This window comes from Globicephala melas, chromosome 12 (assembly GCF_963455315.2).
Source record: "Globicephala melas chromosome 12, mGloMel1.2, whole genome shotgun sequence".
Taxonomy (NCBI): Eukaryota; Metazoa; Chordata; class Mammalia; order Artiodactyla; family Delphinidae; genus Globicephala; species Globicephala melas.
In genome coordinates this window covers 75039022-75183200 of record NC_083325.1, presented here as the reverse complement: position 1 = coordinate 75183200, position 144179 = coordinate 75039022, and the positions used below count along the sequence as shown (strand labels likewise).

The 144179-nt window shown below is 40.7% G+C and overlaps 2 protein-coding genes across 10 annotated transcripts in view; both read right to left on the bottom strand.

Moving 5' to 3' along the window:
• SDC1 (syndecan 1) overlaps positions 1 to 22473 on the bottom strand; it is a 22484-nt gene extending 11 nt beyond the window's left edge. The window contains exons 1-5 of the mRNA XM_030858335.3: positions 22136 to 22473; positions 2724 to 2805; positions 1330 to 1811; positions 593 to 728; positions 1 to 469 (exon numbers count right to left, since the gene is read on the bottom strand). The exon at positions 1 to 469 is cut by the window's left edge and continues 11 nt beyond it. Of these exons, the coding sequence (XP_030714195.1) occupies positions 300 to 469; positions 593 to 728; positions 1330 to 1811; positions 2724 to 2805; positions 22136 to 22201 (936 nt within the window). The 5' untranslated portion in view covers positions 22202 to 22473 and the 3' untranslated portion in view covers positions 1 to 299. The remainder of the gene's footprint in view (positions 470 to 592; positions 729 to 1329; positions 1812 to 2723; positions 2806 to 22135) is intronic.
• An 18709-nt stretch (positions 22474 to 41182) lies between these two features.
• PUM2 (pumilio RNA binding family member 2) lies at positions 41183 to 133242 on the bottom strand. Of its 9 annotated transcripts, XM_060309163.1 has the most exons (23): positions 133108 to 133195; positions 112130 to 112198; positions 111089 to 111213; positions 110122 to 110195; positions 104154 to 104262; positions 100758 to 100945; positions 100025 to 100194; positions 96855 to 97125; positions 96516 to 96609; positions 89706 to 89831; positions 86857 to 86999; positions 85040 to 85169; positions 74646 to 74789; positions 74239 to 74529; positions 69896 to 70132; positions 54667 to 54934; positions 53318 to 53447; positions 51586 to 51720; positions 48005 to 48142; positions 46923 to 47048; positions 46575 to 46696; positions 45820 to 46012; positions 41183 to 44152 (listed from the first exon to the last, which is right to left on the bottom strand). In XM_060309163.1, the coding sequence occupies exons 6-23, from the start codon at positions 100935 to 100937 to the stop codon at positions 44021 to 44023; spliced, it is 3030 nt and encodes a 1009-aa protein (XP_060165146.1). In that variant the 5' UTR covers positions 100938 to 100945; positions 104154 to 104262; positions 110122 to 110195; positions 111089 to 111213; positions 112130 to 112198; positions 133108 to 133195; the 3' UTR covers positions 41183 to 44020. The 9 variants fall into 9 exon arrangements, with proteins under 9 accessions (XP_060165146.1, XP_030714184.1, XP_030714185.1 ...); XM_030858324.2 differs by lacking the exons at positions 110122 to 110195; positions 111089 to 111213 and having other exon boundaries at positions 133108 to 133242; XM_030858325.2 differs by lacking the exons at positions 110122 to 110195; positions 111089 to 111213 and having other exon boundaries at positions 51592 to 51720; positions 133108 to 133242.
• Positions 133243 to 144179: the final 10937 nt, after the last annotated feature.

The following is a 144179-nucleotide window of genomic DNA, read 5'->3' as shown; positions in this document are numbered from 1 at the left end:
GGGCTGCTCCGGTTTGGAGAAACTGGGTCAGCGTGGTGGGCTGCCAGGTGCCGGCTGTGATGGAAAGGTCGGTCATATGCGAGAAAGCCCTTGTGCCCAAGTCTCCAGGCAGAAGTCAGAGAAGCGGAGATGAGCCCTCTCCCCGGCACGCCCAGGACTCCGCGGGGAGGGGGCCGCCGGTGGGGCTGGGTGCGCCAGGAAGGTGGCGCGGTGGAGGAGGGCAGGGTCTGCAGTTCTTCACAGAAAAGGCAAGTGGGGGCCTAGCGAGTGGCAGGGGGAGGGGAGGGGCACCCTCCCCATCAGGCATAGAACTCCTCCTGTTTGCTGGGCTTCTGGTAGGCCCCGCCATTGGCTTGCTTCGGCTCCTCCAAGGAGTAGCTACCCTCGTCCTTCTTCTTCATCCGGTACAGCATGAAACCCACCAGGCACACAGCAAAGATGAGTCCCACGAGGCCTCCGGCAATGACCCCTGGGGCGGGTGGGGAGGACAGAGGCCAGTTGAGCTCGGCTGCTCCTTGGGCTGAGTGGCGGCCCCGCCAGAGCTAAAGACAGCCCCCCGCCCCCCATCCTACCCACCAGAGAGAAAACTCACCTCCCAGCACTTCCTTCCTGTCCAGGAAGCCCTGCGAGGCCCCCGTGGCCCCGGGATCCCCTGGGGGCACATTCCGCTGGCCAGGTTCCACAGTGGCCCCGGCTGAGTTCTCCGCCGACACGTCAAAGGTGAAGTCCTAGGGGAGGGCAGGTATGGGATCAGGTTTGGGCGACCACAACGAAGGCTGCGTCCAGGTCCGCTCCCAGCTTCCCTGGTCACCTCTGCCATCAGCTCAGACACACCCCGACCCAGGCCCCTCTCGCCACATCACACTGGACCCTGCTGGACTGTGGCAAAGGTATCCCATCAAGTGATATAAAGCCCACGTTTCTATGTGAAAATAAACAGGCTCATTTTAGTGCAAAGTGTAACATTACCACGATGCTATAAGACAGAAAATAAGACCTGGTGGAACTTCCACACTCGCCGCAGAGGCGTGCGTTTTAGGAAGCCCTCTCTTCGGGGATCCTGAACGGCTCTCTTGCACTGGTCTCGTACTTAGTCTGTCCCGCCCTGGGCTCAGCCCTGGGGGTGGGAGAGGATGGGACCTCGGGACACTGCCTTCACTGAGGTGATTACGATGTGCTCACAGGGTGTAGGGGGTTGGGTGTGCCGCGTGTCCAGGCCAGTGCCCCCCACCCAGTGCACTGTGCCCCACCAGGCACTAAGGGCCACCCTACCCACTGGCCACCCGGCATCCCTGGAAATGCAGAGGATGACAGCGGGCCGACACCCACCTGCTCGCCAGAGCCCTCTCCTTCTGGGAGCTGGGTGGGGGCTTCACCCTCAGCAGCCTTCTCGGTGGTAGCAGAAGCTCCATCCTCCATGCTGGGAGCCTGAGGCTCGAGCTGACTGTGACCTGTGGGAGCTGAGGTCTCGTGGTGGTCAGGCTGCACGTCCCTGTGGGGATGGGAGGTGGCAGCAGGCCCCTGGGCCGTGGTAGCTCTGGCTGTCGATGCCCGGTGGGTGGTCGGGTGCAGCGTGGTCCCACTGGGTGGGTGGGTGGCCTCCTTCTCTTGGGCAGTGAGGCCAGGTTCCAGCTCTCCTAGGAGCACCAGCCCGCCCCCCTCAGGCTGCTCTCCAGTCGGCAGGATGGAGGTGGAGGTGACCGTGGTATCCGGGCGGCTGGGCTCTGGAGCCGTGGGCGTGGCCGTCAGGAGCCCCTTGTCCTTCCAGGTGGAGGGGGTCTGCTGTGACACGGTGATATCTGGCAGAGCGCCTGCAGGGCCAGAAGCACAGCGTGTGGGGTGAGGGAGGCCCCTGAATATCAAGGCCAGCCAAGCTCAGGCCATGAGGAAGGCCTGGCCGAGGACCCGAGGCTTTGACTTCCAGGCCAGCACAGCAAACCCTTCCTCTCGTGAGAAGCTGTGTTTCCTGGGGCAGAGCTAGCTAAGGCGAAACTCAACTTTGGAAAATGAACCAGCAAAGCTGCCCTTTTCTGCTGCACGTGCCTGGGGACAGCCCGGTCTCTGGAGCCATCTGGGAAGGGATCTTTCCTGCGACCGCTGAAGCCCGCTCCCTGGGGGATGGGGGCATCCTTAGGGGCTGAACGCCATATCCCCATACACACACCTCTCTGGCCCCCTCCCTGATCCACCTGCCCTCTCCCCAGCCTCCCAAGTACAGAGGCCTGTGTCTCACGTCCTAGCTCCCGGGCCCCTGCCTAGGCCACTTTCCCCAGGGATGACTGTAGCCCTCTTCTGAGGTCTAGTTCAAGAGCACCTCCTCAGAGAGCCTCCCTGACCACCTCTAGGCTCAAGGATTTCATTCCCCCAGGGAAAGGGGAAATAGGGAAGATAAAGGCACATTTATACCCCACTAGGCTCTGTGCAGCCTAATACCTCCCAATAGCCTTATGAAGTCAAGAGGTTATTCCCATTGTACAGATGAGGAAATAGAGGCTTGGAGAAGTCAAATCACCTTCCAAAGATTCCCCAGTGAGTTAAAAAGGAGAACACGAGCCCAAGTCTGTCTGCAGCAGGCAGCCCCCAGGACCTCGTGGAATCCACACCCTTCCCACCTCAACCCACACATGTTTTCTCCTTGCAGCACGGTCCCCATTCTCTTCCCTAGCATCACCCTTCTGGCCCAGCTAGGGGGGCTGTCTGACCGCCACCCCCAGCCCACTCACCTGCGCCCGAGCCAGAGAAGCTGTCGGAGTCATCTCCAGAGCCATCCTGATCCTCGGGGGGCACGTTTACAGCCACAGTTTGCTGGAAAATGAACAGAAAAGGATATGAGTGGAGGTTTGGCTTGGGCCCTGCTACTGTGGGGTCCCCATCCTAGGTAGCTGGGTAAATCAGGCACCCCCCTGCTCCCCAAACACACACACCACTCCACACAGCACAGGAAGGAAGCCCTCGTGTGTGGCTCTGGAACCCTCGGTTCCCCGCCAACACACACACCCCCTAGAAGCTCAGTCTGCTCGGGGCGCCCCAGACCTCTCAGAGGAGCAGACAGACAACACCATTGGCAGGAACAGAGACTGTGGCCCCCCTGGGACCAAAGCCCACCCTACACTGAGAATCAGGTCCCGGAGGCCACTGACCAGGGAGCTTCAGGGTCCAAGAGTGGGGCTTTCAAGGGCCCCCCGGAACAACATCACGACCACGTGGCTCCAGGGAGGCCGCCTCCAGGCATGCTGAGCGCCAGGGTGCGGACACCCAGGGCCCCATGGCAGGGAGGGGCAGGGATGAGCCCAGGGTGAGTTGTCTGTGCTGAGGCAGGCCTGGCCACAGTGCTCCTTCCCACACTCAGCCTGTTTTCTCATCCACTGGAAAAACTGGGTCCAGACCCACTTGGGGAAGGAAGGACAGGACATCCATCAGCCTGGGGATAGATGAGGCTGATCCAGAAGGGACCCTGCACTAAGGAGGCAAAGGGTCTGTGAGCCTGGGATGGGCCCTGTGTGCGAAGAGCTGCCCCAGGAATGCTGCCTGCCTGGCCGAGCCTAAGAGGCTGCAGGTGCCGGACTGCAAACACATACCCAGGCCCTGAAGCAGGGGCTGTGCCAGCAGGGCCAGGGGGTGGGACCAGGCGGAGGCAGGACACACCACACACAGCCGAGCTGGCCTGTGCGGGGAACCACCCCCCACCCCTAACACTGGCTCCAGGACAGCAGATGGGGAAGGGAGGACCCAGCAGCCAGGTGGCAGGAAGAGTAGCCGTAAGTATCCTGCTCAGCAACAAGACTTTGACCCAAATGACCCTGTGCTGCAGTCCCAGCGTCAAGGGCCAGAACAAAGAAGGAATGAAAAAGCAGGACAGCATAGTTCAGAGCACATGGGCTCTGCAAGCCCCCCTGACCTCTGCCACTTACTAGCTGAATGGCCCTGAGGACATCATTAAACCTCCTACGACCTCAGTCTTCCCATCTGTAAAATGGGGATGGCAGTAATATCTACATCCCAGGACTGTTGCAGAAGTTTAAAGAGGTTATGCATGAAAAGAACCTAATAGAGCCTGGTTCGCAGTAAGGGACCCACCACCAGTGGTGGCTGCTCTAAGCTGGGGAAGTAAGAGCCACTCAGCCTGAGGAAGAGGATTCTGGGGCCTGTCTAGGAGGAGGGGGCGTGGAGGTTGGTAGGGTTTCAGGAGAAGAGGGGGCAGAAGGGAGCCAGTTTACGGGCAGCTCTGTGCAGGCTTGTCAGAGGGCAGGCCCTGCCCAAGGCTGGGCTCCAGGGAATGGGCCTCCTCAGCCCAAGAGGCCTCGCCAGGTCCTGGCCACGGGCCATGGGGCCTCCCTCTTGAGCGCAGCAGGGCAGGGAGGGACAGGCAAGACCTTTGGCCTCCTGAGGCAGAGCTGGATCAGGTGGGGGCTCCCTCCAAGGGCCCAGGTCAGAGGGAAGCTTCAGAAACGTGTAGAAACCGTGAGGCTAGAAATACCACTGAGCTTCCTTTGAAAGCACAAAACCCACACTACACCTCCTCCCCTCTCCACCGGCCCCCCGCCCCCCAAGAGAAAAGTTTTGGCCGCAGCAGGGCCTGTATGAGCTGCCACGGCCCGTCTACAATGCACAGTCATAGTCCCTGGCCTCCACCTGCGCCTCAGGCCACGTCCTGTCTGTACTGTCCCCAAGTGGCCCTTCAAACACCTGTCCTGCCTCCACGGAGCTTCGGTGGAAGCTGACCCTCGCCTCCCCAAAGCTTACCCCCTCCAGTAACAAAGAACACTGTCCCCCAGGCAGGCGCAGAGTGGGTACCCACACCCTAACATACCCCTGCCCCAGGCCCACAGCAGATGCTCCCAACAGGGCAGCTTGAGGGGGACAAGCATTCAGGGGACACGCCCCACCCACACTCATCAAGACCCCCCTTCACTTCGCCCAACACCCTCGCAGCTCTGGAGGAGACCCTAGGCGGCAGTGCTCCAATTCCCAGCCTTGGACAGAAAGCTGGACCTGGAGCAGGGGGCCAGGCCCTGTTTCACAGACGGGGGCACTGAGTTCTGCAGAGAACACAGTGCACCAGGACCCCGTCCACCTTGGAGGCATCGCCCAAGATGCAGGCAAAACCAGGGAGGCCCAGCCTCTCACCTACACAGAGAGGCCCCAACAGGTTAGCAGTTTCCCAAGAGAAGGGCTTTTCTCAGGACTAGGTAAGACTTTGAATCTGCCCAGTCCCTGAAAACAATTTTTTCCCTCATCTTATCGCAATCTTGTTTATACAACAAGCTCTTAAGCAAACACTTTCTCCCCTGAAACCAGCTCCCAGGCCTCAGGGCAGCCTCTCCCCTTTGGGGCTGGGTCTCCACCAAGGGGATAGGCTGTAGTGATCTCCCAGACCTCCAGCTTGAACCTCCAGTGACAGCCTCAGCCCTCCAGGGAGGAAGTTAGCAGAAACTGCTGAGGTTGAACTTGGCTCACCAGGTGCCAGCTGACTCTGGAGTTTGGGGTGAGACTTCCGGTTTCACCAGCAGGCCTGCTGTGCTAAGAGCCTGTGGTCAGCTGCCTCCTAGGCCCCATACGGGGCTCTCCTCAGCACAGCCTCTGACACTGTTCTGAGACCACACTGGCCACAACTCAGGGATGCCAGGGGTGGGTTGGCCCAGTTTGGAACCCACTTCAAACAGCCTGGGAAGACAAAGGCGAGCCAGCTGTACCTGTAATGGGGCCCTTTAACCTCTGTAAGGCCCAGGAAAATCAGTTTTTTGTACAACAAATCAAAAGCCGCATGAGGGGGTCTAGCTGTTCACACCTTTGGTCTGCCCAGGGCAAAGGCCAGGTTGGTCCTTCCCACACACAGCGCAGATCCTGGAAGCCCAGGGCCTGAAAGGCCAAAGCCAAACTGTCCCACATTGTTTTCAGGGACTGGGCAGATTCAAAGTCTTACCTAGTCCTGAGAGAAGCCCTTCTCCTGGGAAACTGCTAACCTGTTGGGGCCTCTCTGTGTAGGTGAGAGCCGGGGCCTCCCCGGCTTTGCCGGCATCTTTTGCTCAGGTCGGGGGGCAGACACGTGGAGGCTGGGGGACAAGGAACACGAGAGGAACGGCCAGCCCATCTCATCTCAGCCACACTGGTCTCCGGGCCACACCTGGGGCGGTGTGAGGAGGACACCCCGAGAGAGGACCTGGGCTCAGGGGTCTGGCGGAGCAGGAAAGGGAGTGTGAGAGGAGGGAGGCCTGCTCTGACACTGGAAGCATTTTCCATCCCTTTGATTTGAGGCAGGCAGGGCTGAGATCAGCATCTCCCAGAGATAAGGGTGAGGGCCTTGCCAGTGGTCACCGGGCAGTGAAGTATCTGCAGACGTGCAGGCAGTGTTTGCTCCCTTCACCTGCCATTTCTCTCCCTCCCCTGCCCTGAAGAACCACCTTCCCTGATGGTCCAGCTGTTTTACGGGAAATTTGCCTGAATCTCCTCAATGCACCACAGGCCCCAGGAGCCATGGGATGAGCATGTCATCCTCACCAAGTAAGAGTTCCTGGGCTTCCCTGGTGGTTAAGAATACGCCTGCCAATGCAGGGGACATGGGTTCGAGCCCCGGACTGGGAAGATCCCATATGCCGTGGAGCAACTAAGCCCGTGCACCACAACTACTGAGTCTGTGCTCTAGAGCCCGCAAGCCACAACTACTGAAGCCTGTGCGCCTAGAGCCCGTGCTCTACAACGAGAAGCCACCCACGCACCACAACGAAGGGTGGCCCCCACTCAGCGCAACTCGAGAAAGGCCCACGCACAGCAACGAAGACCCAATGAAGCCCTAAATAAATAAATAAAATAAATTTTTAAAAAGGCAAACCATAAAAAAAAAAAAGAGTTCCTGACCCCTGCCAGCAGGGGAGACCAAGATGCCAGCCCAGCTTCAGAGGTGGAGACAGGATGGCATGGACAAGCAGGGTCAGGGCTACCAGGGGCTAAGGGTCTCCATCATCAGGTTGTCAGCCATCCCCAAGAGCATGTCGGTAGTCTGTGGGCAGAGGGCTGGCAGAGAAAGCTTCAAGAAGGCAGCCTCAAGCCCACTCCTGCCATCTCTCACCCCACACTGGCCATAGGAGGGCCACCTCCATCTGAGCAGACCTCTGCCCAGGCTGGCCCAGGGGGCCTGGGGCTGTGTTGCAGCATCCCTCCAAGACACCTTGGGCATGAGCATGAAACTTCCTTGGGAGGGTCACAAGTCAGGATACCAAGTGGGCATCTCAGAGATGTTCAGGTGAAGGGCTTCTAACTCCAGGCTGACTGAAGAGGTTGCCTGTCTGACCCCTGACCCCAGCACCCCATCAACCCGCAGCCATCAGATCCAAAGACCTCTGGTTTCCAACCCACACCCTGAATCACTGGTGTGTTACCCGCTGCTTGCTCTAAGTGATGGATAAACACAAATCCTTTAAAAAGCATTACTGAAGGGACTTCCCTGGTGGCGAAGTGGTTAACAGTCCATGCTTCCAATGCAGGGGGCCCGGGATCGATCTCTGGTCAGGGAACTAGATCCCACATGCATGTCGCAACTAATAGTTCACATGCCACAACTAAGGAGACCACTTGACACGACTAAGACCTGGCATGACCAAATAAATAAATTAAAAAAAGAAAAAAGCATTACTGAGGTCACATGCCTAAGTACAATATCACGCAAGGTCCTTCGACAGTAAAGAGGGTAAGAAATGGTCTTCAAAGCTCAGGGGCCGTCATCCAAGGGTTTCGGGGAGAAGAGAGGGTAAGAAACGGTCTCGTCTTGGCCTTGGTGAGCTCCCAGGTATATAGCTCCCACTCCAGGACGCTTCTGGAAGGGGGAGCTGCACAGGATGGGGTACAGAGGGTCACCCCACTGGGGAAGCTAGGGCCAGCAGATGAAGCCTCCAGCCAGACCCCGGAGAGGTTAGGACAACGCTCGGCCCTGAGTCACAACTTCGGCGACGCTGGGGCCTCACTGGTGTGGCAGCCTCCGCAGCCAAGTGGGAAAGGGAGGTTTAGGTATCTGTTGGTTGTAAGGCTTGGGTGTAGCGATAGAAGCCCTGGCTGCCGTGGTGGGAGCTCAGTCACTGAATCCACAAGGATAAAGAGCTGCCCCTTGTCACAATGCCCAGGTCACAGCCTTTCCCTGTGAAAGGAGCCAGCCTTGGCGCCCGTGCTGGGGCTGAAGGCAGCGGGTGGAGGGTAGGGGCCCAATTTGTTCCATGAGCCCAGGCTGAGGAGTATAAAGGCAGGCGGGCCACACAATCACACCAGGATAAACACCCCTCGTTCCCATCCCACCAAAATCCCACCCAACAGCAGGCATCCTCGGGAGGCTTAAATGAGATTCATGGTTTTTAAAAATCTTTTTTACCCCCCTCAGTTTCCTGGTCAGATCTACGGATCTAAGGGAAAAGAGCTGATTCCCCCAACCCCACACAACTCTTGGGGGCTGAGGTGTCTGGGCTACAGAACCTCAGCCTTTGCCCCGACCTGTGTATCAAGATGCCAAACTGGCCAAGGTGACAGTCACACCATCACCTGCCTCCAGGCCAGGGGCTCTCTTCTTTGGGGTCCCTAAGCGTCACCAGGAGACTGTTGGAGATGAAGTCTTCCAAGCTCCATCCCTGAGGCTGATTCAGGGGGTTTGGGGCAAAGGCCTTGGACTCTGCATGTTGCAAACTCCATATCCTGTAGGTGGTCTGCAGACTGCACGTGGGGAACGACAGTCTGGACAGGAGAAGGCCTCACCCAGAGTGGCCTGGGGGCTGGGGGAGGCAAGACTCCCCCCGCCAGCCCCACTCAGGTCCAGTGCTCAAAGAAGAGGTACCAGGTAGCCCCGAAAACAAGTCCTAGGGCCAAAGTGATCCGAGAAAGTTCTAGAACATTCTCTCTACATTTCTGATACATCCATTCTCTATAGTCAGTACACTGTGGTGCCTGCCCGGTCTGAGGAAGAGGCCTCGCCGCAGAGCTGGGAGAACCCCTCAATTCCCAGTAGTGCTAGAAACAGGAAACAAAGAAAAGCAACACTCGACTGTCCTGAAGCTGAGCTGAGCCTCCATCCTGCCTGCCCGGGGCCGAGCAGGACCTCCTCGATTCTCCGGGCAACTCTCACCCCCTCAGCTGGCCTGATGCAGTGACCAGGCTGAAACCAACGGGAGCCGCGCAGAGCCGCTGATGCCCTCTCTGGGGTGGGGGTGGGGGTGGGGGGCACCACCAACGAGGCCAAGGAGCTGAGAGGGGATGGGGAGCTGCAGAGCCTCGGGGCCATCGGCCCGGGGTACCTGCCCGCCTAGGGGTGGCTGGGGAAGAGAATGTTACAAATACCCAGCCCCCTCCTGCGGCCCACCAAACGCCCTGGTGCCCGGCAGCACCTGGTGCACCTGGTGCTTTCCCTCCTCAGGGGGATCACTTGCACTCCCTCCCTCAGCCCTTGCTAACACGGCCTAAGCACGGACCTGAGGGGCCAAGCGGGCCAAAGCATCTTGGATCAAGGGTCTCCGGGAAGGGACCAGAGCTAAGGATGCCGGGGGAAGACAGCCCTGACCGGGGGGCCACCCCAGGCGGAGGTCCTGCTCTACTGTTCCCTTGCTGGGGGACCTGGGCAGCTCTCTGCCTCTCACTGGACCTGGTTCCCGCCTGGACAACACAAGGGGCTGGCTGAAGAGCCCTAAACCCTCTCAGGGTTCTGACAGGCTAGGCTGGGCCCTGCGGCCCCAATTCCTTACCAGTGAGGCCAGGGTGGCGTGGGGGTGATAAACTGGCCACAGACGGCCATGGCGGGGTGGGTGGGAGGGCAGGACCGCAGCCCAGGGCCCAGGAAGACGCTGGGCTCCCCCTAGCCCAGGAGATCACGGTGGTGGCAGAGAAATCACTTCCTCTCTGAATGCCGCTTTCCTCACTTGGGAGCTGCCAGGGAGGCTACTGCGGAGGCCCGGATCTCCCGGCTTTGGCCTCAAGACCCTGAAATCTTCCCCCCACCCCCTCTACTTCCAGGAGGGAGGGGCCCCACCGGTGCCTCGGGGCAGCATCAGCATTTCCTGGCCTGACAGGCATGATGATTTATCAGCTCACCAAGAACTAAGTCAGGCTGGGACCTGCAGAGGGGTGATGGGTACAGCTCAAGGCGGGAGGGGCTCGGGAACAGACAGGCAGGGAAGAGGGGGCTTCTTCTGCCCTCACCTTGAGAACGTGCTTCGGTGAGGGCACCCGCAGGGCCCCCTGAGGAGGAAGGCCTTTCAGGGGACCTCCTGGGCATGCACCCTTCCCCCCCCCCCCCCCCCCCCCCCGTACACACACACAATCCCACCTCAGCTGTTCCCACCCTGCCCCTAGGAGACAGACTTCACTGCTCTGGGGGATTCCAGGACAGGGCCAGGGTGCAGGGCGCCATCCACACTTGGCTTAAAGACCCTTTGCAGTAGCATTTCCCAGGGCACTGCACGTCAGGGCTTTCACAAGGGAAACCCGAGGTCAAGGTCATGGAGCCCTTCTCCCTTGGAGCACCCCAGGGGTCAGGCTTGTATTGAAGGAGGGGGGATCCTGGAAGCCAGCTCCAGCCCCGATGCCCAAGCCAGGCCAGAGCTGCCACCAGCACCCCCGTACCCACCCCTCCGGAGAGGTGGCGCCTGCCTCACTGCCCGCGTGCCGAGGCTCGTCTTAGAACAGGCCCAGCTGAGGGCTGGGTGTGAGGCCAGGAGCTGGAAGACCAGTTCCTCTGCTTTTCCCCACCTGCCAGAACCTGGGCCGGGCAGGGTAGGATTCCACTTGGGCGTTGAGCAAGGCCGCCTGGCCCGGCCCAGCCAGCCTCTGTGCCCAGCACTGTCCTGGGAGCCAGACAAGCGCTGGCCAGGGTAGAGTGACCAGACCTGGTACTGGAAAACCTGGGCTCTATTTCCAACTTACTGGGTGACCTTGAAGAGACCTTGCCTCAGGCTGCCCTTCTGCACGACAGGGGCTTGGCCAAGAGGTCGCAAGGGGGGTCCGAGTCCCGAGTCTGTGGATGGCGACTCAAGGCCCACCCTGGAGGGGCAGCCAACCACCAACATGGCACTCAGCAGGGGGAGGACCCTCAATGGCAAGTGGGGGGAGGGGTACTTGATCACAGTGACTCAGGGTCACCGCTCTCCGCTTCCCAAGGGCATGATGGCCTAGGCAGGATGCTGGAGATGTCCCACATCAAAGTGCCTCTGGAGATGGCAACTGTCAACCCACGGGGACAGAACGAGCAGCCAAAGCCCCCAGAGCCTCGCCCCCACCCCAGCCCTGGCTGTCCCAACGAGACAGCTAAGGCCAGAAGCTCAGGCAGGATCCCCGAGTCGGACCCCACGAGGGCCCCCGGAGCTGCTCTCTAGCTGATTAATCCCCAAACTCCGCCTGGCTTGGGGGCCTGACACGTCTGGCATATGGGCTTCTAGAGACATCCTCCCCCTGATCTGGCTAAATAAAGCGTCTTCAAGTTTCAAGGAGGCAGAAACTTGCAGCTTTTGACACACCTGCAGCTGCTGGTCAGGGCGCCAGCTGTGTGTATGTGGAGGGAGGGGGAGAACTTTATCCTCCAAATCTCCCCAGCAGTGTCCGTGCAGTTAGAGTATCCCTTTTAAGATGAAAATGCCGCTGGGAGGGCTAAGGGGTGCTAGTCACTCACACTAGAGCAGAAACTAGCTCTATGGGGGATGGGTGGTTTTGGAACTGGGGCACTGGGGATGGGTAGGGGCTTTGGAAGATGGGAAAGGATTGCTAAAAGGAGGCTGAAAGATGCCAAGAGCAAATTTTTTAACCTGTGTCACAATGTGGCTGCCAGCCAACCCCATACCCAAGAAAGAACGACGAAATTCCCTTTGCTCCTGCTTAAGCCACAGGTGTACATGGCTTCTCCTCCCACGTCCAGAAGAATAATGGGCTAGTCTGGGAACCTGCCTCTGGGATAAAGTACGATTCAGACCAAGTAGGCACTGAGGCTGCTGGAGCCCAGGCAAAGACAAAGAAAGGTCAGAGTGTCCTTGAAGGGGTCCAGTGGCAGAGCAGAGCTGGTACTTTCCGGCCTGAGTGATGGAAGGCAGAATTTCCTGTGAAGGCCAGATCTGAATAGGCTGGATTCCCAGATTACTGGTGGGACCCCCGCCAATAAGAAGCAAAGCAGCCTGGGCCCCTTCACTGTCAGGCTGCCCTCCTCCAGTGGCTTCCTGACGGCTAGAAGGTTCGCACAGCTTCAAATGCCCGGCACTGAGTTCCCAGGCCCTGGCAGCCCCTGCACACAGTAGGTGCTAAGGCAGTTAAAAGGAGGACCGTGGATGCAGCCCCAGTCTTATGAACTCAGAGAAACCCCAGAAAGGGGAAGAAGCCCTAACACCTGCCCAGGACTCAGGACAGTCATGGGGCGGAAGGAAAAACCCAAGGACCTGACCTGGGCTTGGGGGGGGCGGGGGTCACTTGAACAACAGAAATCTCGGAATTAGGTCTTGGGGGGAAAATAGTAATCACGGCTAATACGTCTTGAGTACTGCGTGCCCGGTACTAGTCTAGGCACTTTACCTGAATGAATTCATTTACACCTCATGATAACCTTAGATTCTAGTGCAAACCCATCTTACAGATGAGAAAATTGAGGCAAAGGGGACGAGTCATCTGTCCCAGGGCACATAGCCACTGAAGTGCTTAGAGAGGGGGTCTGGGGCCAGGCAGTCTTGCTCCAGCAGGTATGCAGTTAGCCACCCCATCACAGGGAGGACTGCGGGCTCTCTGACCCTCAGGGAGAAAACAGCCATCATTTCCACTGGAGGCGGCACAAGAGAAAGTGCAGAACGAAGGAGGACCCAGGGGTGGGGCCCTCCCCCTCCCCTCCCCTCCCCCACCCCCTCCACCCTGCAGCCTAGCCCCGCTCCCACTCCAGGGCACCCCTCAGTCTGCAGTTCTGGGCACAGGCCATGGGTCCCCCACAGCCAGGGGGCCCTGCTCAGCTGGCCTGAGACCACCCCCCCAAGGTACCCCAGCATCTAGCTTCACCGGGCCTCTTGCCACTGCTTACCAGCCTAGCCCACACCTCCTCGGGGCAGGAGCCGGCCCCTGGCAAAGGCTCAGGCAGAGGCGAGCAAAGCCTGGCCTGACAGGGAAGGCTCATATTTCTGAGAAGGGGCCAAAGCCGTGTTTGTAGGTCCTGCTACATCAGCACCCTGGGGTAAGATCAGCTGGCCATTCACACTGAGTGACGACTACACAGGTCAGGTCAGACTGTGCCCCTCCCCCCAGCCACAGCCACAGGGGGCTCTCCCCAGGGGACTCCCTAAGCAGCATCAGCCCCAAAGCTCTCCCAGACTTGCTCCTCTGAGCCCAGACAAGGAAGAGGCTCCCAATCACACCATACAGGTTATTTCACAGGATCTTTTCAAAAGCCCTCCAAAGCAGGACTTAAAAAATCCCATTATACGTGTAAAGAAACTGAAGCTTCGAGGCAGGTGCCGAAACCTGCCCAGGATGCTCTGGGGAGGAAGCGGTGGAGCCTGGTAATGATGTGGGCCGGCCAGACTCCACGCCCTGTGCTCTCCCGGCCTCCGCACAGCACCCCTCTCTGCGCCAGCCCCAGGTAGGACTAACCAAGGCAGACCGACCTGCCAGTTCTGGGTCCCACCTCACCTGCCCAGGCCCAAGGTTTCAGGACCCCAGACGGGGCCCCAAATCCACTCCACAGGCAGGCAGACTCAGACATCCAGGCTCGGGCTGCCGCCACTGCCCTGGGAGGAGAGCTGGACCAGGGCATCCACGGGATGCCCAGCCCCTAGATGAGGCTCTGGAAGGACGATCTTGTCCCACAGAGGGGTGGAAGGGAGAGGGGGTTAGGCTGGGGGCCTTCTGCTCTTCACACAGCTCACAGAACCCAGGTGGCCTCAGCCACTCCTTCAGAGTCACCATGGAGACCTCAGGGCCGACGTCCTGGCCTGAGCCCTTCCAGGACTTTACAACAAGCAGGCCTGCCCCAGGGACACTCTGCACCTATGCTCACCCTCCGACCCCTGTCCCCTGCTCCCCAGAGCCTGTGGGGGGCAGGGAGGAGAGGCAGGGGCAGCACCCAAGGATCTCAGCTCAGCCCCAGCGGGCCCATTCTCCCAGCCCGGCAGGCCCTGGCCAGCCTGGAGTTCATGCTGCCAAGGCCCTCCCCCAACGGCATCCTGGAGGAGTGTGGGCACCAGGGACAGCAGTATGGCCCCCAGCGGTTTTCTCCAGGAGAAGCTGGAGTGACCTCAGCCTCTACTATAGTCTCAGAGGTTCCTGAAACACCCTGCAAGCCCAAATCTGACCACATGTCCATCCGGGACACTCCCCAAGGATGGGACTCCAAGGCCCCGGACAGTGTTGTGGGCAGCAGGGGTGTTGAGGAGCTCCTGGAAAGAAGAGCCCCTGCCACGGGACTGACACAGTCAAGTCCCCAAACAGGTCAGACGCGGCCAGGGCATGAGCCGTGACATGGGAACAGCAGTGCAAGTCCTCAGGTCCTCCTGAGGCCTCCCGGGGCCCAGCACGTGCTAGGAGCTGGGGTGGACAAGCCACCTCGGCCCTCCAGAAGCTCCCCCCCACCTCCCCACGCCCCACCCACCCTGGGTCAGGCCCCAGAACCCCGTCACCTAAGCCTGCTGGGGGCAGAAGGCACCCAACGAGGGCCAGCATGGCCACAGGAAGCGTCAGGCAGCCCAAGCAGGAAAGGTTGGAAATTCAACGTCCCATGGTGGGACAAGTCCCTGCACTGCTCCGGAGACGAAGGGAGCCCAAGAGGGGTCCCAGAGCGGGACTGGTAGTCTCCGCCACTCCCGCTGCCTCCATCGGGGGGCCCCCTGCCCTAACACAGAAAATGCCCTGCCTTACGGCCTGAGTTCCTGATGGGAGGGGCTCTGGGATGAACCCTTTCTCAGGCTGGATGACCTTTGGTTGTCACTGCCCCCCTGGCCTGTCTGCGCAGACCGACCCTGCTGTCTGGTCCCAGTAATGGCCACCCTCTCTTACACGCGGCCCCGGACCAGGCGTGGACCCTTCCCCACCTGCTCAGGGCTGTGCGCACGGCAGGCAGCCAGGCTCTGGGCTTTAGATCTGGTCAAGCCAGGTAGGCTTCCCAACCCCCATGCTCCCGGCAGAACTCTCCTGAGGCAGCAGGAGCAGAGGCAGGCCCCACCCAGACGCCACCAGCCCTGTGACACAGCCACGAGACGTCACCAACATCCAAAGGCGTGACCTCGCCTCTGCCTCTCAGCCGCACTCCCATTTCACACGTGGACTCACTGAGCCCAAGAGAGGCCCGTGCCCAGTCACTCAGCGGTAAAAAGGGTCGGGCTGGCAGCCAGGCCCCCGAGCCCTAGTCTTGCCTCACACACAGTGGGCTCAGGGACAAGCTGGTTGGATGAGTCTCAGGGGAGGATCTGTGGCCTTGGCACCATGATTCAGCCGATGAGTGGAGTGATAAGCGCGCCTGCCTGCCACACTGCCACAACCTGCCCACCGCGGCTTCCGGCTTCCGTTCCTGCGGATGAGCGGACCTGGGGCAGGTGGCCAGGAGGCCTGGGCGTGTGCAGAGAACATCACCCGGCCCTCACCCTCAGCCTGACCTTGCCCAGGGGCCTCCATACACCTCTGGTTCCCATACTGACCCTAAGTCCACCTCTTCCAAGAGCAGCCTGCCGTGACTCCCATCCCACAGACGAGCCCTCAGGCAGGCAGTGCCCCCTCGAGTCCCCAGAGGAATAATGTTGGAGGGTTCTGAGCCCTCACTAGGTCCGCCCAGTGCCACCTTCACCCTCCCCAGGACAAGGTCTCTTTGCAACCACATGGCTGTTGGAGCTGAAGCAGGTAAGGGGGGCCCCTTGAGTGCACAGGGGAACTGAGACGCAGAGGGGCGCGGACCTGCCCAAGTCACACCACGGAGGATTAAACTGAGACTAGGTGGGACACGGGTCCTGGCCACGCTCGTCTGTAGGAATAACTTCCGCAGACTCTTCTAAAGCCCGGGATAGAGGAAGAGCTGCAGTTAAAAGGGGAGGGAGGGAGGAAGACAGCTTCCTGGTTTCTGAGGAGGAAGTGGCAGACAGATGGTGACCAGGTTTCCCAAAATCTCAGACTGCAGCCTAACCTGCGGGGAAGCCCAGTGGGGAAATCGACGGGCCAAGCAAAGCCCAGTCACAGCTGCAACCCCTGCAGCGTGCGCACGCACACACGGCCTCTCGTGGGGTTGCAACCCTCACGTGAGTCACTGGGCAGAGGAGTTTCTTCCCAGGGCTGAAGGCCAGAGGAAGAGCAGCCTCTCCGTATAATTAGGCAGCACCACAGAGCCATAAACGCAGGAGAGAGACCCTCAAACCTTCCCCCTCCTGATCCGACGGCCCCAAGCCCCACGACCGCCCAGCGCCTCCACAGCCTTGAGGCCCTGCCAGAACCGCTGGCTCCCCAAACCCACAACGGCATGACAGGCAGCAGGACCCTTTCCAGAAAAAGCTTGGACCACTCTGGCCCGTGCCACCCCTCCTCTGCACCGCTCCCCCGCAGGGTACCAAGCCCCAGGGAGCTGACCAGGTGCCCCTGCCTTGGACCTGGAAATGCAGGGGACTTTCTAGTGCTGACTCCCCACCCAATGTCAGCATCCCAAGGACAGGCAGAGGTGGTAACACCACACAGATAAAGCTAGCCCTTCTGGGGGGCAGTGGAGGGGGCTCCCCACATCCACCTGGAGCTGGAAGTTGCGTAGTTGCTGAAGTAACCCCGAGCGCAGGGTCGTGCCTCCGTGGGTGAGGGGATGCCCACACGCCTGCCCTCTCTCCGCACCGCCAGGGCACGCATGGCCGTTCAGAGGGAGGTTCCAGGATACACACCCAACCTCTGCCGGAACAGCTGAGAGGGAAATGACACCGCACTGAATCTGTTCCAGGGTGCAGGATCCTGGCGCCAAAAGCCCTCTTTCCACAGACTCCGTTAATCCCCTTCCCTCTCTCTAGACACACTTACGCAGGCCCTCAAGGGGCGGCTTTCAACCCAAGACTCCAAAATTCGTTGTTGAAAAGAAGGAGGAAATCAGGAAATTGTTTGTTCTGTAGAAATCCCAGGGTTCCAGCACTTAATGACAATTCCTCATGGGGCTGCTCTTGAAGCGGCGGCGGAACCTGGCATTGAAGGGGCCGGGAGGTGAGCCCAGCACAGGGGCCACGAGTCCTGGGTTCTGGTCGCCCCACTGGGGCCACGGTGCCCGGCTTCGAGGCTTAAAAAAAGATCTACTAATTCCACAAATGTCTCCCCAGTGTCCATGATGAAAGTCAGTGCAGGCTGGTTGTTGCCCTGGGGACAAGCAAAAGGGCAAACCTTGCTGGTTTCAGTCAGTCTCCTATGCTGGGTTTGTGGGGGAGACTTGCCAGTCCTTCAATTTCTTCACGCCACACACATATGCACACACGTACGTACAAATCCTGGTTCTCCCACGTCGGCCCCTTGTAGGGGCTCACCTCTGCAGGCCTCATCCACAAAATGGGTACAATGACATACATGGTAAAGGTTTGGGGTAAATATGAAATAGGGATGCAGGAAAAGCATTGAGCACCCAACAGCAGGCACTCAGTGAAAGGTGATCCTAATTCTATTAACAGCTAACTTTCCTCTGGCGTTTTCATTACCGAACACTTTCACACCTTCATTATGAAATGAATACGCAAATGAAAGAATCAGGACGAGGAGAACAGGTATGATGTTCTCTTTACACAGGACATCAAGACTTGGCTGTGAAGTGACTCGCCTGAGACTACGTGGTACGTTAGTGGCGGAGCAGAGACCCAATACCGGGGGCTCTACCTCACCCAAAGCTGTTTCTGGCCAGCCAAACAGTATGGGTGCACTGCCACCCGAATAAAACACAGTGTGAAAAATAGAGACAGGGCCCAAGCTAAGAAAGAGGGCCCTTCGCAGCGGTTGAGAATCCGCCTGCCAATGCAGGGGACACAGGTTCGAGCCCGGGTCCGGGAAGATCCCACATGCCGTGGAGCAACTAAGCCCGTGTGCCACAACTACTGAGCCTGCTCTCTAAAGCCCACAAGCCACAACTACTGAGCCCACATGCCACAACTACTGAAGCCTGCGTGCCTAGAGCCCATGTTCCGCAACAAGAGAAGCCACTGCAATGAGAAGCCCGCGCACCGCAATGAAGAGTAGCTACCGCTCGCCACAACTAGAGAAAGCCCACGCACAGCAACAAAGACCCAACGCAGCCAAAAATAACGAAATTAAATTAAAAAAAAAAAAAAAGGAATGAGGGCCCTTGCCAACCAGGATTTAGACGGAGTTAGCCTTTCTGGGTCCAGGCTACCCATGACTGACAAGTCATTTACAACTTCAGCCAGGGGGAAGAACTTGGAACACGGGGTCATCGTCAGGTGCTTACTCCAAAGGTCACTGACATCTGTTCCCCTAGGGAGCCCATAAGCACCTCCCTTGACAGCCTCTGTTATTCTAGGTACTGTCAGGACACCACAGAGGTCATTGCTCACAGGTGAGACCCTTACTCAGTGCTGAAAACTCTTGTCTTAGAAATAATTCTAACAAATCTGACTAGCTTCTTAGTACTGCTGGAGAAAAGTGCCAGTTAGAACTGAACTGAAAAGCCGCTTGCTATACTCAGGCCCACAAATGTCACTTTTGGCTGCTATCAGACAGGGATGGAAGAGGAAAAAACGCAAAGCAGAATCCCAAGTGCACCAACAGAAGGGCACCAGGCCAGGGGCAAAGTGCTCTTCAGAGCTCAATAAACCCGGGAGACAAACGCCATAACCTAACATGGTGACAGCTATGAGGACCCTGGCATCCAGAGATTTAACTATGCTTAGTAGTCTTTCGTTAATAAAGGAAGGGAAATAAATATTTCAGAGTCCCGCCCAAAGTAAGAATATTTTTGAGGGTCATAAGGATTCTTAGCTTTCTGAAAAAACCTGGATACCAAGGATATCTCATTCTCAAGAGACTTCAGAATCCAAAATTCTGCGGCAATAAAAAAGATTCCTCTATAAACTACTCCAAAATTCAAGCTTTTCATTAATTCTTTCCAGGCTCCTCTCCCTCCCTTTCTTATTTCTCTCCCCACGAATCTGGGTTAATGAGGTTTTATTGGAACCCACTATGAGCCACAGGTAGAGACTTAAACCAGCCCCACCCTCCCTGTGGAGCTCAAGCCAGGAGTGACATCACCTCCAGAAGGCTCCGAGCCCAGGCAGAGGAAGTTAATGCCTCCCCCAGCCCCACCCACTCCGCCAGGCCGTCGGGAAATGTCTCTACTAGCCCCCATAATTAAGGCAAAAAGGGATTTTCTGCCTTTCAAGAAAGAGAAGAGAGAAAGAGAGGAAACAGCAAATAACTTTCCAGAACAAGCAATTTTTCTTGCATGGCAGAAACAAAAGACCATGGGAATCTCACACACACACAACCACGCGGAAACCTTTTTAGACAAACCTGTTCTCGTCTCTTGGGAGTGGTTTTGAGCAACCTCCTGCCCTAGCAGCCTTTCCTTGTCCAAAGTCAGGCGCCCAGGATCATACCCTACCTCACTGATCCCCAGGGGATTCTGACCTGCTTCCCACTGGGGCCAAAGTGAACCCTGGGAGAAGCCAGATTTCTGCAACCAGTGGACACCTCCTATTTCAGCAAATCCCACTGCCTTATTTCTTTTAGTAAGAGAGTAGAAGAGGGCTCTGGGAAGGTACTTTGTGCCCCCACTTTGAACCAAATATGGACAGCCACTATAAAAGGGAGAGGACAGGGCTGGGAAAGAGAAAACAAACTAAACTTAATAAACAAACAAACAAAAACCTAAGTTCTGAGCCAGTGTCTGACCCCAAAGCTTAGTGCTTTCAGGCTTAGCTCAAACACCCCCTCCAGGAAGCCCTCCTACCACCACAGCTCTAATGAGCCTCCCTCCCTTCCTCGTTTCCCCCTTGAAACTCAACTGCCCTGCCTTTCCATAATGTATCACATTTTCTAGGGTAGAAAAAAAAATGCAGCATCTGCTTCTTCCCAGCACACAGAAAAAGTCTGGGAAACGTGGCCCACAGAGAATTTCTAATCCCATCTGCCTCCCCGTGTTAAAAGGTGCTCTGGGATCCCCGCTCAGGAATGCCAGCCTCACCTAAGGCAAGCAAAGGAACCACCACCAGCACTCCTGATTCTGGCTGGAAATAGGCGGAGTGCTGCTAAGGCCCCATCTTGTGCCTGGAGAGAGTGGGGCAGCCAGGAAAGGCCAGGTGGGCCAGGGAGGTAAGCCAAACACCTTCACCCTCTTCTCCAGAGTATTAACTATTGGTTCAAGGTGCAGTCTGAATGCCACAGAAGCCATACTCTTCAAGAGTGAAGGGGAAGCCAGCTGCCAACTTCTTGGACCTAAAAGCCAGGCGTGCTGTGGAGACCCAGCTCAGAAATCCTGTCCTTCCCCATGGCTCCCCCAGATAGGGCACCCCACATGAACACTCCAACTCATCAGCAATTCAAGTGGCATTAGGGACCCCTTCCTGGATTCCAAAATGTTTCCAAGCATTAACAGTCACCTGGGAAGCAAGGAGGGCACTTCACAGATCAGCCTGAAAAGCACCTCACCTGAGCCAGACCCTGCAAAACACCGCAAGGCTCTCAATGATTGGGAGCTACTATCATTATGGAGGGACCCGCTTTCAGAGGGTTGGCGTTGCTGAGAGACTTGTCCAGATAATACATTATAAGTGGAGGACCGGAGTACCCACGCCCGGCAGCCGCTCCTTCCCCTCCCACGTGCCTCCTTTTGCCAGAGCTAGGGAAGTCGAGCCGTCCAGATGTGCTGGCCAGAGACTGCCACTTCCGGCACGGGAAGAGCCCCTCGGTCCGCACCTCCCTTCTTCATCCCGGGGGATGGCAGACCCGGCCCGCGGGGAGGACCCCGGGACTCCAGCAATGGGTGTGGGGACTGGGGGGGATGGACATGACCACCCGGCGGCCAGGGCTGACACCTGGCGGCAGCCCAGGTCCCAGCCCATATTAGGGACGGCGCTGCGGGGCGGTTCCCAGGAAAGGGTTACAGGGGCCGAGAACAAAGCGCCCCCTTTGGGGAAGGCGGGCCAGCGGACTGCGGCTGAGGCGGGAGATCACTTTCTGGGGACCCTCGGGATGCTCTTTGTCGGCCAGGTCCCTCTTCAGAGGGGACTCACCCCTCGCCAAAGGTGGATGCTGGAGTCCTACCCAAAGGCCTCCCCCCCAGCCTCGGGCTCCACATTTGTCCCCCTTTTCCTCCAGCTCCACTGGGCGGGCCAAGGGACCCGCCTTCCCTCGGCGCGGCTCCAGCACAAAGCCAGGCCGGGGGAGGGGAAGAGCCATTCGCGGGTCCACTCTTGGGGAAGCTGCCCGCGCGCCGCGGCGGTGCCCAGCGCCGGCTCGCGTCCCTCCCCGGGCAGCACAACTTCAGCAGCCCAGAAGTTGGGTTCTTGCGGGTCTCTAGCATTCTGGGGCCAACTTCCCGGAACCTCCTTCTACCAGCTCGGCCCGGCTCGTCTCGGGCAGCCAACGGACAGCCGAGGACCCCGCCTCCGCCCGCCCGCCCGCCCCAGTCCCCCTCGCAGCCCTGGCTGGGGCTCCTTAGCGAACACGCCCGCCTGCTCCAGCGCCGACACCGCTGCGCCCAAACTTGCCTCCGCCCGAGGGGCCAGAAGCCGAGGCTCGGCGAGTCTGGTTTGAATTAGGGTCCGCGGACGGGGCGTAGTTGCCGCGATCACCGCATCCTCCCGGGTCACAGGCGGGGGAGCCGGCGCCGCGGCGCCCGGGGTGACCGGGTGGGAGCCGGCGACCCCAGGCGCCGCCGCAGGCTGGCGGGCTTCTTCGCCTGTGGAACCGTTTTACCTAATTGAGCGCGGAGCCCCGGCGCAGGTTCCGCTCCGCTGGGCGCCGCGGGCCCCGGGTCTCCGCCCCGAGCGGCGGAACCCGTGCGGCGCCCCCCGACGGCGGAGGTAATTGAGGCGGGAGCCTTGATTTCGGGTCTCCGGGTACCGGGGCCCGCCGGGCTAGCGCGGGAAGAAGGGAAGTCCCCGCTTCCCCTCCCCCTCCACGTGCAGCCGCCGACATCGGCGGCTCTGCCAACCCCGGCTTCCCGCCGCCTCCCAGCCCGGCCCCGGGCCACACTCACCGGGAGGGCCGGCTGCAGGCGCAGCGCCAGCGCGCAGAGCCAGAGCCAGAGCGCCGGGCGCCTCATGCTGCCCGGACCGGCGGCTGGAGCGCGGCGAGCTGCGCAGGTCAGGGCTGCGCTGCGCTGCCCAGACTGCACGGGGCTCCGCGTCGGCTCCGCGGGTTGCGCTGCGCGCAGCTCCCTCGAGCGATGTCCAGCGCGCGGCTGGCTGTCCGAGGCGAGGGCTGCGGGGTCCGCCGGCTGCAGTCCGCTTTCTACGGCTGGATTCCTCCCCACTCAGCTCGGCTCCCGCCTGCACCTCTCCCGCCGAGCTCCGCCTTATAATAAAGCCGCAGGCCCTTAGCCGTTGCAAAAACTAGCCCCCCACCCCCAGCTCTCCAGGTCCTGGGGCCAGCCCCAGTCCCCACCCCCTAAGACCACGCCCCCTTAGTGGCCCGGCCCCTCAGGATTGCCCCGCCCCCGGCCTGCGGTGCGTGGGCAGAGCCTCGCCTACCTCCGGAGCACCTTCCCAGCTGGCTGTGGTTCCGGCGTTGCAGCTCAGCTGCTCCTAGGTTCCCGGGTGGTGGGGGCCGAGCGCACTCCTTTGCGCCCCGGCCCAGGGTATTGAGGCTCTGCCTGGGAGAGTGGCGGGAGGGACGGCAGTTGGTTGTCGACTGTGGGCGACGGTCTGCAGCGCCCTCTGGGAGTGGACACCGAGCGCCCTCCAGGTGCGTGGGACTCCCAGATCCGGGCAGGAACACTTCGAGGCTGTGCGGGGCCCCGAGGTGATGGGGCCTTAAACGGATGGACGCTTCCCTGGCTGCGGATGGGGCTGTCAGCTCCCCCCCTCCCTCCCCCCAGCACAGGTTCCCACATGCGCTCGCCTTCTGCCAGTATTGGGAACGCGGGGCCTTACTTTAAACAGCTGGACACGCTCAGGAGGGGCTGTTAAAAAATTAAAAAATTTAAGAATCTCCAGTCACCTCCGCCTGCCGAGGCGAGGTGGGGAATTAAGAAAGGACTTTTCGGTGTCTCTGTAGAAAACAGTGCCCTCTCTCTTCATCCTCCGAGCTAAAAGGAAAAATAAACGGCTTTGTGTCCAGGTGATCTCCGGCCTGCAGGTCTGAGAAGCACCACTGAGGTTTCTGCTCCTTCATGATTCCCGCAGAGGCCCCAGACCTCAGTCTTTCCATCACCAATCTGGAACCTCGGTGCAAAAAGACTATGGAAGACCTGCGGGTGTACTGCAAAAGGTCCCGAAAGAAAAGGGGGGGGAGACTTCCCTGGTGGTCCAGTGGTTAAGACTCCATGCTTCCATTGCAGGGAAAGAAAAGGGGAAGAACCGGCGGAGCCCTGCCGGCAATCTGGTAGGCGGGAGAGATGGTGCCAAACGACCTTGGACCTGGAGACCAAAGATGGCGTCTTCCCCACCCGCCCTCCCTAGGCAGAGGACAAGGCCCGCCCGGTTGGCCGGAACTAGAAACCAAAAAGCCTCCTGAGGCGTCTTGGCCTCTTGGGCAGTCTCCCGTGTTTCTCTTTAAACGGATTAAACATTCCCGGGTCCTGGGTTTTGCAAGTAGGGACAGTTAGCTGTGGGCCCCTGGATTCTTCTCCACCCACCCTGCAGGTTTGCGGTGAGCTAAGCAACCTCCTGCGCCCCATCTTAGCCGCTCCTCCCATCAGGCCACTAAAAAGTGATGCCCCACCCCCACGCCCACACAGCACTCAGCCCTGGTTTTGCCTCTGCTCCTGTATACTTGTTTGACCTCAGGAAGCTCTCCCTTCCGGGGTCTCAGTGTCCCCGGATCTGTCTATGAGGGACGACAGATCCTCATCCGGGTTCTTGAGGCCTGATGCAGGATCTCTTAGTGCCTCGGTTTCAAGGATCGTCCAACAGCATGGTACCAGGCAGGGCTCCTCCAAGGAGCTCAGGGGGTCTGGGGTAAAATGCCCTTTTGGTAGAAGACCATGAAAAAAAAAAAAGAAGACCATGTGTGTGTCCGCCAGGGGGTGGCTCATGGTCTGAAGTCAGCTCTCTAGCCCTTTCAACCCAATATGGAGGAAAAGTAGGTACGTTTGAAATCTTGCCTCTCTCTAATGCACAAAATAAAGAAGATTGAGGTCAGGGAGCATGTGATGGAGTCTTTTTATATTATAAAAATGACCAGTTCACTGTTTCTTTCAAACTGAGTAAATTTGCCCCAGATCAATGTATATTTCTCTGGGCAGATTAGGAAGAGGAGGGGACTCAAGGAGGACACTTAAACAGAGAAAGGAAGTAGAGGGTCAGGGCTTGCCTTGACCCAGCTGATTCCTGGCCTGCTTGCTCCTCCTCCCAACCCAAATTCTGCAAGAAAATCTTCCTCCCAGAAGCTCTCTCAGAGTCCCATAGTAGCCAGGACATGTGCCTCCTCAGATCCCCTACGACCCCTTGGAATGCCACAGGGACGTAAGCCCATATGCACTGCTGTGGCCAACCTGTCCGCACTCTCATCAGCCCCTTCCTTGGGATTCCCCCAGACCTTCATAGATCTGACACCTAAAGGGTTAATGTCTGGCTGAGCAGAGGGTCTGCAGCCTCCCATCTGGAGGCACTAAGTCTAGGCCTCCTCCTGATTCGTGTTCCTAATGGGGGTATTAAATATTTTTAATATCATCCCTGTTGAGTCACTAACTGCCTTCAGTGTTGCTTCCTTCTCCCATGAGAGAAAAGAAGTTCCTGGAAGGCAGGGCCAGTGTCCCCGCCCCTCATTTCTGTCACTTTTCCCACGTACACACAGGGCTTCCTTCTGGGAGAAAGGCTTGCTGTTGCCACTGGGGTGGCAGCTGGAGGAGAGAGGGTAGGAAGAGGCTGGCAGCTGTGTGTGTGGGCGGGGGGAGGGTGAAACTTGGGCACGGGGGCTGCCCCTTTGTTGCATTAGGCACCTACATTGGCACAAGCATTCTCTGGGCAAGATGACATCTATCAAAACTTAAAATGCACTTATCCATTAACTCAGGAATTCTGCTTCAGTGAATTCACTCTTCATAAGTATTTTCACCAGTGCCCAAAGAGGCATGTCTAAATGTTCACTGATAAAGGAGTAGTGAAATAAATGTGGGGATTCCCACACCATGGAATACTATACAACACTTTTTTAAATTAAGAAAATGGTATGGAACATTTTTCAAAACTATTTTTAGGTTAAAAAAGCGATGTAAAGAATGATCTATATGTAGTATAGCCAACATTTTCTTAAAACAAAAACGTGTGTAAACATAGACTGCATATGTATATAGTAAAAAAGGTCTAGGGAAGGAAAATGGGATGGGGAAAGTGAAGGAGAACTTTAAAATTTTCTCAGTATTATTAAGTGTTTATAATTAGAATATATATATATTACTTATCTAATTTTTTAAATTAGAAGTTATTTACTCAATCAGTGAAGATGCTTTCAACCTCAACTAATAGCTTCCACTCAAGTCGCTTGAATAATAGGACATTTATTGCATGTACCTATACCTGTATTACCCACTCAACAGCCAAAAACTCCACAACACTGGAACTTAAGCCCCTCCTACCCTTCGGCTCTGCCTTCTCCTCTGTGGCTCCACCTTCAAGATGGTGACAGAATGGCAGCGTTACAGCCACGCCTAGGACCAAGGCCACCTTCTCCTAGTGTCTTTCTTAGGAGTAAGGAAATAGTTCCTGAAGTTCACTCCCCACCACACACACACTTCTCTTCCCATCTCACTGACCTGAAGTGTGTCCTGTGCCTTCGTGAAGGCAGCACTAGCAAGGGGAGCTTGAATACCAGTGTGGGTGTAGCTTAACCTTCTAGGGGCTTTGATTTGGGGGAGCCAATGCCACATCCACTAAATATTTCGAGTTCTTAAAGAGTATTAGACGCATGTAAGGGCATGCTTCCAGACGATGCGTTTTCAGAGTAACTTCTTGCCATTGTGAAGCATTTTAAAATACCGTTAATCGTTTTACTGTGAACCATTTCAAACATATAATAAAAAATAAGGTTCCCTTATATGTGGAATCTAAAAAAATGGTACAAATGAACTTATTTACAAAACAGAAATAGAGTCACAGATGCAGAAAACAAACTTATGGTTACCAAAGGGGGAGAGGGGTGAGGAGGGATAAACTGGGAGATTGCGATTGACATATACACACTACTATATATGGAATAGATAACTAATAAGGACCTACTGTATAACATAGGGAACTCTACTCAATACTCTGTAATGACCTATATGGGAAAAGTATCTAAAAAAGAGTGGATACGTGTATATGTACAACTGATTCACTTTGCTGTACAGCAGAAACTAACACAACATTGTAAATCAACTATACTGCAATAAAAATTTTAAAAAAAGAAAAATAATAATGTTCCTCAGAAAATTAAAAATAGAATTACCATATGATCTAGAAATTCCACTTCCGGATATATACCCAAAAGAATTAAAAGCAGGGACTAGAACAGATATTTGTACACCCACGTTCATGGCAGCATTATTCCCAATAGCCAAAAGGTGGAAGCAACCCAAGTGCCCACTGACAGATGTATGGATAAATAAAAGGTGGTATATAAGTACAAAGGAGTATTATTCAGCCCTAAAAGGGAAGGAAAATCTGGTACATGCCGTAACGCTGATGAACCTGGAAGATTTCCTGCTCAGTTAAATAAACCAGTCACAAAAGGACAAATACTGTATGATGCCACTTACGTGAGGTTCCTAGGGTAGCCAGACTCATAGAGACAGAGGAGAGAGTAGTGGTTGCCAGGGGTTGGAGAGAGGGGAGAATGAGGCATTATTGTTGTTGTATTTTGTTTTTTTTTCTTGGCCGTACCGTGCGGCATGTAGGATGTTAGTTCCCTGAACAGGGATCAAACCCATGCCCCCTGCGGTGGAAGCACGGAGTCTTAACCACTGGACCGCCAGGGAAGTTCCCATTTTAACCATTTTAAGTGTACAGTTCAGTGGCATTAAGCACATTCACATTGTTGTGCAACCATCACCATCTATCTACAGTATAGATCTTCTTTCATCTTCCCAAAATGAAACTCCATATCTATTAAACAATAATGCCTTGGACTTCCCTGGCGGTCCAGTGGTTAAGACTCTGAGCTTCCCTGGGACGAAGTTAGAGAGTGGCATGGACATATATACACTACCAAATGTAAAATAGCTAGCTAGTGGGAAGAAGCCGCATAGCACAGGGAGATCACCTCGGTGCTTTGTGACCACCTAGAGGGGTGGGATAGGGAGGGTGGGAGGGAGATGCAAGAGGGAGGGGGTATGGGGATATATGTATATGTATAGCTGATTCACTTTGTTATAAAGTGAATATAGTTTCTATAGTTTCTAACACACCATTGTAAAGCAATTATACTAACACACCATTGTAAAGCAATTATACTCCATGGACATGCAGGCAGACACACTTATTCAGGACCTCTGCCCAATAGGAGCCAGGCAGTGAGGCCAGGCGAGTTCAGAGGAGGCCCGTGAGATGGTGGGAGCTTCTAATGACAAGTAGGCCTTGTCTCTGCAGAGCAGAAAGGGAAGGGCCCTCCAGGCAGAGGACACAGAGTGAGCAAAGTGAGAGGGGCTGGAAAGTGCCTTGTTTTACTGGAAACCAGATCACTGCGCTTATGCTGGGAAGGTGCAGTGGGCTGGGGTCGTGGAGGGCTGTGAACGCCAGCGCTGGGTGGTGGTCCTGCACTCGCAGACGGTGGAGAGCCCTCTGATGAGAAGGCAATTTTCCCACATTTCTCCTGGCCTGAGGGGGAGGGTCTGGGCCACCCTCCAGTCCTCTAGACGAGCCCTCTTTGGGGAGGAGACAGGCTAGGAGTGAGAGCTTCAACTTCCTGCCAAAGGGTCTCTTAATTTACCCATCTTGATCCATTCAATCGTTCAGTTATTCATTCATCAAACCCTTCCTTAGAAAATGGGCTTTATTGTTATTTTAAAGTTTGCTGGTCGTAATAAATTCAAACAGTGTCAAAGCAAACAACAAAACTTGAAAAGTTCCTTTAGCCCACTCCTCAAGGTAACCACTGTTAAAAGTTTGTTATGAATCCTTCCAGTTTTTTTCCTATGTATACACAGTTGCATGTGTGTGTTAATATTTAGGTTAACTATATATATTGGGCCTATTTCCAAGTCAACATATATAGATCCATCCCATTTTTTAAAAATGCAAGTAACCCAAGTATATATTCAGGCTATCAAAAATTCAAACAAATTCAAACGCTACGAGAAGGGCGGGGTTTATTCAGACCTTTTCCTCTGCATTTACACACATAAATGGTACTTATACAGACATCTGCAACTCGCCTTTTTGACTTAACATGTCTTAGACATGTCGGTATCTATAACCAGACTCAGTCTTGCGGCGATTCCCTGGTTTGGCTCTGTGTTGGTCTTTCACCATCTCCCTTCTGATGGGTGATGTTGTTAAGACTTTGCTATCAAAAAATGCTGCCGAATATCCTCACATGGGCTTCTTCATGCAGGGAGTCAACCTTCCTAGGATGGCAGTGGATGGGCTGCATGGAAGGAGATTCTGAGAACTCTGCTGAATTGGTCCCCCCTGCAGGCTGGGCTTCCGCATCCCTTCCCAGGGCTGTTAAAATGGCATCGAACACCTGTCCTGACCCAGGTCCTGGCACAGCTCTTGGCAGGGATACAGTCTTAGGGTCCTATGATGTGGTGATTCAGGGGCCATGGGGGCCCAGAACTGAACAGGGAAGGCTTCCCAAGAGTAGAGTTTTGCCGGGTAGAGCAGCAAGTGGGAAGGTCTGTTCCAGGTGGACAAGGGCTTGCCTGCCAGGCCTGGAAGGGCCAGGGCCATCCGTGCCCTGGTGAGTATCGCTGTCCCCTTAGTGTTCAGGACCACGGAGGAGGGGAGGGGCAGAGGTGGAGCCAAGCTAAGGAGTGTGAAGGTCACTGAGGAAGGTCACAGAGGGGCAGAGACGCTTCATCCCCCTTTCTCCCCCACCCACGCCTTTCACGCCCAAGCACATGGTCAAGCCCGACCCAGGAGAGTGGGAAGGGAAAGAGGCAGGAAACTCCCGTCTGCTAAGAGCCCACAGTGAAGCAGGCCCTGTGTGAAGAGGGGTTTTCTTTTGTCCCCCCTCCCTCCTTCCTTCTTTCCTGCCCTCCTTCTTTTCTTTTGTCTAATTAATAGACTTTTTAAGAGCAGTTTTAGGTTTACAGAAAAATTGAGGAGAGAGTACAGAGAGTTCCCATATACAAGCCCCCCATAGTTTCCCCATTACTAACACCCTGCATTACTGGGCGGGGGGGGGGTTACATCTGTTACAATTGATGAACCAATATTGATACATTATTATTAACTAAAGTTCACAGTTTACGTTAGGATTCATTCTTGGTGGTGTACATTCTATGAGTTCTGATAAATATATATGGTCATGGACCCACCATTATCATATCACACAGGGTAGTTTCACTGCCCTAAAAATCCCCTCTGCCCCACCTATTCATCCCTCCCCACCACACAACCCTAGTAAACCCTGAGCTTCTTACTGTCTCCATAGATTGAGCTTTTCTAGAATGTCATATTGTTGGAATCACACAGCACGTAGCCTTTTTTTTTTCCATAGCAGCATTATTTACAATAGCCAAGACATGGAAGCAACCTAAATGTCCATCGACAGATGAATGGACAAAGAAGATGTGGTACATCTATACAATGGAATATTACTCAAGCCCCTGAAAAGCATGAAATAATGCCATTTGCAGCAACATGGATGGACCTAGAGATTATCATACTAAGTGAAGTCATGATAACACTCCTACGTGGAATCTTAAAAAATGATACAAATGAACTTATTTACAAAACAGAAACAGACTCACAGACATAGAAAACAGACTTATGGTTACCAAAGGGGAACAGGGGATAGAGGGATAAATTAGGAATTTGGGATTAACAGACATACATTACTGTATATAAAATGGATAAACAACAAAGGTCTAACGTATAGCACAGGGAACTATATTTAATATCTTGTAATAATCTATAATGGAAAAGAATATGAAAAAGAATAACTGAGTCAGTCTTTGCTGTACACCTGAGACGTTGTAAATCAACTGTACTTCAATTTTTAAAAAATTAAAAATAAAATAAAATAAAATTTTAAAAATTTGTGGTAGAACCACAAGGGATTTCTTTGTGAAATAAGGTGATCAGACACTTTATCTGATCTTCCCACTTATTCTATAATAAATGTCATAAATGAACAAAGGGATGGATGAATGAATGGTGTCCATCGTGATGGATTTGGCCAATGCTTAGAGAAATGTGCACATCGAGAGTGTTCTTTGGTGGGTAACTCCAGGCCTAGCCCCTTTAGCCACTCACCCACACCCAGATGAAGGCAAATATTCTCTTCCTTGTTGGAAAAGACCAGAACCCACCCCCAAGCCCACCCTAGGACAACTTGTGCACTTACCAGCATCAAATATTCTCATCCTGGCTCCACACATGACCCTGGGTTTCCACATTTTCTACCAAAGGTAGGATTCTCCCCGCACCACCCTGCCCTGCTGCTCTGGCTTGAGAATCTTTGCAGAAGAGAACCAGAATTGCCCACAAACGGCTTTGTCTTTTCTTCCCAAATCCCAGAATTGTTAGAGATTTGCCCTGGGCTACACTTGTTCGTGAAAGATTAACAAATAAGAGAAATCTCCAAAATTAACACCAAGTCACCCCATTCCGCTTTTCTCATTAGACAGCACACTTTTTTTTAGAAAATAAAGTGAATATAAAGATGAGGGTGGAAAAATTCCTCCTCTGTTTTCTGTCCCAACCCAACTGGGTCTCATCTGAAAACTCACGCGTCTCCTGGAGATACCCTTGGCCTCCTTTGTAAGTGAATTGATGCTCATACACCTGCAGAGACCTGTGTCTTTGCATTTGCTAAGGGTCTCCTATAGGCCTGGCTCTGTTCTTGCAGTTTTACTGCCTTAATTTGTTTAACCCACAATCATCTTGCAAAAAAGGGACAGTTACCGTCTGTGTTTTACCAATGAGGGCACTGAGCTCACAGCACTTTGGGACTAACTTGCGCACAGTGCTGGGAGGGGCGAGGCCAGGGCTCATGACAGGTAACCGGGCCGAATGTCGCAAACAAGGGAATGCACGAGTGCACGCGTGAAGGCCTGGATGCATACACGGCAGCCGCCGGCCGAGTGCCCGCGCACACCAGGTGCTGAGAATCCACGAAAGGCGCCAGGGGCCTTGCATCCCACCTCAAGTCCTGGATGTCACAGCTGCTGCTTCTCCTGGAGCTGCTGGGATGTTGTGAGGTCTGCTGAACTCTGCCTCCACAAAAACCCAACGCTCACAGGGACATCCTGATGCCATCCAGGCGTCTGAACGCCCTGATCCCCTGGAGCAGCCAGTGCCCGTCGAGCGCATCCACTCTCCAACGTTCCGGAAAGGGAAGCCAAGTTCGGTTGTGAATGATGTGGGCTTTGTCGTGTGGACCTTCGTGGTTTTCTAGCTTACTTTCCACTCAATGAAGGAGCCGGGGCACCGGTGCGTTGCCCCTTGCTCACGGCCGTCTCCGCAGAACCATGGTAGATGTTTAGTGCAAAGCTTTTTTCCCCCTTTCTGCTTCGTCCGGTGTCACTGGCTCACACAGTGCCGCACGCAGAGGACGCAGCCTTTTCATATTGGCTTCTTTCACCAAGTAACATGCATTTCAGGTTCCTCCCTGTCTTTTCATAACTTGATGGCTCATTTCTCTTTATCTCAATAATATTCCATTGTCTGGATGCATTCATTTGTGTATCCATTCACCTACTGAAGGATATCTTTGTTGCTTCCAAGTTTTGGCAATTATGAGGTCAAGCTGCTATCAACATCTGTGTGCAGTTTTTTGCATGGACATAAATTTTCAGCTCATTTGGGTAAATACTTAGGAGCACCATTGCTGGGTCATGTGGTAAGACTTTATTTTCATAATAACAAATACAGTCACATAATAAAAAAATCATAAAAAAATCGAACAATACTATATATAACATGAAGGTTGCACCTTGGCCCCAGCCCTAATCCTGTGCTTACCTTATTTTACAAATGAGGAAAGCGTGTCCCTGGGATGTAAGTGACTTGTTCTGGAGTCCACACCAGTAAGCTGTGGAACAAACATTGCCCTGCAGACCGTTGGAAGAGAGTCAAGGGTGCTGGCCTGACTGCAGGTGTGAGGGTGATGGAGGTGGGGGGCTTTGCTTATCCCCTTCCCCTCCCCTTCAGAACCCAGTCATCACAAAGTGAGAAAACCAGGCTATGGGAAGAGGCCTCCGTGTGTGGCTGACAGCTGGCAGCTGGCGTCAACTGCCAGACATGTGAGAGAATTCACTGTCTTATGATTCTAGCCCCCAGCCTTCAGCCTGCCCCCAGCTGACCAAATGCAGCAGACGTGCTGCGCTGCTGATTCTGGTCCACACGGCTAATCTATGAGTGTTTGTTTGTTTTTTTTTTTTTGGCTGCACCACTCAGCTTGTGGGAACTTAGTTCCCTGACCAGGGATTGAACTGGGCCTTGGCTGTGAAAGCGTGGAGTCCTAACCACTGGACCACCAGGGAATTCCCCAACTAATCTATGAATTAAAAAAAAGAAGAAGAAGAAGAAGGAGGATTGCTGTCGTTTTAAGCTGCTGGATTTGGGGGTGGTTTATTTCATAGCAAAAATAGAGCAAAATGTATTAGAATATGACAGAATATTGCAGGCTCATCTTGGACACTTCCTACCCTAGACCTGTAATTAGCCAATGAGAAATGGCACTTGAAGAACATAGCCTGAACTCTTTGGGTGAATTGAATTTATAGATTAATTTGAGGGAAAATAACAATTTGCAACATCAAATCTTCTTATCCAGGAATATGCTGTCGCTATTTTCATCCATTCTTCTTTACCATCTTTCAATGAAAATTATTTTCTTCACATTGAAAATTTCTTATTTGCTTTTTTCATGGTTACTTCAGAGCTTTAGGTACTATCATGAATTGTTTAAAAATTTAGCTCTTTTTGGTGGATAGAAAAGCTATAGCTATTACTAGTTGTTGTATATTAATCTTGTATCTGGCCAACTGCTTGAACTCTTAATAGTTCTAAAACTTTTTCAGTTGATTCTCTTGGATTTTTTAGGTAAACCATTCTATCATTTTTTTCCTTTCTAAAACTTATACCTCTTACGCTTTTCTTTCTTTCTTTCTTTCTTTTTTATTTTAAATATTTATTTATTTGGCTGTGCCGGGTCTTAGTTGTGGCATGTGGAGTCTAGTTCCCTGACCAGGGATCAAACCCAGGCCCCCTGCATTGGGAGCACAGAGTCTTAACCACTGGACGACCAGGGAAGTCCCTCTAATGCTTTTCTTAAAGCATTGTCTAGGGCCCCCTGCTTTATGTTGAATAACGGTGGAGATTGTGGACATCCTTATTCGCTTCTGTCTTTAATGGGATTACTTTTAATGTTTCAACATTAAGCTTGCTGTTTGCTTTATTTATTTATAATACAAACACCAAGCCATTTTATTTTATTTTTTAAATTAATTAATTAATTAATTTTTGGCTGCATTGGGTCTTCACTGCTGCATGTGGGCTTTCTCTAGTTGCAGCGAGCAGGGGCTACTCTTCATTGCAGTGCACAGGCTTCTCATTGCGGTGGCATCTCTTGTTGTGGAGCACGGGCGCTAGGCACACGGGCTTCAGTAGTTGTGGCACACGGGCTCAGTAGTTGTGGCGCACAGGCTTAGTTGCTCCAGGCATTTGGGATCTTCCTGGACCAGGGCTCGAACCTGTGTCCCCTGCATTGGCAGACGGATTCTTAACCACTGTGTCACCAGGGAAGCCCCGCTATTTGCTTTAAATTTTTGATAGATACTACTTTTTAGGTTAAGGAAGTTTCTCAACATTGTTAGCTTGTTATGAGTTTTTATCAGCAATGGGTATTGAGCTAGACACCTGAAACTAACACAACATTGTAAATCAACCATACTTCAATAAAAACTTAAAAAAAAGAAATGGGTATTGAAATTTATCAGTTGCTTTTCTTACTGTTTGATATGATTTGTTTTCCCTTATGCATTAATGTACTAAATTACATTAATACAATTTCTAATGTTTAACTATCCTGAATTCCTGTGATAAAATTCTGCGTGGTCATGAAATATGACAGCTGGATGTGACTGGTTTACGTATTACCTAAGAGTTTTGTATCTATACACGTAAATGAAAATAGCCCACGGTTATTGTTTGTGTGCGTACTATCATTCTGTGTTGTTTTCCAGGTTATCACAGCTTTGTAGAATAAGCTGGGAAACTTTCATTATTCTCCATGGTCTGTAAAGTTTATATAAACTAGAAATTACATGCTCCTTGAAGATTTACAGTAGGCTCACCGCCCAGACAGTCTGGGCTTGTGCCTTTATTTTAAGGGTGTATCTTTGTTACCTCTTTTTTTCTTTCTTTCCTTCCTTCTCAAACATTTTTAAGTGTACAGCTCAGTAGTGTTAAGTATACTCACATTGTTGTGCAACAGATCTCTAGAACTTTTTCATCTTGCAAAACTAAAATTCTATATTCATTTAACAGCGACTCTCCATTTCCCCCTCACCCCCCCAGTTCCTGGCAACCACTATTCTGTTTCTATGAATTTAACTATTTAAAATTCCTCATTTAAGTGGAATCATACAGCATGTCTTTTTGTGACTAGCTATTTCACTTAGCATAATGTCCTCAAGGTTTATTCATGTTGTAGCTTGTGTCAAAATTTCCTTCTTTATTAAGGCTGAATAATATTGCATTGTATGTATATACCACATTTTTTTATCCATTCATCCATCAATGGACACTTGGATTGTTTCTGCCTTTTGGCTATTGTGAATAATGCTGCTATAAACATGGGTGTGCAAATATCTCTTTGAGATCCTACTTTCTTTTGGATATATACCCAGAAGTGGGATTGCTGGATCATATGGTAATTCTATTTTTAATTTTTTGAGGAACCGCCATACTATTTTCCATAGCAGCTGCACCATTTTACAGTCCCACCAGCAGTGCACAGGGCTCCAGTTTTTGTACATCCTCACTAACACTTGCTATTTTCTGTTTGATAATAGCCGTTCTAATGGGCAAGGGGTAATATCTCATTGTGGTTTTGATTTGCAGTTACCTAATGGTTAGTGATGTTGAGTATTTTTTCATATGCTTGTTGGCCATGTGTATATCATCTTTGGAGAAATGTTTCTTCATGTCCTTTACCCATTTTTTAATAGGGTTGTGTTTTTTCTTCTTGAGTTGTAGTTCTTTATATATATATATTTTTTAAGATTTTTTTTGATGTGCACCATTTTTAAAGTCTTTATTGAATTTGTTACAACATTGTTTCTGTTTTATGCTTTGATTTTTTTTGGCCAAGAGGCAGGTGGGATCTTAGCTCCCCGACCAGGGATGGAACCCGCAGCCCCTGCATTGGAAGGCAAAGTCTTAACCACTGGACCGCCAGGGAAGTCCCATGTATCTTGGATATTAACCCCTTATCAGATACAAGGCTTGCAAATATTTTCTCCCATCCTGTAGGTTGCTTTTTCACTCTGCTGATTGTTCCCTTTGATGCAGGCATTTTAAAGTTTGATACAGTCCCTTTTAACTACTTTTGCTTTTGTTGCATGTACTTATGGCATTACATGCCAGGAATCATTGCCAAATCCAATGTCATGAAGCTTTTCCCATGTTTTCTTCTAGGAGTTTTATAGTTTTAGGTCTTGCATTTAGGTCTTTAATCCATGTTGAGTTAATTTTTGTACATGCTGTAAGGTAAGGTCCAACTTCATTATTTAGCATGAGGATATCATGTTTTCCCAGCACCATTTGTTGAAGACTGTTCTTTCCTCTATTGAACGTTCTTGGCACTCGTGTTGAAGATAATTTGACCATATACGTGAGGGTTTATTTCTGCACTCTCTCTTCTATTCTGTTGGTTTATATGTTTGTCTTTATGCTAGTCCCACAGTTTCTGTTTGTTTTGTCTTGTTTTGATTTCTTAAGATATAATTGACATATTAGTTTCAGGTGTACAACATAATGATATGGTATTTGTATGTATTGCAAAATGATCACCACAATAATTCTAGTTAACATCCAAACACTGTTTTTTGATTGCTGTAGCTTTATAAAAAGTTTTGAAATCAGGACATGTGAGACCTTCCTTCAACTTTGTTCTTTTGACTACCTTAATTTCTTTTATGATTATTGGTCTGTTCAAGTTTTCTACTCTTCTTGAATCAATTCTTTTTTTTATTGAAGTATAGTTGATTTACAATATTGTGTTAGTTAGCAAAGTGATTCAGATATATATATATATGTATATATATACACACACATATACACATATACATACATATATATTTCAGATTCTTTCCCATTATAGGTTATTACAAGATACTGTTTCCTGTGCTATACAGTAAATCCTTATTGCTTATCTATTTTATGCATAGTACTTTGTATCTGTTAATCCCATATTCCTAATTTATCCCTCCCCTGCTCCCTTTCCCCTTTGGTAACCATAAGTTTGTTTCCTATGTCTGTTTTGTATCTCAATTCATTTGCATTATTTTTTAGATTCTACATATAAGTGGTATCATATAATATTTGTCTTTCTCTTGAATCAATTCTTGAACTTTATATTGCCCTAGAGAATTATCCATTTCATTTGATATTTAATTTACAGGTAGACTTTTAATATAAATGGTCTCCTATAATTAAAAAAATAATTTTATATCTGATTACTGTTTGCATCTTCCATCTTTTTCAATATCTCAAATTTGCCAAAAGCATGTCTAATTCATTCTTGTTTTTAACTGACTCTGTTCTTTTATGTGGGGTTTATTATTAATTCCTTCCACTTATTTTTTTGGTAATTATTTTATTTTACTAAATTATTAAATTATCTTCAGATTTTTTTGCTAAGCATTTTCTCTGAATAGGCTTTGGCTGAGTCCCCCAGGTTTTGCATAGCACTCTCACTGTAATTAATTTTGAAGTTAGCCCAAATAGTTTATTCCAGATTAGATTAGGTCTTTTACCTAGGAGTTATTAAAAATGAACAGTATTTCAAAGATTCCTAAGATATATTTCTAGTAATAGATATATTTCTAAGATATACTTTCAGCCTCCTTTTAAAATTCTATTCAGTGAATCCTACTGCATTCCATTCAATGAATGTGCCCTGTATGATTTCAGAACTGAGCTTCAAAGAAGTAGGGGCAGGGAGGGCTCCCAAACATCCCTCCTCTCCTCTGGGTGACCCACATGCTTTCCTCCCAACCTTTGGTGTAAGATGGTTCCACCAGATGTTGAGACCCCTTGACTTTTCAAGGCTCCTTCTCATGAAAGGCCTGGGTGAGACTGAGGCGAGAGATGGGAGTTGGCAGTTGTAATGGGAATCCTTTAGCTCTGTAACTCACAGAGCTAACTTCACCCTCCCTCCAGTTTCTCCCTACTTCTGATGCTTTGCCCATCATGTAGGTGGATCCTTTCCAGCACTGCACTTGTCACTCCCTGCTCAAGAATTTATGACGATTTCCTATTGTTAACCACAGCATTGCTTCAAGGACCTCATTCTTTGAGGTGCTCATCAAATACAACTGTAAGAAAACATGGTAGCTGATGCCACAGCCTCAACCCCAACCTCCCAGGCCCTCCTACTCATCCTAGTGTAAGTCTATTCACCTCTCCTTCCCCTTACCAGCCCAAGGCACTGCATCCAGTGCTGTGCTTTTCACCAGTATTTATCTTTGAAATCTTGATTTCCGTCTAGATTTAAAGCTACTGAGATAGAAACTAATTTTTTCTCAGGCTTACTCTCTTTCCAAACAATAAATGGGACATGTTTTCTCAGCATGATCTTACTTGATCATGGAATAGATCCATGGTGGTGTATTCTTCTCCACTGTTTACCATTCTTTCCATAAGCCCTGTCTGGCCGTGACCTAGGTTCTGGATACACAATAAAGACCTGGTCCTGAACTTGAAGGGAATCTCCTACTCAACTGCACGGGCACCAGCACTGCTCCTAAAATGTCTGCTGAGGTGGGAAAAATCACAATCTTCTCAAGCAGCCCTTGTCTTGCCTAGGAAGTCAGACGGCCATGTCCATGAGGAGTTATCGGGCAGACTCAGGCTGAATTCTGTGAGTGGTATCAGGAGTTGGGTGAGACCCTCTGGGTTTCTGATTTCTAAATACCTACTCTGAGGAGACTTCAGCTTGTCTTAACATTGTTGTGCAGGCAGATGCCAGAGGGATTGATTTAGAAGGCCAACAGGCATTATCTGTCTCAATTAAATGCTTCCCTTGCTATAATAAGCCAAGTTGGCAGAAATTACTGAGGAGTGTTACTGTGGCTTCAAGTCACATCAGTCGGATGGACCCATACAGAACGCTTTTCCTCACTCGGCTATCACTAGAGCTCACCTCTCAAAGCAAGCAGATACCCATAAAATATCCAAGGCGACTCTTTAATCTTACACTCAGCAAAACATCAATATAGGGCTTCCCTGGTGGCGCAGTGGTTGAGAATCTGCCTGCCAATGCAGGGGACACGGGTTTGAGCCCTGGTCCAGGAAGATCCCACATGCCGCGGAGCAACTAAGCCCGTGCACCACAACTACTGAGCCTGCGCTCTAGAGCCCGTGAGCCACAACTACTGAGCCTGCGCTCTAGAGCCTTCAAGCCACAGCTACTGAAGCCCGCGCACCTAGAGCCCGTGCTGCGCAACAAGAAAAGCCACCGCAGTGAGAGGCCTGCGCATGGCAATGAAGAGTAGCCCCCGCTCGCTGCAACTAGAGAAAGCCCGCATGCAGCAACGAAGACACAACACAGCCAAAAATTAATAAGTAAAATAAAAAAAGAAATCAATATATTGGCAGACCACTCTTTTTACTGAAGCATAATCCCAGAACCAAGGGCTCCCAAACTACTCAGTGAAAATGATGCAAGGGATGGCTGTGAGGAATGGCAGAGACCAAAAACCTCAGTGGCTTCTGAGCCTGTAATATGCTTTCCTAGGTGTGTGTGTTTGTGAGAGATTTTCCCACCACATTGCCTTTGATTTCCTCGCGTTGCCTCCATCCTGGCAGCCATACACATCAGGGCAAAGCTACTGTTACCTATATTAGTACCAAGAAAAAAAGACTAACTGTACAAAGAAAAAGAATTAAAATGCTGTAAAGTTCCTTACTCATATCTTCAGTAGTTTTCCTACTTAGTGATTTACCTGCAGCTTGAATCGAGAGCTCATTTGCAGAAACATGAGCTCCAAGCCAAATGTTTTGAGGCTGTATGTAGGCAAATTAGAAACAAAAGACCCCTTTTCAAAAGTTAACTGTAACAGGAGGCACTGAGTACTCACTGCCCCTGCATGTCACACATATTTTCATTTAATCCTCACAATTTCTTCCCTTGCCTACACGAGAGGAAATTAAAGCTTAAGATGGAAGTGCTTGCCTAACAATGTAAAACTAAAGGAACCTGGGCAGTCTAGTTCCAGAATCCAAACTGAACCATTACATGCTAATGCCCAGGAAAATTTGAATCTTAAGGTAGCCAATTTCTTTCTTAAACTATCAAATAGAGTACAGAGCTATTTCATTTAAGTTCCTGGTAAATATTTAGAAAAGAAAGTTGTATGACTGGAACATAAACAAGAAATTATCTACAGGATGTGGAGGTAATAAAGTTCAACAAATATTCAACTTAATTTTGAGCTTCCCACAGGATCCATCCTGTAGTTGTAAGGTTCTTAGCATCAAAAGTACTCTCAGATCTGAGGTTCTGTGGGAAGTCAGGATATTATTCCTACTGTGCAGATAGATAACTTAAAGGCCTAAAGGGTTACCACACAGACCACACGCCTCAGGGCCCAACCTAGGCCTGACCCACTCCTTTTCCCTCAGCAGTGCCTTCCAGAGGCCCACTGCAGCCTCTTCCAAGTGGGCACTATTCCTTCTCACCTCTGTCTAGAGATGAATTTACTAAATGTCTGTAGCATCCAAATTCCATCACATATGTTAATCCAGTCCTTTCAAGTTAGATGGGTAAGGCAGACACTGAATGCTGCTCCTCAGGGCTTCCTCTGCCTTCCTCCCCTACTTGCCCACCCTCTTCTGAGAAACCACTGTCATTAGGGCAAATATTATAGAACACTACCCAGGTCACTTGAGGAAACTACTTTTTTGAAGTTGATAAGCTAGGGTGGGAGGACATGACATTTATTTCCTTTTTAGGATCCTTAATTTCATCACTGCAAGTGGCACAAGTAAACAACTCCAGAGGGACTTTCAGTTTGTAATAGAAGGAAACCAGGATAAAATTAAAATGGAGGATAAACAATGTGTATGATGAAAACTCCTTTTCCCATTTAGTTTTATAAGATCACCATTTTGGATTCCACTGAATTATCTGTATAGATTTAAAAAAATTAGCTACAGAAGGGACAGGAAAATGGAAACAGTATTAGCAGCGGTTGAGAATTAGGTTCTAGGTATCTTTTTATATATATTCTCAATTCTTAAAACCATGGATTTAAAAATAGTTCCATCTCATAGTAAAGATGAAGGCTCTGAGGCTAACACACCCAAGTTCACAAGGTTTGTAACAGTGAGGTTAACTTTAAATCCGTGCCTGAACCCAAACTGTACTTAGTCTCCTGAAGTGCATGTGGAAAGGAAACAAACACGTGTGGGTAAAGATATGTGATTTAATTTGATCCTCAAAAACCATCATTTTATCAGTATCATTTTATCAGTAAGGAAACAGGCTTAAAGTTTCATCATATGAGGTGTGTAATCACGCTATGTAATTAGATTATGAATATTAAAAGACAGAATTAATACCATCAGTGTAATCATCAGTGGCCCTAGACTAGCATCCATGTGATAAAGATATTTTTGTTTTCCTTCAATCAGAGTAAATCTGAATGGTCAATGGAACTGTAATTGAGGTACAGAGGGGTATTTTATCTAGAGAAAAACACAAGACCAGATTTATTTCATACAATGTTATTCACACATTTTTCATTTTCTAATTTATACATAATATACAAAGAAGTGAAGATAACATTATTTCATATGAACCAATAAGAGCCAGGACTTAAGACAAACTGGTCCAGAAACAATCCATATCAAGACACGCAAGAGCAAAGCCTAAGTGGTTCTGCCTAATTAAGTTTATTCTGAAATGTCATTTTCAGATTATACCAAAACTCCATGCCAATTTATTAAAAGGTGGAATTAGAGAGGTGGGCACCAAAAATATCAGACTGCAGAATTTCTAGAAAATACAATAAACCCTAAAATACTGGGAAGATTGGTTGTCAACACTGGGATACATGGGAACATCAGGAACCCAAGACAACTGTTCAGTTTCCCAATGTGCCATTCTCTAGGACTTTCTAAATTTGCAGAAATAATTTGCCTGTGTGAACAGAAGATAAGGATAAAGGAAAACCGGGAATTCAACTGTGCAAATCCAGGAAAGTCACCACCAATCTGCAACAAGGACAACTTTGATCCTGAAACCATGAGCTGATACTGGGAACAAAAGTTCAACACAGGTCCAAGACATTCTGAGGCTGGCAAAACAAAGTGGGGAAGAGTGGCAGAGAGCAGTTCTGTATGGAGGGAAAAAAGCTCTGTTACTGTGCCTGGGACATGCTGATGAACTAGTGTGACTATGAGAAGGGACCGTGACACTGACAAGTGGTTAAATTTTATGGCCTCAACACGAAATGTTGGGTTATTAGAAAACTAGAATAACTCAACATCAAACATGAAAAAGTATGTCTGGCACCCCAAACTTCATGCCGTTATTCTTAGGTTCATGATATGAACAGCTATGTGAAAAAACCTTTATATTCAATATTGTGCTCAGAAGATTGCTTTTCTTCTGCAGACTTCTAATAAAAAAATCCCTTACATGTTCAATTGAAAGAGACAGCATGGTTCATTAGTTTTTAGCTTTAAACATAAGTGGGTCAACATAAAAGTTTTATACAAAATACTGACTTCAACAAAATACAAAGCACTTTCTTTATCTTTCAGAAACTGAATATACAAAGCAAGTTTTTTTTTCCAAAATATTTTCATAGGCAAAGGATTAAAAACGATTTTAATTATACACATATGGTCACAATTTTGCCTTAAAAAGATTGTTGGGAAATGTACATAAGGCCGCTTGTAAATGTACATCATGTTACTGTTATGTCTTATGTCCAGAGAAAAAATGTTATCATACAGATTTGCTATTACTTGGGAGTAGGCTATTCAAAAATACAGTACTCTTCTGTACAAAGAAAAAAGTCACATCACATTTAATAAGATGGAAAAAGCATTGGCCTCCATGGTAACCAAATATCTCAGTCCAATACTTTCTATTATGCACAATACCCTGACTTCTTGAAAGTGATCCAAATCCTAGCATGTCCATATTAACAGAGTCAACAACTATGTTATAAAACAAAATGTTTTTCACAATAATAAAAAGAAAGCTGGTTCATACTTCTGAAACCATATAAAGATAAAAAATTTTTAAAAAATCACTCTTGATTTGGAGAAATAAATTTACATTATACAACACTATATGCCAGGTCAGAGGGCAGGGACATAAATGTACACTAAAATGCAAATGTTTCCCAAAGAGATAAAACAAATTCCATTTACAGCATTAAGGTTTACAAATGTACACCTGTACAACCAAAGAAAACATCATTACTAAATTAGCAAGGCTTTTTATAATAAACATTGAAACAAGATTTGCTTTCAAAGTGTAAACTTACATCTATTACTACACACACACAATGCATATATTTATAGGAAGCAAAAAAGCTATCTGAATATGTAATCATGCTTAAATGTTGAGCTATCAAATTCACTTTTCAGTGGCCCCTTTTCACCTCTATCTTGTTCCTACTTTCTGAATCTACTATGAAAAAGCAAAATAAATCTCAACACTTTTTCAACATGTCCTTGTAATTCTATAAGCAAAACAATATACAAATCTCCACTCTTTCTCATCGCAAACCAAACTGAAAAGTTAAAATGGAACTTAACTTTTCGTTTAGCGTACTTAACTGGATGGAAGTGTCACCATGATTTTGTTTTTTCTACCTCTTACAACAATTACATATGTAAGTATATACAATACTTCTGTACATTGCCAGAGACATTTTGGGGCAGTATTTGTATTAAAACCACATCTACTGTAAATAATGTAAGTTCATTTCAAATCATTTAATTCTTGTCTTACTTGCCGAGTTTTTATTTGCATGATAGTTTGTGAATTACCAAAATACAACTTAACTTTCTTTTAAAAATATTAATAATATTTATGCAGTTGACTGTTAATCTGTTATAAAAGGCTTCACACAAAGGACAAAAAAAAAAACCCATAAGGACTATATTTCTATATACATTTCTATAAACCTGTTGTGCTATGGGGTCCGTAGACCTACCAGACTGCAAGCCAGTTTATTAAAAGAATACTGTACTTTTTCCTTTAAAAACTATTTTTGTGACTTTACAAGGTAAAAATTTACAAAATATGTGACAGCATTTTTTGATACAGTTACATCATATACAGGCATTCTGTGCTTTGCCAGCAATCCAATCTGATAGGTCTCCACTCAGGGCTGAATATAATTTATAATTCACCACCCCCCACCCCCAAATATACACAAGAACCTTAAAAATTTACAAATGGATGAATAAAGTCAATAAATAGTTTCACTTTAAAAAAAATTTGAAGATTCATAGTTGAGTTGTGTTTTGATAATTCACAAAAGAAACGTTCCTCTCACATGGTTACATCATCTTCTCTTTTTCCTTTACAGCATTCCATTTGGTGGTCCTCCAATAGGCCCTAGATCTGGGCTATTTTTCAAATAATATTTTTCCAACTTGGCCAGTATATGCTTCCCATATGTGTATTTGCGCAAAGTAGTAATGTGAGGTCGAATCTGAAAAATAAATGATCTGCTTAGGAAATCTAAGTCATTTTAGTTTCTGATTCCTTAAAAAAGTGCCCCCAAATTTGGGTGATTTGGAAGAATAATTGAAATTTTAAAATTCAAATCCAAAGAAAGTTGTTTGCAAAAGCAGTTCTGTTCCACTCAATCTCTCCCAACTTCTACTCTCAAAATTGTTCAGTGAATAAACAAACCACTATTCCTATAAACTACTACACATGCAAACAGGAGAGGGGCTCCAAACATAGCAGAGAAGTATCACTAATGAGCTATTATATTCTAAGGTTTACGAGGGCAAAATTCTATAACTCTAAGCAACTGGACAAAAATTCAATACAAAATGGAGCAAAAGACATGAACAAGCAATCAGACGTGTGATAGCTAATACATTTAACACGTTCAGTATCTCCTTAATTGTTTTAAAAATGCAAATGAGAAGAATCATATCATTATCTTTCCATCCAGACTGGCAAAGATTTTATAAATAATAACTGGTATTGATGAGATAACAGTAAAACAGGCACTCTTCTCAAATACTAGATAGATCTGCAAACTTGTACAAGATTTCTGGAGAGCTACTTGGCAGAAATCTACTAAAATGTAACATGTTCACATACTCTGTGCCAGCAATTCCACATCTAGGGATTTACCTTACAAAAACACTTAATTATGCAAAGTTGTTTATATAAACACTGCTAAGAAGTTATTAAATAATCAAAATGCCCTAAATATGATATTGATTAAATAATGTAGTTGTTAAAAATAAGACTGAAAAAAATGTTAGTTATATATTCTTAAGCAGAAATACTAAATTTTTAAAAACACAGAAAATCAAGAGGGCAAAAATACTACCAGTGTTCTTTTTAACAGTAAGTTTTCCTGTGGAAATTAATGATTTCTTAAAGAATCATTTGATTCTAGCAGGACAGAGAGAGAAAACAGCTTAATTGATTAAAAAAAAAATCAAACCGATATAAATTTTCTCTTTAAGAAAATTTACTAGGTTAGTGAGAAAATCTAATCAGATTTTAAAATCAATGTTCAGCCAATGTATTATGGCAAATCAAATATACCTAAATAAGACGGTGAAGGGAAAAACAATGCTAACTAACGGTAGGTAAATAGATGAGAAATGAATGTGATTTTACTGAGTTGATTACCTTAAGAATTTAATAAAGGGGTATTCCATACCTACATCTGCCAACGGTTTCCCACTGATTTTAAATGTTTTTCTGGACTTGAGGATATGGGGAGGGGGAAGGGTGAGCTGTGACAAAGCGAGAGAGAGGCATGGACATATATACACTACCAAACGTAAAATAGATAGCTAGTGAGAAGCAGCCGCATAGCACAGGGAGATCAGCTCGGTGCTTTGTGACCACCTAGAGGGGTGGGATAGGGAGGGTGGGAGGGAGGGAGACGCAAGAGGGAAGAGATATGGGATCATATGTATATGTATAACTGATTCAGTTTGTTATAAAGCAGAAACTAACACACCATTGTAAAGCAATTATACCCCAATAAAGATGTAAAAAAAAAAAATTTTTTTTTCTGCAGTTGTAACAATTCTGAGGAAATTAAAGCCTAGGGAAGTTAAATGAGTAGCCTGAAGTCACACAAATTGAATCATCTATTTTAAGTGCTACAAACTGTATTACCTTGTGCATGATTATCTTTCTCTGAGCAGGTTCAGCCATATCAATCATCTTCTGAACTACATAGTTGGCATACTGGTCCTTCATCATGGTGTATAAGGCACTGTGAGGACCATCATTCTGGCAGCAAACTTCATCAATCAGTAATGCTCTCTCAGCACGGGAGGCATGAGTAACACACTTTTCTACTACATTGCTAAAAATTTAAAGGACATACACAAAAAGTTATTTTGTTATATTTAATAGAAAAATTTCCTTGGTTTTTGAAAGTACCTGCTCAACACACTGGAAGACAGAAGAGTCAAAATAGGATTCTCTTGTAATTCTCTTACAGTTACTTTCAAAACAGAAATTAATATCATAGAAGAACCCATATTGGATATCTGTAAGTTTAATTACAGGCCTCAAAATTATAAATAAATAATAAATAAAACTGTAATTCAAGGGGGGGGAGTAGATCATTAATAAGGTCTAAGGCTTTCATGAACATGCACTAAATAAATTAGATTTGCATTTATTTACACATCTTGGGGAGAAATAATTTTCCAAATACAGATTTCAAAAATGGAATATATGAGGGCAAACCAATTTGTCGTGTAAATTCTATAAGAACAAAAGCAACATTCTATTATGTACCTTTTGCCTCTACTAAAAAAGACTATATTCCAACGCTATATTCTATATGCACTTCTGTGCTTACTAATAAAAGCCAGAGAGCTGGAAGACTTGACCCCTGGAATGAGAAAATAACGCAATACCTGGCAAATTTGTGTTGACTCAGGGCTAAGACCTTTCCTCTGATTTCAGAAACAATTTTGCTCTTGTCTTCAGGTCGACCATGCTCCAGTACATGCTGAATAACATAATTGCCATACTGATCCTAAGTGCAGATATTAAAAAATTACTTTCCTTAAGAATAATGGTAATTCTTTAAAAAGATATTCATCAATTTTCTAAAAATCCAACAGTACAATCAGGAGAATACCACAGGTTTTGTCTCACTGAGTTTTTCTATAATGTGTTAACAATAAATTATATTTCCTTTTTAAAAAATCAGAATATTTTCAAAAATATATAAACATTTCAAAATATTAGGGAGTTTATACCTGTACCAACTGCTCTGTATGTTGGTGAAGTTCTTCTAAGATAGGTAAGGTCTGTTCTGCAGTGCAGTGCTCTAGGATGCGCTGGATTACTCTGCAGCCATAAGGATGAGTTGAAAGTACAAACACCTTAAAACAATTAGAAGAAATAAATTTCCATTTTGTGACATTTTTGGAAGGACAGGTTTTTGATAACATGCTGAATTAATTTAAAATAGAATGGGGAATTCACATTTATTGATAATATGCCAACTGTCATGTGACAAAGGCTGGGAAGCAGGGTACTGAATTTAGGAGCTAATGGACATCCTTTTTGTTTGTTTTTATACTGATTTTTAAAAAACTTTTTGTTTTATATTGGAGTATAGCCGATTAACAATGTTGTAATACTTTCAGGTACACAGCAAAGCGATTCAGCCATACATATACATGTATCCATTCTCCCCCAAACTCCCCTCCTATCCACGCTGCCACATAACATTAAGCAGAGTTCCCTGCGTTATACAGTAGGTCCTCGTTGGTTATCCATTTGATATACAGCAGTGTGTACATGTCAATCCCACGCTCCCTAACTATCCCTTCCCCCACTGCCGGCAACCATAAGTTCACTAACGGATATTTTGATCAAAAGGAACCTAATCAGAAGATGGAAGGCATGTAATAATGACAAGGAATGGATTGTGCAGTAGGGGTAGTGCATGTTGTAATTAGAAGCTATTAATTATTATGTTATTAATTACTAACTGATATTTATTTTGCCTTTTATTATACAGTCCTAAGTCTTCTTCCCTCCTCTCCCTCTCCCAGAAAATTTGGAAAACACGGTTGGGTTTACAATTCTAACAGTAGTTGTCTTTCTTTACTTCTTAGAGTAATATAAATTAAACTCATATTTCTACATTTTTCAGCTGCAAAAAATGAAGCTATCTATTGACTCACTCTATAAAAGAGGCAGAAATTAATGCACATTCAGTATTTATCTCCTATTTTTGTATGAAAGTACTGGGTATTATCTTTTGATTTATAAAAAACATGTCAATTAACACTAAAATTCTAACTAATTAGAAGCCCAAAATCAATCTTACTTGTCCTTTGAAAGCATCAATGATGAACTGTAGTGACTGTGGTTGAACACATTCAATACATTTTTGTACAACATGGTTTCCATTTTGATCTTTCACACATTTCAGTACATGACCATCTAGCTCCTTTACCATTTCACTCTGCAAGAGAAGACATTTAAATTACCTCACCAAACAGCATAGAAGAATTTTACATAAAAGTACTGAGATAGGAACAAAAGTATACTCAAAAATTTGTTTGCAATTTTTTATACGTCAAAGTTTAAAATTCCCACCCCATCCCCCAAAGTGTAATAAGCAGAAGCCACTGAAGGTGAGAATTACTAAAACATTTTACAGGATTATAATGTAAATGATACCTGCTGAAATATAACTTAGTGGTACTCGATTTGCTATATACTACTATCTTCACTGTGTACACCTTCCACTTATCTTTCTCAGCTGACAACTAAGATAATGATTTTAGAATTCTACGTTTTTTTATCCACTTAGCATACCCCTTCCCCCAAATAATAATTATTATTATCATTTTTTGGCTGTGCCGCACAGCATGCGGGATCTTAGTTCCCCGACCAGGGATTGAACCTGTGCCCCCTGCAGTGGAAGCGAGGAGTCCTAACTACTGGACTGCCAGGGAATTCCCCCAAGTAATTATTTTTGATGGCTCCTTGAGTTTATCAAGTGACCGGAAAAGGGTAAGGAGCTGAGTGAGCACTGATGGGCTATGTGATTTTCACGTAATATCTCAATTATGAGAAGAAATTATTGTTGAGCACTTTTACTCTTCTTTTTAATAATCTTATAACAAAGAACTTGATTCAGGGAATTCCTTGGCAGTCGAGGCGTTAGGACTCTGAGCTTCCATTGCTGGGGCCTGTGTTTGATCCCTCGTCGGGGAAATAAGATCCCAGCTTGGTGTGGCCAAAAAACAAAATAAGAACCTGACTCAATATAACTTTCCTTTATCATTTGATACCTTCTTCAGGGACAGATTCTCAGGAGATTTTAGATTTTTGCTCATTTAATGGGCAAAAATGACACCTTTCAATTTTATATTTGATTACTAATAAGGTTAAACTTATTTACAGTAAGGTTTATTTACTAAGTGCATTTTCTTTTAACTAACAATCTTAATATTTTTCTCATAAGTTTGTAAAACTTCATTCAATAAACATCTTAATCCTTAGGGGAAAATACAGGTAGCCACACAATAACCTGCGTGCCTTTTTAGTGCCACAGGAAATAGTATTGTGAAGAAATGGAGTACACCTAGTGTAAACATATTCACATTTTTTTTTTTTTGGCTGCGCCGTGCAGCATGCAGGGTTTTGGTTCCCTGACCAGGGATCGAACCCATGTCCTCCGCAGTGGAAGTGCAGAGCCCTAACCACTGGACCACTAGGGAATTCCCGGTATTCATATTTAAAATTTCTCTCACCCAGGGACTTCCCTGGTGGCGCAGAGGTTAAGAATCCACCTGCCAATGCAGGGGACACGGGTTTGATCCCTGGTCCGGGAAGATCCCACATGCCATGGAGCAACTAAGCCTGTGCGCCACAACTATGGAGCCTGCGCTCTAGAGCCCACCAGACACAAATACGGAGCCCGCATGCCACGACTACTGAAGTCCACACGCTCCAGGGCCTGCATGCTGCAACTACCGAAGCCCGCACGCCTAAAGCCCGTGCTCGGCAACAAAGGAAGCCACTGCAATGAGAAGCCGCGCACCACAACAAAGAGTAGCACCTGCTTGCTGCAACTAGAGAAAGCCCACGCGCAGGAACGAAGACCCAACACAGCCAAAAAAAATCCCCAAAACTCTCTCACCCAAAAAACTCTCAACTGTATTCTGACATAACTAGAGGAATCCTTGAAGTCAAGATATCTCACAAATGTTAGTTATAAACTAAAAACATGGACTAAATTACAAAATCAAATGTACTTAAGAATCCAAACAGGAGGGAATTCCCTGGTGGTCCAGAGGTTAGGACCCTGCACTCTCACTGCCGAGGGCCTGGGTTCGATCCCTTGTCAAGGAACTAAAATCCCATAAGCCATGCAGAGCTGGGTGGGGGAAGAATCCAAAGAGGAAATGTAATACCATTAATCATCTGAAGCTTACTCCCAATGTTTTATATTTTCAAATATTAAAGACACGTAAAATATCGGGTTTTTTTTAAAAGAAAGAATTGGAAAATTTTACTCAAGCCAAACTTGAGGATTATAACCTGGGAAGGGCATCTCAGAAAGCTCTGAGAACTGTTCCCAAAATATCTTTAAAGTATCTATACCAGTCTGAGAGTTAAGAGCAGAGAAGTTCTAAGTACCAATACAGTCAAACTGTTAATCTAATCTCTCTCCATTATGACACATCTTCAATGACTCTAAAACTCAGGATTTCCTCAAGAGGAACAATGCTATTTTCTCACAGATGTTCACTGCTGTGATTAATGTATATACATAACACATACATATCCATCCATCCATCCATCTATCCATCCACATACATTATTGCCTTTAATTCTGGAATTTATCATATGAATGTAGGTTGAAAGTCAGAGCCAATCTCTTTCCAAACTTACTAATTACCAATACCTTTTAAGAAATAATTATTTTCTTTACTCTTACTACATTTCATTGTAATACATAAACCACTTATATACAGTATCTATGGGAGGTTATGAATTTCACTTTAAAAGTCTGTTTACCTCATGCGCAAACCATGCTAATTAATTAGTGATGCTACAGTTTCTTTAAAAAATCTAGTGGATAAGCAATTTTCCTCATCCCCTACTCTCCTTAATATCCTTGTCTATTTAAAATAATTTAAAAATTTATTTTTATCATTTACAAGAAAATTCCTAGGAGTACATAACTGGAATTGTACTAATCCCTTTTTTACTTAAAATACTTAGACCTTTCCATCCAAGAACATGGTATACTTCCCAATTAATTTATATGTGCTCTCTTTTCTCTTAAAAGAACTGTAAATCTTGTTAAGAGGATGTTTGAGGCTACTTTTCCTGTTGAATGAAATTTTTAAAACTTTGTATACACTTTTTTTTTTTTGGGCCACGTCGCGCGGCTTGTTGGATCTTAGTTCCCCAACAAGGAACTGAACCACTCCCTCAGCAGTGAAAGCGCGGAGTCCTAACCACTGGACCACCAGGGAATTCCCTGTATATACATTTTTAACTGGCATATAGGAATACAATTGGTTTTAAAATATTTATTCTTATGATAGAAGTTTAAGTGTAATCCAAATAAACACTGGGAATAGTAAAATGTATTCCTGATACTACAGAAAATCAAGTGAGTAGTGGTAGCAGAAACACCTACCATCTAGCACTCTGCTTGACATAGAGTAGGTACTCACTTTCACTTAGAAATGAAAAGATGAAGAAAATGAACAAAGGACAGATCAAAGATGTGTTGTGTAACTTTCAATTAATTACATACTGTTTGAGATACATTTTAAAAAATATTTTAGTCTGTGTAAATATTTAACGTTTCACTCCAAGATTATTGTAAGATAAAAATTTAAAAATTGGATAAAATAATACAAAAATTTTGTCTTAACTTACAATTACCTGCTGGTCAGATGAAATAGACTCTAATGCTTTCTGAATAACACGGCAGCCATACATCTGCAATGCTAAGGGTAGAACATGACCACGAATACGAGTAGCCAGGGCTAATTTTTGATCCAAACTCCCAAACTGACAGAAAAAAAAAATTAATAAAAATGACTATAATATTACTTTGTTAAACTTGAATAACCCACTGTTTGCAGTCTATTTAATCTATTTATAAAATATCACATTTGGCAAGTATGTAGGGAGAAGGCATTTAGGTAAAAGCGAATTAAGAGAGACCCAGAGATGCTTGAAATAATATCACTTTTTAGAGGGTAAGTCATTCTATCTACTATTTCCTTTTTACTAACATATTAACCACCTGCTATTCTTTTAAAGTAAACATCTTCACTCTTCATTTCAAATAAACACCCCCACTGTCTTCTAATAAAATGAATTTCTGAGGCATACATTCAGACCAGATAATTCTCAACTATATTCTGACTGTGGAGAAAATCTGTTAAGTCAAGCTACAACATAGATGTTTAGTTATAAACTAAAAAATTTTCTGAATTACATAATAAATGACACCTAACAAATCCACATAAAGACTGTACTACTATTCATTAATTGCTTCACATAAGACTTACTCCTAATGCTTTATATTTTCAAATATATTTCAAATATTAATCAGGATTGGTATTAAACTTCTCATTTAATGTAAGACCATACACTTAAAAAATATATACCATAAAATATGACATTTTAACCATTTTTAATTCAGTGGCATTGACTATATTCTCACCATGTGCAATCACCACCACAATCTGATTCCAAATCTCTTCCATTGCCCCAAACAGAAACAGTGTACTCTTTAAGCAATAACCCCCTATTCCCCCTCTTACCCCAACCGGTCTACTAGTAAGACTAGGAAACCCTAGTCGACTTTATGTCTCTATGAATTTGCTTATTCTAGGTATTTCACATAAATCGAGGCCTGTAATGTTTGTTCTTTTGTACCTGGCTTATTTCACTTAGTTCCATCCATGTGTAAGCATGTATCAAAGCTTCATTCCTTCTTATGGCTGAACAATATTCTACTGCATGTATATACCACATTCTGTTTATACATTCATCTGCTGGACTGTTTCCACCTTTGGGCTATTATAAACAATGCTGAAATGAACATTGGTGTTTAAGTCCTTGTTTTCAATCCTTTTGGGTATACACCTAGGATGGAATTGCTGGGTTATATGGTAATTTTATGTTTAGTTTTTTGAGGAACTGCCAAACTTTTCCACAGTGGCTGCACCATTTTTACGTTCCCATCAACAATGTACAAGGGTTCTCATTTCTCCACATCTTCATCAACATTCGTTATTTTCTGTGTTTTAAATTACAGCCATCCCACTAGATGTAAAATAGACTCTCCTTGTGGTTTTGATTTGCATTTCCCTAATGATTAAGGGTGCTGAGCTTCTTTTCATGTGCTTACTGCACATTTGAATATCTCCTACGGAGAAACGTCTATTCAAGCCCTTTGTCCATTTTTTAACTGAGGTGTCTTCCCGTTGTTGAGTTTCAGGAATTCTTCATATATTCTGGATATAAAATCTTTATCAGACATATGATCTGTAAATATTTTCTCCCCAGCTCACATATTTTTATATGAAAATAAACTCACCCAACTTTCAGAGCTTTCCTAAGCATTAAGCATATACAAACATGTATGTGTGCTTACCTCAAAAAATTTCTGTATAACATAGTTGCCAAAAACATCTGTCATTAATTGATAGGCTGCTTGTAGAATTTCATTAAATACCATCTGTCGCTCAGCTGGAGTAGCTCTCTCTAGCTTTTGTTGTATGAATCTATGTGGGAAAAATTTTAATGCCATGACAGTATATTGATAATAAGCTCCGGCAATATCCGAATCTGACTCGAGTATTATACACCCTGATATATATTGGATATATATGTGTATGTGTGTGTGTGTGTGTGTGTGTGTGTGTATATACATATCCACATAAATAAAATCATTTCCAGAAATAGTACTAAAACATTTTATTCAATTTAAAATAAAAAGAACAAAAGTTATGGAGCATTTCTTTGTTAACACCTTAATTTAAAATAACTTCTAGTTAGACTGGCAAAAAATCTGGACGTGAAGATGTTTAATGCCTCTTAAGTTAGTTCTGGTTCTATTATAATCAATGAAAAACTACAAAGATATTACTGGTATTCATTTATTTTTAATAATCATATTATTACTAAGTATTTTTAGAACATAATAAAAGAAACCTTTAGAAATAAAATTCATGAGACACAACTTAATTCCTAACTAAGCTAGCCACTGTGGACTTCCTTGGTGGTCCAGTGGTTAAGACTCCGTGCTCCCAATGTAGGGGGCATGGGTTCGATCCCTGGTTGGGGAAGATCCCGCATGCCACGGCCAAAAAAAAAAGCTAGCCATTGTGAGTGACACAAGGTCGATTTGCTACTCTTAAGGAACTTTAAGAACTTTCAACCATAGGGAGATAAAATCTGTATGCAACTATATAATGAAAAATTACTTTAAAAAATTTTAGATTTACTTTAAAAAGATACCTCAAATTTAGTAAATGTGTTAGAATTCTACTACTATTTTCCTTTCTGTGTATTATCTTGAGACCACTAATTTGCATGTACCTCAAGCATTACAGTACACATGGTCTGTTTAATGTAAACTTTGTTTTAAACATTTTTTTAGACAAAGTATATATCAGGGACACAAGTCCATAAATGTAATTTGGAACATTATTTTCAAAAGGAAATTTGAAGAAATTAAATGTATTCTGTCAATGTAATAAAGATAATCCAATAAAAGGACATTGCTCTATTTTTATTATAGAAAACTGAAGAACCACAGAAAATAAATTAAAAACCTGTATTTTTATAGTTCATCCTAACAGGAAAGAAAAATCCATATTGGATATTTATTTTTTAAACAATTCTAACTTTTATAAAGGTTAAATCATTCTAGTCAAGAAAAACTTTGGCTCTTTCAAAGCAAAATTGCAATAGAAAGTATCATAAATAATAATCACCTACCTAGAACCATGCTGGTCTTGAGAAAACTCAACTATGTGTCCAATCAAGTCTCTAAGTTGAAGGTTTGGGAAGCGGTTGTTTCTGAAATCTTCCAACAATCTACTTCGGCCAGAAGGCATAATATCAGACCTATTATACCGAAGCCGAGAAGGAGGAAAGAGCTGGCTGCTGGAGCTAAACAGACTGGAAGTGCCTGAAGCACTTCGATATTTTGCTTCTGCTCCAGGTGCTGCAGAGATATATCGACCACTACCATTTGTCAGTCCTCCTACAACAAAGCAGCTGTGGTCAGCAAATATTTTTGACAAAGTCATTCCTCAAATAAAAGTCATTTAAACCAAGAAGTCAGTCAATATAGAAATATTCACCCCACTAATTCCTATACGGTATAACAGAAAATTAAAGTTGAAGGAGAAATCTCACACATTTACTTAATGTGTCTGGCTATAATATGGGGGAAAAAAGAGACTAGAAAACATGAGAAAAATAAACCTGTATTGTTCCTGGCAGTTTAGTTTAAAAACGTCTAATGTCATACACAAAACCTGTATTCGTTCTTGGAAGTTTAGTTTAAAACATAATTATAACAACTAATGTCATACATACTAGTATCAATACCAGAATACTGAAACCACCAACAAAATTTTCAATTACATTAACAAGCAAGTTACAAACAGCTAGCAAACTCAGATTTTAAGCCACTAAAAGTTTAATTGAAATTTACTCACAGTGTTAACACCAACTAAATCTGTACTTTTTTGGAATATATAAAAATTCATTAAGTCATATATACTTATGTAAAGAAAAATGATTTCTTAGTTAACCCGATTAAATTTCAAACTTAAAAAACCCACAATATCAGATAATAAAGCCAAATTACACACTATTTAAATTTTTTATTTAAAAATTACTCTCCATAAAAATACTACTGTTTTACAGACAAGAAATAGTAGCAGTAAACATATTTATTATTCCTAGAGCTTTAATGTTGATCATTTAAAACAAATGAACAAAAAGCCTTTTTAACTTATATCCCATTCCAAAGAATACTACTAAAGGGCAGTTGATAAAAACAAAAATAAATAGAAGCAGGTAATTGTTCTTATTACATATAACCATTTAAAAGTACTTGACAGTGTCCTTTTAAAAAAGAAAAATGTATAGAAAATTATAAAATGCAGATTTAGTAGTTCAGATAAACAAAACCCACCGCCAGCTTTCACTATTGTATATCACTTCTATTTAGAATAGTGCTGTATGTACAATCCAGACCACAAAGTATAGATGGTGCCAAGGACACACTGTCAGTGCAAAGTTATAGAGAGGCATTAAGGGCCAAAAAGAGTTACAGGGACAAGGAGCAGTAAAAGAGTTATAATCCTGGAGAGTGAAGCGGGTTAGAATATCCCTCTTTTACTTTCAGTCCCCACTGCCCTAGCTTTATTTTTCTTCATTAAATTTCCCATCATCCAGTATATTATACATATTTATTATTTATTTGAATCCTCAGCCCCATTTCCAATGTAAGTGCCATAGAATTACATTCGCCTATGTGCTAGATACGTGGTACCTAAAACGATGCCTCATACACAGTGAGTACACAAATATTTATACATGTTTAATGTAATATCAACTGCCTGAGGTCTAGTTCTGTAATATCTTTCCTGAAAGTGTGTAACTTTAACAAGCTGTTTTATACACCAAAGTCATTGACATCAAATTCTCATGTTCATTGCAGTTCTACATAAACTCGTGCTCATATATGAAAAGTCTAAAAAGTAAAAGAATTCAGTTTTTTAATACTGTCTCGATCTCTTCACTATTAATCCTTCTAGTCCCCTATTTTTATTTCTGTTTATAGTACCATCAACCGTTCACAACAATAACTGATCATTAGCCCATTCGAGTCTCGATAACAATTCTTTAAACTTTTTGTAGGGTAGGGGTGCTCTGCTTATCATTCCAATCTGTTTTCATAAATAACAATTATATCTTCCCATTCAAAGGCCACTTTGATGATGTCATTTTATACTAAAAACCTACAGCATCCTGCTAGAGTACCTTCTCTATATTCTTCAGCTTACTTTTCAAGTCATTACTCCAAACCTACTTTTCACATGAATTTCCTAATAGTACCCTAATTGTTCACTTCTCTCCTTCTTATTCATTACTATCTCTGTACCACTGCTTATCACTACTTGAAACAAGGCCTAATCCTACCTCCTTATTCTTAATGCACTAAAGGTTTCAACACCAAATTCAAAATACATACTTACCCCAGAAAAGACAATTTTATTTGGTACCTTCCAAGTAGTCCTATCAATATCCAACAGGAATTCCTCCTGTGTCTAGATATTTCTTGATTATATTCTATCAGCTCCTAATATACCAAACTCCTGATGCACTTTGACAACTTAAAATGTCTAATGATGCCAAACTGCCTTGAGTTTTAAAAAATCTTGGAATTTCAGTTCTAGAAGACTAATTAGCACTTTCATTTATGAAGTTGAAAAATTAATTTCACAAAGGGCCAGGATAACTTCGTTTCCTTACAAATTAATTAAATAAGCATTTCAACTCAATTTAAAATATTCATTAAACATTTAAAATTTGGTTTTTTAGGGAACTGCCTGGTGGTCCAGTGGTTAGGACTCCTCACTTTCACTGCTGAGGGCCTGGGTTCAATCCCGGGTCAGGAAACTAAGATCCCTACAAGCCACGTGGGGGAAAAAAAAAAAAAAAACTGGTTGTTTTTAAACACTGAAAGCATGTCATCCAAAACTATTTTGGGATTGAGGAATATTTTACAAAATTGGCCTATACGTTTCAAAAATGTTGAGGTCATAAAAGACTGAGAAATAGTTCAAGATTAATAAGAGTCATGACAAATAAATGTCATGTGTGAGCCCCCAAATCCATCAATCGCCCTCTCTGCCCCAATGCCCCCCCCCCCCCCCGCCTTTCTTATAAAGGATTTCAATGAGACAACTGGCAAAGTGAATAAAGTCGGCTGATTTGATAGTAGTATTGTTAAGTTCCTGACTTTGACAAAAGAATGTCCTTACTTTCAGGACACACACACACACACACACTGATATGTTCATGAGTAAGGGACACTGTGTCTGCAACTTCCTTTCAAAAGTTATCAGGGAAAACAAATGGGTGTGAAGGGACAGGCAAATGCAGAGAGGGGAAGCGAGGAGAGGGAAACAACAATAAAGCAAATTCAGTTAAATAACATTTGGAGAATCTGGCTAGGTTTTTTTTTTTTTAATTGTTAATGATTTCCTCTTAAGTCTGAAATTATTTCAAAATTAGTTAAAAACAAACATACAAATTGGTCATCTATATTCATACCATTGCTACTGGTCATCTAAAAGATGTGTTCTCCACCAAATGTGTTAAACGGTAACAGTCCCTTCAATTTATCACTGACCTCACCCCTATCATTTATCACTGCTTAATCACTAGCTTAATAAGAGTGTATGGGACATGGAGATCTGTACTATAATTTCACAGATGAAGTCACTATAATCCAAAAGTGATGTGACATGCAGCTAGGCAACCAGGAGTCTTAGGCCAGAGCTCATCACACAGTAGTGTGCTGCCCCTTATACGCTATTTACATAGGCATCTATCAAGTTCATTCATGACAACTGAATGAAGGCAAACACCTCACAACTATCCTAGTAGAAATAATATGATTTTATAAGTTTTCATTAATTTCCTTGAGAAGTCTATTGTTTTAGAATTCTTCCCTATTTAATACCAGAAATCAAAAAGATCTTAATACTGTGAAAAACACAGGGGAGAAAAATATAAAACAACTGAAACCACCACAAAATAAATCTCAAAAGTTTTTTCTTTTCATTATTTTCCACCTCCCTGGGATCTGGAATAACAACTCCTGAGCCTATTCTTTTATTTATTTACCTTTTCTATTTTTTTTTTTTGCGGTACGCGGGCCTCTCACCGCTGCGGCCTCTCCCGCTGTGGAGCACAGGCTCCAGACGCACAGGCCCAGCGGCCACAGCTCATGGGCCCAGCCACTCCGCGGCACGCCGGATCCCCCCGGACCGGGGCATGAACCCGCATCCCCTGCATCAGCAGGCGGACCCCCAACCACCGCGCCACCAGGGAAGCCCCTACTTTTTCTACTTTTTAAAAAATAAAGATTCTCAAATCTTTCCCAGTGGATAGTTTTTATTTAAAAACAAAAAAAAGTCTACCTGAAGATTATTCTGATAGAGGTTTGGAGGCTAATAAATTAGAATCAAGATAAATTAAGGTTTCATTTTAGAGCAAGTTTTCAACTACTAATTTCAAATAAAAATGGTAATCCAAGTAGATTCAGGGTCCCGAAAAGGGTACAACTACATATAGGCTACTAGGTAGAGTCCCTTTCAGAAGGCGAGGCTCTGGAAAGCTCAAGAATGATAAGATGATAATGAAAGATGACTAGTTAGTTGGAGTGGGCAAAGAATAAATGATAAAGAATGCATAGTTGGAAAAAGTCTAAAATGAGGATGACCTAATTCCACTTTAAGCTATTACCTTCAGTTAGTTCTAACCCAGAGCCCATACACTTAGTACTTTCAGTTCGCTATTTTTTTTCTCTGATTACTTTTCAAAAGAAATATATGGAACATTCAGAGTAGACTGTAACAGCCATGTAACTCCTTTCTTCCTTCCAATTTCTGCCTTTTGCAAATGGAACTGTCTAACCTATGCCTGTCCCATGACTGTATTTTGGAGGCAGATAACTTGTTTCCTAGGTTTCATAGACCCAAAGATGGAGAGGAATTTTGCCGCAGGGTGGACCACATTCAGAATCTCACCTGATTTAGAAAATAAGATTTGGGATTTTTGGAATGGTTCAAGACTCTTGGGGATGCTGGAATGGGGTGAATGTATTTTGCATGTGGGCTGAACGTGAATTTGGGGGGACCAGAGTTTACATGGTACTGGGCTGAACTGGGCTTCCCCAAAAGATATGTTCAAGTCTTAACTCCTGGTACTTGTGGATTTGACTTTATTTGGAAATAGGATCTTTGCAAATGTAATCAAGTTAAAATGAGGTGTCATGTTGGAGTAGGTTGGGCTCTTATCCAATGACTGGTGTCCTTATAAGAGAAGGAAAATTAGGACAGACACATAAGGAGAATGCCAGGTAATGATGGAGGCGGTGACTGGCGTGCTGTGTCTACAAGCCAAAGAACGTTAAGTGTTATCAGCAACCATCAGAAGCCAGAAAGAGGCAAGGAAGGATTGTGCTTACAGCCTTCAAGGGGAGTATGGCCCTGTTGACACCTTAATTTGACTTCTAAGCTTCAGAACTGTGAGACAATAAATCTGTTTTAAGCCACTTAGTTGTAATTTGTAACAGCAGCCTTAGAACACTAATATATAATGCTATCTTAACAACACTCTGAGACAAGGATATTATCTCCATTTTACTTGTGACACAATAGGCTTAGAGAAGCTAAATCCTTAATAAATCCTTATTCAAGGATGCATAGCTAATAACTAGACTGAGTTTTTTTTTTTAACTATTATATCTGAATAATTCCCTTTCGGTTATACTCTGCTACACCTCATGAAGAACATTTAATGCCATATACCATACTTAAATCTGGGATATGCTTGAGGTTACATGGGAGAGTAAACCATGTAAATTTTTTAACTATATATTTGCCATATAAAGACACAAAATTTTTACTCGGGAAAAACCAAGGCTTCAATGAATTAAAAAACCTACATAATTCTAGTTAAAAGTATAATCTTCCACATCATCTTAAAAGACTAATATAAAAAGCAAAAAGCATAAATATGTCAAGTGTGCTATCTTAAATTTTTACATTTTATGACCATCTGTAAGCAAACAATATCAGGCGCAAACCAAAATAAAAATCTGTTGTTTCCATTTCTATTGCTTGTAATTCTTTTCTAAAAGCAACTAAGTAATTAATCTACCTTTTAGCATCTAGTGCTTCAACTTTTTAAAAATATAAAGGTAAGAGAGAGGCCATCTTCACAGAAGATACTTAATAATCTTCCCTCATTCATCAAAGAGCATTTAAACAGACTGAGTTTTTAACATATGAACTATGTAGTTCAGACTAGTATTATATCTCACTTCTACCTCTACTCACCTTGCCAATTTCCATTATTCCATCAAAAAAGGCTTGTATGATTTCAAGAACTGTCTGAATCTTACATCTTTATTGAAAACTAAACTACTTCTGTGATTACTGAACATGAGGACACTCTAAAAACCTACCCCTACCCCAAACCAAAGAACACCACACACAGGCAAAAATAAAAACTCACAACCGTCATAAAACTTCTCAAAGTGCAGTACTCTACAGAGTATGATCTTAACACACTGATCAGAGAACACACTACCAGTTAAACAATGCTTTAATGTAGAAATCTATATAGGATGTGAAATAATTTTTTTAAACAAGTAGTCAGTGTCCAAAAATAAATTCATCGATAAAACAGAAAGAAACAAAGCCACTTAAATTACTCCAACCATTTTGTTGAGATCTGAGTACAGTTGACCCTTGAACAACACGGAGGTTAGGAGCATCGACTCCCACCCCACCCCACCAAAGTATACATATAAGTTGTGACTCCCCCAAACTTAACTAGTAGTAGCCAGCCTACTGTTGACCAGAAGCCTTACCAGTAACATACAGTCTATTAACACGTTATATGCTATATATATAATTATAATTTTATGCATTCATGAAATACCTAACTTTTAATTTTTTTTTTGATATTTCTATGCAGTCTGCGATTTTTTTCAAGTTGTTGCAAATCTCCAAAAAAATTTCCCAGTTTTCCGCATTTTTTGGGGGGAAAACAATCCATGTATAAGTGGACCTGGGCCGTTCAAACCTGTGTTGTTCAAGGGTCATCTGTACTGTTAAAGCTGTGGAGAATGGTTTCAGCTTTCTTGTTTCTAATCTAGTAGGGAGAAAAAACCCAGAAACAACTCTAATATAATCTAGCCTGTGGTTAATTTGGTACAAAAAGACCAGAAAGGAAAGATAATAATTCTAATGGAGAGAATCACTGTGTTAAATAAAGTGCAATAAGGCAATAGCATTACAATCATTATACTGTAATTACTGGTTTACTCATCTGTATTCACCACAAAAAAATCAAACTTGATGATGGTGGGTAGAATAATGTTTTCTTCAAGTGTCTCTCAAGTCAAGCACAGTCTGGCATATAGGGATCTGACATTGGTTGAATAAATTAAGTGAATTAATTAAGCAAAATAAATTAATTAAATAAAAATTTTCATGAGACCCCAGAATTCTTAAACGGGGGCCAATAAAACTACACATAAAAGATAAACATAAAATAGGGATTAGTTTCAGTATAAATTAAGCTTATTACTATCCTATTTAGAATATCATGTAAAGACCCTTATCTGATCAGTTTTAATTTAAAAATTAGCAATAAAATATTATGAGATCCTTGAAGTAAAAAGTATTTAATTTAGATTAAGAGTCAATTGCAGGGGGACTTCCCTGGTGGTGCAGTGATTAAGAATCAACGCAGGGGACACGGGTTCAAGCCCTGGGCCAGGAAGATCCCACATGCCACGGAGCAGCTAAGCCCGTGTGCCATAACTACTGGGCCTGCACTCTAGAGCGTGCGAGCCACAACTGCTGAGCCTGTGTGCTACAACTACTGAAGCCCGTGCGCCTAGAGCCCGTGCTCCACAACAGTGAAGCCACCACAGTGAGAAGCCCGTGCACCACAAGGAAGAGGAGCCCCTGCTCGCCACAACCAGAGAAAGCCCCCGCGAAACAATGAAGACCCAAAGGAGCCAAAAAAAAAAAAAAAAAGTCAATTGCAGGCAAGTGAAAAATGCCAATATACTGACATTCAAACTCACTTTCCCCACCAACTCACAATAGGCTAAATTATATTTTACCACAATTTTATAAAAAGTTCACAAAAATTCTAAACTTAGGGAATAGGAAAAGATCCTTTATTTATTTAGAGTGACAGTAGACAGAAATAAAAGCATTCTTTGAGAAGCAGTGTGACACCTTGGAATGAACCAGGTAGACCTGGACTCAAAATTTTTGTTCCTTACTAACTTCATGACTACAAGCAAGTTCCTTGATTGCTTTGAGAATGAAGTTGTGTGCGTGTGTGTGTGTGTGTGTGTGTGTGTGTGGTGTGAAAGAGGAGTCAAAGTTAATTTCTCCCCATTTGGATATTCAATTGCTCCAGTTCAACTTACTGAAAAGACCATCCCTCCTAAATACACCAGAGTGGCACCAGTGGCCACAAATCAGGTAACTAAACGAGCAGGTCTATTTCTGGATCCTCTATTCCACCAATCTATTTCTCTAACCCTTGTGCCAATACCACAAGTTTAGTAAAACTACCACTGCAGTTTTAATAAGTTTGATATCTGGCCAAGTTATTAAATTCTAAATTTGTTCTTCAAGACTGTCTTGACTACTCTTGGCTCCGTTTTCCCATTCATATTAAATAAATCAGCTTATCAATTTCTTTAAAAAAGCCTGAAAAATTCTTATTGAGATTGTGCTAAATCTATACATCAATTAGAAGACAGTTGGTATCTTTATAATACTGAGTCTTTCAAGCCACAAACATGATATGTCCTTTCATTTATTTGCCTTCTTTAACTTCAGTCAGTGCTTTTATGGTTTACAGTGTAAAGATTTTGCCCTTCCTCCAATGGACTTATTCCTGGTTAAGGAAACAGTCTCATGTAAAAATATTCTAAACATAAGTCAATTTTCAGTATTACCCCATGAGAGCTATGCTGCATTCATTTTTAAAGGTTATTTGGCTAAAGCTGCAGATCTCTCATGAAGCACATCTGCCTATATTTTAAGAGTTAGTTTTTTGATCCTATGTTTACTTAATGCACATTATTCAGTGTATAAACAGTGCAATGATGTAAGTTCTTGGTGAATTCTTGATTGTTTTTAAGGCACATGAAGACTTATTTGATATCAGTAAAAAGGAAAGGTAGAGAAACAATTGAGGGAGGAGCTGAAATGCAAATATGAAGGAAAGGTAGAGCCAGTGAATAAAATGTAAAACAACCAAATGATAGTAAATAATGATATACAGAATTATAGTCAACAACATTAAATAAATGCCTCCAATTTGCAAAATACATATCAAGGAAAAAAATATTTAAAAACATATTCAGTAAGAGACCAGACTTTTCTATTTTCTCTCATCCCATAAGCTTTTTTTCAAAAATGCAATGGCACAAGCAGACTTCAGGTCAATAGAAGGAAACAAGGCAGGAAGAAAGAAATCCATTAGGGAGATGATGGGGGACAAGATCAAAGGCTCATATAACACACTAGAGATCCAGGAATTATGAGTTACAAAGAAGTGTGAACTGGAGTAACGCCTTCTATAAACTATGAATTGTCCCAAGGTGTCTCTCTTCACCTGAGTGCTACTGGAAATTTCAGTGGGATAATCCTTTTTAAATGAAAAGCTTAGCATCTGGCTGCTGGGTATTTAATGTCCACAGAATCCCCACAATCATGATGACAAGCAAAAACTGTTGCCACAAATTTCCAAATCGTTCACCTCCTCATTCTAGGTATTTTAAACAAGCACTACAAGTGATTCTGGTATGGTAAACCACTGAATCGAATCATCCAAGTATTTTTTAGTCTCAAATCTGAGATTACCTTAACTGAATTAGCTGGCAAAAACATTCTCAGGCATTAGAAGCACAAAGTCATAGATAACATTATTAGAGGATAATGGATAAAACATAAGGGCAAAAATTAATCATTGTGACCCCAAACCAGAACTAAGACTAATGAATTTGTACACAGAAATGAAACATAAAATAATAAATTCTTCCACACAATAATTTTAGAACTTTTCCACAACATATTTCATACTTTTCAACAAATAAATGACTTTTCGATGCACCAATGGGTTGAAGCAGTGATTTCATTTACACCACGAGAACCTGTAAATAATATTCTGTTGAGAGCTGAGTATGTTGTCCTATCTATTCAGTCCTGTTGTCCAACATATATTCAGTCCCTGAGTGGCCTGCCTTATGAGTAACACATATTCTTATTTCATACAGTAGATAAGAGCTTTTCTATAAATCTCAAGAATAACTGAAAAAGGGATCTAGAAGTCTAGTAATCTTATATACACATTTTAAAAACACATAACCTACACCATTGTGAGGTTAAATTTGAGAGGCTGAGTAGAATATTGTTACTGATATATTTTGTAAAATTGTTCAATTCATTATAGAATAGCAGAACAGAAAAAGAAAAGATAGTATCAGGAGTCAGAACAGTGTTCTAGCTTCAGTTCTGCCATTTACTGGTTTGGGCAAGTCTCTTGGGCTCATATGACCTATAACTGTCTCATCTTTAATGGGCAGATCACTCAGCCAGTTTATGTTAACAATTAGGATGAAATGAAATAATGAATATGAAAGTGCTTTACAAAACTATCAAATGCTATTCAGTTACAGGGAACTTGCTACTTAAAGGATAATAATACTTTCAATGAAAACTTCAAAATAATTTATATTGTTTTCTGCTTTAAGACCATATATGAAACTCAGAAAAACCGCACATAGCCTTACAACCAATTAGGCCATACTTGTTTTAATTCTCAAACATCTCATTCTAAGAGAAGCGGATGACCAAATCTGCCAAAGGTCAGCAATTTCAACAGATTAACTACTACTGAACAGGGAAAATGACTCTAACAGTTAGCAGTACCATGTCTATGTTTCATATAAAATTTTCTGTGATTAGGAGAGAAGATAGGTTATAAAGTTTTTTAATCTAATGCAAGTTAAAGCACTATGTGACTACTGAATACATGACATTAAGGAATCTTCAAAACTGACAGCCACCTTTGAATTAACTAATTTCACTCAATTCAAAGTTGGAATTAGACTTTTTATCACCCTTTTCTTAAGAAAAAACAAGCCAGTTCAAAAATGAAGAGGTACAAGGGAAGAAGCCATTAGTTTGTCAAACCCTAAGTCAAATAAAAACACAAAATGCTACTTTATACCCAAGAAGTTCCATATCAATCTATTATGAGCATAAAGATTAGAGTAAATAAGAAATCACTAACATATTTTAAACGTTTACTCAAAGAAGAAAAAGAAAGGAAACAAGGAAGGAAAGAACTAGTTAGCTAGCTCCAGGTAGATGAATTAAATAATACTTGAAATATTTAATCTTCTTTTACTGGGAGTAACGTATCTCAAAATAAGAGACTGACTTCTATCATAAAGAGTTAAAAAAACAACTACAGGTAGAAGATTTTTCCCCCCAACTCTATACATCAGTATAACATGAGAAAATAATTCACTTAATATTCAAGGCTGAACTTGAAGCCCAGAATTTGACATAGTTCTTTGCATTTCAAGATAAAAACCACTAATCTTAAAGTTGTTCTCCTTCCTTGTTCTTTTCCACTTGTTTCTCTGATCAGTATTTTAAGTGTTGCTTTTAACAAGTTGTAGTCAATGTGGGAACCAATCTGAAGGGACTCCAAATGGCCAAAGACAGTAATATTTTAGCATCAAGAAAAGGTATAAAAAGTGTTATCTCCCAGTCTGCAATGGACTGAAACATAACTATCCTAAAATCCATCAATTTACACTATAGGGAACAATGATGATTTAAAAACAAAAACAAAAAAACCCTGCAAGTCACCTTTAGAAGTTGCTAGGGCATCAACTCATTCTCATTCTCAATTCTCATTTCCCAAGGTCAGAAAATAAAGGAAAAGAAATCAAGCATTATCCTGACTCCTATATGAACTATATATTTTAGGGTAACCTCACAATTGATGAAAGTTCTTTTCCATAGAAAAATTCCAGCTAAAAAATGTAAAAGGAATGACAGAGCATCACCATTTTGCAACCTCTGAAGAAATACTTAGGTGATTATCAAAGGCTGCTAAGCCATTAGGTGGATCTGGCAGACAACCTCACAAAGGAAATAACCAGACGTGTCTCCTGATACGGTGCAGCAGAAATACAGAACCAAACAGCAAAGCAAACAAACAACCAGATCAAACCCCTAAATTCCACTTTATAGGAAATTCAGAGAATAGAGGAACATGTTAAATACCACCATGGAGAAGAAACCATCGAGGTCCAGAATGTGGGATATTCAACAGGACAAAGTTTCTTCAACAAATAAATGTGAAGGAAAAAAAAAAAGAGGATGGGGAAATGGTTCCATATTAAAAGACATCAAACAAATGACGGACCTTATTTGGACCCTGATGGAAACACAACAACTGTAAAAAGACATTTAAGTCAATTAGGGAAATTAGAGTAATGAGAATTTATAAATTTTAAAAGGTGTGATAATGATTTTGTGGCTATAATTGTTTTTAAAAAAGGAATCTCTATCTCTTAGAAATTTCACACTAGAATATGGAAGATAAAATTACTTCTCATGTTTCTGACTTCAATATATTTAAAAAGCAACAAGGTTGCAAATTTTAACAAAAATATTTTAGGTTATAAAAAAATGAACAACCAAAATTCATCAGTTGAAATACTTGTTCTTCAATCACAAAGTGACTACTGGTCATCCTGCTAAAAATACTTATGTTGATCAAATGACAACTATTTTTTAAAAAATGAAACATCTTTGTTGGAAAGCCAGAAGCACACAATGTTGCTATTCACTTTTCTGTGAATCAAGTAACTAGCATGAGCAAAGGCATAGGTGGTTTAAAAAAAAAAAAAAGTTACCTGTTTCATCCAATATTTTAAGAATATCGATATCCAGGCCTACCAATAACTACAATGGCTATATGTCTTAAAAATCTCATAAGAAAATCAGCTGGAACTAATTAATTACAACCAATTCTAATGAAACTGAGAATTTATCCCTATTTTATGATATTATATTCTTAACATGTGAGCAGAGTAAGATTATTTTTAAATGGCTATGCAAATTCATTTTCATAGGTATTTTATCAATCAGCAGCCTTGATAACTTGATTCATGAAGAAATCCACTTCGGGGATATACAATTTAAAAAATATATTTTTTAGACCAGAGAGCATGTAAGTCTTGCATCGTGATTCAATGACATGAAAACGAAAGATAGATTATTTCCATGAACACTACACAAAGAGCAAATTTATGAAATCTACTTAATTATTTTCAACTTGGCAGGGTCTATTCCTTGTTAACAAACAGGTTGCTAGTCATAATATGACTAAAGCTAAAAGAAACTGGGGAATCACAAAAGAAAATAATCTACAGACAATTTCAATCAGAGGTGTGTTTAAATACTAGATTAAATAAATACTAGATTTAGAAATACTAGATTTCAAGGTGAAGCTAAACTAAGGAGTTTAGCTTAAACCATGGGTACAAAAGTATCAGGCTACAATGTAGAACTGCTGGCCCACACGATGATTACTTCTCATAACTGACTAGAATTCCTTCTAGAAGCATCTATATGCCTGGGTTCTTTATAGTCAAAAAAAAAATCTAGATTGCTATTTAATTAGAGACATCTAAAACGTCATTTATAAACCAATTTCTAAACAAGCTATGTAGAATAATTAATGCCATTTACACAGGCACTAAAGCACAACGTAAGCAGTAACAGTTGACAGAAATCTGATCGGAAACTTATCTATGAAAAAAATGACAGGACGCGACAAATATAATCTTAACAAATAAAACACAAAACTATTACGAAAGGCTATTTTTAGGTTTGCTTTGTTCCAAATTTTGGTGTCAATTTCAAAGTCTCAAAGGCATGTTTTATATGGGAGTTGTAGGAATGGGTCTGAATAGAAATAATAAAAATCAGGAATTGAGTAGCTCCTATGACTAAGAAAAGATAAATGAAGGAAAGTGGTAGGCTAAAAACTGATAAGTTTACACAAACAGTGCTGCAAAGCAGATCTTAGGACCCCACTCAAATAAATTAATTGGTTGTATACAGTCAATATCCCCAAAAAGAGCAAAGGCCCAGAATTTGGGGTGGAGGACCAGTCTTTAAAAAATAAATCTAGCCCACTTTGTAATAACATAAATCTAAATGATCATCACTGTAAAATATTCCTTTGTTACATGGACACTCACTATATTACTGAGCTTTAGGAAAAAATAACTATAGCCTTATGATAGGGATGGCGGGGTCAAACATAATCACTAATTTATAATATATCTGCTTACAAAAGCAACATTACTTTTTAAATCACAAGCTGATTTAAATCTTCCTAAGCACATAAGAATCAGCAATAGAATCTCTCAGTTTTAGCTGAAATGACTAGAATTACAAAAATCCAAAATCTAATTTTAATAAAATACTTTCTTTGAAGAGACAGGGACGGATTCATACACAGCCTCTGATATCCAAAAACCCTTCAAAATATACTGTTAACTACATGGCTAAATAATTCCTGGAGTGGGAAAAAGGTAACCACCAATTCAAATAATCTTGGGGTGGGGGCAATTTTAATATACAGATATAAACCAAAGTTCTAAATGTTCCGATTTCAAGGGTACAGCAAGCCTAGAACATTTTTTTTCTTAAACAATGTGTTCAAAAGTAAGAGAACTACATGGACCAAACCCATACATAATAAGATTCTCTAACTCACAAACATACTCAATTCATATACCCTGATATAACCCTGTGGTAAAATGGCCAGGCATTCAAAGGCCAAAGCAAAAACCATCATACTAAACTAAATTATTTAAATTCAATAACTTTGTGACTAATGATTGCTTTTGGTGTGCACAAACTTTTTTTTTGAATTTTATTTTACTTTTTTATACAGCAGGTTCTTATTACTTATCCATTTTATATGGTGTGCACAAACATTTGATCGTGAAATTTCTTTCACTATCACGTATAAATAATCGACTTTTCAGATGATCTAAAACACACACAAATCAAAAGCACAGACGAGAAAAAAAACACACCACTGTATTTCATAAAAGGAACATAAGATACAATACGGGTCTTTACCTTACTGTACATTAGACCCTCACTTTGAATTTTCACAAAAGTAGAACTTTTTCAAAAGGCTAATATCTATAAGCAAAAGCAATTTGGCATGTTTCATCCAACATTAAATATTTTACACATATTATAAAACACACACACAAACACACTCACATGTATACATACAAATAAAAAGGGTTTTGGTTTTTTTTTTTTACCTAAATGCAAACTGGATGAGGATCCATGTGATGAAAGTGATGGCGGTGGCGTAAGTGAATGTCCTGGAGTTTGGCTTGGCAGAGGCATGCCTATTGGACTTGGAGAGGAGGAAAATCCCAGACTATTGTAAAATGGTTGCCCTATGGGTGCTAGGCTGCTACTAGATCTTTTGTACAAGTCAGAGCTAGTAGATAGAGACTCTCTCCTTGTGGCACTACTACTTGCAGAACTGCCAACTGAAGAAGAAATAAAAAAAACCCTAATTACATACAGTGTTAACTGAATAAAACCTATCCCCAACTCTTGCTGGGAAATAACAGAAGTGATCACAATAATTATTTTTAGAAACATTATAGAGAAGATAATTACTGTGATAACTATACATACTAACTTATTAATCATAAAAGGGTATAAATGCACCCCAAGAAAATAACCAAATATTTAAGAGCAGTCACTCATATGTTCATTATTTCACACATATTTACCATTGACACATATGATTACTGTGCTTTAATACCCTGGTATGATTTATAAACCCTGAAATTGTAAGTTGTCTCCTTTAGGATATGCTAGAGATTAAATTCCAATAAGGTTAAATTTTGGTAGTATCCTAATCTCTGGAACCAAGTTCTTAGACTTCAACCCAATGCCAAGAAAAGATTATACTGATAAACAGAATATTAATACATTTCCCTCACCATTCACATTTGATTTGGCTTCCAGCTTGTGTTCAAACCATAGTCCTTTAAAGTCCATATTGGCCCGAATATTAGTCAGCTGTGAAGTATAGATGGCAGCTAACTCCTCAGTACTTTTCACACTACACATTCTCCCTATCCTTCAGCAACTAAGTTACAAAATACATATGGAAAAATCAAACTTTCTCTTAGAAAACTGATAGCTCTCATTACTGTTATCAACCAAAGACATGTGTTCACTTACCCCTCAGGATCTTCCATTCCTAAGATTCTATTTCTGGCCTCATGAGCCCCTTACTCAAGTAAAGACTGATCAGCCTTTCTTTTCTTATATGGTATACAATTATATCACATCCCTTATTGTTCTACATACCAATTTTTTTTTGTTTTTCACTTAATTCCCAATTCAACTATTAACCTTCTAGTTTTTTTCTTTTGTACTTCATAAAATCATAAAAAAATGGTAGGTTCACATTACCATGTAGCTATGCATGCTCAGAAAAGCAACAAGATCTGGCTGTTAATCAACATATATTTGGATAATCAAATTCTTTACTAAGTGTTTAAAAGGGTTGTCCAAAACTCCCAATTCATAAGTCTCACTTAGAGCCCGTATTTTCAAGTATGTTTTTTACTGTTTCTAAGCCTTTTTAAACTGAAGCCTTTATATCCAAAATAATTTCATAATACATTTCTTAACCTATCAAGTTTTTTAAGGACAAGCTCTATATTCGGACCAATATGGTAATTCTTTTCAAGAGAATTTTAAAGTTTCTATTAGGTTGTGGTTTTCTAATAGCAAGTCAATTATAAATAGATCATAAGGGTACAGATTAAAGAGAAAAATTAAGCAGAGCACATGATGGTAGACCAAGTTAAGCTTATTAATACAGATAGGAAACTTAATTACATTGGTTTTACCAAATTTAAAATTCTATAAAGGAAAAATACCAGGCTCACACTACTGTATTAAGCAAAATATTATATAAACAGTATTCAATCTTTTAAACCAGTGAGTGCAGTTTCTGGAAGACTGATCATGTTTTATTGAAATTCTCACTTTTTAAGATATATTACAGGGAAATACTAGTAACTATATGCATTTTTAATAGCAAAAAATAAACACTATTGTAAGAATGGTTTTGGCAAAATTGTCAATGGCTATATTAACTATGCTAATTTAAAAGGACACTGTCAAAGTGATTTTTCTAAAACATGGCTACATTTAAAATTCCTATTTATTTCAGAAAACAATTTATATGACAAGGAAAAAGACAACAGCTCTCTAATGAGAGCAGCAGCACTATTATTCCCCTGGCAAATAATCAAAGAAACCATAGTTTTGACACATGCGATATTATTTTCCTCTAAAAAGGAAAAGCCAAGCCGAACATTTAAAAGTAATTCAGAAATAGCTTTACTTTAAACCTAACAAACTGGCTCCTTAAATTTTACTATATGCCTAAATTATCTGCAACAGTATGACTACAAAATATAAAACAAAGTATACCTAAAATATCTAAGCGGCTAGACAGTGGAGTCACTAATCATTTATCAACTGTGGACAAAATGTTAAATTACAAACTTTCAGTTGTAAAAGAACATTCTAATGGGTCATAGAAATGGTGATTTAATTACTTCATTACAATGGCTAAGCTTCCTGGTGAGCTGAGTTATAAACTGGGGTATTTAACACTACTAAGTATTAATAATTTCATCATATGGGTAAAAGAATGTGTATATGTTACTGTGTGTGTACATGAGCACATAAACACATTACATTTTAGCTTTCATATAGGTATGGAATTGCCATAATGTAAAAAGGCAATGGGTAGACTTCGAAGAGTACCTAAGTGCAGCACTTGAATGAACGCTCATAAAATGTCCAAGAGGAGGGAGATGACAGGTTATTTATTGGTATTTAGGGGTGGCAACTGTTAATGTCCTCTGAAGCAAGGTAAAACAGAGGTACCCCAAACTGGAAATCAGAATGGAGTAAGCAATGCTCATAAATAAGGGAGGAATGAAGATGATTAGTTTTTGGGAAAGAGGCATCTGCAGGGGACATGTGTAGAGAACAAAATGTTGATGGCTCATCAGTTCCTGAATGCAGGGGGAAGGCTCTTAACAACTAAGAGACAAATGGGAATTTGGAGTTCCTACAAATCTATACCAGACCGAGATTTATCAAGTCTTTTCTCTATTTTTCCTGGATTATTTAGGGTCTACAATCTATAGAAACTAGTTATTTCCACACAAAAATTTTTTTTTATAAAGTTATATGTTCTTTTGATTTTCTCCAGCAATCTAGGATTATCTGGGGAAAATACTTGTCAATTGTGTTAGAAACAAAAAAATGAGTCTATGGGGGCACTTGGGCGAGACATAAAAAGACTAAGCTCCAAAAGGAATGAAAAAAAATCAAACAGGAAAATTAAGACTAAACAGTCTTTATGTTCACTAGACTTTTCCTCAGAAGTTCCCATGCCCATTTCTTTAGGTAATTTTGTATTAGGCAAATATATTTGCCTTTTGTATTTCATTGTAACAAAAAAGCATTCTGCACCTAAAAGTTTATAGTTGTTCTAGACCATCATATTTATAAATATGAATGTTCAAGAAGTTCAGAAGATACTGTCTTAGAAAATTGGCAAGCACAGTTAGTAATGACTGGCATGTGTTAGTTTTGCCATTTTTCACACCAGAAAAGAATATAATTTAATGTGGTGGGAAAACAGATGAGAACCAGATTTTAAGACTCAAGGACATGAGAGGAATAAAAAACCTCTTGAGGTGTGAATAAATGGCCCTGCCCCTCATAAAGAAAAGGCTGTCAATTGTACCAAGAGAATGAGAGTAAGCTGTTTTTCCTCTGTTTCCTGAATACTCTGGAAACACCAGAGACTGATAATACAATGTGTGTCAACAGGGTGTCAGTGCGGGCCTCTTCTGATTTCAGCTCTTCCTCAGTTACAAAATCAGTTTGTGTGGGTAAATTATTTATTTTGTGAAGCTATTTAAAATTTGGATTTCTTAAGGATTATATATAAAACTAGGATATGGGAAAAAAAGTCCTTTTAAATGAACTTCTAGTGATAAAGGCTAAGTTGTTTAATATAAAGATAGGCATATTTATCTTAGGGGTTTCTGTTTAGAACATTATATCATATTTTATTTTTATATATTATACCAAATAGAGATCATTAACAACCGTTAGCATTTAATAAGAATAAATCATCTGATGAGCACACAAAAATTATTTTAAGACACCAGAAACTTAAGATGGCAAAAATATTTACTTCCTCGAACATTAATATTATAGAGCAAAGGGAAGAGCTAGTAATTAGCATAATACATATTATCCCAAACAAACCTTACTAAAACAAAAATTACAGTAATATAGTTCTTAAAGCCAGGGGAAAATATATTATATTTGAGTAAAGCATGGACTGCTTGAAATGAGTTAAGCATTCCTAAATGTTACAGGAGGTGGTTTTTCAGCTACAAAACTAAACCAATAAACCAGTATCTTATTCCTGTCCTTTCTATACCACAAGCTATTACTGTTTATATTAATATTAAAAACAAATACATATACCTCATGTCCACTTAGCAGAGTACACTCATCTTAAAAAGAAACTTACCTGATGAGCCAAATCCACTGAGGGCTGAGCCTATAGCAGCACCCAAAGAGCTACTGCTTCCAAAGCCAAGAGATGTACTTCCAGGTTGGCCAGGTCCGTGAGAAAATAAAGAACTGCTCTGGGAGCTATTAGTCAAAGAAGTGCTCCCATAAAATGAATTCGACTGCAGATTAGTGCTTGGCTGCTGCGGCTGCTGCTGCTGCGGTGGTGGCTGAGTGCCAAGTGGCCGGAAGAGACCATTTGTGCTGCCTGTGAGACTATTTGCAGTTCCTCCAGCTGCTGCTGCTGCTGCTGTAAATTAAATTTCAGACACTTCTTAAAACTACCCAGAAAACCATTTTCTATTTTTGAAACATCTCAAACAACACCAGAAAAATATTATCCCTGAAAATGTCAGTTACACTTACCAGCTTGTGCTGCTGCTGAACTAATTAAAACAGGTGTTGGAGCCATTAATCGAACTGGAGCTCCGAGGCCAGTTCTTGCTCCAGGGCCAACCACTAAGGCACCAGTCTGATCATAATAGGCAGTTGGAGTTAGTACTTGATAGCCTAGATAATATCAAAATAAATGTTTACCAATGAAAACATTATAGAAAACATGTATTTATTTTCCCCCGTATTTGTGTTTTTATCAACACAGCTATTTATACTGTTAATATAAAAACGTTAGTCACCATATAAAAGCAAACACAGCTGAGAAGGTATTACTAAATATATGAAAATGTACTAAAGCACAAGTAAATTTTTTTCCTAAATTTTAACAGAGATGCCTCTCACTTATGGACAACAAAATGATGAGATATATTCCTTGATATTGAAACCATAGGTAATCAAGGGCTGATGCTTGAAAGTTATTACCATTTAGTCAGTTGTCCCGAGAGGAGAATGGATAGAAAGACTACTGGGAAGTGAGGGAGAATGCTGTACGATTTATTATGCAATTTTAGTAAATTTCTAAACCAAGTGCCTCATTACCAGCATTCCCTTAGATTTTCATTTGTAAGCAGCCCTTTAAAAATTAAATCATGATATAAACAGATAACTCAAAATCATAAGGTTTAACAGTCAATTTGTAAAGGTTCTCAAGCTGCAATCTGAATGAAAATCACATAGGCATTAGTTTTATTACAGCCATGACCACAAGGCAGGTGACAATTTGCATTATTCAGAACGACAGGTGAGTGAAGTTTATCTCTTCATAGACCTTCTCAGTAGGGACTCCTCATCTGAACCACAGAATAGAAAATGACTATTTCGAACAGAAAACTGACTATTTTGCCAATTCTCTCAAGGATGGTGCATAGTAAGTACCACTCAAGATGCATGGGAGAGAAGTTAACTATATATATATACCGTGGATACTTCAAGGCAATAGGGCTTATTCTCTCCCAGAACGCAGGCTGAGAAAGGCTGTCTTATACAGTAACAAAGACTCAGGCTCAAAAGTCTGAGGACCACTTGCAAAACTGCACTGGCAGCCTTGGATACTTTTAAATTTAAACACTACTTTTCCCACTAAGACCAAAACTTTCACATGAAAAGGCTGTTTTAATTAAATACAGTAATTCTGCTTCGCAATTACCATTTTACTAATACAATGGATATGAATTAGGAGGTCCAGCCAAATGAAGAGAAGCATCGGGCAAAACCTAGGAGGGAATGTAAAGCTTTCAAGCCCTCTCCTCATGGAGTGAACATGATGAATTTGAGAAGATTATTAGATATCCAACTGTAACTGTCACATAGGATATGCAAGTCTAGAGTTCAGAAGAGCGGTTCAGGCTGGAATTATAAATATGGGAGTGGTCAACATAAGGATGGTATAAGCTAAAAAAGGACAAAATCACCAAGAAAATAAAAGGGCAGGGCTTATGGCCTGAGGGTACTTTACATTAAGAGGTTGCAGAGAGCAGGAACAAGGGAAGAGACTAAGAGGAAATAGCCAGTAAAGAAAGAAAATTCAAACAATTTGGTCTCTTGGAGGCCAAAGAAAAAAGAATTTGAACAAACACTGAGTGATCAACAATGTCAAATGCTACTAAAAGCCATTAAGAGTTGAGAACCTGACCAATGAATTTAGCAACATGGAAGTCATTCTGGTAAGGATAAAAGCCAAACTGTAGTGAATTCAGTAAAGAATGGAAGAACAATAAACAAGTACAGAAATGCTTTTGAGGAGTTTTGCTGTAAAAAAAGGGACCAGAGGCGAGCTACACAAAGGGGGCTGAGAGTAATTTTTTTCTTAACCAGAAAATGTACTTGATTAGCAGAGCATGATATTTAGGTGTTTAAAAATTTTTATTGTTATTGTGAAATAAAACACATAAAAAGTACAAAAAACAGTACATCATAATGACTACAACACAAAAAAGTATAACTACCATCCAAGCCAAGAAACAGAAAATTGCCCAGCATCCCACCTCTCGAAAGTCCCTGCTCTACCAGTCTTCTCTTTCCCTTAGAGTTACACATTCTACTTCCCATAAACGCTTCTCTCTAAACAATCATTTGGTTTGAATTATTTAAAAAATTTTAGGTACGATTCATCCATGTGGTTATACAGAGATCTTCTAGTTTCCATCTTCATTATTGTGTAGCACCTCATTGGACAAACACCACAATGAATTTATCCATTCTACACTTACACGGTTGCCAGTTTGGGGCCACTGCCGACAGGACTGCCATAAACATTTTTGTATATGTATGCTGGTGTGTTATGTATACGTATTTCTCTAATCTAAGGTATATATCTAGTAGTTGACACCCTGGGCCAAAGGGCATGTGTATTTTCAAACTTTGGCAAATAATGCCAAGCTGCCTTCAAAGTGGTTGTGCAAATTTACATGCTTACCACCTTGGTATTAGAGTTCCCATTGCTCCATGACTTCAGTAATACTTGATAATGTCAGACTTTTAAAAACTGGCCAATCTGAAAGACAGGCAGAAGCGTTCTGTTGTGGTTTTGATTTTCTCTCCCCATAAGGAAGCTGAGCATCTTTTCATATGCTAATTAGGCACTGGGATTTCCTCTGGGGAAACAGCTGTTCAAGTCTCTTTCACCCATTTTCCTATTGGTCTGCCTTTTCTTATTGATTTATAATTCTTTATGTATGCTGAATTCAGGTGTTTCACTGTTTTAATGTATTGCAAATATCTTCTTCCATTCTTAGCCTGACCTGTGATTCTCTTTATGGTGACTTTTGAAGTAATGGGTTCAAATTTATTATTTCCTTTATTTTCATAAATAATTTCCCTATATTATCTTCTAATAGCTTTAAAATTCCACTTTTCCACACTTAGGTCTAAAATCCAAATGGAGCTGAGTACTGAACACAGGATAAGGCAGCGGTTCAATTTGTTGCCCAAATCATCAATTTTCTTTATTTCATCTTATTTATAAAACAAGTCATTCATTCCTCCCTACTGCTTTTTGCTGCTTTCTTTGCTATTAATTAGGTGGCCATTTCTTTTGGGAATCTCACTTTTGGGGTCTCTACTTTGTTCCACTGGTCTGTTTGTCCATGTAGTAATTCAACTGCAGCTTTAGAGTAAATCTTACTCTGTAAGTTAGAACAGAGCAAGTCCTTCTACTTACTTTTGTTCTTTAAGAATGTTTTGGCTAATCTTGACTCTTTGCATTTTCATTAAATTTTAGTATCAGCTGTCAAAAAGAACCACCAAAAGAACCCATTGGGATTTTTGATTGGAAATGCACTGAAACTACAGGTTAATATGGGGAGAACTGGCATGTTTAAAATATTGAGTTGCCCAATGGTTTGTTTATTTAGGTCTCCTTTAATGTCTAAACAAAGCTGCTTCCCATAGAAACTGGGCACATTTTTTGTTAGACTTATTCCTAGGTACTTCTGACTACTGTAAATAATAACCTTCAAATTTTTCATTTCAAAACATTATGGTGTTGGGAGTTCCCTTGCAGTCCAGTGGTTAGGACTCAGCGCTTTTACTGCCGTGGGCCTGGGTTCAATCCCTGGTTGGAGAGCTAAGACCCCGCAAGCAGCGCAGCATGTCAGGAAAAAAAAAAAAAAAAAGAAAAGGCTGTTGGTTAACAGAAAGTTTTTTTTTTTTTTTTTTGCGGTACGCGGGCCTCTCACTGTCGTGGCCTCTCCCGTCGCGGAGCACAGGCTCCGGACGCACAGGCTCAGCGGCCATGGCTCACGGGCCCAGCCGCTCCGTGGCATGTGGGATCCTCCCAGACCGGGGCACGAACCCGTGTCCCCTGCATCGGCAGGCGGACTCTCAACCTCTGCGCCACCAGGGAAGCCCTAACAGAAAGATTTTTAACCTGATTTTTATATCCAAAAACCTTAACAAAAACACATTAATTCTAATACTTTATCTGCAGATTCAGTTAATACAATCATATTTTCTGCAAATGACAGTTGTGTTTTTCTATTTACAGAACTTTTTCATTTTACTAGAATTTCTCTCATGTTATATACTGGCTAGGCTCTTTAATACAATGTTGAAGAGAAGTATCGTTAGCAGAAATCCTTGTCTTATTCCCAGTCTTAGATGGAACACTTCCAAGTATTTCCTATAAATAGCAAAGTCTATCATCCTTGGGAAGTGGGGTAGGGTGTTTAATTCCCTCCTGACTCCCCAGCATATTAAAGACGTTATCTTCTGGTTCATAACTGTTAAAGAGGTGTTTTTTTTTAAAGTCAATATATAAATTTATTATGCTTTTCCTGCATCTTTTGAGAAGTTCTTATGATTATTATCTTTTAATGTGGCGAATTACACTGTGATTTGCTAATGCTCATCTTGCATTCTTGGGATAAAACCAACTTGTTCATGATATATTATCCTGCTTTACATTGCTACATCTGGTTTGCTAATATTTGAGGATTTCTAAATCCATGTTCATAAGTCTGATGAGCCTACAATTTTCCTTTTCTGCACTGTTTGACGGGTTTTAATATCAAGATAATGCTAGTACCATAAAATGGCATGGGAAGAACACCCTCTTTTTCTGTTCTCTGGAATTTTAAAAATTGGAATTGTTGGAATTATTTCTTCCTTGAATGCCTGATATCATTCACCACTGAAGTTGTGCTGGTCTGGAATTTTCTTGGAATATTTTTGATTACTCAATTGATTTAATGGTAATGAACTTTAGATTTTCTATGTATCCTTGAGTGTGTTTGGTTACATTGTTCTAGTTATTTGTCCACTTTGTCTACAATTTCCAATTTCTTAACATGAGATTGGTTCCGAATACCCTCTTATGATTATTTTATTTTTCTGATATTGGTTATTATGTCTTCTCTCTTTACCTTTTCTTTTGATGAACCTCTCAGAGGTTTATCAATTTTATTAGTCTTTTCAAAGACGTAAATTTTGGGATAACCTGACTCTTTTAACTATATGTTTGTCATCTATTTCATCCACATCAGTTTCTATCTTTATTATTTGGCTTCCTTCTACAATTCTTTGGGTTTATTCTCTTCCTTTTATGGTTCCCAGATAGAAACTTATTTTCTAATGTATGCATTGAAGCCTATATACTCCTGCCATTTGCAGCAACATGTATGGACCTAGAGATTATCATACTAAGTGAAGTAAGCCACACAGAGAAAGACAACTATCATATGATATTGCTTATATGTGGAATCTAAAAAAAAAAAAACGATACAAATGAACTTATGCACAAAACAGAAATAGACCCACGGACATAGAAAACAAACTTATGGTTACTAAAAAGGAAGAGGGGGCAGAAATTAGAGAAGTTTCGGAGTAACATATACACACTACTATATATAAAATAGATAACCAACAAGGACCTACTGTATAGCACAGGGAACTATACTCGATATTTTATAATAACCTATAAGGAAAAAGAACCTGAAAAATAATATATATATATAAATATAACTGAATCACTCTGTTGTACACATGAAACTAACAACACTGTAAATCAACTATACTTCAATTAAAAAAAAAAAGCCTATATACCCCTCTTCTATGTTTTGTTTTTAAGTGTAGGCCACAAGTCTAAATATGTAGCATTTTCATAATCATTCAGTTCAAAAGTTTCTAATTTCTATTGTATTATCTTTTTGTTACTTATCTAAAAGACACAAGAGATTAAAAAAGACATGGTCCCCACACTCAAGAATTATACAATTTGTAGCGAAAATAATGTACTATATTCTTAATTCTAAGATGCCACTTATTTTCAGACATGACATTGATCAAATAACTTTCCTTAGGGAGAAATACATAACTCTTCCACTTTAATTTTAACACACTTTATACCTCCAAACATGGTAAAATAATTAAGAAAACAAACCACAAATAGCTAAATGAAACGCAAGGAAGACAAAAGTAGTAAAGAAAGGAGCAAGTTATGTGCCACAAGAATGGCAAAAAGAATGATTATTATTATTTTTCTTTTTTTTGGCTGCGCCACGCGGCCTGTGGGATCTTAGTTCCCTGACCAGGGATCGAACCCACACCCCCTGCACTGGGAGCACTGTGTCTTAACCACTGGACTGCCAGGGAAGTCCCAGGAGGAATAAGTATTAATGAACAAGCAGTGGGAAAGATTTGGGAAGGCTTCATGGAAAGGATCATATTAAACGATGAGAAGGAAAGTTAATCACAAAGTATAAAGCAAGGCTTTAAAAAGGAAAATGTAAAAGTATATATCCCAATTTTGCTTAAAATTTATAGAAGTGTATTCTAAACTAAAAGTATTAGCTAGGGCTAAAGGCATAAAAGGATATTTGTGGAACAGTATGTGGTCTAGTGTTTAAAGCATAGGACCAGGACAGTACTGATTAGGTTAAAAGGTATCAATAGTTTGGAGCTATATTAATGAAAATGTTAAGAAGCAGAATGGTATGAACTAACCTGTATTTTTGAAAGGTAACTGAGGGGAGAATAAAAAGATGGAATAAACAGAAGAGATTGGAGGCAGACAGAGTTAGTGGGAGGATATAGGAGAAGCTGAACAAGAATAGCAGAGATGAAAAGAAGTGAACATGAGAGAATAAACAACAACTGGCAAGTCACTGAATGTGGAGCACAAAAGAAAACCAAGAGTTAAAGATGACTCTGAGAATGAAGCCAAAAATTTCTAGCTCAAGGGGATAGCGGGGTTAATACTGAAATAGGGTAAACAATAAGATAAGCAAATTTGGGAGAGGTGAGTTCATTTTTGGACATTTTCAGTTTAAGGAGTGGCAGGAACATATACACGGTAACATCTTGTACAAATGTAGAAATGTGTTAAGTGTTCAGAAAAGAATCCAAGATGCAGACGTAAACTCACTGGTTTACTGGTATAGGAAAGACAGGTGAAAAGATGAAAGTAGTTAAGACTCTTCCACAGAAAAAATATAAAGTATCTCTGTTTTTCCAATATTGAAACTAAGGTTCAAAGAGGAAAGTAACATGGCCAAGGTCACACAATTAATTGGCAGAGCAATATGGCAGATCTGACTCCAAAGCATCTAGTCACTAAAGCCAGAAAGTCTTTTACATTTAAGTGATATACAGAGGAAAGGGAGACTGACAAAAAGCAATGAGCAAGATGGGAGAGCCAGGAGAGTAAAATATCACACAAATGTAGTGGAGAGGAGCTGCAGAAAGTTGGACATACAACAAAGTTGTGTAATACAACAAAGAATTGAGAAAAGTAAGGATGGAGGAGAGGAAGTCATACTTTGGCACTGAGTTACATTAGAGCTACGTATGAAAAGGAATCGTGGAGGCGGGGCTTAAAAGAAGTGTGGGGTAGAATGTAAATTCTGAAAGGTAGTATAAGAGGGGAGCACAAGAGAGATAAAGCTTTTTAGGATGAAGAGGCAGACTAGCATCGTGGTTATAGAAAAGGAGGTGGCAGAGGGAGAAAGACTGAAAATACAAGACTAAAAAACAATGATGGCATATATAATCAAGCAGAAGGATTGAAAGTCTATAATCAATACAGTACAAGGAACAGGGATTTGATGGATGAGAAGTGAAGGACAGAAGGTGGAAAAGCTAAGGACTGCATGAGATTTGAAGAAATAAACAATTTTCTAAGCAAGCTTTTGTATTAGCTTTATATCTTTAAACCATATAAAGATATAACACATAAAACTTTATATCTATGTAACTATTTGAATAAGGGAGAATTATTTCATCATAGTCCTGGGCAGAATAAAGTACAGAAGGTATTAGAGAAAAGTTTTACAATGAGGGAATCATATGAACAGTCAACAAGTCACTTAGGCACACAAATATTATTTCTAGTAAAGCCCTTTTTGTGAAAATGATTTTTACATTTTACAGTTGTAAAGGGACTAAATGTTGTGGCTTAGAAGGTTAGGTAAAATAATTTGGTTTTTTTCCCTAAATTTAATTGCTTTTAATTTTCTCATCACTCCGAAGACAGTCAATGGTTTTTAGACAAATATCGTGTAAAAAGTGGTTTTCTTTTAGGAGTACCAAGATAGAGTTCACTGATGAACAAAACAAAACAAAAAAAGCAATAAAGAGCTTTCTTATAGAATGGAAAGAAGTGAACATAAAAATAAATTTTGAGAAGACCAAAGCTGATAAAATTAATAGCAAAATACCTTGATGTTTTTAGTAAATAAGAACATGAGGTGAATATGAGGAACAGGAGCAAAGGCATTTATAAGAAATGGGTAATAGGCCCAGCACCAAAAGTCTAAAACAATAAGCAATAAGTTAAAGGGAGAAGCAAATAAACACAGGTCAGAAGCATTCTCTTAAATCAAAATCCTATTTAGAATCTAGTAAGACAGGACTGTTGTACTCCATGACTCTTCTCCCTTTTCTATTTATAGCTAAAACCCAAGAGGAACCCAGAATGGTCTTAGCAGTGGCTTTCATAAACTCCCAGCTCAGTTGTTTTAGCCCTGTTCCATGTCTCTCCACATGCCTACAACTTCTGCTTCACAGTCCATTTCACTAAGGGCTGCTTTTGCCAGGGTCTCTAATCTACAGCAGCTCTGGGAGAGCAGCTTCCATGAAGCAAGTATACAGCTGGGGTAAAAAAGGAAAATAATGAGAATGCCCCCATTCTATTATCATTTGTACTCCAGGGACAGCAATATTAACATCCTTTTTTTCATTCAGTAGGCTAAACAAGATGATAAACTCAGACCTTAGAATTTCAGAGAGAACAGAATGAATGTAATTGATACAGAACTCCTCAAAATAATATACAGAAATATTTAGCAGCATGTAAAAAAAACTCCTCAATCATGTAAGTCAGGATCGTTTCCAATGCATTAAACACATCTCCTAAATGATCTGAATAGAAAATCTATCTACAGTACAATTAATGAAAACTGGAACACGTATTTCATTAATCAGTATAGTTGACTCTTAAACAATGCAGGGCTTGGGGCACCAACCCTCTGTGCAACTGAAAATCTGCAAATAACTTTACAGTTAACCCTCCATATCCAATACTTTGCACCCGCAGGATTGAAACAACCACAGATTGTGTAGTACTATAGTACATATTTATTGAAAAAGATCCACATGTAAGTGGACCCACGCAGTTCAAACCCATGGTTGTTCAAGGGTTAGCTGTAATCTACAGCTGAAGGAGTAACTACTCATATACCGAAAGTGAAAAAATGGCATGCTTGAAAGTGAGTCTTTAGGAATGAAGAGAAATGAAGGAATAGAATGGGAAGTGATGCATTATCTACGGACATTCAAATGTAGCCTTTAAAAACATAACAAGTGCTAATAGATAACTAATAAGAACCTGCTGTATAAAAATAAAATAAAATAAAATTCAAAAGAACCAAACATAACAAGTGCTGCTTCATTAGCTTAAGAAAAATACCTTCCTTCCATCTTCCACTGTTTAATATTAAAGTACTAATTTTGTATTTAGTTTCACAAATTTACTTCACAAAAAATGTACTTTGTTGGCCTTTTCTAAAAGTTGTACTGTGGCAACAGGCAGAAAACTTTAGTAAATGCTGATGCCATTAGGTTATAAAAACCAACAGGTTAAAATACTATATAAATGTGCTAAACAAGACTGAGCAATGTTCTAAGTGGAAAATGTTAGCTGTACACTTTTCAACATTAATTAATTAAATGACTAACTATCCTTGTAAGGCAGAAATGGCAAATAGGTTTTGTTTGACATACCACCTAATGGTTTTATTTCTTAAAGCACTGCATTAAGAATTCTGGGCTGAGGGCTTCCCTCGTGGCGCAGTGGTTGAGAATCTGCCTGCTAATGGAGGGGACACGGGTTCGAGCCCTGGTCTGGGAGGATCCCACATGCTGCGGAGCAACTAGGCCCGTGAGCCACAACTACTGAGCCTGCGTGTCTGGAGCCTGTGCTCCGCAACAAGAGAGGCTGCGATAGTGAGAGGCCCGCGCACTGCGATGAAGAGTGGCCCCCGTTTGCCACAACTAGAAAAAGCCCTCGCACAGAAACGAAGACCCAACACAGCAAAAATAAATACATTTATAAATAAACTCCTACCCCCAACATCTTAAAAAAAAAAAAAAGAATTCTGGGCTACACTCCACTGGAAAGACGCTTTGATTCACACCATAAACAGACTTAAGAAAAAAAGGTTTTTGAGAATTCTAACACATATTTGCCATCCCTGTCATTGTCTCGCAAGCAATACTGATTTCAACTATTGGCACCTGAGTTGTAAATAATGCATTGCAGGGTAGGCAAGATTTAAAGACATTTCTTGATTTTTCTCACTCCTCAGTGTGAGAATCTACATTTAACATTTTAAGTCTATTCAAATTTCCACAATTAACCAACTATATACCTGGCATGCCGGTAGCAAGACCCTGACCAAAAGCCAAAGTTGGATTTGCTGCTGCAAGTGATTCAGCTTGCTGCCCTTGCTGGCCCTGATTGGGAGTAAGAGGGCGCTGACCTGCTCCAGCACGAAGAACCTACAAAGGACAAACAATTTCCTTAAAAACGAAATTATAAAATAACAAATTTATCTCAGACAACTCTGTATATATCACAGATAGCCTTTGGATATTCTTTGAACATATTTACATTCAATGAAATGTCAGTTTACCATAAAAAAATACAAATAACGTAACACCAAAAACATAATCTATTAAGCAACATGGTAGAGGGTCTTCAGGAACAATTATTTCTAGTATTTGTGCTCTTTAACCTACCAAAGTAGTATTAAAATGAGAGACAGATATTTGGGCGGTGAGAAGGGAATGGCAAAATCTTACATGAAGACAAAAGTTTAAATTTTATTATTTTCTAAGACTGAAAACTCTAAATTAAGTATAATTATTCAATTAGTCTGGTACGAGATTGTGGTGCAGAGTGAAAACTTCAAATCGAACCAAGTTTTCAGAATTCAGAAGCTTTAATTAAAGTGAGTAAAAAGCTGCTTTTTACTGTAAAACCTTAGGGTTAAAAAAGGAACAAAAGATTTCATCAAAAAATGTGAAAACTCTTAAGGCTGGTCAAACTGCTTCGTAATACATAGTTGTTGTAGTGAATATATACACAAGCATGATACACATTAATTTCACAAAGGTAAATATTTAAACAATTCAGGACAAGGGAGATTCATCTTAAATCCATCCGTGTAAGTAAGCATCACGCACAGGTATATGTGATGTTTAGGCAATGTGATATTTTTATCTGCCCAAAGAAGACACAGATTTAAAAAGAATTTATTAAATGGTGCTGTGGTATAATCTACAAGGACTGAGCTAAAGGACAGCTTTAACAGAATATCAATATAGTTTAAAAGAAAATTCAACTGCCAAGTAACACTATACTTGTCATTAAGTTGCTTCTTTGGTATAAATATGATAAATTTGGGGTTTCCCTGGTGGCACAGTGGTTGAGAGTCCACCTGCCGATGCAGGGAACACGGGTTTGTGCCCCGGTCCGGGAAGATTCCACATGCCGCGGAGCGGCTAGGCCTGTGAACCATGGCCACTGAGCCTGCGCGTCCGGAGCCTGTGCTCCGCAACGGGAGAGGCCACAACAGTGAGAGGACCGCGTACCGAAAAAAAAAAAAAAAAGATAAATTTGACAAACAGAATTCTGGAATTTTTATCAGAATTTTTCTTTTACATTTATTTATAAAAATAGTTCCAGAAAAGTGGCTGAAATTTAAAAAAAAAACCTTAAAAATAAACATTTTCTGTTTTAAGAAATCTAACCTTTAGTGAAAATATTTCATCTTTCCTCGCTTAAAAACAAAGTACCCAGTAATCTCCTTTTTCTGGTCAGAAATATATTAAGTTAATATTTAAAATAGCAATTTAAATACCCAGAAGAAAATGAAATGACAATTACTTTGACAGAAACATTATGAGCACACTTTAAGAAGTGATGAAAAGAAAATTTAAAACTGCTAGAGATTTCAAGACAGTTTCAATAATAGAAATGTTGAAGTGGAATACAACCAGATCTTTAAGTTCATATATATGACTACTGGAGAAAAAAACCACATAATCAATATTTGTATGCCAACTATATGATAAGTACTGTGCTACATATTGGGGAAAATAAAAAAACACAGATCTTGAATGCAGGGAGCTCATGAAATTTCCAAGACTCTTCAGGTAGTATTTAATGAAGGCGGGCCTATACCTGTTGCTGTCCAGGCTGAGCTTGTGATGCTGCTTGCTGATTTGCTGTGTTGTTTGCCGCAGCTGCAGCCTGCTGCTGAAATAAATTGGCTGGATACACCCCCCACGGAACACCATAATACTGAGGTGGAACCACTGCCGGACCTAAACCCCACATCCCACCCCCCCAAAAAAAATAAAAAAAGTCACTACATTTTATAGATAAATAAGGTTAGTTACCATTAGACCATAAAAAAGGGACAGTGCATAAGACTTAGAGCAGATGTCCTTACAATCCTCTACCCACATACAACTGTCTTCCCTTTTCTCTTTTTCCCAGTTTTACTAGAAAGTCTCACTGAGGTATGGATTATTAAAAAAGAAAGTATTCAGAGGTGACAGCAGTCGTCTTAATGAAAAGATGTGAACTAAACTCAAGAAGACCAATGAACTGACAGGACACTGAACCATCTCTTCAACACCTATTATTGAATGCTAGTTTATGCATTTGATACTGGCAAATAGGAACATTAAACACCATAGAACTATAAGATTTCCTATACTCAACTCAGCATTTTCTTTAAAAAGGAATTTTTAAAATTGAAAACAAAACATTTTTGGCTTTTAATTTGTAATCTATAACATAAAACTAAGGAAAATGTTGGTACTAAGCTTGCTACAACTGTATTTTAATTGAAAATTGTGAATTTTAAAATATTCTTCATATCTGAAACAGAATTAGTTACAATTCTCACAAAACAATTGAAAATCACGTAAAAACAAATGAAACATCAGTGTCTTTATGGTTAGGAAGATGGAACTAGTAAGTTAAGAAAGAACTATGAAATATAATCATGGACATAGACATAAAAAAGCAAACCAGGAAAAACAGAATGAATTCTTGCTCTATTCTACTTTATTCAAGATAAAATTTCATTTCTGGACAGTAAATAGTATCACACAATAAGCCCTGCCATTAAACTAATGATTACGATGTCATGTTTCCTGACTGATACATGTCCCTAAATTCCACTGATATGATTTTAGTATATCTAATGTGTATACTTTAGAAAGTCAAACTCTTGGTTTCACTTTGTTTTGGAAGAAAATAAAGCCCAGTGTAACTGACTCAATCACTAAAATGAAAAGCTTTGAACAGTTTAAAGGTAAAATATATTTCTAAAGATAGTTTAAGCACAATCTACAATGAAGACTCTTAAAATATAGAAAAGGATTTATGAAGAAAGGATACACTGTCAAAACAAAACAAAAGAATCAGACATCCATCTAGAACCTCTCTGTCCAAAAGTAGCCGGAACTCATCTGTGGCTAAACAATTAAAAGCTGGAGAGCCTGAATTAAGATGTGCTGTAAGTATGTAATACACACAGGATTTTGAAGACTTAGCATTAAAAATAAATAAAATATCTATTAATAATTTAAAAAATATTGATTACATGATATACTGAGCTAAATCAAACATACTGAAATTAATTTCATCTGTGGTTTACTTTTATAATGTGGTTACTAGAAAAATCTAAGTTACATTATCTGGCTCACGTTCTATTTCTACTGAACAGTGCTGATCTTAGAAAGCCTAAGTAAGTTCAGAACGCCAGGAATCCTTATCTCAAAACTAATGACCTCTTAAAGTTGCTTCCTTCAGTTCCATAGATTAATGATTTTATGTATGTATGATATACTAGCACTTTACATACTAACATCCAGTTAAATAGTACCAGGAAAGCTCACATCTTTATGGAATCACATGCAGATCTATACCAAATCTACTGAATGTGACAGGTTAGTTTCAGTCTGCTAAGATATCAAACAAGAATTTGAAATTAACATTTTTTTCAGGTCTTAAAGTCCTGAGTATAAAAAAAACGCCTATGAAAAGACTAACTGTTCTGCAGTCACAATAATAAATAACTACCAGAAGTGGATTTAAAATTAATTGATCAGTGATAATTCAGTGAACTTATCAGTGACAGCTTAAAGTTATGAAAAGTTAGCCAATCAACAGACTCAACCCAAGGAACACACTTCTATGGTTGACATCTCCCTCTTCCTGCCTTGGTAACCAACATAAATCATGCTTAAGACAAATTCATTCCTGTCTCTGTAACTAACTCAACATAAAACAACCTTCCCCCCAAATCCTATAGAAGATCAGCAAATCACTCTGCTCAGTAAGACTGTGCCTAACCGGTACACAACTCTCCCTTACTTAAATAAGACATAAATACAGTTTGGTTTAAAAAATTTTTTTTCCCAGCTTTACTGTCATACAACTGACATGTGACATTGTGTACTTTTGGTTTTTACTTCAGATTTTGAGTGGTGGTTATCAGGCTTTGACACTTAATAAGTTCTTTCCACCTCAATCCCACCTTTTTGTCCCTCAGCTTGCCTGCACATTTTAACATTGCTAATTTAACTTTACTTTTTAGATACTCATTCTCTTAAGATCACTGAACCTCTTTACCTTGTACTATCCCTGACCTGGGTATTTATAGCAGCTACCCCCAGTTTATTTTCTGAGAAGTAACTTTATTTGCACTGTCTCTGTGGGTAATGGGATCAGTCACAAGAATAAAGATTTGTGGCTGCTAATGTAAGATTTCTGAGACTATAAAACTAAAATGTAAAACAACTATGTACAGGAGGAAACGAGTTATCCGACTTAGGTTTTCTCCTGTAGCATTACAGTCGAAAAATAAACTAACTCTCTGGAAACTTCAGTTCATTCTGGATAAATGTTTCAGTTTTCTCCTAGAAACTTCAAATTGCCCAAATAGACAAAAATAAAGCTTATCCCCAAATTAAAACTAAATCCATAACAAGCAACAAGTATGAACAGTAAGTTACCTGCTAATGTTGCTGCTGCAGCCAATCCTGCTGCAGTATACGGGTCAGTCCCTGGAGGAGCAGCACTAATAATATATGGATTTGGCACAAATGCAGCTGGAGCAAGGCCTGCTGAGAATACACCAGCTGTATTTTAAAGGGGGAGAAATAATAAATAAAAAAATATGTATGATTTTCTTCATCAGGTTAAAAAAAAAAACATTTCTTCTGAAATTAGGGTTGGTGGGGGAGGAGAGGGTGTATAATGATTCTAATTCTTATTAACTAAGTGACCTTGGGCATGTAATACAACCTGACTCTGGGGTTCTTTGTTTATGAAACTGGTTTATCACCAGTGATTTTTGTTAGAATTAAATATACATGACTGTATAGTACTAGCATATACACACAATAAATGTTTAGAGCTAGAATTGCTATTGTTCAATAGTGGTTTTTCATTCAATCCTTATTAAGCCATACTGTGAGCTAGGGATTCAACACTGAGAGAGACAGATATGATCTACACCCACAAATCACTCCATCTAGTGAGAAAAACAAACAAGTAAGTTGGCAATTAGAATATAGTGTAAGTGCTATATGAGCACAGAAAGTAGGGGTATCCAAGAAGCTTTTGGTAGGATGGAGTGGGGCTGTAGTGTATAAGATAAAACTGGAGTTATAATCAGAATGAAGACTCATGAAGAGTTTCCTGGGTCATGCTAAGTAGTTTGGACTTTATCCTGAAAATAAAACAATGAAGAGTTTTAAGCAGGAGCGTAAACCCACTTCTGAGTCTAATATATGCCAATATAGATTTGGTTAAGGCTAAGAAAGATTTTAAAATATTCATTTGCGGTACTTATTAAAGAAAGAAGAAAACCGCTGGTATTGAGCAGGAATCAGTATGTAGACCTTTTATCATAAGGTACTAAAAAATCACTTTGAAAATGTACTGCGAGAGTTTCCTCTTCTGGAAACTAACTGTGACAAGTACAACGTAGGGAAATAATTAAAGAGAATGTGTTTAAAGTTAAAGGAGCTCAAAAAGGTTCAAGTTAAAAGATGATGGTGGGGAGATATGGGCATAAAGCAGGTGGACATACAACAATTTTTTAAAAAGTATTCAAAAGGTACATTTATCTTAAAATCCAGGTCTTAAAATCAAGATTCAGAAACCTAATTTTAACTATATTATAGTGGCTTTCACATTTTGTGACTGTAACCCACAATGTAAAATACATTTCCCTAGTGTCCATATACACACACATGCCACAAACAAAAATCTCAAAAAGATATTTATCCTTATGAGGTTCCAATGCACTCTATTTAATTTTTCTCTTCATTGATTTCTAAATTACTTAATTTTAAGAAATATTGGCCACAAGCTACAATACTGATTTCAAGCCCAGGCATAGCATGGCCATTTGAAAAATCTGCTTTTAGTAAAAAAAAAAAATAAGAATTAAACAGAGGGTTCAACAAAATCCTTGCACTATTTAAAAAATCATTTGCTCCAAGTTGCATTCTTAGCTATGTCCTAGGTCGAAGGTTTCAAGATTTACTTCTGGTTCCTCTACTGTGATTATCTTTATGACAAGAATAAAGATGTATTGATATCCATGTTCTACTCCTATAACTACAAATTGAAAAGTCAGGGCCTAATTTTATATTCTATATTTTTATGATTAAAAAAGATTGCTTTTAAAAAATGAGATACTATTTAAGTATATAACGTGGAAAGCCAAAGTCCTCATGTAACCTTTACTGGCAGGTGGTTTATAGCCTTCTAAAACTTTTTTTTTCAATTTTAGACATGATTTTAACATAGCTCTCTCCATATTTATATTACAAAGCAGATAAAAAGCAGGAAGGTTTCAAATATTTGAAAAACAAGGAATTAGTGTGACCTAACGGATATATATTGAACCTTCTGCCAAAAAAAATGAAGAAAACTTAGTTTAAGCTCACATGATTCACTTAGAAATATTTGCAACAGATTAGACATCAAACCGTATGCTTGTTTGTGTACATATAAATATGTATACGTTTGCATGTATATATACATGTTTTTGAATCTGTGTTTACATATGCACATATGTATAAATGTATACCCTTCTAAATTTTTATATTTATAAACACACACTCATACATTTTATATTACAGGGTATAACGGTACTTTAATATGCTTTTTTCACTTGCCAATTAACCACAGATCCCTTTCTATGTCAACAGATACCTATCTAATTCATTTTGGGGGGGTGGGGGTGAGGCGGGGGTGCTGCGTGGCTTGTCGATCTTAGTTCCCCAACCAGGGATGGAACCCTAGCCCTTGGCAGTGAAAGCACGAGTCCTAACCACTAGACCGCCAGGGAATGCCCTAGTTCATTTTTTTTAATAGCTTCATAGTTTTGTATCCCACTACATAGAAGAAACATGATTTAACCAGTCTACTACAGATATATATTTAGATGAGTCACAATTTTTGCTATAAATAGTGCTATTATTCTTTAAGTATAATACAGCATCATCATATCCTCATGAAAATTCACGTAAATGGACAAATATATATAATTTCTTGATCCACATTTCCAGATTACCCTCCAGGAAAGTGGTACCAATTTACATTACTACCATAAGTATATGAGAATACCACTTACACTCCCGCTGAAATAGGATATTATCAAACTTTTTAAAAGTTGTCAACATCAGAAGTAAAATAAAGCATTCAAATTTTTTGGTTTTAATCTATAGTTCTTTGGCTATCAAAGAGAAAAAACATATCAAATCTTTTATACCTTTATTTTTTCTCATTAAAATTTTTAATTCATCAGGAATATGACCCGATTATCTCCAACTTATTCTCCAAAGATATTCTTTTATAATTAGTTTGCAATGTCAAGGTTAAAATTACCCCACCACTGCACCCCAAACATACACACACCCATTTCAGAGTGTTCTTGTTTACTGATCGACTTGTATATTTCTAGGCCAGTGCCACACCGTTTTAATCACTGTGGATAATAATTGTTTTGAAATATGGTTGAGTACGTCCACCTCTCATTTTAGTGTTCTATTAATTTTCCGGTTTCACTTTTCTGAGATAAACATCAAAAGCAAACTTTCAAGTTCAAAACAAAAAAAAAATCCTGTTGGGATTCCAATCAATATATTAAATTCACAACTTAATTTAAGGAGAATTGACCTCTTTACAGTAATGAGTTTCCCCCAAAGGGCATGTGTCCCCATTTATTTAAGCCTTCAGAAAAAGTTTACAGTTTTCTTTACATACACCTTGAACTGATTTAGTTACTCCCTACTCCACCCCACATCCTGATTACTACGTGCTATATTTCAGTGTTCATAAGTTTTATCTTCTGGTTCATTTCCTCCTAGGTGATAGCTAGTTAATTATGAAACCCACCTATGTCTTTTTTTTTTTTTTTTTACAAGGTTCTGAAATGGTCTGTTTTCACATCATTTTGTTGTTTCAAGACCTCCGATCTTTGATGACTTAAGTCCTTGATCTCTTAATATTCTAAATAAACATTTTAAAGTTCTTTTCAGAACTTTAAAGTTCTCTTATTTCTACATCTTGGGTGTAAATTCTACTGTATGTTATATGACTGCCTTCTGACTGCTCTTTCTTGTTTGCACTGTAATTTCTGTTTTAGATACTATCTTATATGAGATTCTCTTACACTTACTCATCCCAATTGCTAACTACACACCATAAGGTGAAGTCTCCAAACCAAGTCTTTATTAGTGACTTGGGGGTCTAACCCTCCAACCCCAATCCTGGCACTGTGCAGGCCTTCTGCTTATTTATCCCTCTTGCAGCCCACTACAGGCCTCATAGATTTATTTCCAGTTTACTCCTATGGATCACCTCTCCATTTCCTATCCTACAGAAATTCCCCAGCCATCAAAACAACCCCACGTTTTCTTTTCTCTCTCTCTCTCTCTCTCCCCCTTTTGAGTGTGGCTCTATATTTTAAAACATAAAATGTATTGTATCTATACCTCTTTCTGGCCCAGTCCATGGGCCAAGTTCTAGCCTGCTACCTATTTTTGTATGAATTAGCTAAGAATAAACATTCTAAAATGGTTGAAAATAATAATTTGTAACAAATGAAAATTATACAAAATTCATATAACAGTGCCCATAGTAAAGTTTTATAGAACACAGTTGTACTCATTTATGTATTGTCTACGACTGCTTTGTGCTATAACAGCAGGGTTGAGTAGCTGTGACTGAAACCATATGGCTTGCAAAATTTAAATATTTACTATCTGGGACTTTATAGAAAAAGTTTGTCAACCCCATTCTAGAATATGCACTGTCTGTTATGGTAGTTATTACCATATATAGCTACTGAGCATTTAAAATGTGACTAGTCTAAACTGAGATCTGCTCAAAGTGGGAAAATGCATACCTGATTTCAAAGACTTTATATGAAGAAGAGAATTTAACATTTCTTATTAGTATATATTGATTATACTTGAAATATTTTGGATATAATGGATTAAATAAAATATTATTCAAACTAATTTCACTTACTTCTTTTTACTTTTTAAAATATAGCTACTAAATAATTTTAAATTCTGTGTGGCACATATTATATTTCTCTTGGGACAGTGCTGTTCTAAATGAACTATCAGCCATCTAAGAGATGACTGAGCAAACCTGGATAAGAGGACTATGATCAACTCTCTCTCTCTATCTCTCTATTTAACTATGGAACAAAGATGAAAAGATGGGATCAATTTTGCTAAGTTCCGCTTTCTTAGAAATTTCCATTTTATTCAGGTTTTCAGATTTATTTGCATAGTTTCCCAGATGGCTTCACAAAGTTGTTCTAAGTTGTGCCAAATCTTTAAAGATCACGTTAAGAAAGAATGTAAATACTCCAAGGCATTAAAAAAAGGAACATTTCTAAATTATTTTTATGAAGTATATTGATATCAAAACCTAACAAAAAATGCAAAAATGCACACATACAAACTTAAAGACTAACTTCATTATATGTTGAGTTAAAAAAAAATCCTAAATAAAACATCAGCAAATTAAAAGAGCTCATTAAAATAATTATATACAATTCTTCCAAATCCTAAGAACACAGGAATGCTTCAATTATTAGAAAATATCATTCATAAAATTAATTAATACTAATTAAGAGCTTTCATAGATACCAATTTAAAGATATAATGAAAGACAGGAAGGCATTTACAATGATAGCAAAAGATAAAATACCAAAGAACAAACTTATTGAGAAATATGCAAACTTACATGAGAAAAACTTTAAAGCAATCATAAACAACACAGAAGCAGACTTGAACAAAATTAAAGATACACTATGTCCTGGATAAGAATACTTAATGTCATAAAGATGTTGATCTTCCTAAGTTTAAGATTTTAACCTGATCTGGAAGTAAATAAAAGGATTCTAAAGTTCATATGAAAAAGCAAATAAGAACCAAAAATTTAAAACTCCCAAAAGGAAGAGCAATAATGGGTATCTTAGCCTGCCACATATAAATCATACCACAAAGCGTCAAGAAATAAAAAGTGTTGTACTGGCCCACGAGTAGACAGGAGTCAGTACGTTTCTAACAATGAGTAAGAAGTACTGAAGGACAGGGATACAGAAGGCTGAAGAAAACTGGAAAAAACAGGTCCAGAGTGCATGCTGCTATTAGAAGTCATCTAGAAATGTGTGGTCATCTTTGATTAAAACCAAAAATAAAATTTTGGACCTGGAAAGACTTCTTGGATTGACGTAGAACAATACACAATTAAGGGAACAGAACCAACTTAGTATATCCCACCCACTGCCCCCAAACATACTGATGTTGAGAGTGTTCACAACTTTTCCAACCAGGAAATAAATCAAGGTCAGCCAAAATCAGGTGTAAAAACGGTTCCACGAACATGATAAAATAACGTAAATCTATACACACACATTTACCAATGTCATATACCTGGTTTTGGTATTGTACTATAATTATGTTAAGATGTAGTCATTTAGGGAAAACTGGGTGGGGAACCTCTCTGTACTCTCCTTGCAACCTCATGTGAATCAGTAATTATTTTAAAATAACAACAACAAAAAAAAACCCAAGACACAAAAACACATACTAATGCCTGAACTCTACCAGTAACACATATGTAATTGTAATAATTCACATCATAGTAAAGACTATAAAGGTCAAAGACTAAATAGCTTAATGAATTAAGGAAGAAAATAGTCAAAGAAATTTTCTTGGGATTCCTATTTCCAACCCATTTTAAAAATAAACATTCTGACTTGATATGAACACCCATAACTACACTTGAATTTCCAAGTGTTTGATGCTCTCGACTTCACACTGAGAAAAAAACTTATGTGCTCCGACTTCCCAGGCGGTCCAGTGGTTAGGACTCTGCCTTCCAGTGCCGGGGGTGTGGGTTCAATCCCTGGTTGGGGAGCTAAGATCCCACATGCTTCATGGCCAAAAAACCCCCCAAAACATAAAACAGAAGCAATATTGTAACTAATTCAAGAAATACTTTAAAAATGGTCCACATAAAAAAAAAATCTTTAAAAACAAACTTATGTGCTGACAGTTTTTATCAAGTTATAGATTTTTATTTCACCAAGGACACAAATAAAAGCCAAACTGTTCTTCCCTAATCTTTACTCTTGCCATGTAATCTACTACTGTTTTATCTCAATGAGATGTTTCAAAAGTAATGAAATAACACCATTCAATAAATACGAAAGGAACATTCTAAACACTTTAACACAAGATTTTCTAACAGTGTAATCAAAATGGTAACTTATAAAGACTCACCTATATGTGGCTGCTGAGCTGTGGCTAATGCATATTGCTGCTGTTGAGCTGCAGTTAACTGCTGAACTGTCAGTGCATTAGTCCTCTGAAAGAGCTATTAAGAAAAAAATATTTAATACAAAGATTAGTCTCAGAGCATTTCATTTTTGTTTAGAAAGCTAAGAATAGAATATTATAAAAACATATTTGAATCACTTTTTCAACTACAAGGACATTTTATTCAATAAAACACTAAACGTTCAAGAATACCCCTATTATTTATGTCAATGTCTCATAGCACTTCAGGCTATACTAGTACATAGTCAAGAGGAACTTCTTTAAAGGAGTGGCATGCTTTACCTGCTGCTGGGAGTTGTAGTCGAAAAGGCCTACGGTAGCTCCTGAAGAGTCCATTGGTACCTGATTACCAGGATAGTCAAACTGTAAGGAATCCAGACCAACTTGTTCCATGGCATCTAGATTCTGAGTTTCAGGATTTGAAAATTCTTCAACAAGTGGTTTATTAGCTGTAGGATTAGGAAGAGGCCCCAATCCTTCTGGGGGATTAGTATTGGGGCCCAGGCGCTCAACTACTTCAGTTGGAGAGGCTTGACGACTTCCAGGAGTACGACTATGTAAACAAAACAGAAATGAGTAAAAGTAACAAGTATGTCAAAAGGTGAAATGGGAAAGTAGGAAAATCATGAAAAAACAAATGGTTGTAAAACACAGAGGGCAAATTAGGCACCCTAGGTCACTAACCATTCCACTTTATCAATTTTTTTCTAGCTTCTAGCTTCTAGCTTATCAATTAATCTAGCTTCCTCTTAAGAGCTGACATGGTTTCATTATTTAAATATCATTAGTGACCATTGTCCCCGATTTGAATAGCATAAAGATATAACTCAATTTTACAGATAAGGAAATTTGCTAATACCAAAATTTAGGCTTAGACTACCCAAAACTTTTGTCTCAAATCAGACAAAGTGAATCGTAGGTATGAACAGCAGACTATCAAGTGACAAATATGGGAAGGCTCAAAACCAAAACCCACCTACCATACTCCCATCCTGTCCACCAGCACATAATTTCTCTAACATCTTGCTTAATATTTCAGAAAAAAAAACTGGCCATAAAGAATCATATGGCCTCCATGACTTAAGGGTGTAAAATATACAATACGACAGAAAAGGGCAGTGAACCAAGACAGAAAGCTGACTCCTGATTCTATCTTTAAGTATTATTTTGAGCAAATCATTTCATCTTCCAGGCCTCAGTTTCCTTGCTGAGACTGAAGAGGTGACCTTGTGGTTCCAAATAACAAGAACAAAAAGACTATTTGTGAAAACCTTCTATGAGCGCTGCAAAAACCATCTTTATCATACCAAATTGTTTGAGCTTAAATCATGAGAATAGAAATGTATAACATATTAATCAAAAATTAAGTATGCACATCAATGAAAAATATAATCCTACACACACAAAAAGCAACTTTCCCCACTGACTAGCCTTCTTAATTTTCTGAAGAAATTTATTAACATTGGACTAAATTTTAAGCACTGACTCTTCTCTTTTTATCAACATCCTTCACAGTCTAAACTTTATTTTCACTTTATTTCTTGACATAATTCTCATTTACAGTCTCTTTCCTTCTACAGAAATATTTTATATAAGATCCTTTCCCTCACAAGAAACAAGTCTGTTCTGGAACCATCAGTTCATAGTATATTCAAATATACGTACATTAAATAAATGGCAATAACTATTTTACCTGGCTTTCAACGTCAGTTGTTACACCTGTGTAACTGACCCCAACCTTCAGGTGCTTCACACTGGGATAAATTTGCTAACTTGTACAGAACGTTTCACAAAGCAATTGCTTAATTACAAGAATTGTTTTCCGGATATTTAGGCAGACTTACATTTTATTTCAAAATTAACCATTGTCCTTGCAACATCAGAAGAAATTTCAAACTCCTTTCCCCTTTATCCACACCTAATTTTTCATATGAATAATCCCAAGGCTTGTTTTTCATTCAGAATATAGGGGAAGAAAAAAATAAAACTGAAAGGGTCCTCTTTAAAATCAGCCAATTAAAAAAAAGAAAGAAAGCCTGCTATAGTTCATTCCTTTCAGTTCTACTCCAATAATATATATGTTGATGATGTATCAGTTAATGTACATAATAATGTGTTGCCATAATGACCATATGACCACAGCTATTAGTTTGAAATGGTTTTATATTGTGGAAGACAATATTGTATCTGAAACATTTTATAAGCAATTTTAAACACATACCCCAAACTTAAACAGAATAAAATTAGAATGCTATTGAATGTAAAGTTCATATTAATATGAAGAAGTATAGCCTCTCATACAAAACAACTCTAACAGCAAAAAGTAGAGGATACAATAGAAAAAAGTCATTATGCTATGAGTGGTGCTATTTTCTTGCTATAGTTAATGGTGTATTAACACTTCAATTATAAATGTATACTCTGCAGGTTTATAGTCAACTCAGTTTTAAATGCGTATCCTTGACTAAAACATAGATTAAGTAATAGCAGAAGCGCAAAATCAGAATTAGGTCCTAAAACAAACTGAATAGCATTAATTTCTTGTCAAAAGAGGTTTACTGGTTTTGGATGCTTTTTTGCATTTAGAACAGATAGAAACGGCACTGTTTTTAAGAAGCATTGTTAGTCTGCTTTTGATAATTAAAGGCAATAAATGTAAACATGTACCTACAACTAACTGATATTCCATGGTTCACAAGATCACAAAGAAACAGCTTATTTTCAGGTATAGGCCCCAAAGCATCTGACTACTGAAGTATAAAGTATAGGAAATCAGTATGAAGAAACAACTCCCTGTATGAAGAAACAACACCCTAATATTTAGATAAATGTGCACTGTCTAATCCAAGTCCAAAGCTTAGAAGAAAAGAAACAATTATTTGTCATAAAGAGACAATAAAAAATCTGGAACTGAACTTAAATTCTGAACTTAAAACTAATTTTAGAAGTCTCTAATATGTTCCCCCCCTTCCTAATTTCAGCAAGATTAAGTATTAGCACAAACTCAGAGTAAAAGGGGGGATAGGAGATACAACACAGGGATAGAAGGAAGAGGAAACTCTACAGAAAGGTGCTCAAGAGCAAACCCAAGAAGAGTTTGCCAAGAAAAATCACAGATTAAACCTAAAATTCACTAAATTTTAGCAGGGAGAAAACAGTTAAAATTTAGACTACCATATTAGCAGAAAGGTAACGGCAGCTTCTAACATTATTCCTTCAATGGAATGCATCTGTTTCAGAGACTTTTAAAGAATTGTTTTCTTAAAAAATGGCACATAATCATTAACTAATATTCCTTACAAAAAATTTTAAATCTTCCTCCAGATTAATACAAGGTACAAAGGGAAATAAAAAAAACCAAAATTGGAAAAATGTCTACATCAGTCACATCACCTAGTAGCAATAATCCCTAAAGAGATATGCTTTTCTTCTCGAGAAAGTTAAAATCTTACTTAAAATCTTTGCAATCGGCATCCATTCCATTTGGCAAACCTCTGCCATTTATTTTAGAATCATCATCATCTCCTTGTTTAAGATCTCTGTTTTGGTCCTCCTCAAATGGAGAAGCCTTGCCTTTTTGATCTCCTTTCTCAGGTCCATCTGTTTCAGCATCTCTAGTGCCCTGAGGAAAAAGAATCTGTTTGATTCTGAATATTTAATAGAACACAAAAAAAGGCACCATGAGGTGACCTAAAACTATACTATAGTGCATGTAAACAATAAAAACATTGAATCTTATTTTAATTTCATAGTCAACTAATTTACAAAAGGCCAAAAAAATTGAGTACAAACCAGTGATTTATAACAGAAGGGCTAAGGCAACCTTAACTATAGCGGTGCTGGAAAAGCAGTAACACCACAAATGAGATAAAAATTCTACTTAATGCATAGATGATTTTGTTTTTTAATTTTCATATCAAGTACTACCATGAATATGCAATTTTAATCTTACAAATTTTGTTTTTTAATTAATATGGGTTTTTTTGGTAACATGGTTAAGATTAGAAATATTCCCAGTGGTTCTACCACTTCATGTATTTCAAGTGGCCAAGACAAGAAAACAAGAGCACCAATAGCTATGAAGTTTCCTTTAGTTCTAGGAAGGGCCAGAAAAAGAAACTGGCTTAAAGACAACCAAATAACCATCAAGCAATTTAAAAACCTTTCTTTACTCAAAATACTTACAAAAGTTCCCTTCCTAAATCGAGAATCCAATTTATCAGCAGGAGAAGAACTTAATACATATTCTACCATGCTCACACCAAGGCCTCCACTTTCTGATCGCGGAGACAATATTGCATTTACTTCACTGTTTCCATGAAAACCCTGTCCAGATCTTCTCTGTACCATAATAGGCTGGGACATTGAATGGTCTGTTTGGAAGAAAGAACACAATTACAAATTTGTACTTTTAAGCTAACAAAATGTATTTACATGAATTTATATACTAAAGTAAGAAAAATCAGCATATTGTTTTATTTTGAATATTACTGTAATCTTTATAAAAAGATCTTCAGTCTGTTGAGACTCACTGGCCTGGGCACATTTCTTGAGAATACAGATTAAGAAAGCCATTGGCTAAAAAGCAGGTAAAAGCCTATGTGAAGAACAGTCAAACCCAAAGGTCAATGGAGACAGAAACTAATTTGACATCTCCACTGCCTGTAAGCATCTTATTAAAAAGTTCTAAACAATTCAAAACAAAAAACTTTAGAGATAAAACCTGAAATAAAAGTAACTTCTAAACTGGCAGAGGCCCTCCTCAAGCTCAGTTACGTACTGGACAGATTCAGAACACACGGCTGTACTGCTATAAGCACAAATGACTAAGTTTAGAAAAACCAGTAATATCACAAAATTTTCTATTCTTTTTTTTTTTTTCGGTACGCGGGCTTCTCACTGCTGTGGCCTCTCCCGTTGCGGAGCACAGGCTCCGGACGCGCAGGCCCAATGGCCATGGCTCCCGGGCCCAGCCGCAGAGGATCCTCCCGGACCAGGGCACGAACCCATGTCTCCTGCATTGGCAGGCGGACTCCCAAGCACTACGCCACCAGGGAAGCCCAGAATTTTCTATTCTTGGTGTATCACTTAAGATTTTTTAAAAAACACCTTCTAGTCTAAAAGTTTTCCATTTATTTTTTAAAAAAAATTCATCCATATGGTACGAATACATTTTCTACATATTTTTGTGACAAAAAGAAAAAGCAATACTTAAGATCTGAAAGCAAGGAAGATACAAACATAATAAAACATCTGAGGAAGAGTCACATAGATTTGCAGAAAAAATTTTTAAAAAGGAACCAATAAGCCACTATTTATATCTGGCTCATATGTGAACACGTACCATACTAAATATTAGGCATCATCCTTAAAGGGCTGAACTATCATAGAGGTATACTCACTCATCATTTTATTAACTGCAGTAATTTTAAAATGACTGGTACTTTTGTTAAACCATATTAAAACACTTCCATGTCAGTACCTTTATCCATGAGCGATTAGTCATTATATTTTTCATTCAGTCATGCACAGTTTAAGTGTTGATTTACTGTCTCTCCTATGCTGGGCACTGTGCTATGTATGGGGAATCCAAGAACAAACAGTCCCTGACTTCAAAAGAGATTATAGGTGTAACAAGAGGCAATCATAAGAGAGTAAAAGCACTTCAATAAAAATAATCCAGGATACTATAGGGAACAGAAAGAAAGGGCATCTATCAATTCTTCCCAGTCTTAGAGTGAATCCCAAAGGAAGTGATATGAAGAGTAGAGAACAAAAAACAGGTGAAAATGGGGGGTGGAAAGAGCATCTCGGTTTGAACATCCTGGTTTCTCTAAGGCCTAAAAGTGCAGGAGAACACAACGTAATTAACAATTACAAGTAACTCAGTTCAGCTGAGAAGGAAATATGTGTATGATAAAATCTCCTGTAGTCATGGAAAGAATCGTAGAATGAAAATTCTTTTAGGACAAGGAATGTGTTATTCGTATTTGTACATGCTTGGCATTCAATAAGTGTTTGTTCAGTAAACAAAATAATCCATTCATTTCTATTTTTCTCATTTCTCCTGGTAAAGGCTAATACTTATCTTCAAAATTTTATCTGTACAAGTAAAAAAGTTAAGTTGGAAGAGGGAGTGGTACAAGGAATTAACTAAAATTATAAACTTGATGCTAAAAAGATACATCAGGAATATATAAACAGTTGCTTAAATGTTTTATTGCTGGTACTAGTTGTCCTCCAAATATAACATACCAAAGATATTTCCCTATCATCCATCTTGAAAATATCTCTCACTACCATGTTGTGGTCAAGATGTTTTGCTTTGGAATGCTTTAAAAAATTTTGGTTCTGGTAAATAGAGCAATTAACCATTCAACTTTCAAAATAAACCAAACACGCCTATCAACCAAGTTTTCAAGCACATTATTTTAGCAAAGAAAGTGCCTTTTCTGGGAAAATGTAGCCTAGCCCTTATGAGTGCAATCTATATAGGTTAATACAAATCCAGAAAAAAAAATTCCTTGAGGATGGGGATCATACATCTCATTTATCTTTGTATTCTCCAAACCTGGCATATTATATTACATATTGTTTGAAACCAAAGAAAATTCCCAGTATTTTAGTCTAATTTAGTAGTTAGCAAAGTTTTCAATCTTTTTCAGTTTTAACTATAAAACAGTATTAATCACTAAAATTTTCCAGCTTTTCCTAACTTAAAAAAAATTATTTTACCCTTAAAAACAAAATTTAAGACTATATAGGACTTAAAAATCTTTTTAATAATTTGGAGAATAAAAAAGTACCTGGTAATTTACACCCAAAATATAAGGTTAAGTTGATAATTATCATCCAGAAATTTGTTTTTATACTACTTTGATCATTTTCTATAGCTTTAGTAAGTTGCATTAAACTTAGTTACAAAGAGAAAACTTATTTGTAAAATACATGTTCAAAGTTCCATGTGTATATCTCAAATTTTACTAGTCAGAAACATTTAAAAATATAATCAGTACTATTTTAAGAATATAACTATGCTCTTTAATTTACCAATAAATACTGTCACCCCTTGTGAGTTATACTCCTTACACCCCAGTTCCTTTTCCCTTACGAGTTTCTTGGACCTATGTCTCTCTTCACTACTTACGGATATCAAAAACATTCAAAGTCTGCTCCCTTTCTGGGAATTCTACCTTACTAAGGGGGTTTACTTCCTTTGTGGGTGTGGCTGATGTTTAATAAAGCTTGACTGAGCTGCAATTAAATAAATCAGTCACTGTCCATTAATACAATTCAAGCTTAAAAATTCCTATGGTTAATGTGTCCTCTATTTTAACTGAAATTCAGAATTTTATAATCAGTTTAACCTCAAATAAAATCTTATTGTGACAAACATTCCTAATCAATAAGTGGACTGTTAGATATGAATTACTTTACATAAGAAAATGTGCATTATAAGGATATATGAAATCCTCACAGATATTGCAAAGTTTCTCCAAATACTGTCTGGGGGGGCAGGGTTAAAAGAAAATTCAAGTATGCAACAAATTCAGAACTCTCACACATACACCAATAACTTACGAGAAGTTCCCCATGCAGTCTCTCTCCATTCATCATCTCCAAGAAATATGCCTTTTTGTCCATCTTTTGTTGAATCATCAGGTTCCCAAAATTTTTTGGTAGGCAAAAGCTATTTGGAATGGAAAAAAATATTGTATTTAAATTTTATTCTAATTACAAAGAGCTAAAACATAGAGGAAAGTAAACTTACCACCAATAGGCACAAGTTAGTTTTCAATGCTAATGAAAATTCAGATGACCTATTTCTTAATTTGTCCAGTTAACAATCACTCCCCACTTGTGCTTAGATACTGGCTCTAATAATTCTAGACCTGAAAAGTCGATTTCAGACTTTTCTACATTTTTCAAATCGTTTTACTGTCATGTGATATTTTTTATAATTTTTTTCAAAAGACTTACTAAATTTCTTAATACAGTAATACAATAAAAATATCTAAACAAATGATTAAAATTTTTCCTTTACTTCCAAGTATTGCCCTTGGATCACCTACTATCCTACAGCTTCAATGATAGAAAATTTTCATTCTTACTTCACAATGCAATGGAGGTGAACTTCACAATTCTTCCTAGGTCCTCAATACTAACAATCTATTGATCCCAAATCAGGAAGCTATGGGATGGCAGAAGAGACACATAGAAAAGACCCTTAAATACTTTTTGAGGTAACAATGTCAAAGCCCTGTGCCCTATCCTATACTGTTAACATACACAAGCATATAAAAATTGTGTTGATATAAGCATTCAATGATAATTCAAAATGTACATTTGGCCAATTCCTAATGAGACTTTAACGTTCATCCAGGTCTCCCCCTCTACCTTTCCTGACATTCAGAGAAGGCAAACTGAGGATATGTTTGTTTGAAAAGAACAGACTGGTTTCTAAAACATGCATTTGACATTTAAATAAGCATTTGTAAGACACCCATCCCTCTCAGCCCATAATTAGGTCCTCATAATCAAACCTGTATATACTTCTATTACTACACTTATCACACTAAATTACCTGTGTTTGCCTCCTTAAGGGCCTGGTGACCTTATCTTCAGAGAGCTCACAAATATAAACTAACCATAATAAAATGAACTTAGGTGAAACCTGACTTGGGTCTGAGAGATAAGACTGTATGTCTGTTGGGGGTTTAAAGTGTGAATGTAAGGTGGGGAGGACACAAGAAATTATGAACAGAGGCACAACTTGAGAAAATGCAGTTTGTAGAATAGGGTGTGAGATGGAGGAACAGATGTGGAAGCTGATGTTGTTAAAGCTATCTAGACAGACTATGAGGAACCTCAAAGACACGCTAAAGAAATATCAATAGTATATTACATTGAAGCAACAGGGACTCAAGAGAGGATGGCAGAAGAGTGACACTGTGTTTCAGAAAACAATTCAAGTTGTAAGTTCTAAGAATAATGGATATTCTAGACTAGAGGCAAAGAAATCGTTAAGGAGAATTACAACAAAGCCAAGACGACAAGAACTGAAACAACTGGCAGAAAGAACTGAGAAAATAAAATGGGTTTCAGAAACATTCAGGAGAGTCAACAGAATATGAATAAAAATAAGGGGAGGTCTGGGACTCCCCTGGTGGTCCAGCAGCTACAGCTCCAAGATCCCAATGCAAGGGGCCTAGGTTCGATCCCTGGTCAGGGAACTAGATCCCACATGCCGCAACTAAGAGTTTGCATGCCGCAACTAAAAAGTCCTGCACACGGCAATGAAGATCCTGCATGCTGCAACTAAGACCCGACACAGCCAAATAAACAAACAAATAAATAAATATTTTTTAAAAATAAGGGGAGGTTGATAAAAAGAATAAAAGTTTAAAATGTGGGTAATGAGGTAAATGATACTACTGACCAAAACAGAAAAAAAAAAAACAGGATAAGCAGCTTTAGAGGGAGGAGGGAAAATTCAATTTGGGCATATATCCCGAGGATCTTTTGCTAAACTAAATACTGTTAATTTTACTGCTATTTTAAGAAAGAAAACTTTTTGCATGTTAGGATCTTCCTGAGCTGCAAATGATTTGTATTATAGACATTTTCTTTACTTATTTTTATTATTTTCAAAGATTTTATTTACTTATTTTGGCCACGTTGCATGGCTTGAGGGATCCTAGTTCCATGACCAGGGATCTAACTTGTGCCCCTGCAGTGGAAGGGCAGAGCCTTAACCACTGGACCATCAGGGAATTCCCTAAAGTACAGACATTTAAAACAATAATCTGCTCTAATAAAGATCTCGGTAAAATACAACCTCTGTTGCTGCGATTTTTAAAAATCTCACTATAAAAGTTTCATGAAAATATTCAAACAAAATGTAAATCTGATAATACAGTACTAAAACACTGCACTTGATATATTTAAATAATTGAACATTTATTCATAGTAAAACCCAAGTTAATCCCTTTGAAGTACTGTATAAATAAGCCATTTCAGGCAGAAGGAAATGGCTCCTGAGCAAATAATGCTTTTATCCCACACTTCATAAAGAAAAATGTTTTAATAGCAAAATAAGGATAACAAATAAGAAATCAGAAATGAAGTTATAACAACTTAGTAGAAGCATTTATTACAGACATAGAAGCGGCTGAAACAAACTAATCTTCTGAGGTAAAAGAAATAATAGAATCTTTTTGAGGGGCCTATTCCAGTCTTTTGGGATAAGATTCCATGCAGTACAGTAGTAGTTCATAGATCACTGCTTTGACACCCAAACTGTAAAACTGGGGGCGGGGGGGAGTCTATGTCAAGCACTTACCCAGTGTGCTTACTTTCTGCCAGGCACTGGGCTATGAATGTCTCTTCATTTTGCAAACATTTATAAGTTATCACGGACCGGCAAACAATTTAGTAGTTAATAAAATTAACACTTTTCCTAACAAAGGCCCTTATCACCATTCTAGAAACAGCTGTGACAGTATAGACACTGATTTCAAATATTTTTAGAGAAACTACTGGCTTGTGACCAAGAATTAAGTTAAAATGGACTAAATATAGGGGGAGGCAACAATTCAGGATATCCAGGATAGAACAGTTAAAAAAAAAAAGAAAAGATTAAGTGGTACAAAGGTTGGAATAGCAATAAAAGTAGTGTTTTGCCCCTGGAGACTCTTTTACTATAGTAGAAATGGGAGAGCACAAAAACAAGGGTTAAGAGATCTTGAAGATCTGTAAAACATATTATCCAATACTGTTTCAAATTAGTTCCCTAATTCACAAAAGCTCTAAACCAAGGTCAAGCAACTCAGTATTTCTTAATCAACCTACTCCTCCATCATTCCAACTCAGAAATGATTGGGTGGACGTACAAATTCATCCCTCCATTATCCACCAGTTTATTAGTTCTTTCCTTCAAGAAGCACTTATGGCTTGCCCTTTTCCATCTCCAAAGAAATCAGTCAACACGATAGTATACTACCACAAAATAATTATTAAAATTCCTGCTAGAATTTATACTATGAGGTGCATTTACACTTCAGATTTTTCTAATACAAATTGTTATGTAAGGGCTTCCCTGGTGGCGCAGTGGTTGAGAGTCCGCCTGCCGATGCAGGGGACACGGGTTCGTGCCCCGGTCCGGGAAGATCCCACGTGCCGTGGAGCGGCTAGGCCCGTGAGCCGTGGCCGCTGGGCCTGTGCGTCCGGAGCCTGTGCTCCGCAACGGGAGAGGCCACAGCAGTGAGAGGCCCACGTACCGCAAAAAAAAAAAAAAAAAATTGTTATGTAAAATCACCAAGTCAACCAAATTAATATAATCCTAAGAATTAAAAGAACTTGAAGGCTCTATGTCTACATTATAGTGTTCATATAACATCTAAACTGGGACACTTCTGAGAAAGGGAGTGCTATTAACAATTATGCCACGAAAACACGTATCTGGACAGTCTGGGCAAATTAGGATGTAAGGTGACTCTATTTACAATGGAAGTTCATAAAAGATAGGCAGGCATAGATGCTAATAACCAAGTGTGTAGAACAACAGCCACAAGAGAACTCCAGAATGGTGCTTTTCCAGACTTTAATCTTTTCCGTTGATGAAAGATATCAATACTTAATGTTTTCAAATCATACTACTTCCCCAAATCTTCTACATTCCCAATATCCCTTAATATCAGCAGCAAATATTATTAGATGTCATCACTCCAATGGGAAGCAGTACTGTAAACAGTCAAGGCACTCAAGAGTTCAAACTGCTGTTCAAGCACTGTTACTTGGTATTGGGCCAGTTAAATAACTGTTCTGAGCCTCAGTTTCTTCATCTGTAAACTAAGGATAATAATAAAGCTACTGTTATAGAGTTTTCTATGAGGCAATAATGAAATAATATAAGTAAACTACTTAGAACAGCATCTAGCACGTGGCAAACATACATATTACGTATCTTCACTACGAAAAGTATGAATCCTTTAAGATTCTAAAACATGAGTAACATGCTGGCCAGCAACATTTAATTGGCTGATTATTTTAAATGATTATAAGAGTATTCATTACAAAAATCTTGTCTATAGCTGTTTGCCTTCTTTTTAAATTTGAGTATCCTGGGGGATCATGAAACTACACTACTTACATCAATAAAAAAGTTGCCTAATAAAGTCACATTTTGCGTAAGGAAACAGAATCAGAAGTTAAATAAACTATCCAAGATTACATGTAAGATTACATATATAGCTAGTAAGTGGCAGCATTAGGAGCTGAAACCATAACTGTTTAATTCTAAAGCCCATTTTCTTTACACTTAACTACCACAGAAGATGGTTCTTTCCAATCATAGTCTAACTCATCAATATTTCTAAAAATATTCAGTTATTAGGCCACGACTAGCCATAATGAAAAAAATAAAACAGTTCAAGATGTTATCAGGATATTCAGACTATATAATGTGGGAATTCATTAGAGTGGATAAAGTTTATGATAGAATGTCTAATATAGGGATTTATAGACATTGGCGATAATCAGCTATTTAAAACAGCTGATTTCCATTCCAGTTATCCCTAACAGCTCAGATCAGAGCTAGAGCATTTGGGAGGTATATGTGATTCATACAAAAAGCTATTCTTATTACTACCTTCAAAGAAGTCAGTCTTTGTCACTAGTGATATAGCACTAGTGATAGATCTGAGAGAAATACATAGTACTAATGATAGATCTGAGAGAAAACAGAAGTCTCCTTACTCTTCTCTCCAGTACATTTTCCACTTCACCATAGTACCTGGGATCTTAGTACATAAATTTTCTCTAATGTTTTCTTTAAATAGTACTGTGTCAGAAAAGAAAGGAGGGAACTTTATCATACTAAGCTATGAAAATACTCCCCCAAAACACATTAACTCAGTGATTTAAAGTTAAATTCTGGGTTCCCTAAAGAATTTCAGGCAGGAGCCTCTTTTTCCATACATACACACACACACACACACACACACAAAGTTCCTGTTTAATTTTTATATATAAAAATAAAGGTATGTGTCTCTGCAGTATAGTTTTAAAACACCACACTAATGAAGCTGAGTTCAACCGCCTATGGGTTAGCTTTGTTCTTTTTAAGCCATGTGACATAACACAAACTGTTAGGCCTTTTGACAAAAATGTGCTACGGAAAAAATTGGAAAGGATGAGTTTATGAATGGATGAATACAAATCTGTTCCTACTCTGGATGAACAACTAGAAGAAACCGCCCTTCTGATGATGAGTCAGTAAAAGCTATCATGATCTACATAACCCAGTACATTTGAAAATAACCCTGTATGTAATGCAGTGCTTTGTACATTATAGATTTACAGCAACTTAAGACATAATAAGTAAAGCTTTATCTTTAAAGAAAAAGTCAAGATAGGGCAATATATAAGAAAAGGATGTCGCATTAAAAAAAATAAACAAGCAATTTTAGAAAACTCAAGAGCCAGAAACTCAAGGCTGCTTTTAGGTTATTAAAATGAATGAATTCTGGGATAAAACAAAAAACCTCACCTGTCAGGAAAGGAGGAGAAGACTGGTGAGAGAGAGACAGGCAAAGAAGGAAATCCCAGAAGGTTCCCTGCTGCCTGCGAGATGAGGAAAGATAGAAAGGCTTGTGGGAGAGAGAACCCAGAGACAGAAACCTCAACAGGTTTCTTAGCTATCTCTTAGAGGTAACAGAATTAGTTGGTAAACTGTTAAGAAAAAAATTTAATTAGTGAGTAACAGCTTATTTAAAAATACATTTTTAATAGATGAAGGTCACAGAAGCACTGACCTGCTGCTACCTGCCAAAAAACCAGACAGCCTAACCCTAGCCATTTTTACTCTGCATATCTGACATTCCCATTAAGAAAAGCCTAGATTTAAGCTTGGATCATTTAACATGCTATTAAAACCAGCCTCTCTTCTCCAAAAACCTCAAATACCCCTCCCTCCACCCCCCAAATACCTAAACTCTCTCAACTACTGTTTCTGATCACGACATTTTTTTTTTAAACTGCCAACATGTCTTTGGGTTTATCAAATACTACTTAAAAAGGGAGGGGAAAAAAAGAGCCAATTTGTAAATACATACACAGTGTAGATCTGCAAAGTAAAGCGTCCTGGGGTCTAAACAGAATCAAGGTAAGGGTGTGACTTTATCTGGTCTTTAAGAAAATCAAGTTCAAGTTTGTCACAGACTAGGCTGAAGCACTGTTCAAACCTGCTTTTAAGATATGTTATTCTGCTTTCTAAAGACCAAAGAAAACAAGTAACAGGGAAAAAAAACAAAAGCCCTTTTCAACTGCTTCTCTTTATTCACCCATAGTGTAAATAATGCCTAAGCCGCCACTGCACCGCAGTGAAGCTACAAGGTTCTTTTTTAACTAAAAAATTATTCCCTCTCTCAAATTTTCTTAGGGCCCAGAGTTTTACCTTAAGCGCTGGACTAACAAGTTTACTTTGGCAATACTTATGCTTAAGCACCTTAACTCACCCTTAAATCAGTCCTCTGAAAATGACAAACTCTTTGGAAAACGCTGTTCTGAAGAAGGGGAGGGTTAGCTAGCTGCAGGGTGCCCTCTTGTGGCCCAGAAGAGTGACTGGACTCTTTTTCTGCATCTGAAGAGCACAGCATTGGATGGAGTGAGTCTCATGAAGGTCTACCAAAGTAAAATAATCTCCAGGAGCAAGCGGTTAATTACACATCTTAGGTCTGTTCACGGTTATTTTCTATTATCAAAGTCCACACTATGTTAGTACTACAGAACATGACAAAACAAAATGTGACCGCAAGGTTTTCATAATCAATTAAAGTTTTCTAAATATTCATTAGGTATATGGAAAACTAAGTAGTTTTGATGTCTTAAATTATGTAATGGTGAGGTTAAATGGGATGCCCCAATGAAAATCACAGATTAACAGGACTGATAAAAGCCAAAATTTTAGAGTGCCCACTGTGCCCTAGTCATTCAAAGCTAACAATCTACAGAGGAGACTAATATAAAACAAATAAACTGTAACCAGTAATATAATAAAAGTATGTACAAAGATCCATGAGAAGTCAGATGAAGAATTAATTTTACTGCAGATATCAATGGGACAATAAAGAGTCTTTTTCAGTAGAGTCCTGCAGAGGATTAGAAGTTTATTAAGCAAACAATGAACAAGGAGAAATTTTTGTAAGAAAGAACAGTGAACAATTAAGTGTGGCTAAAGCAAACATAGCATACATATATAAAACAGCAGGACAAAGATCAAGGAAGGCTCTTTTCTGATCAAAGTAATTATGGTCCATTACCAAAATAGAAGACATTATCAGGTCAATCAAATCAACTAGACACAAATAACCTCACTAAAATTACCGCTAAAAGTTAAAAAAACAAAGCTAAAAATCCCACAACCACAGATTTTAAAAGCCCACATCATTTGGAAGATATAACCACTATTTTCAAGGAGATTTATGGTTAAAAAACAAGTCTCAATGGCTTAAATAATCGAAGTGAGGTATACATTCTTAGTATTCATAAATATTTACCTCTCCCATTCCCCGAGATTCTAATGCAAGAGCTTGAAAATCATGATTCATTTCATCCACAGATCAAACCTGTTAAATAACAAAAAGAAACATTAGTAGAAAGAAAAATTTGAACAACAGACTGCATCAACTATTTTTATATTACACTGCTGCTATTACTGATGTTACAGCATGAGCTGAGATGGACAAGAATCCATTTCTCTATAAAAACAGGTTTTCCTAAATAGAGCACCACAGTAATCTACACTAAAATTTGTGGGAAACCTGGGGTCAACGGTTCCTGGATTATTCTGTGTGCCAAAAGAAACTCCTACTAGTTTCCTGCGCAAAAGAAAAGAAGTGAGCTCACGTACTAAAATACAGTTACCTTTTTTTTTTTTTTTTTTTTTGGCCATGCTGCCCCGCACGCGGGATCTTAGTTCCCGGACTAGGGATTGGATACCTGCTCCCTGCCGTGGAAGCGTGGAGTCTTAACCACTGGACCTCCAGGGAAATCCCCAGTTATCTTCTTTTAAAAAAAAATGTTGTAATTCCTATTACAAAATTATTACTTTGCACTACTTCTTTAAGATTTCTCAAAATTTCTCAGAATTTCATTATTTGTGGATCTTATAACAATGATAAAAAAAATTTTTAAAGTGGTGATCCAGTTCTACTTCAAAGCAACATATAATCTGCTGTGAGAGTAATTATAATATTCAGAGGTTTCCTTAAGAATAATTCCTTTCCCTACAATAATCAAAACAGCATGGAAATGGCACAAACACATATATCAATGGAACAGAAGAGAGCCCATAAATAAACCCATGCACTTACGGTCAATTAATCTATATAACAAAGGAGGCAAGAGTATACATGGAAAGAAGACAGTCTCTTCAGCAAGTGGTGCTGGGAAAACTGGACAGCTACATGTATTATAAAACAATGAGATTAGAACATTATCTCATGCCATATTAAAAAAAAAAGCTCAAAATGGATTAAAGACCTAAATGTAAGACTTGAAATCATAAAACTCTTGGAAGAGAACAGAGGTAGAACACTTCTGACATAAATCGCAGCAATATTTTTTGGATCTGTCTCCTAAGACAAAGTAAAAGCAAAAATAAACAAACGGGACCTAATTAAACTTAAAAGCTTTTGCATAGCAAAAGAAATCATCAATAAACTGAAAAGACAACCAACAGAATGGGAGAAAATAATTGCAAATGATATGACTAACAAGGGGTTAATATCCAAAATAAACAGCCAATACAACTCAATTAAAAAAAAAAAAACCCACCCCCAGCCAAAAAAAAACACACACCCCAATCAAAAAATGGGCAGAAGACCAGAATAGACATTTTTCCTGAGAAGAAATACAGATGTCTAACAGGCACATGAAAAGATGCTCAACATCACTAATTATTAGAAAAATGCAAATCAAAACAACAGAGATATCACCTCACAACTATCAGAATGGCTGTCATCAAAAAAATCTACAAATAACACAGGACTTCCATGGTGGTGCAGTGGTTGGGAATCTGCCTGCCAATGCAAGAGACAAGGGTTCGATCCCTGGTCTGGGAAGATCCCAAATGCCGCGGAGCAATTAAGCCCGTGCGCCACAGCTCCTTAGACTGCGCTCTAGAGTCTGCGAGCCATAACTACCGAAGCCCGCGTGCCTAGAGCCTGTGCTCCGCAACAAGAGAAGCCACCGCAATGAGAAGCCTGCCAACGCAACAAAGAGTAGCTCCCGCTTGATGCAACTAGAGAAAGCCAGCGCGCAGCAACGAAGACCCAACGTCGCAATCAATTAATAAAAACAAGGGCCAGAAATTCCCCTAAACTTGATGAAAGCAAAATCTACGGATTCAAGATGCTCAGTGAGGGGCTTCCCTGGTGGCGCAGTGGTTGAGAGTCCGCCTGCCGATGCAAGGGACACGGGTTCGTGCCCCGGTCCGGGAAGATCCCACATGCCGCGGAGCGGCTAGGCCCATGAGCCATGGCCGCTGAGCCTGCGCGTCCGGAGCCTGTGCTCTGCAACGGGAGAGGCCGGAACAGTGAGAGGCCCGCGTACCGCAAAAAAAAGATGCTCAGCAAACCCCAGGCAAGATAAACAGGAAAAACAAAAACGAGACCCCACATCTACGCACATCATAATAAAAGTGCTGAAAATCAAAGAGAAAATCCTGAGAGCAGCGAGAGGAAAAACATTACAAAAAGGGGAAAAATGATGAGTGACCACTGACTTCGCACTAGAAACAATGGGGACCAGAATAAAAAGGACAGACTTTAGAGGGCTGAAAGAAGAAAAACGCTAACCTAGAATTTTTATCTGATGGAAATCTCCTTCAAGAATAAAGGCTAAAAGACATTTTTAGATAAAAGGAAAATAAAATTTGTTAAACAGACTTCCACCTCAGAAAATCCCTTAAAAAAATTCTTAGGCTAAAGGAAAAGGGTACCAGATGGAAACTCAAATCAGGAAGGAATTAAGAGCACCAGAAATGCTAAGTATGTGCATAAGTACAAAGGACTAGTTTTTCCTCTCAATTTCTTCAAAACACATAAGCCCATGTAAAGCAAAAATTTTATTATGAGTTTGATAACATATGTAGATGAACCAATTTACATGTACAACCAATACCTACTATAAAAAATATCTCTAGCCATACCATCATGACACCTAGTGATATAAAACAAAACTCAGTTTGAGATCAAAATACTCGTTTATCACACAACATTATACAGTTGGCCCTCTATATCCATGAGTTCCACATTGGCAGGTTTCACCAATCAGGGATCAAAAGTATTAAAAAAAAAAAATTCCAGAAAGTTCCAAAAAGCAGGGAATTAAATTCCCTGAGGGCTGGTAATTATTTATCAATACATAGCACTGACATTGTATTTACAACTATTTACAAAGCATTTACATTGTATTAGGTATTATAAGTAATCTAGAAATGATTTAAAGTATACCCTAGTATGCACACAGGTTATATGCAAATGCTACACCATTTTATACAAGGAACGTGAACATCCTCAGATTTTGGTATTGGGCTGGGGAGGCACCTGGAACCAATACCCTGCAGATACTGAGGAACAACTGCACATCCTTAAATACATATATAGTTTGGAGGGGCCCCCAATTATCTGATTAAGTAAAGGAATCTTAGTCCAAATGTGTCCTACACTTCTCAGTCACGCAATCAAAGTTCTACATCTCACATGACACAATTCATTCTAATGTCTAGTATGGTCTGCTCAAACCATCTTTGATTTCCCTTGTTTCTTTAAAATTTCCTAAATTTGGGCAGCGTCCATTTTATTTTTCTATTTAAATAATTCCTAGGGTCTCCATATTGCCCTAGACTCGATGTCCTTTATATTCTTTTTCTTAAGATGATTTACATTTGTGATTTCACTTTCTTTAAACCTTACATTTTATAGACCTTGTATTTTCTAGATTTCCCATCCCATTACAGCCTCAACTTCTTCCAAGCATCAACTGCTTCCCAAACCTAATGGCCAATCCTTTGAAAGCTTTGAGATACTGCTGACATGTTATCAGGAATCATGTATTGATACTTTCAATCACCTAAAGAGGTGTTCTAATTTCTTAAGAATGCTTCAAATTTAAATCCTACCAACTTGACAATGCAGCCATATAATTTTGAGTTCATAATTCAATTTATGAACACACACTAAATGATATTAAGCCCTGAAATCTGGGCTCAACATACAAAGATCACACCAATTACAGTCATTAAAAAAAAAATCTCCCATGTGACATCTTATTTACCTGTATCCTCTGAGGACAGACTGTCCTTATTAAGAATTATTCCACTAGGGCCAAAAACATAAGATTCTTATTATTTAGGATGGAAATAGTTCTAAAATGGATTCATTATTCTGCAATCCTGAAGAAAGAATAATGGACAAATTTTATATCTAAGATAATGTGGTAGAGTACAAAGAGTATGTGATTTTAATTCAGAATATGAGAGTTCGAGTTTTAACTTTTGCCCGTTGTCCAACCTCTAAATCTTACTTATCTGTTGTGAAGATCAAACTAGATAATGTATCCAAAAGTGTTTTGTGAGCAATTAATAAAAAGTGCTAAACAAATAACTAGTTACTATTAAGATCATTACATACTACTCGAGAAAGAACTGATACTTCCTGAGACTCTTGGGGTGCTCAATGTTTTGTGTTTCTTGTATGCTTCTGTTAGTATTTCAGCCTCCTGCCTTGTCAGGTTAAATATCACTTGACTTGAACATACAGTATCCCTTCTGACCTTTCTAATTAGGTTGCTTTTAATTTGTAGTAATCTGTAGCCTCAGATGAGAGTGGTAGACTTGTAAGAGTAAATAAGCTCTAAGAAGGAAACTACCTCCAACAAACACAAAAACACATTCTAAAGTTACAATCCTTTCTTAGGAAAGCAATTTGGCATCATATATACAGGTTCGTACATCTTGAGCCCATCTCCCTAACTTTGAAAATCAATCCTAAAAAGAAAACCTAAATACAAAAAAGTTTTATGTACAAAGATGTTTGTAGCAGTGTTGCTTGCAGATCCTGAAATTATAAGCTGCATAACTGCCTCACAATATTTAAGTGATATAACACATCTATAAAGTATAGTGTAGCTATTAAAAATATCATAATTTTTAGTTTATTACAATAAATCTGTATAATCTATGAATGAAAGAAAGGAGATTTTTATTAGGAAAAAAGGAGTAGACTTAAGAAATCTTCTCAGGCAGTGTCTTATTCAGTTAAACATGCACTTACCATGTGATCAAGCTATGTGCATCCAAGGCATTTACCTAAGAGAAATGAAGACTATGCCCACATAAAGTCCTGTACCTATTTAGAGCATCTTTATAATGGAAATGACAGAAACGCCTCTACACAGATGACTGGATAAACACACTGTTATGCCATACGATGGTGTACTGCTCATTGATAAAAAGGAGCGAACAGTGCCACAACAGGGATGAATCTTCAAATGTGGAATAAAAACCTTCACACAAAAGAATGCGTATTGTGTGATTCCAAAATGAATCAGTAGTACCAAAAAGCAAATCAGTGGTTGCTTGGGGTTGGGAAGCAGAGAGGATTACCTGAAAAGAAGTACTTCTGTATATTAATTCTGGGGTTGTTACATTAGTGTATAGATTGATTGGTATTGGTGAACCATATACTTTTTAGTGTATGTAAATTAGACCTCGATAAAGTTGATGTTTTAAAAGATGACTGTATAACATGAACTGAAATTATGATAAAACTAAAGAGATCAAAACAATATGGTATTGGTACAAAGAGAGACAAAGAGAGGGACAGAACAATAAATTCGAGAAACTGAAAAAAAAAAAAGAAATCTTCTCAGGAATAAAAGCATCAGAGCTTTACCAAAGCCTCTTCTTTGCTTACTTCTACATTTTCATCCGTGGTCCAAACAGATAAGGTAATAAGGTAAAGAAACTCTGGATATATGCGAGAGGTATCTTAGCTATATGGATCCACATACTTTTGTGGTGAATCATGCCCTAGTGCAGGGGTCAACAAACTTATTCTGTAAAGAGCCAGACAGTATACATTTTAGACTTTACAGGCCATATGGTCCCTCAACTTCTCAACTGTGCATCTGTAGCACAAAAGCAGCCATAGACAATAAGAAAATGAGTGAGCACGAATGTGTCCTAATAAAACTTTATTTATGAACAGTGAAGTCTGAATTCCATATTTTTTCATGTGTCACAAAATATTATTTTTCTTTTGATTTTTTCCCCCAACCATTAAAAATTCTAAAAGTCAATTCTAGAGAGCAGTTCAAACAAAAACAGTTGGTGGGCCAGATCTGGCCTGTAGGCCAAAGTTTGCTGACCTCTGCTCTCGTGCATTTACTCTCGACTGTTCCACAAAAAATCAAATGCAGATAATTCACTCTCAAACTCGAGCAGACCCAAAGTTAAGCATCAGGGCTTTGCTTTCAACCTTTTCATTTATACTCTCACCATGTACATTTTTTATTTTAATAATGAACGGGAATTTCATATTACGTTTAATGGAGGTTATTTTATTATTTTCTTTCAATGACCAGGGTGGGTTATGGGGAAAAGACTTTAAAAACAAGATAGGGGCTTCCCTCGTGGCGCAGTGGTTGAGAGTCCGCCTGCCGATGCAGGGGACATGGGTTCGTGCCCCGGTCCGGGAAGATCCCACATCCCACGGAGCGGCTAGACCCATCAGCCATGGCCGCTGAGCCTGCGCATCCGGAGCCTGTGCTCCGCAACGGGAGAAGCCGCAACAGTGAGAGGCCCGCGTATCACACACACACAAAAAAAGACAAAACAAAACTCACAAAGCAAGACTCAAGCTCAGCTTTTCACTTTAAGGTGTTATTTATTTCAACTATGAGAACGCAAATGGAAGAGAAAGTAGGCAAAACAATGAGATACAAAGAAAATAAACACTTTGGATTCTTCTGCAATGACCTTCATATTAACCATAATGAAACTGCAGGGGTGGGGGTCACACATATGCCACTAAGGACTCTTAAAATTTCTGCGCTGGTGTCACCTGATGGCAAGGGAAAAGAATCTGGACATAATTTAACAACTCTCCCCTGCGTGGTTAGACCTAAGGAAGAAAGAGAACAATCTCTTCTTTCAACAAGCAATGGAGTATCTAGCTATCAGTTATATAATACTGACCTGACTAGTTCCCTTGAAGAAAATGTATCCCAGAATTATAGTACACACTATACTGCTTGGGGGTATAAAGTCTGTCTTCATTTTTTTTTTTTTTTTGGTCTGCATTATTAAGCCATGAAGTTTTCCAATATTATTTCCTTAAACAATTAGAATTTGCTAATATAGAAAATACATAATAGAAACTTTTCTATGGACAAGACCATGTGTAATCTTGAGGTAAATTTAAATTAAAAAGTTAATAGTTTTTGGGGCTTCCCTGGTGGCGCAGTGGTTGAGAGTCCGCCTGCTGATGCAGGGAACATGGGTTCGTGCACCAGTCCGGGAATATCCCACATGCCGCGGAGCGGCTGGGCCCGTGAGCCATGGCCGCTGAGCGTGCGCGTCCGCAACGGGAGAGGCCACAACAGTGAGAGGCCCGCGTACCGCAAACAAACAAACAAACAAACAAAAGTTAATAGTTTTTGAGGTTATGATGTTTCTTAGCAAAAGAAGAGTGTCTTATTAAGTTCTAAAATTTAACAGTATTAGTTAATTTTTCTGTAGACAACATTACTAATTATGTGAGAAAAACAGATCAAGTACTTCAAATAACAACTTGGTTAAGTTTTGTGGGTTTTCATATTTACTAATGCGTAAGCCAAAAGGTTTACAAATAGTTGGTGTAATGAACCAAGAATATGCATTATTTTCTTAGGTAACATCTGATCCAATTCCTTACCATATGCCTACCATAAAAAATAGGTTGGGGGGCAAAAACCATTTAAAGCTACAATAAATGGTATTAAAGCACCAGCATATAACACCAATTACATTTTTATAGTTTTATAATTAGTTCTATTTTAAAGCCATAGTAGTAATTAAACTCTGGAGTTAAAGGGGCTAGGAACTGTGTCTTAGCCAGCAAAATGCTCAATATATACTGAATGAAAAAAATCGTTCTATATTTTATGAAATGTAAATTCAGATCATGAAATCATCTAATATTTGGATAGTGACTGTTTATAAATGCCTTCATATATATGAATACACAATGCTCATTTTATAGAGACATAAACAAGACTTTTCCTCAGACTTTTTGTACAACTGAAAACATTTACCAAACATAAAATGAGTGCAACTTCCCATTGGCGCTACTTCTCCAAACTGGTCCTCTAATACCTAGAGGCTGCTGCTACCTCATGCATTCATTACAAAAACAACAAAATTACATGAAAACTGGGACTTCCCTGGTGGTCCACTGGGTAAGACTCCATGCTCCCAATGCAGGGGGCCTGGGTTCAATCCTTGGTCCAGGAACTAGATCCCTCAAGCGTGCCACAACTGAAGAGTCTGCATGCTGCAACTAAGAAGCCTGTATGTCCCAGCTAAAAGATCCCACATGCAGCAACAAAGACCTGGCGCACCCTAATAAATAAATATTTTTTTAAAAATTACATGAAAACTTAATTGATTCACATAAGTCAATACACACAAAGAGTAACTTAAGCTGCTTATAAAATATTCTTAGTAGTCATACTCTTTGGACTGTTTTTAGTGAACATAATCATTGAGCATTAGTGGTATCCATTGAAAACAGGTACTAAAGTCCTTAAGAATACCTTAGTCTCTTCAGCATAGTAAATCACTTATGCAAATTTTCCAACAAAATTCATTTGTTTAGCAATACCTTTTCTTATCCATATGACAAAGGTAAACGTAAATCCAGGTGTAAGTATTTCTGGCAGACCATTAGCCTTCACAGACTTAATATTAGAAGTCTCTAGGAACCACCATCAACACCTAGTAATCTGTTATTTATCTGGGGGTACAAATTGAATCACACACTTTTCTAGTGGTGTTGGACAAGTCACTCAGGTGGTAACTAAGCCAGGAACCATAAATATTTTTTTGATATTTGCTACTCATTTGTCCACGTACTTCATGGGGGAATTACATACTTGTTTTACCAGCATTAAGAACAGTACTATATAACTGACTTGACTATATTAAGGAAAAGTCAAATTTTACATTTTGAATAAAACTTGGCAAAAAAAATGTGTTATCAATATACAGACTCCCAGAAACCAGAAATCTTCAAAGACTCTAGCTCAAATCTTCTAACTAAGATTAGAAATTAAGATTGTTTCAGCACCGGCATTAAGACATTAAATAAAAGTTAACCAAATATTTATGTGCAAGAATACTTTAGCTCTTTGAGATCAATCTCAGATATCATATTTCTCAAGGAGATTAAATAGGGTAAATATATACTTACTTAATGCAAATATAAGACAAGGTTTTTTTTTTCCCTTAGAATTCTCTCAAAGGCGAATCACCATATATTTGAGTCCTTACAAAGTCTCTTGTATTACAAGGCATTCTCTCAATTGGTTTAGTTTAAGAAATAAAATACTGCTTATGGAAATTCTTTTTTTTCTTTGAAAAACAAAATACTGTTGAGAGAAGATCTACACACTAAAACAACCTCAATCAATGCTAGTTTTTCATGCTTTTACATATCACCTGAGAGAAGTAGGTCAAATAACTTAGATGGAAATGAAGATAATTATTAGATAATGCAAAGTGGCTCTAATGCGTCCAAGATACATGTGAAATGTCCAAGATATATCATGAAGTGAGTCCCCCAAAAGCAGTATTTCTAAATTAATGTTCTTATATGTAATTTAATATGCCATCACCCTAAAAGTGGAACAAGCAGACATTATATGCCTCATGACATAATGTAATACAAAACAGTACCACCAATGAAGAATTACTGCCTAAAAAAACCCCCCAGTAAACATCAATCTAATAATAAAGCTGCTAGATCTAAATACTGATTTATCAGAAATATGAGAGAGAGAGAGAGAGCAAAGTCAATAGATAACACAAGGAAGCAATCGCCCAATCTAGAATACGGAAAAAAGAAAAAATTCACCTCATTTCACTATCAATGAAATTTTTAAAAGAGGAGGAGAGGGAGAACTATTATATACACTAAAAGACTTAAAAGTCAAATACATTGTATAAACCTTGCTTGACTCCTGATTCTAACAAACCAACTATAAAAAAACTTTTTAGAAAATCAGGGAATTCTAGATATAGAATGGGTATTAGATGATATTAAGGAATTTTGTTAGCTGTGATAATAGCAAGAAGATTGCATTTTTTAATAAGTTCTCATCAGTAAGAGAATTTATGCTTAAACTGGCTACTGTCTGGGATTTGCTTTGAAATATTCAAAAAAGTAAAATATGGGTATAAAGATTTCACACACTGTTGAATATGGATGATAGATCTCCAAGGGTGTACTGTACTATTCTACTTGTGCTTGAAAATTTCCATAAGTTTAACAAAATAACAATATGACAAGCAGCCATGTGAAGCAGGTGGTATTTAAGCTGGGCCCTGAAGGATAGGTACAATTTGGACACCCCCTCCACCACACACACACACACGCACACACACACACACACACACACACACACACACACTTTTAAACAAAACATTTATAAACTGCAACTTATAAAGTGGGTTACTCTCCAGAAAGTTAACTGACTTATGGTCCAAGCTGTTGTTTAAACCTAACATCACTTATTATTTCAACCATATTTTTGACAAGTAGTATATGAAATTTAAAAAAACAAAACAAAACTGATTTCCAAATGAGCATAAACCTTCTTGCACTAATTTCTATCAGACACCATCCCCCAAAGAGAACAAGAGAATGTACTGAGCACTTGATTTTATGCCAGAGATGATACTAGGAACATTATATTTAATTCTCATTACAATTCAGCAAAGTAGGTATTGTATACCTACTTTACAAATAAGGAAATTGTGGTCAATTTCCCTACCGTAATAGACAAACCTACTAAAATGGCAGAGGATTCAACACCATCAAGACTTCAAAAGCTCCATGCTCTTTTCTATACCAACCAAGCATAAACCATCACTCTGTTCCCCAACCTTCCTTTTGCTAAACTATTCCAGTCCCCTGGACAGCTCTTTGCCATTTATCTCTTCATGTGCAGATCCTACAAATCCCTTAAAGTTTGGCTCAAATGCCACTTTCTCCATTAAAACCTCCTCCAAGTCATCTTTTTCTCAATTCTCATGGCATTTAATTTATATTTTTCAATGTATTAATATCATCTTATCCATCAGACTTTAAAACTTCTCTCAATCAGAATTATGATAGAAAAAACATGAACCACAATTTTGCACTTTCTGGTTATGCCAGTGTTCTGTGAAATGTTAACAGTCATGAGGAAGGAGACCAAAAGAAGGATACTAAATACTGTAATAGGGAGAGAGGGAAAATGATAATATTATCAACTATACACCCATTAAAAAGCATGAAATGGATACATTTACGCATACATGGAAAAAACTCTAGGATACTAAGTGAAAAGGCAAGGTGAAAACAGTGTTTCTATCATTCCACTTTTGTAAAACAGAAAACAATCAGAAAGAGTGACACAACCATTAACAGTGGTCACATCAGGAAAAGGGTATGCATGATTTTTATTTTACATTTTATAGTTCTATACTCTGAATATTTGCCATTTGTTACTTATATTTTTAAAATATTTAAAATATATACACGTTAAAAATCACTATAAACAAGTTAACTTGGAAATCAATAGTCTTATATGGTAGAACTCAAATATACATACACCTATACATAAGAGAGGTTATCATGACTTATCAACAAACATAACAGAAAAACATCTTTTCAATAAATTAAGCATCACTTAAAAATATTCTCTGGAATTCCCTGGCGGTCCAGTGGTTAGGACTCAGTGCTCTCACTGCCATGGGCCCAGGTTCAATCCCACCCCTTATCTGTAAACTTTTAAGGGTTTTTAAGATGATATAAAGGAATTTACACATATACCCAATACCTACTATAGTAACTATCTCTAGCCACACCTTCATGAGACTTTGAGTTTAAAAAAAATCAAAATCCAATTTGTAGATCTAAATATTCTATCATCACCTTATTTAAAGGAATTACACTGTGGTCAGCACTTAGTTTTTTAAATCTAAGTTAGTTCTACCTTACTCTTTGATATATTTCTGCAAAGTGTTTAAAAAAAACAATGGAGCCAACCAAATCATACATTTAAACACAATATATTTGACAGTATGCTATAACAAACATGATTTACGTATTTCTAGCTTTCAAAGTATTTCATAGTATTGTTCTTTGTAAGTATTCTTTGACAAAAAGTTAGGAAAGAAGAGGTGAGCTGGTTTAAAAACAATTTACCATCACTCCCTACCACTCAAGACTATCACTGACCCGAATTCAGAAAATCCCAATGGAAGCCAAAATACTCCAGTTTCACACAGCAATGTGAATACATAAAATTAATCACTAGAGGAAGCTAACTCCAAGTCTGGTGCCCTGAAGGTTAATTATCCGGGGTAAAATACACCACATTAAAATCTGAGATGGATCAAAGATGTGCCCTTCTCAGTACACATAGTGAGGATCTGTAAATTGATCCTCAGGAAACTAAACGTGCTAACATTTTGGAAACACTTCATGTACTCCTCAGGGATATTAGCACCTCAATTTTAAGGTCACTGGTTCTCAAATCCTCACAGTACATCAGAATCTAGACAGAAGGTTTGAAAACTACTAACACTAAGATCCCACCTATCTAAGACTTATTTGAATTAGTCTGGGCAGGGAGAAAGGCACAGATTTTTATTAGCATTTTTAAGCTCTCCAGGCAGTGCTTCCCCGTGCAGATAGGATTGAAAGCCTTACATACACCATACCACCTACAGCTAAGGGATATATTCACAAGCACCCTAATGGTTTTCCAATTAAAAAATTTTGTGTCATTCATCATGGTGTAACAGAAACAGAAACCAGAACCAAAAGATCTAGAATATGGTACCATGTTTGCCTCTAACTAGCTGAATGAACTCAGACCACTTGAACTCTCTGGTTCTGTTTCCCCATTTACAGATGAGAATAACAATGCTTCCTCATAAGGTTATTGTGCAGACTAAAATAGATAATATGTGAAACTGTAATATAAGTCCTTTCTAGAATATTAACTCATCATAATGAGTGAACATATTTTTTTCTGTTTAAGACTCAATATATAATCCTTTGACACAGTAATTTCTCTTCTGGTAATTTAACTTACATAAACAATAGCATAAAAAGATGAACTGAATAATGGTATTTGCTGCAGCACTGCCTGCAGTGGTTCAAAAACAGAAAATGAACAACCTAAACTCGACAAAAATGCGTTAGCAAAATAAAAAGCCATACACTAAGTATTACAAGTTATTAAAGTTATATGTACTAATACAATAAAATATCCATGATATTAAATAAAAACACCAAGTTGCCTAAGGTGTGTAACCTGATCCCAGTTTTGTTTAACAAAAGAGGGGCAATGTATATATTTGTGTGGAGTATGAAAAAAATAAACATCTAACTTTGGTAGGAGAGGGGGTAGGTGTTGGTTTTATCTTTTTATATTTCTGTGTTGTAAGGCTTGTTGACATTAGCAAATGAAAGTTTTTTTAAAAAAGGTCCTATATTAATACAGTTTAAACACATTATAATTTAGAAGCTTTATCACAGTCAATAGAGTACAAGCAATCTTGTGCTATTTTCAGTTCAGTTTAGTACTAGGCTGAATGCCCAACAACAGAAGACTTGTCTAGAATGGCTACCTAGTAATTTTCAATTGTTACACAGTATCAATAGAATCAGTATGGCACCAAGGAGAAATAACTGAAGAAATGTTAATTAGGTTGTAACAGAGGACTAAAGGAAATCATTTGAGTTCATGGTCTGAGACAACCGGAAAAAATAAAAACCACTTTAAGCAGCAGACTTTAGTGCAGTTTTTAAAAGATTTTTTCTTCCGACAAAAATTTTCCAAAGTGTGTTCCTTAATCACCAATGCACAGTGTTCTTTAAAATAAGAGGTTTCTCGTCCAATACATTTAAGATATGCTGCTCCCCAGCACCCACTTGTTCTTTTGCAAGCTGAGTACATGGTCATTCTGGAATTCATTCTCTGTGATAACAGCATAGTAAAGGCTCTGAGAAGTCCCACAATTAAAACTGTTTAACTGGGAATTTCCTGGCAGTCCGGTGGTTATGACTCTGCGCTTACACTGCTGAAGGCCTGGGTTCCATCCCTGGTTGAGGAACTAAGATCCTACAAGCAGCACAGTGCGACATGCATGCATGCATAAATAAATAAATCTGCTTAACTTTAACCCAGTATTATTGTAACTTTCTGTAAGCATGTTAACACAAAGCTGATTATTTTGAGAAGCAGCTATTTCTAGTCATTTCCAAGAAAAAAATGAACAAGTTATCTATTTCAACTTTCTTGAACTTTTGTCTAGGAAAAGTCATAACCTATGACGGTTAAAAGGTTTTAAAATGTTTAGTTCATGATAGGCATAATAAATAGTCTAAGAAAAATATTAGCTGTACAAATCTTTGAATTAAACAAATATGAGGAAATTTTTTAGGTGATGAATATGAATTGTGATTTTTTAAAAAGTTCCTCAAATATTCAAGAACAAGCCTTGAATTGGTGATCTGTTTCCCAATAACTTTAAAGTGATATGACCAAACCAATTTCCTAAAGACATAAAAGTTTAAAAAAAAAAATTCTAAGTTGTTGCTTAGAAAACAACCAAAAACCAAACACCTAGACTGCAGTGTCTGAAAAGAGAAAACAAATCCATGTCAGTTTCAGGGAGTACTAAGTTATATGCCATAAAAAGTGTCTGTGGTAGAAATAGTCTTGAGTATAATCTAAATGAAATTTACTCTATATTCATTTAAATAAAAATTTTTGGAAGAAGGCACACCAAGTAACTCATAGGAAATGTACACAATAAAACAAAAACTAATCTTAGGAAAATAACTAAGCAAATACTAAATAACAAAAACAGTAAGAACTTTAACTTCTGAAAGACACAAAGATGGGGGGGTGACACAGCACATTACAAAAAATTTTCATTATCCAATTCCTTGGAGACATCCTTATTTCTAACACTAAGTTTTAAAAGAAATCTCTTATATGGGGTATTATAGAGAACACAGAGTTGTAATAGAAAATATGCTCAACAACTCTCTTCGCAGATGCAAGGTTTCAGAATCTCATTTTTTTAGTCAATCCCTGAAGGAAAGTCATGTGTCTAACTCCTCTAACACAATCCAGGGAAAGCGATTCACAGTAATTATGTTAAGGTTTGCTGGAAAATACAGTCTGAATCTTCCCAAGATGTAATCTTGGATCTCCAAAGTCTTCTTCAGAATTATTCAAATTAAAAAAGGCCCTGGATTTCCCTGGTGGCGCAGTGGTTAAGAATCCGCCTACCAATGCAGGGGACACGTGTTTGATCCCTGGTCTGGGAAGATCCCACATGCCGCGAAGCAACTAAGCCGGTGCACCAAAACTACTGAGCCCACGTGCCACAACTACTGAAGTCCTCGTGCCTAGAGCCCGTGCTCCTCAACAAGAGAAGCCACGACAGTGAGAAGCCCACGCACCGCAATGAAGAGTAGCCCCTGCTCACCGCAACTAGAGAAAGCCGGTGCACAGCAACGAAGACCCAACGCAACCAAATAAATAAATACATTAAAAAAAAAAAGGCCCTTTAATCTCGTGTGCTGCTACCTGTATCTCCAATCAAATCTTTTCAATTCTCCTCCTTACCTCCACTTTAAGCTCTGCCATTCTCCCCTATCTGGGTCACTACACATACTAAACCCTCTGGATAAATGCTACTACTTCACCCATCTCTTGACTAAATTAACTTTTCTAAGTCTTTTTATAGTCAACTTTACCTCTTCTGGAAAGCTTTTCCTGACCCCCTGCAGTGTCTACCTAAGTCCAGAGCACTTTTGCAACACCACCTCCAGTGGCACTTAGTGTACTGCACTGTGTAAACGTGAGTTTAATCATCTTCCTCTCCACTGTAAACATAAGCTTATAGTTACAGTAAAACTATAAGAACAGGGATCACTGTACCACTAACATCTAAGGACAATCTGGCACATGATAGGCCTGCAAACCTCAAAAAATGAATGCAAGTTTCTGGTAGTCTAGCTTGATGAAATGATACAACTTAGAATACCCTGAGTAACAAATGGGCTGAAAGTCAGGTAATACTCCATGAGTATCTTCTCAACCAGACTTACCATAAAAATTAACAATTTATCTTTGGCAAGATCCTTGAATACTCCTATTTTTGCCAGTGTAGGAGCCAAATAATTTAGAGATTAAATGAAGGCACCTTTGGATGAAAAGCAATCAATTATATTTCAACTGCAAGGTGGTCTAAGAAAACATCTGTAGGCAAAACCTGGAGCTATCACCTTCTCTAAACTCCAAATCTTAATTCTGTTTATGTTAAATTGGTTTCAAATGACTCAGGTTTTGCCACATAAAGTACAACGTTTTGCATAAAATCATGCTAAAAGTGCTAATACTACATAGATGTTAAATAAATGACCTGGTCACCAAAATGGAAGACACAAGTAGCTCCTTCCTGTATACAATTCTTTGTTGGTATGTAACAAAGTCATACCATAGTCCATATTTTTCTCTACCAACAATGTGCCTCATTTGACTGCTTAGCAAAAGACCTGTACTTAGAGTCAGCCTGCCTCTGCCATTTATTTAGCTTTTTTTAACGTGAGAATGAATAAAACCATCTTATACATTAGTGAAGACTATCTCCTGCTGATCTCTTTCAGAAACAGTGCCTAAAATCAGAGATTACCACCTTGAGATCTAGAACTTGCTACTCTTGACATAAAATGTCCAGTAAAACTGAAACCACAAAGATTTCTCTAAAACTAGTCTCTCTACAAACTTTTTTTCTGGGGGACTAAAGGAAAAAAAGAAAAAAGTTAAACCCCCCCCATACTATTTTTTATGTATTCTGGTGGTTTTATTTTCCTAGGCAGGTATCGAATACGTGGTTTTGTAATGTCACTTTACAGTCAATTTCACCAAATCCCTTCCAGGAAGCAGATTTTTGGAGATTTTTATGGCCCAAATATACATATCACCCTAGGGAGGTGAAAATGGCTGCCTTCTTTTGCTGTACCATTTGCAGTCAAAGTATTCTGACACCCTAACTACCCCTTCTCCCTTCACACTTCTTCCCCCTTTTTGTATTTGGTAGCTACAGTGAAATTCTGGAATATATATATAAGGTGTACACAATCTAGATGTTTTCTAGTACTCTATAATCTTTTCTCGCTCCATAAGAGAATAGTAAGAGAATAAGAAGTGAAAATCTGTGATATGTAAACTGAAAATGGATGGGATTACAGAAGCTATATTTGCAGAGGTGGTATATACTAAAGAAACTATCTTTTTGCCAACATGCTTGAATAATCATCCCTTTTAACTTCTTTTTTTTGAATTTTTGAATTTTATTTATTTATTTATACAGCAGGTTCTTATCCCTTTTTAATTCTTTAATGCACTTTAGAAAAATGAGTCAGGCAAGGGCCAAACACAACTTTTCATTTTAAGAAAAATCAATGAGGGACTTCCCTGGTGGTGCAGTGGTTAAGAATCCGCCTGCCAATGCAGGGGACACGGGTTCGATCCCTGGTCTGGGAAGATCCCACATGCCGTGGAGCAACTAAGGCCCTGCGCCACAATTACTGAGCCTGCGCTCTAAAGCCCGTGTGCCACAACTACGTGCCTAGAGCCCGTGCTCCGCAACAAGAGAAGCCACTGCAATGAGAAGCATGTGCACCACAACGAAGAGTAGCCCCCACTCGCTGCAACTAGAGAAAGCCTGTGCACAGCAACGAAGACCCAATGCAGCCAAAAATAAATAAATAAATACGATAAAATAAAATAAATTTAAAAAGTCAATGAAACAAAACCTTCTGCAATTTCAATAAGAATTAAAATGACCCTCTGTGGGAATTCCCTGGCGGTCCAGTGGTTAGGACTGAGCGCTTTCACTGCTGTGGGCCGGGATTCAATCCCTGGTTGGGGAACTAAGACCCCGCAAGCCTCGCGGCATGGCCAAAAAAAAAAAGACCCTTTGGAAGCTGACACTTGTGTTCAATTAGGCAAGCTTTAATTTCTCATTTATAAATAAGCTGGATCTTTTGAGTTACTGAAAGGAAAAGTCACTAGGGAAAAAATATTACTAAGCTTATGTCTCTAAGCATACTGCTACATGAAAATCTGAGAAGAAAAAGCATATGCCATGCACCTACCTATACAATAATTCTATACAATGTATCACTGGAAAAGCATGAAAATAATATTTCTCTGTAAATTCACTTTTCCACTGCAAAAGCAACTTTAAAAAATGTCTTCTATCTATATTGCTAAATATAAAAATCACTATTTAAACGTTAGCTTCTAAATGATAGGGTTTGAAGAAACCTTTTTCCCACCACATCAGAATTCAGGAGTGAAGACATTAGGAGTTAGGCTGATGGTAATCTAAATAGCTCCTTTATTACTGAAAAGCTACACTGGAAAGCATAATCTAAACCTAGAGGAACAGGGCTTCCTAACACCACACCCCACAATTATCCTAACGCAGTCACAGGTAGCACCGGACAACCATGGTCCTCCTCCAGAAAGGGACAGAGTCTATCCCTGGTGGCCTCCAGAAAAAGCAAAGTGCTTTCTGCAGGGGGCAGGCGCCCAAAGAGAAAGAGGAAAGGGGCTGAGCGTACTTGATCAGTTCCTTCTTACAAACTCATCAAAGGGAAGAGTGAGAAGGTGGGACAATGGGAGCAAGTCAGACTATTTTTATGCTTTCTTAAGAACAGCAAAAAATCTAATATGTCACAAACCAATTTACACTATTATAAGTACAATTATTATCTTAATCACACCTGTCAGTAAAAATGGCCTTAAACTGTGAATGCAAGCTAGACGAAGCCATATGTGGTACAAGCATTCAGATGTCTAAAATATGTATCCACAAGTCTTAAAAACATGAGAAAATACGGAATATTTTCCTATCTTAGAAACGCAACGAATTCAAAGGTTGTTAAATTAGAAACTACAAAGAACTTGAGTCCAGGAGATAGAACCAACCTCCACTTAAAATTATGAAGATCCTATCAGTATCTATAAAAAGGGGACCGTCTAGTCACTGAGAAGATTGGTTTTGGATGTCACACCTGGCCCAAATCTCTGATAATTACTTCTGTAAATAGGATAAGTACCTGCACAAGAAAATAAATTATCTTTCAACACCAGAAATGTTTATAGACAAGTATGGAAGGTTTAAGAAACAAAATCCTCATATTCGTATCTGTGTTAAGACTGCATTATTTGGTTTATATACTTCTAATGCCTAAGAAAAACTGGCCTATTTAAAGTGACAACCTTGTAACACCAACTTTAATACGGCAGTAATTAACTTACTTTTAAAAAAGCTGAAATCTTACTAATATCAAAACATCAAAGAACTTCAGACTCAAATTAAGAAAACCATGTGTTAAAATTAAACAGTTTAAACTGTTTGAAGATGTTTAAGCTTGTTAATCGCAAATCTAACTCGAAGATAAGAGACCTGTGCAAATAACAAAAATGAACTTTACAAAAAACTGAACTTTAGAAGTGAGAGCGTGGCATGGACATATATACACTACCAAATGTGAAATAGCTAGCTAGTGGGAAGCAGCCGCATAGCACAGGGAGATCAGCTCGGTGCTTTGTGACCACCTAGAGGGGTGGGATAGGGAGGGTGGGAGGGATAGGGAGGGTGGGAGGGAGGGAGATGCAAGAGGGAGGAGATATGGCGATATATGTATATGTATAGCTGATTCACTTTGTTATACAGCAGAAAGTAACACAACATTGTAAAGCAATTATACTCCAATAAAGATGTTAAAAAAAAAAAGAACTAGGATTCTGAAATATAACTTTAATTTTTAAAAAAATACAGCTTACTTCATACAAAAACCGCCCTCAAGGACACCGAAAGACAATTCTAAAATAACTGAATTTCACCAAAAATTGGACTTTTAAAGACATTCTTGAAATAAGGGAAATGCCAGCAACTATTTAGGACTGTGCAGATAAAGCAAATCATTTTTTAAAAGGATATTAAAAAACTAAGAACAGAAACGTATCCAATTAAAACTATTTATCTTTGTGTTTTTAACCGGATTCCTAGCCAGAAATCCTTAAATCATCCTCCAATGCTCCAGGTCACATGGTGAAGAGTCACCTATTAAACATGAATCCAAGCAGTAAACAAGCTTTTAAAATCCTTAGGTAACACCCTTTATTAAAATTTTCTTGGTATACAATACCTTTACAAGTATTACATTTCTCTCAAGCATTTAAAAGCCTTTATCTAATAAAGCTTTCCTCAAAAAACTTCACCCCAAAAAATCTGTCACCAGTTTTCTTAAGTTAAAATCTCACAAAGTACTAAAGTCCAGATTTTAACATGATTGTCTTATTACACCTAATACGTCCGCAATTCCCATCCTACCCAAATGTTTAAATATGTGTTACAATGAAAAGCTAAGAAAAATCGGTTTTCCCCTAGCTATGTTCTCATAAGTAACAGTAACTTTTACACGCGTGTTTGGGCATACAACTTTTAACAATTTGTCTTCCCCAAATTTGGCCCAGTTCAGATACAAAACGACTGCTAAAATGTTTTAAGTCCCTAATCTCTTCTTTGGTTTTAATGTACACATTTCCCTAAGTATCGAAATCTGTTCCGATAACAAAAACACAACATTCCTAACACACCGAACCCAAGTCGCCTTTTCTTTCAAACCCACACCTGTCTACCGGAAGCTTTTCCTGCACACACTCGGGCCCTCGAGAATTCCCACACTTGTTTTCATAAGCCCACGCCTTCCTCTTCGCCCACTTCCAACTCGCACGCTTCTCGGGATCCACCCGGCCTCTCCCCCCCATTCCCGGCCCAAGGGCTGGGCGAGCGGGCGGACAGCTCGGTCTCTAACCCCGAGCGCGCCGAAACCAAAGGAAGAGCCGGGTGGGCCACCCAGCGCCGCGAGGCTGAGGCGCGGGGAGGAAAGGAAGCGGGAAAGCCGAGAGCACCCCCCGCCGGGCCCACACCCCCCCTTCCGGCACCCCTCCCCCGGCATTGTGCGAGCGGGCCCAAGGCCGCAGCCGTCCCGGGCAGCCCGCAGGCCCCATCCACCCTCCCTCCGGCAGGCGGCCCCCGCCAAGGCCGCCACACAAAGCCCGGGGAGCCAACCCCACGGCGCCAGAGCACGGGGAGAGGGTGCAAGCGCGACTGACTTACGGGGCTGCTGCGGCCGCGCTGCCTCAGCCGGGGACACCGACCGTTGGGCACACGGCGGCGTCGCTCTTGGCCGTCCTCTCCTCCTCCGCCTTCGGTGGTGGCAATATCTTCTTTCTCCACCTACCTCCCTCCCCCCCACCCCACCTCCTCCTTCTCCTCCCCCTCCTCCTCCGAACCACCGAAGTACCGAGGGTGAGACACAGAGACTCACAACAACATGGCTGCCACCGCCGCCTCCCCTCCCCTCCCCCCAGGCCACCGGGCGCGCGCAAGGCACTCCGGGAAATAAGGGAGGGGAGCACTCACCGAGGTGCCGCTCCTCTCAGTGGCTTCCGACGCTTCTCCCGCGCTCCGGGCGCCGGCCGGCGGGAGTTCTGCGCGTGCGCACGCTTTCTGCGCTCGCGCGTTTCGGCCTTCCCTCCCGCGTGTGCTCCCCCGCCCTCACCTTTCGGGCTAGCTGCCGGTTCTGCGCTCGGCAGGGGCGCCAGGCGGGAGTTCGCACCGGGCTCGGCAGCGCGCTCCGGGGTCTGGAGGCGCAGGCGTGGTGTTTCCGAAGTCGGCTTACGTCTCTGTCTTCCCGCGTGGGGCCTAGTCTTCAGAACTCGTTTACCCTCGGCTTCCTGACCCGTAGCTCATTGTTCTCCCCCAGCTGCCTGTGCGGGTATCAGCGCCCCCGACCTCGGTGTACTCCTCGCACTTCGCTTTCGTGGTGCTGGCACCCACAAGAGCCGGACAGTAATCCAGGCCTTTAGGTTTCACCCTTACCCTCTCCCCGAAGCAAGACGGTGGAGACACAACTTGGGTGGAAGAGTGAACCCTTTAAGTGGACTGTCATTCTCCTAGTCTTTACTGCATGGGCAGGTGGAGCCGGCTCAGCAGATTGCTGCCCCCCTTCCCCCCGTGCTTGGCCCGGTAAACACAGAGGAAACTCAGGTGGTTCTCCTGCGCCCAAGTGTGTTCTGTTCAATGCTAATAGATGTCCCTGTAAAAAATGTCCTATAATCACGTAAGCATAGGAGACACTGGGATGTAAATATTTTGCCTGCTTTCTCCTTTCCCGCCGTTGAGCTGATAACAGCAAAAGAGTTTATGTACAGTTGCTTAGTCTGGGTAAAAAGAGGTGAACCCATCAGAGGCCCTCCCTGAGAATTCGGAACTGGGACTAAGAGATCCTAATCTCCCCCTAAGAAGTCTCTTAAACCTGGGATCTCTGGGCTGATTGGTCCTACCGTGTGGGTAGGAAACCCATGGAGACGAGTGGAGTTGAGAGAGAAGAGGCGAGTTCTGACATTTCTCTTTCCCTTTGTTCCTGGACCTTGTTGGCGGCCTCTTGGGTTGTGAAACAAATGCCTCGATTCAGATAAAATCTGCTTTTTTGCTTCAGCTAGATAAAGAGAGTTTCTGTCACAACCAAGAGTTCTAACTAAAAGCCATGCGTATACCATAGTTATTATTTATTTAGTGCTTATAGTATGCAAGCACTATAGCTTTTTCGTTGTCCCATTTAATATACTCATAAGCAGGGTGCTTCACTAGCATGTGACCTGTGCAGTCCCACAAAGCCTCAAGCTTTAGAAAGAAGCGTTCCTCAATTGGTTTAATGCTTCGTTGTTGCCATCTAGAAAGTCTTAGTCTTTGGAAAAGAGAGGGCCCTCGTTTTCATTTTGTACTGGGCTCCACAAATTATATATAGCCCGTCCTGTCTATGAGGTATTATTGCTGTTTAACAAAAGGCTTCTTTACTACCAGACTGCTTAGCACCCTTAAAATCAAAATATGCTTTGCAAATATCCAAGTGAGGGACATGGTATGCAACATTTCCCAGACAAATTTGACTGTATAAGACTTTTTTCCATGGTAAATCTGTTAGAGGTTTTGTGCTCTGCAGAACACAGATCAAAGCCCAGCCCTTCAGTGATTTGACTGCCTATCTCCAGCTCCTGATTCCCTGTGCATGGTGAGCAGTTTCTTGCTTCTGTGCCTTTAGTATGCTTTGCAATCTGGCCTTGCTCATTAAGCACCTTATGATTATAATTGGCTTCTCTTGTAGATTTACCTGCAAGGAAAGAACAAGTGCCTCAGCTACTATAAATATCAGGTGTGCTTGATATTTAAGGTGGACATTGTAAATGTCATTGACATTGAGGCCTGACAGCCTCTTTAATCACCTGGGAGCTCATTAGAAATGCAGAATCTCGGCCCCACTCCAGACTTAATGAATCAAAATCTGCACTTTAACAAGATTCCCAGGCAGTTTCTCTACACAATAATGTTTAAGAAGCATTGGTGATCCAATCACAATAATTCCATCTCACTTAATAGGAACTGTTTCTGGAATGGGTGGGTTATCCATTTTGAGCCAGTGAGACACGAAGATGCCAACTCAGAGCATCTGGGGGGGGGGAGCAGGATCCAGTCTCTCCCTCCTTTTGGATGTGAAAAAGACAGCAAGAAAGCATGTTGCCTCAGTTCCTGCTGTCAGGCATCTTATGACGACAAGGGAACCTAGACTGTGGCCAAGTAGCCTACCCAGATTATTCATTCTCCCCTTCTTGAGTAACAAACAGGTCCAGTGGATATTCCCATGGGACAGAGGAGGCATAGGATGGAATGAGTGCCCTAGACCTTCCAGCAACACAAATTGCATCTTAGGAATGTGTCTATACAGCCTGTTGAGACAAGTGGTTCTCAACCAGAGTTGCATATCAGGATCACCCGGGCAACATTTTAAAGATATCAATTTCCAGGCCCCATCCCAGAGATTTTTATTTAATGGGTGTGGGCGGAAGTCTGGACACTGATGTTTTTAAAAAGCTCCTCAGGGCTTCCCTGGTGGCGCAGTGGTTGAGAGTCCACCTGCCGATGCAGGGGGCACGGGTTCGTGCCCCGGTCTGGGAAGATCCCACATGCCGCGGAGCAGCTAGGCCCATGAGCCGTGGCCACTGGGCCTGTGCGTCCGGAGCCTGTGCTCCACAACGGGAGAGGCCACAGCAGTGAGAGGCCCGTGTACCGCAAAAAAAAAAAAAAAAAAAAAAAAAAAAGCTCCTCAGTGGTTATACTGTGTAGCCATTGAGAACCACCAGCTTAGACAGATCACATCTTACAGCATAATGCCATTTCAGTATTCCCTTTGCAAATGCCCCCTTTCCATTGGGACAGCTCAAGGAATTTCTTGTAAACTTCTTTTATAACTTTGTCTTTTTTTTTTTTTTTTTTTTTTTGGCGTTACTTGGGCCTCTCACTGTTGTGGCCTCTCCCGTTGCGGAGCACAGACTCCGGACGCGCAGGCTCAGCAGCCATGGCTCACAGGCCCAGCCGCTCGGCGGCATCTTCCTGGACCGGGGCATGAACCCGTGTCCCCTGCATCGGCAGGTGGACTCTCAACCACTGCACCACTAGGGAAGCCCTAACTTTGTCATTTTTATGAAAATAATTTAAACCTTTATAAAAGCTTCAAGAAATAAAAGCTCATATCATCCCAATTTTAATATCACAGAAATACCACAAATATCCACAGTTGGTGAACACCATTATTAAATAGATAAATACAGATAGAAGGATGGATAGGGAGCTACATAGATAGAGTGTAACAGGAATAGGCTCAATTCGCACAGGCTGTTTTTAAAGTACAGCGTTGAATTTAGTCTTACTTGAATTTGACAAAAGAAGTAAATGAAGGAAATACTCAGATGCATGTTTCTTCACTGCAAGAGAAATTGACGTGTAAAGGGTTTCTCAAAGGTTAAACACAATTATAAAAATCACTAATGGGACAGAGTAACTTTTTCAAACTAAATGCTTCAGTATTGGTCAGTACTGAGTTCCCTGCTATGAAAGATAGATCTGCACACTTTCACTTCCTTCTACCTCCTTCCTGTACTTCCTAATTTTTTGCTCATATTATTTTCCACTTTGTCAGGGTTTATAACATTTACATTCTATTTTAATCCATCATTTCCATATTGATTTGTCTTAATTTCAGTATTTAAATGTATTTTTATTTTTTAATTGAAGTATAGTTAATTTACAGTATTGTGTTATTTCTGGTGTACAGCAGATTCAGTTATATATATATATATACACATTCTTTTCAGATTCTTTTCCATTATAGTATATTTAAAGATGCTGAATATAGTTCCCTGTGCTATACAGTAGAATCTTGTTGTTTATCTATTTTATATATAGTAGCACATATCTGCTAATCCCAAACTCCTAATTTATCCCTCCCCCACATATTTGTTTCCCCTTTGGTAACCCGTAAGTTTGTTTTCTATATCTGTGAGTCTATTTCTGTTTTGTAAATAAGTTCATTTGTATCTTTTTTTAGATTCCACATATAAGTGATATCATATGATATTTGTCTTTGACTTCACTTAGTATGATAATCTCTAGGTCTATCCATGTTGCTGCAAATGGCATTATTTTATTCTTTTTTATGTTGAGTAATATTCCATTATATATATGTACCACATCTTCTTTATCCATTCCTCTGTTGATGGACATTTAGGTTGCTTCCATGTCCTGACTATTGTAAATAGTGCTGCTATGAACATTGCGGTGCATATATCTTTTCGAATTAGAGTTTTCTCCAGATATATGCCCAGGAGTGGGATTGCTGGATCATATGGTAACTCTATTTTTAGTTTTTTGAGGAACCTCCATACTCTTCTCCATAGTGGCTGCCCCAGTTTACATTCCCAGCAACAGTGTAGGTGGGTTCCCTTTTCTCCACACCCTCTCCAGTTAAATGTATTTATTGTTCATTGCTTCTTCATTTCTGTCTTCATTTTGATTTGGTTATATGCATTTCGTCACGTATCAGCCTCTACCTGGGTTGCAAACCACCCCCAACTGTCGTTTTCTAGATCCCAATTCTGTGGGTTAGTCAGCTGGGCTGCATTCAGTTGGGGGTTTCAGCTGGTCTCTCCTGGGTTCACCTATGCAACTGCAGTCAGCTGGTGGCTTGGTAGGGAGCCTTAGCTCCGGTCAGGTGGTCAGCCAAGGCCCTTTGTAGCCCCTCCAGCAAGCTTGCTCAGGCCTGTTCACATGGTGGCAAAGTGGGAGACTGGAAGATGCAATGTCCCCTGACGCCTAGGTTCGGACCTCATACAGTGTCCCGTCCATTACAAGTCACTGGCCAAAGCAAATCATAAGGCCAGCATGGATTTGACAGAGGAAGACACAGACTTTATCTTTTTTTTTTTTTTTTTTTGCGGTACGCGGGCCTCTCACTGCCGTGGCCTCTCCCGTTGCAGAGCACAGGCTCTGGACGCGCAGGCTCAGCAGCCATGGCTCACGGGCCCAGCCGCTCTGCGGCATGTGGGATCTTCCCAGACCGGGGCACGAACCCGCGTCCCCCGCATCGGCAGGCAGACTCTCAACCACTGCGCCACCAGGGAAGCCCCCAGACTTTATCTTTTGATGACAGAAACTTCAAAGTATTTGTGTCCATTTGCAATCTTTCATGATAGCTTCATATTCCCTAAGTTATTTCATGCTTGTAAATGCCTTTCTGTTTTAATTAAACTCAAGCAACAACTATTCTTGGGTCTTGCTGTTTTTCCCCTCAGGACTTTGTGAACATTGCTTTTAGGGAAAAGACTTATGGAAAACTCGAGGCTGATTTGACTTTAACCTATTTTAAGAACTTTTTCTCTACTTTTGAACTTCAGTGTCTTAACCACAATATGTCTCACTGTCAGTCTCTAACAGATTTGCCTGGTATTAAAATATAACCTTGATATTTGGAAATTAAGTGGGGTTTTTTTATCATTTCAGGGAAATTTTTCTGTTCATACATTTATATATTCATTTCTTGTTACAAATCCAAAATAAGTTATAATTCATGATTCCTGTACTAGCTCTGAATATTTTTTCTCTGACATTTGATAGATTCTTTACTTCAGGGACAATGATTATTCTTATTTGAAACATTTTGTGCAACTACCATTGTAAAGCTAATGTAAAGATACTATTAAAAAGAATTTTTTTTGGCTGCGCTGCGCAGCTTGTGGGATCTTAGTTCCCTGACCAGGGATCGAACCCGCACCCCCTGCAGCAGAAGCCGGGAATCTTAACTACTGGACTGCCAGAGAAGTCCCTGGAACTAATTTTTTTGAAGTCATGTTATTAAAGTTTATTACAGCATAAATATTTGCAGAAAATGTGGCTGTTTCTTTTCTTTCTTTTTATTCTTTTTTCATGCCTTCATTGTGAATTTTTTCTGCATCTTATTTTTTGTTTAAATGAGTCTCTTTTTAGACAACTTTTTTTTTTTTTTTTTTTTCAGTATGCGGGCCTCTCACTGTTGTGGCCTCTCCCGTTGTGGAGCACAGGCTCCAGACACGCAGGCTCAGCGGCCATGGCTCACGGGCCCCGCCGCTCCGCAGCATGTGGGATCTTCCCGGACCGGAGCACAAACCTGCGTCCCCTGCATCGGCAGGCGGACTCTCAACCACTGCACCACCAGGGAAGCCCTCTTTTTAGACAACTTTGCTGGCTTTTATTTTTAAAACAGATTTACAGGCCATGCAGTTTGCCTGTTTAACGTGTACGATTCAGTGTGTTTTAGCGTATCCACAGATATGTGCAACCATCAGACAGTCAATTTTAGAATATTTTCATCACTTTAAAAAGAAAACATACTGTAGGCTATCACTCTACTGTCCCTGATACCTCCTAGTTCTAAGCAACAACTAATTCACTTTTTTTCTGTGTAGATAATTTGCCTATTCTGGACATTTTATATAAATGGAATCATATTAGATGTGGGTTTTTGGCGACTGTCTTCTTTCACTTAGCATAATGTTTCAAGGTTCATCTATGGGGTAGCATGTATCAATACTTCATTCCTTTTTATGGCCGAATAATATTCCATTGTACAGATATGCCACATTTTGTTTATCCATTCAACTGATAGACATTTGGGTTGTTTCTACCTTGTGGCTTTTATGAATACACTGCTGTGAACATTTGTGTACAAGTTTTTGTGAGGAGTGTTTTGGTTCTTTGATTATGGTTTCTTTCATAGTGGGTTTGCTGTCTTTTGTATGACGTATTCCTTCTCCTCCCACCCCACCCCCTCCCCCCTTGTAGTACATCTGTCTAATGGAAAGGCCCCTTTTATTTTCTTGCTACTCAAGGTCATCCTGGGCAGACCTGGCATGCTTTCTTTTTGCTTTGAGCAACTGCCAGTGAAATCTCTGATAGCGTTCTCACTCATCTGGGACCAATGTGTCTTCCCTTCAAAGCGTTAGTTTGAGTACTGGGTATAGTTTGAAGCCACTTTTCTGTAGGCTGAGGAAACCGTGGTGGGAGAAGGAAAGAGCTCAGTCAGCACTAAGTTGATTTCTTGCTGGATGACCTAGATTCTGGTCACTCAGTAGAGATTCTCTTAAACGTTCTTTGCCAAGGTCCATGACACCCGGTCAAAGGTCTGTTCCATTCCCCTGGGCTTCAGCTTGTTGTGTCAACTAAGAGTGTCCTGCAGGTGGCAAACTATGGTGACATCCACTTTGCCTCCTGGCTTGCCCTAGCGTAGCCGCTTGGTCTGTTAGCATCCTATCTCACTGCTAAAGTGAAGCAAGAGTCCTGACCAGCCCGTGCAGAGCTGCCATACGCCTCCTTCCCCTTCCAGGACAGAGCCCAATTATTTAAGGAATTGTATATTTGTAGAGGCTTGGTTTATAACAATTTTCCATTTTCAAAATTATGAGGAGAAATTTTTTTTAGATGTTCTTAGTCTGGTGAGTTTCTGTAACATGGAATAATCCCTTGCTCTCAAAGTGAAACATCCAGTCTCAAGTATAGCATTTCTCCAAAGCTTTTATTTCCAATCTCAAAGTGGTTTCTACAGTTTCCTTCTGTGATTTTGGTGGCATTCTAAGAAACACAAGGCTTGAATTCCACTCCCTTGCCCTAAAGCCTGTACAAAATAAAGAACCCCGCTGTTAGCTAAACCTTGACTATCATTGCCCTTCCAAGACAGGCAGTTAAACAACGGGATCTGGATTGTGGTATGTTTTGGGTTTGGGGAACAGGTCTTGGGTAAGCTGTGGTGGCTGTGGGTTTACTTGCTTGTGTTCTCTAAATGTTTGTGCATAAAGCCAGGGCTGCTGTGATCTTATATATTCCATTGCCCCTGAAGGAGAGGCCAAATGAATTTTAGAGGGAGAGCCAGAGGGGTTTCCCTGAATATAAACATGCCTGGATAGGGTGGGTTTTCCCAGCTTTTTATGGTTTCTCAGAGGGAAAATCCTGGCCATTTGGGCGTAGTGGAGAGTAACAACTTCCTTGGCTTGAAATAAGGAAGGTCGGTCCTAGAAACCGGGAGATCTATGACTTTGCCCAATGTCTCTGACCAAGGCAAGGGCCAAACTGGAACAAGAGACTATGCTATCTCAGACACACCGCACTTCCATAATTCCCAGAGTCTGACTTGCTTGCCATCGGGGTGCTTTCTGAGGCTGTGAGGTGAGTCAAGGAGTCAAACTATGTTCATAAATTAAAAAATAAATCGCCATCAGTCCATAATGTCTAGGAAAATCTACTAGTATCTTCTGCTTTATAGACTGCCAGGGATGGAGATTTTGAAAGTAGATTATATTTTCTCATTTTGTCATTAAACTAGAGATGCATTCCCATGAGAAAAAAATATATATAAAAAATATTATTGGAAACTTCCTAGTAGTGCAGCAGGCTTACTGTGAAATTGTGATTTATACTAAGAAATATATATTTGGTCGTAGGCCCCATTCCTGGCACAGAGCTCCTAAAACCCTTGGAATCTTCTATGTGAAAAGAGAAACAAAAGTGTCTTTTGCTATTCATAACAAGTCTCTTTCAACCACACCTGAATTTACATTAAGAAGGTGACTTTTGGAAAACCTCTAAAGATGGGGACCGGTTGCCAGGGGAACCAATTAATTGGGTAATTAAAAGATTGCGGGCTTCCCTGGTGGCGCAGTGGTTGAGAGTCCGCCTGCCGATGCAGGGGACATGGGTTCGTGTCCCGGTCTGGGAAGATCCCACATGCCGCGGAGCGGCTGGGCCCGTGAGACATGGCCACTGAGCCTGCGCATCTGGAGCCTGTGCTCCTCAAGGGGAGAGGCAACGACAGTGAGAGGCCCGCGTACCACACAAAAAAAAAAGATTGGAACTTTCAGCCCCACCCCTTGACCTCCAGCAGAGCAAGGAGGGGCTGGAGATTGAGTTCCATCACCAAGTCCAATGATTTAAACAATCATGTCCACAAATGAAACCTCCAAAAACCCTAAACAACTGGAGTTTGGAGAGCTTCTGGGTTGCTGAACATGTGGGGGTGATGGGAGGATGGCACACGTGGTGACGGCATGGAAACCCTGCGCCCCTTTCCTCGTGCCTTGTCCTATGCGTCTCTGCCATCTGGCTGTTCTGAGTGGTATTCCATTATAATAAACTGGTAATCTAGTAAGTAAACTACTTTCCTGACTTCTGTGAGCCTCTCTAGCAAATTATCAAAACCAAGGAGGTCGTTGTGGGAACCTGAGAACCTCTGATTTATAGCCAGTAGGTCAGAAGCACAGGGGACAACCCGGACTTGTGATTGGCATCTGCAGTAGGGGAGGGTGGGCAGGTCTTCCGGGACTGGGGTCTGCTCCAGCCTTGGGTAGATAGCGTCAGAATTGAATTGAATTACAGGACACCCAGTTAATGTCCACAGAGAACTGGAGAATTGCTTGGTGTGGGAACCCGCCCTCCCCTACCCATGACATATTTGGTGACAAGAGGTGAAGTATGGAGAGTAGCAGAGGGAGAAAAGAGTTTTTCTATTAGTTGGTACATGGAGGAATCAAAGAGTTTTTCCTATTCCCTCGCCCTCTGTGTTCATGGTCCCCTGTATGCTGCATGTGTCCAAGGGGCTTTAAGATAACCCTCCCATCGCTGACGCTCACAGAGAGGGCTGATCCCAGAGAGAAAACAGCGTGGCAGGGAAAACAGGACTGCCCTGTTGCACAGTCTTCTCGGGTTAACAAGTAGAGCCAACATTCAGCATTTTATAAAGCATGTTAGAGAGAAGCAAATCCTCCTTTGAAATACAGACATGAGTGAAAACTGAGAATCCTTGCCCATGAATAGTAACAAATGGGTTGAAGGAAGAGGTAAACCTCCTAGAGCAAACTACACCCTGTGGGACAATCTTGTCATGGACCCCACAAAGCTGGACATGGAGGAAACCTGAGGGGAAGAAACTATTCTCTTGGCCACACCAGTTACAGACTTTCACCAGTTTCTAAGTGAGAAGAAACTGGAGCCAAGATCAGAACCTTCTGCCCAGCATTTATAATTCATTGTCTTTGAGAATTTAGAGTAAATCGATTGTGGTTCTCATTCCAGGGCATGTGCTCTTACTAATCCTTTTGTTGTCTACACATAGTCCCACATAAAACCTCAAGATTTTGCTATAGATGATATCAGAGCTGGGAGAATCTTACTGCACTATTCAAGTCAAAAGTCTAGGGCATACATTTGTCAAAACAAGATGAGTAACTGCTCTTTCAGTGCTGCTTTAACGAGATTCTGTCTTAGAGTACCGTATGGTACATGCATCTCGTGATGCACACCTGTAGCGTCACCCTCCACATGTGCCATGTGCTAACCTACATCTGCACCCACATGCCCCCCATCAGTGTCCTGTCTTCACTGTGCCCCTTGTGCACCTACATGCCCATCAACACCTTCGCAGGGTCACCATCGTCAGTGGGCTAAGATTACTAAGTCCAGGTCCTTGGCATGTCCTGATTTTCGTTTCCTTTTCAGAGAAATACAAGATCCCAGGGTGGAAAGCACTTACTCGTGGTAGCTTCCTCTTTGCTCAGATCAACAGTCTGAGTCATCACCGGAGGCATCTTTGACTTTTATCTTTCTCTAATACCACACATGCAATCTACCTGAAAATCCTGTTGGCTCTGCCTTTGAAATATACTCAGATTCCACCCATTTCTTACTACTTCCACCATAACCGCCGACCACTGTGGTCTAGGCTACCATCATCCCCCGGGTGGATTATTGCAAAGCCTTGTCACCCTACCCCC

Bases quoted from the DNA above. Each gene is read 5' to 3' on its own strand.
- PUM2 (XM_030858324.2), bottom strand. From the start codon at position 112,180: ATGAATCATGATTTTCAAGCTCTTGCATTAGAATCTCGGGGAATGGGA. The intron at 51,721-53,317 runs GTAAGCACACAT...TTTTTCTGTCAG, and splicing joins TTATACAGAAATTTTTTGAG to TTTGGGAGTTTGGATCAAAA. The intron at 44,153-45,819 runs GTAATACAGTTT...TTTATTTTTCAG, and splicing joins GAAAGATAATCATGCACAAG to ATTCGACCTCACATTACTAC.